At 44.1% G+C, this 121,896-nt stretch overlaps 1 protein-coding gene across 5 annotated transcripts; it reads left to right on the top strand.

Annotated features, from left to right (window-relative positions):
* Positions 1-5,700: 5,700 nt before the first annotated feature.
* Positions 5,701-118,872, top strand: KIAA1549. 5 transcript variants are annotated; one of them, XM_081212213.1, is made up of 22 exons: positions 5,701-5,960; positions 67,109-69,844; positions 71,388-71,476; positions 73,937-74,114; positions 75,318-75,448; positions 75,881-76,064; positions 77,734-77,793; positions 78,648-78,793; positions 83,524-83,701; positions 87,095-87,276; positions 96,315-96,359; positions 98,565-98,767; positions 99,811-99,935; positions 100,580-100,594; positions 102,164-102,369; positions 104,378-104,601; positions 106,288-106,432; positions 107,040-107,345; positions 108,697-108,749; positions 111,328-111,473; positions 112,841-112,995; positions 117,231-118,872. In XM_081212213.1, exons 1-22 carry the CDS (start codon positions 5,705-5,707, stop codon positions 117,483-117,485), a joined length of 6,018 nt encoding a protein of 2,005 aa, XP_081068339.1. In that variant the 5' UTR covers positions 5,701-5,704; the 3' UTR covers positions 117,486-118,872. The 5 variants fall into 5 exon arrangements, with proteins under 5 accessions (XP_081068339.1, XP_081068341.1, XP_081068340.1 ...); XM_081212215.1 differs by lacking the exon at positions 96,315-96,359; XM_081212214.1 differs by lacking the exon at positions 100,580-100,594.
* Positions 118,873-121,896: the final 3,024 nt, after the last annotated feature.

Here is a 121,896-nt window from a genome sequence, read left to right as displayed (position 1 = left end):
CAACTACGTTAGTTCTTGGTATGAGCTTTCGTGTGCATGCACACTTCTTCAGATAGAATTAGTTACTCAGAGGGATGTCTATCTTATAGGACTATTGTCATCAATTATAAATTGCCTAAATATGTGCTCGGTGCATGGGAGGACTGTGGTAATGTATTATGTTTGCTTAGGTTGTCTTTGACTGGAGACAACAGATACGGAAGGGGCAGTGAAAAGACATTGCTGTCTTGGAAAAGACAGTGGCAGGTTTTACATAATTTGTAGTAAATTGATCAAAGTGAATTATATTTATAAAGACTTGGTTGAAGTATGTTTGATTGGTATAACTGTACAAAATTGCACTATGATTATTATAAATATTTTTAAAAGGTAATAAAAGAAATCAAAGTTTGCTATCTGGAGCGAATAAAGCAAAGTCAGTGGCTGTGATCCAACACTCAGATTGCATAAGGCTGCAATCCAACACACACTTACCTGGGAATAAGACCCATTCCGCTCAAAAGGGTATATACCTCAGAGCTGAGCAGGGATGGTGCTGCAAATTCGATTGACTTTAACAGAATTTAAGCAGACTGGCTAATCTGTGCAGGACTGCAATAAGAGCTGGGTGCTGGCTCATTAGTGGAAGCAGTTAGATGGTGGAGAGGGTTAAGGCTTAATCAAAGGAGGAAGTTAATTAGTTAGTTTTATTTTGCCTTTCAGGAAACAAACGCTTCCAAGCCACTTTACAAGAACAACAAACAATATCAATAACCAGGACCCCTTCTACACAGGGCCTTTCTGTGGCTTGGGTGCAGGGAGTTGACAGGCAAAGCCCAGACATGCTTTGCTTACATCCACACTATTTTAACATTTACTTTGTCAGGGCTCCGCGCCCGGAAAAAGCACACCCCAGAACAATAGTTTGTTAAAGGTCCTGAGAATTATTAGGACACCCCCACATAGCTAGAATTCCCAGCACCCTTAACAAACTACAGTTCCCAGGATTCCTTGGGGGAGCCAGGCATGGCTGTTTAAAGTGGTACGGTACTGCTTTTAATGTATGGAGCATATGAGGCATTACATAATTCCTTCCTAAACAAAAACGTTTGTAGCAGGCACCAAGAAGAGTACATTGAAGGTGCCCCTTGATGTCACTAGGCAGGGAGTTCCAAAGTGTGCCTGCTGTTGCATTGAAAGACATTTTTCTTACAAATGCAAAATGAGCACTTGTGTGGCACCTTAAGCCGTGCCAGTTCCACAGATTGAAGTGGTTGGGTGGGCATATATGGGGTTATTATTTCAGTAAAGACAAAGCAACAAGCATTTGCTCATGCATTGAGTCTGGGATCTGCCTGGATGCCAGAGATGACCCCTTTCCTGATTTTGCTTGGATTATTTTGATGCTGCCATAAAGTAGCGTGGGCCACCAGCAAGGGCTTTTCCTGTGCTGTATTGCTTATTTTGGCAAATTCCTGGGCTAAGGTTGGGGTGGTGGCACAGAATCCAATTCTTTTTCCTCCAGATATTTTAAAGCCCCCTAAGAATCTGAAGTCCAAGATACATGCCTGGTTGGTCTGTGGATAAATCTAGATTTTTCCAATCATGCGTTTGGAAAAGAAAATCGAAAAGATCCGAACTGTGTGTGCTGAGACTTTGGATGGAGTTGCCTTTAAAAGAAATCTCTTGTCCCTGGTTCTTATTTGCAAACCTCACCAAAAAATAAATAAATTGGAATTTCAAAGCAAAGGGGGTTGTTTATTTATTTAGTGTGTGTGTGGGGGGGGAACTGCTTTTCATTTTAATCAAATGTTCACCAAGGAGGAATACTCCTGTGCTTGTCCTTTATGTGACCTTAATTTTGTGTTGCATAAAGTGCTACTGGGAAAGAAGGGCAGTTTTGTTCGGAGATTACAGCTGCTCCTTTCAGCAGAACTTCCACTGGCTTGGGGAGCGGGGAAGTGGCAGAAACTGCACCTGGTGCCTTCTTAAGTATTAATGGATGGGAGAGTGTGCATGGAAAGATTCTGGTGATTCTCCAGAACTAATTTGCGAAGGGAAGGAGGAAGAGAAAAAAAGGAGACCCTGCATCCTCGTGAGTTTTAATGACTTCCAAAGTTCTTATTCATCGCGAGCCATCACACCTTCAAAGTATTCTTATGATCTAATCCTCATTTGCTCCAGCAGAGCACACCGTACACAAGCCCATTAAATTGCAATCCTGCAGGCATTTTTTAAGGGGTTCCTGTCCGTTTTAAAATTCAGTTATGTATTTATTCTTTCTGTTTCTATTTTGTTTTCAAACCAGGGCAGGCCTCCAACTTATCTGGAACCAGCTGACATACTGTCATTGTTTAGGAAAGCGTACAAAATTATTTCCTCAAATGCCGGTTAAATGGTGAGAATCTCTTGTTGCTCTCCTCTGCATATTCACATTCATTCTTGACCACTCCTGCCCCCCACCCCATAGTTAAATCTAGAAATCTTTGGCCTTTTCCATAATGTGAAGTGAACCACTTGCTCTGCACGTTGATAGATTTGAGGTGACAGCAGGGATTGGTTTAGAGCTTTCTGATGTCACGGCGTTCCGTAAAGCAGGGACTGACAGCAGTTGTTTTTGGCTATTATCACATTTGATAACCCTTTTTGAATAGGTACAATTGCATCCATGGTGGCAGCCCCCCCCCCTCTGCTGATGCAACTCTGCAAGAAAACCGCCAAGTCCAGTCAGAGAATGTGTGGACACCAAATGTCACTCAGCAACAACTTAACACACTGAAACAACTTTGTCATGCCTCTTTCTCAAAAATATCTACTTGCCGCTGAATCGTAAGACAAGAGGAGAAAGAGAGGGTGATAGGAAAAATCTGATCGCAGAATTATTGTCATTACAGTGGTACCTCAGGTTAAGTACTTAATTCGTTCCGGAGGTCCGTTCTTAACCTGAAACTGTTCTTAACCTGAAGCACCACTTTAGCTAATGGGGCCTCCCGCTGCTGCCGTGCCGCCGGAGCACGATTTCTGTTCTCATCCTGAAGCAAAGTTCTTAACCTATTTCTGGGTTAGTGGAGTCTGTAACCTGAAGCGTATGTAACCTGAAGCATATGTAACCCGAGGTACCACTGTATTATTTATTTCATATATTTGTGTACCGTCCTCAAGGCAGTTCACAACATAAAATTCCAATATAAAAACCACAAAATACTTAGTAAAAATAACAACAAAAAACCAATAATCCCCCCTCTCACAATACATTTAGAAGAGCACTGGATGTCAATCATCTAGAGGCTGGGTTGTAGAGGAATGTTTATGCCTGGTGCCTAAAGGTCTATCATGAAGGTGTCAGCCGAACCTCCCTGGGGAGAGCATTCCACAAATGGGGAGCCACTGCAGAAAAGGCCCATTCTCGTGTTGCCACCCTCCGGACCTCTCATGGAGGAGGCTGCTTGGCAATTTGATGCTTTATGCAATGGTGGCTGGTACCCACGGGCTGGTAGGGCAGAAGGAAGGGAGACCAACAGTAGGGGGAGCCAGAGCCAATGAAAGACAGTTCTGTCCCCATCCTCTTCTCTGCTGAGTTCTAAGAGGACAAAACTGAGACCAAGGAAAAGGAAGCGAATGGCCAAGAACTCCCCCTGGACATGTAGTATATATGAATGCAGGCAGGTGGGGGCTGGCTGAGTCAGTGGGGCAGTGCCCCATTTGCCCTAATGTGCCAGCTCCCACTGCCTATGCCACTTGTTAAAGAGGTGCCACCGCAGCAATTCTCTGCAGACAGCAGCAGGATTGGACCATGCCTATTTCTTTAGTGAGAAGAGCATACAGCTTCATGTAGAACATGGCTGGTAAGGAGCCTACAAAGCCATGCATTCTGATGCTCTGTTACCAGCCAGGCTAGAAATGTGATCTTTTACAGAGCCACTTTACAATTTCCTCTATTTTATCGAGGGCGACTTGTCTCTGAAGGGACGAATGCCGACACAATGCTTCGTTTCCTCCTTGCTGTGATGTATGTGTGGCGCGGCGGCAGAAGACGGGGAAGAGAAATCGACTTCGGCTGGCCCGGCAGAGGAACAACTTAGCGCCGCAAAGATGCCCCTCGGTTACCGCGCCAGCATCCTAGGAGGACCTCGGAGGCCTTTTGTTCTCGCGCTGGGCGGGAAAGGGGACGATGCCGGGGATGCCGCCGCCGGGGCGCGCGGGGGGGGGGGTCGGAGAATACCGTCGCAGCGCAAGGAGGAGGTTCCCGCTTTCCCTTGCGCGCAGCTGAAGGGCGCCCCCCAACCCCCAGCTCTCCACGCGGCGCGCTCCCGACTCCTTCCCATGCCCCGCGTCCGCTTGGCGCAGCGCACGGAACCGCAGCGGGGAAGAAGGGAAGGAAGGAGAGGCGGAGCCGGAGCTGGTGACATCACGACGCCCCCCCTTTTAGGAGCCCGCCTTCCCCACTCCCCCCCCCCAAGTTGTGAGGCGGACGGGGGGGGGGTTGTTAATAAAAACGTCTCCTCTACTCCGCCTCCTTCCCGGCGCGCGCTCGCTCGCTCGCCCTGCACTGCCCAGCCAAGGAGTTGGTTGCGCCGCGCGCGCGCCTTCCAAGCTGGGCGCCACCTCTCCGGCTCGCCCGCCCGCGCGTACATACAGACACGCTCGCTCGCGCGCGCGCAGGTGTTGCCCTCTCCAGTCTCCTAGCTCTTTTGCGCTCTCTCTTTCCTTCCCCTCGCTCGCTCGCTCGCCCGCCGGCCGCGCTCTCCTCTCTTCCCTCCCGCCCGGGAAGCCGGAGGACGGGCTCCTTCTCGGAGGAGGGGCCGGGGAGGAGGAGGAGGGAGCAGCCAGGAGGAGAAGAGGAGGGAGGTTCCCCGTTAGCAACAGCGCCGCCGAAGCCTCCCCCCCCCCTCAGCCAGCGCCGCCTTCCCACGTGAAGAGCCGGGAAAGGCCAAGCAGCGAGCGGCAGCAGCGCCCCGCCAGCCGGCCAGCCTGCTTGTGGAAGAAGACGAGAGCCGCGGCCCAGCCGCCGCAGACCCGCTCGCCGCCTCCTCCGCCTCTGCCTGCTCCCCTCCTGGCATTACAGACCCTTCCTTGGCAACCCTTTTCGGCGCCCTGCTCTCGCCTTCCCTTTACGCGCAGCTCTCTCCCCCCCCCCTCATGTGACCTTTCGCTAGATTCCCCCCCCCCCTTTTGCAATTGTGTGCACCTCCCTTTCTTCCCCTCCCCAGTGCAAGACCTCCCTCTCCCCCCCTCTCCCCCAGCCTTGCATCGCCCCCTCCCCGTTTCAGCGCAGGCTCCCCCCGCTCTCCTCTCCATCTCTTGCAATTGCTCCGGCTCCATCCTCCCACGCCTTCCCGCTCCCAGTCTCCCCCCGCATCTCCCGGCAACGGGATACTCCGATCCACTTTCCCCTCTCATTAAGAGGATCGCCTCTTCTTTCACTCCGTCCCCTCCGCTTCGGCTCCCTTTTCTCCTCCTCCTCCTCCTCCTCTCGCTCCATAGTTCAGGCTCTCACTTTGCTTCTCTCTCCTGCCTTCCCCCACTTGTTCTTCGGAGCCTCCCTCCATCTCTCCCCCTCGCCTCCACCTGCTTCTCCCCTCTGCTCCGACCCCTCTTATTCCACAACAATATTTGGGGTGGTGGTGGTGGTTCTGCCTCGGCTTGGAGAGCCGGGGAGGGGGGCGCCTGGCTGTAACCCCCTCCCCATGCCTCTGACGCCCGCCCGCCTGCCTGCCTGTGTTGGATGCTCCAAGGAGGAAGCGGGGAGGCCTCCCGGCTCTTTCTTCTGGGGGGTGCGCGGGGGGGCCGAGATGATGACTTGATGCTTGGCTTTGCCATGGATGGGATGACATGCTTCATGGTTGCCTTGGTCACGCTGCTGCTCTCTTGCCCGGGTCCACCTTGGTGCGTTGCCCGCCGCCTGGTGCTTCCGACGGGTCTCCCGGTTCTGCTGCCTCTGCTGCTGTCTCTGCCGGCCTCTCTGGCTTCCCCGGTAGCAGGTAAGGGGATGTGGGGAGGCTGGCTTCAGCCCTGGGAGGATGCTACCTGGCGTCTAGGTGCTGCTACTCAGGCTTCTTTTGTTGGGACCCTGGAGGCCAAGATAAGCTTCCCTCTTGCAAATTCTCCTGTTTTGCGTTGCCAGGATATCTTGCAGTTGGCCACTTTTTTAGCATCAACCCTCTCTGTCTCTTCTTTTAGTTGTAATTGTGTTTCCCCCCCTTCAATAAAAGTGCCCCCCCACTCCACTTTAGTGGTGTTTTGGGGAATAGCCAGTGTAATGTTAAAAGATGTGAAGACAATGAAACCTGAACAGCTTCTTTTCTTGTGCTGTGCATGTGCTTTATGCACCACATAAAAAGGGACTGTGTCATTTTGGGCACATTCTGTGCACAGAGATATTTTTCTGGATGTTTTTATCATTGAGCATATACAAGTAAGCCAAAGCAATCTTTTATTTTTATTTAATGAAAGACACTCCTAATAAGAAACTCTTTTTTTTTTTAGGGTTACATAACTGAACACCCCCCCAGCAAAATAAATAAATAAAAAGGTAGCAGATGGGTCTATTGGAATTGAATTAAAATATAAGAATTGTGCTCCACTGTAACTTGCAATGGGTTTGGAAATTGGGTATCCAGTCCTCTATGACGTCATCTGAAAGCTGATGTACAGCTGAAGCCCATTTGAGATTTGCTTATTTCTGGGGAATGGTGGAGTATTGTTTTTTTTTTAATGAATGCTTTGGCACTTTTGAAGGTTTTAGTATTAGCTTGTAGTAGCATTTCTAGGATTCCAGATATATTCACTGGGAGCTCAGTGTGGAACCTCAGAGTTTGGAAATGAGGAAGGTAATCCAGTATACAACTTTGTAAGACTAAACACTGCTCACTTCAGAAAAAATAAACACCACGTAATGGGTCTGGTTTTTCAATTGAAACAATAACTATTGTGCTTTGTTAGTATTTTTTCAGTACTTTAAAATTGCAGAGACTGTTTTCATCTGATAATAGAAAAATATACAGAATTATAATGCAGTTGCTAAATTGCAGCAAATGGTTTCCGTATGCAGACACCCACTTGTAGAAGAACCCCCCCTTTCTCCTATTTGCTCTCTTTCTAAGAAAAGGAAAATGTTATCCTAAAGTTCACAAACCATAGTTGAGAGAGCAGTCACCACCTGCTAGTGTATGCTTTTGTTGAAATCAAGTTTATCTCTTTCTCTTTTTTATCAAAGATATTAATTTAAAATAGTACATCATAAATCTTTTTTTCAGCAGCCATCCAGAGAAATAACTGGAAAGAGTAATTTTACCATTGACAAAAACTTAATTTCTTATTAATAGCCAAGCAGTATTCAATATTTTTCATTTTGATCATCTTTTCCTGTCTTAGGCTGCAGCCCTAACTTCAGTTACCGGGGAGTAAGCCTCACTGAATTGAATATGATTTACTTCTGAATGGATGTAGTTAGAATTGTGCTGTTACTTCCTTAGCATTTGCATTTTATCCATGGAAGCTAACCAAAAGAATGACAGTAAGGGAAGGGACCATTCCATTAATCTTACTGGCCATTGAACTGGGTCAAACACAAGGTGAAAATCAGGTAATTTTGACAGATTTAGCATGTGGACTAAATAAAAGATACAACCGTGTATGGATATATTGGAGTTAATGGTTTTCAAGCACACAAGTGAGATGTTCAACATCAAAGGTGTCATTGGAAATATACTGTTCATTAGGAGGACACAGCTGACTTTTCCTATTTCATTAACATCAACTGGAAAGTATGACAATGGGCATATTCATGATTGTGGCATGGCTCTTGTTGCTAACGTCCAGCCAGATCATACGGTGAAAAGCCCTGTGAATTTTTTTTAAAAATGAAGTAGCCTCTCCAAAGTCATAATGAGGTTTTTAAAACGTAATTTTGGTTTCTTGGTCTTTAAAACATAAGGTCAGTGTTAAAAACTTCCCTCAGATACAAGCAAAGCATTAGAATTTCTCAGCAAAGGAAACTCTGACCTCTGAATTGTAGATAATCTATCTGTACTCTTATTCTTGGAAAGTGTTGAGTCCCTTCAGCTTGCTATACTGTTTATCTCTGAGCGTAATTCAAAATGCAATTTTCGACCCTTAGGTTTTGACCTAAGCAGCTTGGGCTTAGGGTATCTGAAGGACCTCTTAATTGTATACTCTGCCGTTTAATATTTTAAAAGGGAACTGTGCACTGTATGCTACCACTAATAGAACTTGGTAGGTATATGGGATCAGGCCTTCTGTATGGTTGACCGTAAGCCAGGGATGAGGAACCATTCGCACTCCCAGATTTTGTTGGTTTCTGTCTGCCTCGACCAGTACAGCCTGTGTCAGCGATGATGGAGGTTGCAGTCCAACACCACCTGCTTTAGGTTTTGCCTCTCTTCCCTAAGAGGTGCAGTTGTCCTCTTCACAGTGAACAATAATTTTAAACAATGAAACATCATAAAGTTATATAAGAAATAGACACACCATCCAGGCCAAGAGCAGATAACCAAAAGCAAGTGAGCTGGTGATGCAAGAGCTTGCCAATGCTTGAGCGAACAAGGATGTATTCTGTTGAATGCCTTGTCTAAGGAGGAGGAAAGCTTCTTAGAATCACCCCTCTTCAGCAGGTTGTTCTCTGATATTTAATTCCTGAAGTTTGTATGCTGAAGACAAGCGACCTCCTCACGTGTTCTTCCAGGCCAGGGATGAGGGAACATGCGGGGCTGCCCTGTGGTTTGACCCCAGCTCTCATCACCCTGACTGTTGGCCATGCTGGTTGCGTTTGATGGACATTGTAGTCCAAAGCATCTGGAGGTCACCAGGTTGGGGGTGGTAGCCCTAGGCACTAGGCTGGGGAAAATTGGGATGGGCTGGAGCTATTGGGGAGGGAGAAGGATTGGCAAAGATAATGGGTCTTGGGCTTCTCTTCAAGCTTTGAGGGTTGTAGGGATTTGGGCTGCACCATTTATAGAGAGAATGGAAATGTATCCTGTCTTTTTGAAAGACGGTGTCGAGGGCAAATGCAATTGGAGAGTATGGCAATATTTAAAAATATATTTTTAATTTTAATGTGTGTTAACCATTGCATACATATTACTGTTGCATAAGGTGGAAATAGTTCTTATTTCTTGCATAGAAAAGATGGGTGGTGTTCCTTTTTTAAGGCTTGCTAGGTAATTTATGTCTTTCAGAGTTTGCCATGCGTTGCTTTTGCAAGTCATCTCTCTTCTCCTATGCATCCAAGAAGTTCCAGCTTCCTTTGGCAGCTCCGTCTATTCTTCCTGATTCTCTTTTAGTCTCCTTTACCAGAACGCCTGTCTCCTTTCTTCTTGATATATCAAAATTTACTTCTCCACAGACAGTGTTCCTGCTGCTGTGCAAAGTCTGTTCCCTGTGCTTGTGCTGTCTCTCCTGTCTGCAGTGAAGACAGGTGTGGGAACAGTGGAGCTAGAGAGCTGGTGATTTGTGGGCAGCAAGGCTGGATGCACATGGGAAGCTGATATGATTACCCCTACCGCCACGAAAGCAGTGGGTTGTATCCCTCTAAGTTATCCTTTGAGTAGACCCATTAAAATTAAAGGAGCATAAGAACTGGTGGTGCATCTCTTAGTAGCTGCTTGAGCGTTGATATGAAGAAAACAAGAACTCCCAACTGTTGAAGACTGTGAAATAAAGCGGAATTGTATAGATGGTTAAACTAACTAATATACTAATGAAAAAATTCCTTCCAGTAGCACCTTAGAGACCAACTAAGTTTGTTATTGGTATGAGCTTTCGTGTTCATATACACTGAAACAGAAGTCACCAGACCCTTATACAGTATATAGTGAAAGGGTGGGGAGGGGTATTACTCAGAAGGGTGGTGGGAATGGGTGATTGGCTGATAGGTGTGGTAAACCTGTTGACGACTGTTACGACGGCAATTGGTCTTACAGGAAAAAGCAAGGGGTGAGATGGCTAAAAATAGCTTTATCATGTATAATGAGATAAGAATTCAATGTCTCTATTCAGACCAGGTCTCTCCCTGGTTTTAAGTTTGGTAATAAGTTGCAATTTAGCAACTTCTCTTTCCAGTCTTATTTCTGAAATTCTTTTGTCATAAGACAGCTACTTTGAGATCTTGTATAGAATGGCCTGGGAGATTGAAGTGTTCTCCTACTGGCTTCTCTGTCTTGTGATTCCTTATGTCAGATTTATGTCCATTTATCCTTTGGCGTAGGGTTTGGCCTGTTTGTCCAATGTAGAGAGCTGAAGGGCACTGTTGGCATTTGATGGCATACACAATGTTAAAAGATGAGCAATTAAATAGTCCTGAGATGGTATGCTTGATGTTGTTGGGGCCAGTAATGGTGTTGTCTAGGTGTATGTGGCAGCAAAGTTGGCATCTGAGTTTATTGCAGGCTCTGGTACCAGTGCCAAGTTAACTCTGGTTGTTGTATTATTGTGGATGAGGAGTTGTTTAAGATTGGGTGGCTGTCTGTAGGCAATGAAAGGTCTTCCTCCCAGAGCTTGAGAAAGAGAACTGTCATTGTCTAGGAGAGGTTGTAGATCTCTGATGATGCGTTGAACTGTTTTAACTTGGGAGCTGTATGTGATTAGTAGTGGTGTTCTGTTATTTTCTTTTTTGGGTCTGTCTTGCAGCAAATTCTCTCTGGGTATCAGTCTGGCTCTGTTGCTTAACTTCATCAGGCGGATATTTTAGTTCTAAAAAGGTTTGCTGTATATCTCTTAGGTGAGATTCTCTGTAGAGTTGGAACAGATGTGGCTGTAACGTAGGGCCTGGCTATATACAATGGATTGTTTGGGATGGTAGCTAGAAGCATGTGGATATGTTTGTCGGTCAGTTGGTTTACGGTATAAGGTGGTGTCTATACGCCCATCCTGTATTTTTATAGTAGTGTCCCCCAAAAATGTATTTCTTGCCTAGATTAACAATGAACCAATCGATGCAAGAAATACATTTTTTGGACACTACTATAAAAATACAGGATGAGTGTATAGACACCACCTTATACTGTAAACCAACTGACCGACAAACATATCTACATGGCATAAAAATGATTGATTTAGATTCTCCCCTAGTTGCTTTTCTTTGTTATGTGGTATGCTTAGAGGGAGCTATATCCCAGTCCTTACCAAACCATTAACCAACTGAGGAAGGTGAGCAAGATTTCCATTGACTGGCTATTGATATTCTTGCCACAACTAGTAATAGAAAGACCAGGGTGTTCGGAGATACTCTGGTGTCTGCATTGCTTTCTGTCGAAAGCAAGGCCAAGAATGGATCTGGTGTTACTGATTGATCTTTGATTTGAGAGATAATGGTAAGAGCCTTTATCCAAAAGCTCTATAAAACTTCTTTGATGTATTGGATGAATATTGATGATGGTACAAAAGAAAAAAGGAGGAGGAAAAAAATAAGGAACATAAGATTGTCATAGCTATTAATTTTAATGGGTCCATACTGAGCAGCAGTGTTAGATACAGCCCAGTGTGTGCAGATGTTGTGGTGTAGTGGTTAAGAGCGATAGATTCGTAATCTGGGGAACCGGGTTCGCTTCCCTGCTCCTCCACATGCAGCTGCTGGGTGACCTTGGGCTAGTCACACTTCTCTGAAGCCTCTCAGTTTCATTCACCTCACAGTGTGTTTGTTGTGGGGGAGGAAGGGAAAGGAGAATGTTAGCTGCTTTGAGACTCCTTCGGGTAGTGATAAAGTGAGATATCAAATCCAAACTCCTCCTCTTCTTCTTCTTCTACTGTAACTTTAGGATGGTAGTCTAACTCAAGAAGATAGCAGGCAGGAAGATTTGAGGCACCCATTGCGTTACGTACAATTGCAGCTCCTTCTGGGTAGTAATTCATCTTTAAGTACCCTGGCCAAGAGGCAATCCAAATGAACATGCAGCAAGAAATCTGAGATTCTTGGGAGCCTGCTGTAGTCTCTTTGATGGGGTGCGTGAATGTATGCTAATTTTCCAAATATTTTTATTTTCTGTTAACCTAAAGCGAAGAAAAGGTTAAATATTGGGACCCCAAATAATTACTCATTAGGTTGGTTTCACAACTAAAAATAACTAGATAGGTCATCTCTGCCTAGGACCTTCCTCCTTATATTCCACCATGGTAACTTTTTCTGGCTTGCTTGCTCTTCCCAGTTAAGACTGAAATCTTGAAGCCAAGGATATACTGTCTTCTTTGTGGTCCTCTACTATTTCCACATTGCAAACGGACTCCTGTTTATCCAGACTTGTGATTTATCTGTATATTTGGGATGTTCTCAAGGTTGTTCAGGAGAAAAAACACCAGTTCACAGAAATAAGTATTTTTAGTACATTAGCAGTGGCTGTCTTGTTGTTTTTGTCCACTGAGGATGATTCTTGACTTTCATGACTTTTCTGTTTTTGCTTGGTCTTTTTTATTTTATTTTAACATGCTGGTGAGATTCGTTTCTTCTGCTGTGTAATTATAAATCTGGCAGTGAGGAAAAGCTCATCGTCGTACTTTCCTGTTCAGCATGATGCCATTTAAAGAGCTGTCTTGTCTTGTATTCATGCCTGTCAGAGCTGCTTCAAGATCCTAGCTCACAGAGGATCACGCTAGCCAGCGGTCATTAAGTAAAAGTCTTTATTGAATTACCGTTTCCATTCTCACGCTGCTGTCTGCAACTCTACGTCTACTAGCTAGATCGGCGAGGCTCCGTCTGAGTCTCCGCCCCGTGCGCACCAACTTAATATCCTAGCCTTGCTCCACCTTTTCCTCCTGACTGTCCTCCTCTGGGTCCCTCTACCCCCCGGGGCTTCTTCCTTCCGGGATTCTTCTGACGCTGACCCGGACCCTTCTGCCTCCTTGCGCCGGGCTTTAGGACCCGGTTCCCTTTCGGGGCTGCTCACTGCGCCGCCTTCCTCTGCATTTGAACTTGGCGCGCGCGCCCAACCTTCCACTTTCCTCTTAACCGTTTCTTCGCTCCCCGATGGAGGTGTGGCCACTCCTGACTCCTGCCCTCCCTCCTGTGGTGAGCTGCCAGCGCTTCCCCCCTGGCTCCTTTCCTCTTCCCTGCTTCCTGGCGGTGACGCTGGTCCCGATTTCCAGCTGCTCCCCCCTGAGTCTCCTCTGGCTCTATCTTCCTGGGGTGCCTCCCTAGACTCCCCCCTTGCCCTGGCCACTGGTGCTCCTTTCTGTGAATCCTCTGATTCACTGGAAAGACTGGGAGATCTCGGGTCGTCGTCATCACTCATCCTTTCCTCTGTCTCCTCCCCTTCGCTCTCTGTTTCCTCCCTTGCCCGTGCCTCTGCACCTAAACCCCTGACATCCATCCCCCCCTCGAAGCCCCCCAGTCCCCCCTCCCCTCCTTCCGGTGCTGGAACTGGGGGCTGCTGTTGCAAAGGGACGAACGTCGGATATCGGTCGCTTCCCGTGGCAGGCCTCCAGCGGAACTCTTCCAGGTCTTCCTCTCTGCTCTCGTTGACGACAGTCACCTCCTCTTCCATCTCTGTGCCGCCGTGCTCGAAACCAGGGTCGTCCCCGAAAATGTCCATGTCCGTCTCTCCCGCACTACCTCCAGGCGGCGTTGCTCGGCCGGAACAGTCCAGCCACTTCCTGCGGAACTGCTCCTCCGGCCTATCGTCCCACCAATACGAGGGTTCTGAGACAGATCCCGAGGGTGACCCCTCCGGGGAACGGACGTCTCGTGTTGGTTCCTCGTCCGAGTCGAACCCCCTGAACGTGCTGTCCGAAAGCGTGGGCGTGAAAAGCCAGTCGTCGAAAAAGTCTGCTGGCATCGGTCTATGTGGGAAGAGGGCATGAAACTCGTCTTTGAGCAGAGGTTCGTCTAAAGCGTAGCCCGGCACCCAGCTGTTCGCACTGGCCGGGGTGCCCTCCCTGGCGAGAAAGTATTCTACCCCCTCTTCCCCCCATCTGGAGTCCAAAATCTCCGTGACTTCGTTGATGCGCTCCTCCTGTGCCACTCCCGCGTGCCCCGTTCCTTCTCTGAGCGGACTCGGCGCCGTTCCGGGTTCCTGGAACCTGTGCGGTGCCTTGTAGGGAGTGAGCACCGATCTGTGGAACACCGGATGCATTCTGGAACCCTCCGGAAGCGCCAGCCTGAAAGCCACCGGGTTGACCTGCTCTTCGACTTGGTAGGGCCCCAGTTGTTTATGCCCTAGTTTCTTCTTGGCCAACGACCTGGCCGGCACTGCGTGGGCTGCTAACCAGACCCAGTCTCCCACGTGGAGCTCTTCGCCAACCCTTCTGTGTTTGTCCGCTTGTACCTTGTATGCGTGTTTAGCCAGCTCCAGGTGGCGCCGCAGCTGATCGTGGACTTCCTGCAGCTCCGACGCGAACGCATCTGCTGACTGCGGCTCCCCTTCTCCCCTGCATTCCAGTCCCGGAAAGGTTCTAGGGTGCCGCCCGTTGTTGGCGAAGAACGGCGTGACGCCCGTGGATACGTGCTTCGTGTTGTTGTAGGCAAACTCTGCAAGCGGCAGGTAATCCACCCACGTCGCAGGCTGTTGGTTTGCATAACATCTCAGGTACTGCTGCATGATGGCATTGGCTCGCTCCGCTTGCCCGTTGGTCTGCGGGTGTCTCGCCGACGCCAGATTGATCTTGACGTTTAGGAAGCCCATCAGTTTCTGCCAGAAGTTCGAGATGAACTGCCGCCCGCGGTCGGACAGAATAGACCGTGGCAGACCGTGAACCTTGAACACGTGGTCTATGAACAGTTTGGCGGTTTGCTCCGCCGTGGCCACCTTAGCACACGGAATGAAATGCGCCATCTTGGAGAACAGGTCCACCACCACCAACACTGCCGTCTTGCCCCTTGAGCTGGGCAGATCCGTGACAAAGTCCAGAGCCACCCTTTCCCAAGGTTCGACCGGAGTTTGCAGCGGCTCCAACAGTCCAGCCGGCGGTTTGTGCACTGGTTTGGCCCTCTGGCAGGTGTCACACCTCGCTACGTAGTCTGCGACCTCCCCTCTCATTCCAGGCCACCAGAAATCCCTGGCTACTAATTCCACCGTCTTCTCCTTGCCAAAGTGCCCGGCCGTGGGTGCGTCGTGCAGCTGCTGTAGCACCTTGGCTCGAAGTTCGTCACCCGGCACGTAGATGGCCCCTTTACGGATGAGCAAGCCATCTCGTAGCTGGAAACCGTCGGCCGCTGCCTTGCCCCCTCGCACCTCTGCCATCTTCGTTTGTGCGAAGGAGTCCCCCTGCAACGCTCGCCGCACCGCCTCTAGGTCCACGGTCGCCGCGGCGCACGCCCACACTGTCGGTGCAAAGATGTGCATGGCGGCCGCTGGTGTCGCGTCCTCCAGATACTGTGGCTTGCGGGAGAGAGCGTCTGCCATGATGTTGGTGTCCCCCGGGACATACTCTATTCGGAAGTCGAAGTCCGCAAAGAACTCAGCCCAACGTATCTGCCTCTGGTTCAGGAACTGTGCCGTGCGCCAGTGTTCCAGATTCTTGTGGTCCGTGCAAACCTGCACCGTGTGCTTGGCGCCGATCAGAAAGTGCCTCCACGCCTTGAACGCTGCATGAATGGCCAGCAACTCCCTGTCCCATATGGTGTAGTTCTGCTCGGACTTGCTGAGCTTCCTGGAGTAAAACGCTCCCGGCCGCCACACGCCCTGCGGGTCCTTCTGCAGCAGGACCGCCCCCACTGCTCTGTCCGAAGCGTCTGTCTCCACCCTCATCGGCATGCTGGGGTTGACATGAAGCAGCTGCTCTTCCGACGCGAAGAGACGCTTGAGGGCCTGAAAGGACTGCTCCGCCTGCTCTGTCCAGATGAACTTCTTCTTCTTGGAGCTAAGGGTGTCAGTGATGGCCGCCGTCTGCATCGCGAAGCCCTTGATAAACTTGCGATAGAAGTTCGCAAAGCCGACAAACCGTTGGACCTCCTTCCGGTTGCGCGGGCTCTTCCAATCCAACACTGCTCGAACCTTGGCGCTGTCCATGGCGAGCCCCTTGTCAGACAGCTTGTAGCCCAGAAAATCCACCTCCGGCACGTCAAATTGGCACTTCTCCAGCTTGGCGTAGAGCCTGTGTTGCTTTAGCCTGCCCAGCACTTCCTTGACGTGCTTGTCATGCTCTTGCTGCGACTCCGAAAAGATCAGGATGTCATCCAAGAAACAGACGCACGTCTTGTAGAGAAGTCCCGCCAACACGTGATGCATAAATGCTTGAAAAACGTGAGCGCCATTTTGCAGTCCAAAAGGCATAACTCTGTATTCGTAGGTACCCAGTGGCGTGAACATGGCTGTCTTCCACTCATCACCTTCCCGCATGCGAATGAGGTTGTACGCCCCCCGCAGGTCCAACTTGGTGAACACCTTTCCCTTCCGTACCTTCGCCAGGAGGTCGTCGATGCGGGGCATGGGGAAGTCCGACGGCTTGGTCACACTGTTCAAAATCCTGTAATCCACTACGAGTCTTTTTTGGGGCGTGTCTCGCTTCTTAACAAAGAATACAGGACTGCCCCCCACTGCCTTAGACTCCCGGATGAAACCGCGCTCCAAATTATGATCGATGAAGTCTTTGAGTTCCTGCAGTTCGTCCTCAGACATGGAATACAGCTTCCCTTTAGGCAGCGCCGCCCCCGGCAGCAGGTCAATTTTGCAGTCATATGGTCTGTGAGGGGGTAGCCTGTCCGCCTCCTTCTCGCAGAAAACTTCCAGAAATTCTGCGTACTTGTGGGGAATCGCTTGCAGCGTGCCTAGCAGCAGTTGTGACTCCTCTTCCTCTCCTTCCTGCCTGGGTACGATGCAGTGTTCAGCACAAAAGGAAGAGCCGAAGACCAGCTGCCTCTGGAACCAAGCCATCGTTGGGCTGTGCTTGTCCAGCCAACTCATACCCAATACAATGGGCGTGTCAGACAGTTGAGTGACGTTGAAGCTGATGACTTCCCTGTGATTCCCAAGTCGCATCACCATTGGTGGCGTCTGCTTCACCACTTGCCCCCCTAGCAGCTCCCTGCCATCCACCGTGACAACCTGCAGGGGCAGTGTGGCCGGCAGCAACTGCACAGCGTGCCTGTCGACAAATTCCTGCCCTATAAAGTCCGCGTTGCTGCCAGAGTCGATGGTGATTGGCACGTCCATGGTGATTCCATTGGGCAGCTGGAGAGATGCTGTGAGCCTCACTACTGGTTTGGGCGGGAGGGGGTTCACTGGCTGTAAAATTTCTGGGGACTGCGTCACTAACACGTCTGGCTGGGCCCCAGTGCCTCTTCCTCCAGCCAGACATCGTCGTTTCCCTGCTGTGGTCCTCCCTGCTGCGTTGCTGCAGTCACCATTGCTGAGGCTGCAGTAAGCTTGTGGGGCCTCTGGGGACACTCTTTCGCCATATGCCCTGGCTGCTCACAGACGTAACACTTCCTGGTCCCTCTAGGAGGCTTCGCCTTCACTGCTGCCGGTGCTAGGGCTCTGGTTGCTGACTGAGCCCTTGCACCTCCAACCTCCATAGGTTCGGCTCCTCCTCCTGGCGGAGGCGTGGATTGCGCCCGCGCTGCTTCTCTGGGAAAGAAGGAGGGGCCCCCGGCTGGTTCGCGCCCTCCCCGTCCTTCGTCCTTGCTCCACGGACGTCCTTCCAGCCTCACCCCCACGGCCAGTGCCCTCTGAACGACCTCCTGGGTGGTTCGGGGTCTCTCCCCCCTCGCTATCTCATCTTTAATCGAGTTGTGCAGTCCCTCCCAAAAGAGGTCTCTTACAGGAGCCGAATCTCTGTCCCATTCCAGGGCGCTGACCAAGGCGAAAAAGCGGGCATGATACTGTCTGACGCTGGCCCTCCCTTGTCTCAGCCCATGCACCTCCTTCCGTGCAAGATCAATGTCAATACTTGATAAGAAACACCCATCCATCGCTTTAATAAAGGCATCCGCATTCTGGAGCGCCGGATCGTTATCTCTCCATAAATTGCGCAACCATGCTTTCGCCTCCCCATGCAGATGGGACATGATGAACCCCACTCTCTCCTGTTCATCTCTAAAGTCTTTATGCAACAGTTGCAGTGCGCACAGTACGTCGGCTCTAAAGTTGGGATACTGTTGCAGGTTCCCATCGAAGTGAGAGAGCAGCCCGCCTGTCCGTCTCGCCAACCCAATTCCCTCCTGCCGGGGTGGTTGCTTTGCCAGTACGTCTAACCTGACCTGGAGATCCCTGCAGGCGGCAGCTGCCTCGTCCTCTCTCTTCCTGGATGCGAGAACCTCGGCGTTCAGTTGTGCCACTGCTTTTCTGAGGTCCTCTATCTGCTGCTCAGCCGTCATGTCTCCTGCCGTTCGTGAGCTCGCTAGTGGGCGCCTGTTTCTCTCCCCTCCTCGAGGCTGCAGATGCCCACAATGTAGAGACGGAGCCTACTGTCAGAGCTGCTTCAAGATCCTAGCTCACAGAGGATCACGCTAGCCAGCGGTCATTAAGTAAAAGTCTTTATTGAATTACCGTTTCCATTCTCACGCTGCTGTCTGCAACTCTACGTCTACTAGCTAGATCGGCGAGGCTCCGTCTGAGTCTCCGCCCCGTGCGCACCAACTTAATATCCTAGCCTTGCTCCACCTTTTCCTCCTGACTGTCCTCCTCTGGGTCCCTCTACCCCCCGGGGCTTCTTCCTTCCGGGATTCTTCTGACGCTGACCCGGACCCTTCTGCCTCCTTGCGCCGGGCTTTAGGACCCGGTTCCCTTTCGGGGCTGCTCACTGCGCCGCCTTCCTCTGCATTTGAACTTGGCGCGCGCGCCCAACCTTCCACTTTCCTCTTAACCGTTTCTTCGCTCCCCGATGGAGGTGTGGCCACTCCTGACTCCTGCCCTCCCTCCTGTGGTGAGCTGCCAGCGCTTCCCCCCTGGCTCCTTTCCTCTTCCCTGCTTCCTGGCGGTGACGCTGGTCCCGATTTCCAGCTGCTCCCCCCTGAGTCTCCTCTGGCTCTATCTTCCTGGGGTGCCTCCCTAGACTCCCCCCTTGCCCTGGCCACTGGTGCTCCTTTCTGTGAATCCTCTGATTCACTGGAAAGACTGGGAGATCTCGGGTCGTCGTCATCACTCATCCTTTCCTCTGTCTCCTCCCCTTCGCTCTCTGTTTCCTCCCTTGCCCGTGCCTCTGCACCTAAACCCCTGACAATGCCTGTTATGACATTGTTATATTTCATGCCTTGTTTCCAAAACATGTTTAAGGTATTTTGCCTGAGCTGCTTCATTGCTTATCACATTGATGAAACTGGCAATTTCTATATAAGCTACTTGCTTATTTCATTGCCTCATTTAACCAGTAACAAAGTCATAGTCTACTTTAAAATGCTGTACTGTGTTACGATTAGCAAAACTAATGGCTTTTATATTAGATTGAATCGTCCTTTCACCTATCTCAAGAGTTACCTCATATCTACCAATCCTAGAATAATTATTGTGTTATATAGAATAAAATTGTCAGCTTATACCAATTAGTGATAAAGTTTCCAGATTTGTAAAACATTTTTTTTTCTGAGTAGGCATGTAAACTAATTGATTGCTACTAGAATGAAAGTATACCTAGTAGGGCTTTTACTTGTATTATGGTTTAGTGTCACTCCATAATACAGAAATAAAACACCTGTACTGTTGGGTTCACATTCTATATTCATAATAATCCCAATAACATTTGATTTAAAAATTGAGGGTTTTTTTGTCTCTAGTTTGTTCACTTTACATATAAAAGCAAGCATTAACTCGCTGACCATGGGACCTTTAGCCTAAGGCCATGATTTTAATTCATATAACCCTGTTCTAAAACAGCTGCATTTCTGGGCTGAATTCAAGGTGCTCTTGCTAGTATTTAAAGCCTTAAATGACTTAGGTCCCAAATATCTTCTTCCCTACAGTTCATCTCTGGTGCTGGGATCAGAATGGGCCTTCTTGGTAGTTCTGCTGCCCTCAGAAGTTCAGAGGTGGTCAAGACTGGCAGCCCAGGAGACAACATTCTCTGTGTCAGCCCCTAAGTTGTGGAATTCCTTTCCCACAAATATGTATTCAATACCCTCACTATCTAGTTCTCAGCAGATGCTGAAGATGCAACTCTTTAGCCTGGTGTTTTACACCTGAGATGTGTGTTTCTAGGATTCAACCTATTTCCATGACTGTAAATTTGTTTTAACTGTTTTTAGTACCGAATCTGAAATGCTTGTAACACACCCTGAGACCTGTTGATGGTGTAATAATAATAGTTAATGCATAATAATGTATAATTTTATTTGTATGCCACTTTTCCATAGTTCAAACCATGCTCATGGTGGCTTACAACATGAAAAAATGCACAGTTCCAACATAACTAAAGTAGTCATTAAAAATATACAACCAAATTTCCACTAAAATCATAAGATCTAAAAGAAAGATACAAAAAACCTAAAATCAATAATAGCAAAAACAACTCCCAACAATGCCCCCCTCCACAAACAATATCCCAGCGCAATAGTTTGTCCACCTCTTGTAGCTGGAGTCAGTCAAGACACCACTCTCCCAGGCTAGGTGGAAAACGGCATGCAAGGCAGGGAGCAGGTCTTCCAGGACTCTCAGCCAAGATAGTAATATCAATAGTAATACTAATAGTATTCACAGACATGTGCTTCCTTCCTACAGTCCCAATTTCTTAACTCTCTGGTTTGGTCTAACCATAGTTTGCTGTTACATCTGAACTGTGCATAGTTACCGTACTCTTCATCCTGGAACTGGAAATCCATTTCATTATTTTTTTTAAATGATATTTATTAGAAGTTTAAAAATTACAGAAAAAAGAAGAAAAGAAAACAACAAAAAAATTAACAGGACATACATTACAATATATAAAAACAAAAAACAATACAACAATATAGCAAAAAAGAACAATAACATTAAAACACACATCCAATATTCCATATCATTATCTTTCATTTACTTGTTTCATTGACCTCCTCACACCTCCCTTTTTGTATTCTAGTTTAATTAATTGTTTCAGCAAATTCTTTCTCAATTTTTGTTGTATAACAGTCTAACCTATTAATTAACTCAGCAAATCCTTTCCATCTTTCACTATATTCTGTCATTAAATTTACCTTAATTTATTTTAACCTTATCTTACCATAAAAAGCCTTAAAACTTAAAACTTAATACTTATTTGTACATAACTCCTTATGTCATTTCTACTAAAGCCAAATAGTTTCATTCCAACATTTTTCCTAACACTCATTAATTTTACCCTAATTCTCAAAATAAATTTTTTAAAACTTTCTTCCAATCTTCATCCAACGTCTCTTCTTCCTGGTCTCGGGTTATGTCAGTCCTTTCTATCCATTCCATCTAGTCCATCAACCTGGTGATCTTGTGTCCGAGGCTCTAAAGTCTTTTCCATGTCCCTTCTGCAGATCTTCTTCTTGTTTATACCTGCACTTTACTTTGTCTTTTGTTGATCTTTTTCTTAATTTCTTTCCTTTCTTATTGAGGAGTAGGTCTCGGGGAGACTCCAACCCAACAATATCTCCATCCCCCCTCGACAGGTCAGCCCATTCTCCACAGTCAGCACTGTAATCCAGAAAGTATTTAAAAGCATGTTTCAAAGTCCCTCCAAAGTTAAGAGCCACCACAACTCCAGACCCCCCCCGGCCCAAAACCAAATCCCCAAAGCCAAAACGTCCCTGCCTAGGGGGATCCAACCAACTTCCCATCTCCAAGCCAAACAATGCTCCCTCTCTCCAAATCTGACTTTCTCCAGGTTCAGGCTTCAAAAACAGCAGCTTATGCTCCTGCAGGGCCTCAGGTCTCTCCATTTGTATTACTTGAGGTTCAACAACAACCTCCTCCATTATCTTCTGCACTTGCACTTGCCCTGTCAAAACAGATTCCTGGGTTGGTTCCTGAATGGTTTCTATGTGAGTATTCACTGTTTGTCCAAAATTATTGACTGCAACAGTCATCAAATCCATCTTCTCATGCAGCTGCTCCAACAAAGCGCTTGTCTTGCAAAGGGCAAGCACCAAAACTTCTTCTAAACACATTCTTATCCAAGGTCAAATGTCTGGTCTCACGATCCTTAATCTCCACAGCTGTGAAATTCCCCGGATCGACTCCAGCAACAGTTTAACAAGCTCCCTCTAGAGGAGACAATTTCAATTTGTATCCATCTTTTGAAAGCAGGTACAACAAAACAAAATTACTTTCATTTTTCAAATATTTTGTTTCTTTTGGATGCAGAAGGCAACATTGGGATCAATATGTTTCTCTTTTTTAACTATCTGTCAAAAGACGTTCCATTCACAGTCAATGAACTTCCCCCAAAATTTCTGTCTCTGACACCCCGTTCCCAGGTTTGAGACGGTGGAAATTTATCTTTCTTTACTCTCTCCTGCAGGCTTAAACAATCTAAGATTCCCCCCCCCCCTTCTCCTGCTTCCAAGAGGGGTTTTGGTGGTTTTAACTGAAGGAAATTTAGTCCTTTATATACGACTTTCCAGACTTTAGCTTGCAAAATTTTTGCTTCAGTCTATTTACAAAAGTGGAAGGCGGACTTCCTGTTTAGAACCTTCCCGCTTCGGTGCCAAATTAAAATGTTTCATAGTCCAATTTTTTGTTCTACTCACGGGTACTTGTTTAGAGTCCAATTGTCCACAGGAAAAAGTCAGTGCTCTCCGGCAACAGCTGTGCGGCTTCACTCCGTAAAAGTAGCAGTCGATTCAAAACACCGCGCCACTCACCCCACTTCGCTTCGGATCCCCGAAAAAGGGTTTCCCTGCGAGTAGGGGAGGCGCTCTTGGTGTCAGCCGAATCCCACGTTCCCAGGCTTCCTCCGCCTGGGATTTTTGAGGGGTCTCCGCCTTCGCCGCACTGGCAAGACCCGATTTTCGCCGAGCGGGTTCCTCTAGGTCAGAGGAACTCCGCCATTGCCGATGGCGCTAGCCCGGAAGTCCTGGAAATCCATTTCAATTTCAGGTTCCAGTTCCATTTCAGAACAAGCCATTGTTTGCAGGATTTGGATGTAACGGCAAACAACGATTTGATCAAATGAGGGTTTTTACGTAGGGAATTAGTGTTTCCCTCAAGCCTGAATGGCAGGCATGAATGGCAAAACCATAGTTTGGCTTGATTCACATGTAATGGCAATGGTTCAATTACCGGTATGTTTTACTCAGAATAAACCCATTGAACTCAGTGAACCTAATTTAGTCACATATATTAATGCAAATGAGTGTACTCTGAGTAAAATCTAGTTGAACACCACTCAGTGTGCGATAGTCTTGGATTCAGTTTAAATAGATTGTGAATATAGACTTTGATATTTAGTTGTTGCATTCAGATATCATTTTAAACCAGATAATGTTTAAGGATTCTTCTGTGTTTCTTTTATTTATTTATTTATATTTTTAAAAAACTGATTTAGTTCAAGTTTTTATATTTGAAAAAAAAAAAGCCCACAGTGATTTTTATATACCTTCAGTTTACAAGTTATAACATATAACAAATTCACACTGGTCCTGAATCAAGGATCATTTGGTATGCATTTACTGAACTTGGAAAATTTATAATCTTTTTTTTTTCCAATTCACAAGAATTCTCAAAGTGGGGAACGATTTTTTTTAAAAAACAACAACCTTAAAAACACAATATAAAAGATACAGTAGCATGGGATCTACTAAATATATAAATTAACCCAAAGGCAGGTTATTAATTGTACAGGACAAATGATGAAATAACAGATTGCCAACAGATTGCTTTTAATTGTTTTCTACAGGGCTAAATTTCCCATTAATCTCTAGTTACGAGTGAATTTATGTATCATTTTTTAGAAGTGGGATAATAACTGCTCTTTTCTGTTTCTTCAAAGATGGATTATTTTACTACTTTACGCCCACCAACCCCATCTATATGCAGCTCTGTGTAGCTTTAATTTTGCTAACAGCAATGTTGGCCTAAAGTTCAATCTTCACTTCATGTGTTCATTCAGATAATTAGTGATGTCTATTCCATGCTATTTAAAGGAAAAAGGTTTAGGCTGTGATATGAAGTGATATGGCAAATGGTGTCATCAATAAAACTATGTCCTCTGGAAGGAGGAAACCCATGTTGCCAGTCTGGGCTCCTTTGGGCGTATGGGTGGGAAATAGATTCAGTAAAAAAGAAAGAAAAAGAAAATATATACTTTGGAAGCGCAGTTTTGAGGCATATATATTGATTTTAAAGCAAACCTCCTTTTTCCGGCTGGGTAATCAGATTTTGCAACATGAGTCTATAGTGAAGATTTCCCTTTACCCTTTACCCTTTGCCCAAGTAAGAACTTCGCTGAACATTGAATGGCTGAAAAATGCTCCTTTCAAACAGTGCTTTGAAAACACTTTACTAAGTAAAAAGTAGCAGTGCTCTCTACAAACTATTGTATAGTAATTTTTGCCTAAATTCTGATGGTAGCTTTCCTAGTGACTGTTCCCAGATTGTGTAATTCTCTTCCATGGGAAGCTAGGTTCTTTTTGCTTTCCTTTTGCAGGTAGGCAAATACTTTTTTTTATTCCGACAGGCCTTTGGCCACTGATTGACTGTTGTGGCAGCCACTTCTAAGGGTGGACATTCTTCTTCTGGTCCACTGTCCCCCTGGTACTTTAAAATGGTTTTAAGAGTGCTGTTTTTAATAATTTTACTTACTTATTTAATCAGTTTTTAAAATATTGTGTTTTTTAAGCTGCATTTGTTTTTATTTACACGGTGGGTCATCTTGGGCCCTGCACTGCGCGGAAGGAAGGCAGTACAGGCGGGGACCATTTTGCGCAGGGGTTCCAGTTCCTGCTGGAGCATGTGTAAGCATCCTACGCCCCATTATTCCCCGCCCCTGTTGCCCTCCTCTCCGCCCCTGTTCTGCTGTCCTCTGGGTCCAAAAGGACCCGCACGTCAGCCATCACATCAGTTGGACATGCCTAACGTGGTCGCCGCCTGTATGGCTTTTTAAATATGTGGGAGGGGGCTATTAGTTTGTTTTTTGTTTTATTATGTATTTCATATTCTCATTTTGTATTTTCCTGCTGTGAACTGCCCTGGGATCTTTGGATTAAGGGTTGTATGAAAATTTAATAAATAATAAGGAAAGGAAAGGAAAACACAGTGTGGCTGAGCAGTAGACGCTGAGTTCAGCATAAGACGCCAGGGCAAAATTGCAGAATGTTGTTTGTCACCTTGAAGGATGACCAGGCACTCTTGTGTGTTTCATCCTACCTGCTCCTTTTAGGTTGTTGCCAGGCTTTACTTGGCTGTCAAGAGTGTCTGGAGTTGCTGATCTCAACAAGACATTATATTTATGGGCCACTTTCATTAGCGGAAAGACATAGAGGGCTGATCAACAACAGCAGCGATCCTTCCCCATCACCCCCGGCATTGTCTTGCATTCTCCACAGAGCCTAAAACAGAACACCCATAATTTTTCTCTTGACGCACATGGACACAAAAAGCACCGCTGCACCAGCCTACAAAACAAGATTTATAAGTGACAGTTGGCTGTTTGCTGATAAGGCGGCTCATGGGAGGTTTATATTTTAGCCTGGGTTTTCAAATTGTGGTGGTTGATGTTGCATGCAGGTCGATAACACACAGCAAGCTATATATATTTTATAAAAAGTCCCTGGAACCTCTTTTTCTTACACTGAAATTACAGATGGACTGTAGTGCACCTTGCGTGTTAAAAATTCTAGTCCATAATAATGTTTCATTCTTTGTAGGGTTCAGTAGGAATAGTAGGGGACCCTAGCATGTGACTGAAGCCCGATCCCCCCATTTTTTATGGTATACAGATGTGGGGATTTACTTGCACATGTGCCAAAGCAGTCTAGCTTGTGGAACAGTAACCCATACACCTGAGAATTTAGGACATTAGCTTAGTACATGAATGCCTGACTTAGTGTTAGAAACTCAGATATGTAAGCTAGAGGGCAAATGGCTCCTTAAACCAAGCTTATCGTCACCAAAATGGAATGTCTAGTTGCCATTTGGGGGCAATACAGCTCTAAAGTTTTTCAAATGATGGACTGACCGTGATTGATTCTCAGTTAAACTCCTGGCTAGTTCAGATGACAATTCTGAGCCTAGGTTAAGAAGAAAAGTCACTTGATCCAGGGACAGTACACATATACATTGGCCTATCCAACATCTTTTTCTTAACGGTGACTGACTGACTGTTCCTGCTCAGACTTCACAGAAAAAGCATTTTGGTTCCAGAAATTCATTCTGATTGTGCAGATAAAACATAACTGGTAGAATTCTGCAGGATATTATTCCAAAACCAATGATTCCCAGGCATGCGCCTCCAGATGGTGGAGATATCAGGCGCCATTCTGGTGCCCAGATATCTTCACTGGTCGAAAGCTAGGTGCAAAATGTGCCTGGCGCATGGCTAATTTCGAACACTGGCTTGACTGCCTGCAAAATGTGTGCCCTTGCTATGCTACATGATATTTCCCTACCCCTTCATAGGAGGCTATTTACAGGTGACTTCCACACCTTCACACATAACTAATTTGAGTTGCTTCTAAGAGGATCAGTCAGAGTTGCAAATTTCCTATGGGTGGAAAAGAAGACAGATTCTCAAGATCTGAAAACCATGTTGGGCTGCCCAAAGAACTAACACCCAGAGAGAAAGAGAGATTACACTTTTCTTTCCTTAATGTGATTTCAGGAAAGCACGGTTTTGGCTTTTGTAAACAAGAGGGCATCATTCACAGACACAGCTGACTATGTTGGGAATGCTTTTTGCCTCAGAGCATATATGCTGCTGCATAGAGACTTGGGACCAGCTGTGAAATATTTCCTAGTAAAAGCAAACTATCCATCAAGGATTTCTTTAAGTCTTCTGTTGCAGTGGACTGTGTCTAAAATAAACTGTATACAACAAGATTCGGGTATCATATGCACACAGAGCCCCTCAGCTGTCAAGAAGACGGTTTGTATCTGTTACATTATGTATATAGCGTATCCCTAGAGTGAGATTGCTTCTTAATTTAGTGGCTGCTGTGTGCCACGGAAAAGGATTAAAGGAGACAAGATATACACCACATTCTGGAATCTAGCATCTTTACAAATTCCAGACTCTATTTGTACAGATTCGTTGTGGAAGGCATCCTTTCCCTGTCCAGAAAATCCAATTCATGAAATGTGCTGTATTAATACTGTATTATTCTGCCTTTCATGCTGGGTAGATTATTAATATTTTAATTTTGGCATCTTTTGGAGCATGGACACCACCTCTTTCCTCCCTCCCCTTCCAGTTATGCAACAAAGCAACAGCTGCCAAGTTTTGAGCCATGGGGAAATCTTAGAAATTTAGGACAGAGAGAAGAGAGTCTTGCTTAAATGTGCTGCAGCAAGAATCACAGCTTTGCCTGGTGGGGGCAAAAAGATGCACATTCACAGCTGCACCCTCAGTTGAAGTGAATTGAGTGTGCCCAGTTATCCCATGGCTTCATTTCCATGGTGTGGCACATGGTTCCATGGTTTGGAACATGGAGTGAAGAGGATGTTCTCAGAAGCCTATTCCCGATTAGCAGAGTATTTCTCGACCCCTCATTGCTTGCCATACTTTTCCAAAGGTTTGCAAATTATTGTTGTGTTGCCCTTCACCAGCAGGTCCCAAGGCATTTAAAATTGAGAGTTAAAACCAGAGTACAGTCACCGGAATAGGGTTGGCCCTGAAAACACACATCTCAAGGGCCAAAGGCCAGGGTAAAGAGGTGTGTCTTCAGCATCCTCCAAATGTTTTACAGGTTAAGAAGCCGGACACAACTCTGGGGGGAAGGAATTCCACAACTTGGGGGCTGCCACAGATAAGGCCCTCTCTTGGATTATGCCACACCCCAAACTTCTGAGGGAGGTGGAGCTACCAAGAAGGTTGCTTTCAGCATCCAGGGGGATCTTTAGATGGTCTTTCAGCTATTTGGGGCCTAAGTCGTTTGAGGCTTTAAACACCAATGCGAGCGGCTTGAATTGGGCCTAGAAACGAACTGGCAGCCAATTAATGTTAACCGTGGTTAAAATTTGCATTGAGGTAGGCATAATGTTGCACTGTGGCTATATCCCCCCCAAAAGAGAAAGGGGCATTCATGAAGAGAAGGAATGAGGTGCTGTTAGGAGACCCCTGTTTTTCTCACAGTTACAGTTGTCCAAGCGGATTTACAACCAATCCCTCTTCCCAGGGATCTCTTGGGATTTGTAGCTGGGGGTGAGCAGGGAGAAGTAGGGGTTGCCTAACAACTCTTGACACCCCTTGACAAACCACAGCTCCCAGAATCCTTTTGGGGGAGCCATGACTGTTTATCGGTGACATCCTAGTGCTTTCAGATCTACAGTGTGGCTTTAGCCAAAGCTAGTCTAATTTTGTATGTTGGATACTACCTTGTATTATGAAGAGCATGGTCTGTAAATTAGTTAGATAGATACATAGATAGATAGATAGATGATGATAGATAGATAGATGATAGATAGATAGATAGATGATAGATAGATAGATAGATAGATAGATAGATAGATAGATAGATAGATAGATTCTCCCTCAGTCCCCTTGACTTTTAGAGAATTGTGCTCTTGCTCCCGTCTCTGCAACCACTGTGTATTTATACATAAAAAAGCAAGGACTGACAAGAGAAGTTGCCATCCACCAGAGGATAGTTAATTTGTCTCTACAGCTTGTCATCCCTTTTGTTCGTCTCTTGCACTGCAGACTCCTGTGCTGAAAATCCTGTTGGCGTGTGAAGGCATGGTGCCTTGGGCTATTTTCCAACTATAGTTCTTACTGGTGACGTGGTATCTATATATATATATTTTCTATCTGGCGATAGGGTACAGTACTTTTCAGAGAATAAATACATAAATAAAAAATAAAAACCACTGAATTGATCTGGATTTTGGTGGTGGCTGGAGATCTGCCCTTAAATTGCGTTAATTGCTTTCCAGGCAATTAATGTCACCATTGATAAATGCTGAGAAGACCGAACAGATTGCAGACCACAGAATACTCTGCAGTCTTCAAAAACCTGCCTTAATGTCATATGCTTGATCTCCTGCGTTTATTACACAGGAGGTGCATGTGGCGCCGATTGAAGGGATCACAGTGTGAGAAAATCTGCATTCCCGTGGTGCCTGGTGACTCACATTATGCAAATTGTAACTGTAAATTTGACCACCAATAACGATAAACATTTTGCACATCTTTGTATTCACTGAAAATTTAACTTCTGGATATTATTTTCCCCCCAGAGATTCAAAACTCGGTATGTGTTAACAAAGTTATTAGAATGCCTTCTTTTGTGTTTTGCTGTCAGCACTTTCAGCCAATTGCATCCTATTGTACTCGTGCCTAGTTTGTGCACATTCATTATACACCAGTTATTGGTATGTGAAGTAAGAAAATTGGTATTGTATCTGTTAAATAGGGACAATTTAATGCTGTGCATCTGTATAACTAAAATGCCTATGGAATATTTCACAGTTTTCTTTTCAGTACTGCAAAAACAATTTTCCATCTCTCATATATATGAAATGTGTGCTAAATAAGTTTTTGGATTACAGAAATTTTGGATGGCAGACATGGACCTTTTAATAAAAATTACTTGCCGGTCTCTTTGTAGCCAGAGCAGCAAGGAAAATTCCTCCTGGCTCAGGCGAAATTAATTCAAATAGGACCATACTGGCCTCCCATTTTTCCTTGGCTGATGAAAACGTCCCGACACCCTCCATGGAAATTACCTAGTAAAAGGAACTTATTGAAGGAGGTTCCCATTCATCATTTTGACACCCCACTGCCTGGGAATTACCAGCCAAGTTAACTGGCCCCATGGATATTCATAAGCTTTTGTTGATCTTAACACTAAATGAGTTGTCTAGCTTTGCAGCCCTACATGAAGCAGGTTTGTTATTGCTGAGAGGGACACTTTTTTCCACTTGGCAAAAGAGTGGAATTTTTATTAGTTAGACATATTCCGGATAATATTTTCTTTACTGTCAAATTAAGTCTTCAGAGTTGCAGTGACAGCACTAAGAAGTATCAGCGCTTCCTGTGAAGTATTTTTCTTGGCACCATTGTGTTGTGCTGTGGGCACTCTGAAGTCCTGCACTTCTGCACCCTGACACCCCCAACTGAACTTATTAATTGCTCATATCATGGTGCATTTTTCTGCCTTGAAGTGAAAAGCTTTGTGATGGAAGTATTGCAAGTGAGTATCTGTGCCACAGCTGACAAGAAAAGCAATGGGATTAGCTTCCCCCTTTTTAATAACAACTAAGAGTCCTGTGGCATCTTAAAAGACTAAGAAATTTATTATGCCCTAGACAGAGTCAATGGTTCAAAAGATTCCTGCATTGCAGGGGGTTGGACTAGATAACCCTTGTGGTCCCTTCCAACTCTACAAGTCTATGATTCTTTTGTGGGCTGCAGTCCATATCAACTTATGCAGGGATCAGCAAACTTTTTCAGCAGGGGGCCGGTCCACTGTCCCTCAGACCTTGGGGGGGGGACTATATTTTTTTGGGGGGGGGATGAACAAATTCCTGTGCCCCACAAATAACCCAGAGACGCATTTTATATTAAAGGGCACGTTCTACTCATGTAAAAACACACTGATTCCCGGACCGTCCGTGGGCCGGATTTAGAAGGTGATTTGGCCGGATCCGGCCCCCAGGCCTTGGTTTGCCTACCCATGAACTAATGCATGCTTCAGATAAAATGGACTGCATACAGGCCACACCATCTGATGTGCGCATTGAATGAGGCGGTCTGCAGTCCACAAAAGTTACAGACCACAATAAATTCCTTAAATGTTAAGGTGTTGCAAAACTTTTTGTTTTTTGCTGCAGCAGACTAAGGTTAGTTCTACTGTTAGGCAGAGAGAGGCAACCACCTCAGGTGGCAGTTTTGGCAGGGCCAGCATTCCCCTGAACTGGCCTCTTGCCCTTAGGTGCTGTGGAAGATGCTGTCCGTTGCCAGTGCTGGAAGAAACTGTCAGTTTCATCAGCTTCTGTTTGTGGTATGAGAGGCACCATCTTGTCCTTTCCGTTGGGCAGCAAATGTCTTGAACTATCCCTCGCAGCTACCCATCTGGAAGTTAAATTTTTTATGCACCCAGAATAAACTCAACAAGACAGCACAGAAAAGAGAGGTGGTGAAAGATATTTGGGTCTGTAGTATTTTCTGTCACCTATAGTGTGAAAAACTATATTGTGGGCCACCTAAAAAATAGGTGTCTGGCACCTGGATTCATGTACAGCGCAAGAGCTAGTTTCCTTTCCTCACTTGTGGGCTGCTATGGACTTGGCTATTTCTCCTCCGACTCCTACTTCCTCAGCCCAAATTGTACCCAATAGTCTTTTGCAAGAAGCATTACTCAGAACTCTAAGGTGATGATTCCATGTAGGCTTGAGCACTGCCTGGAAGGTGATAAAAAGAGAGAACAGGAACTGACCTCTCCAAGGCAGACTCAGGTCTCCATGTCTCCTCCCTTCCAAGTGGAGCTTAGTAAATCTCTCTGGCTGCTAGGTTTGGCCAACATCTTTTTGGATGACTGCATGTGTGTGGAGAAACCAAGCTCCATGTCCTATTCCCCATATCTGGCCCAGTGTCTGGAGGAGCGCAAGTACGTGTAGCCCCTCCTCACTCATCCACACATGCAGCATGTACGTATGCATGAAGATGGGATATGGCAAACACCATTTGCCTGCATGCACTACTGTGCACAAGTTGAATATTTCCTCATAAAATCAGGGAACCAGTCTGGTGCGTCTCACCTTTGTGCCTGAAACTGCACCTGCAGAGGTTGCATCCATAGTTTCCAACCAGTCTGTTGCCCCAGACAGCAGTACAGGTGAGCTGCCTCTCCTGTTTGAGGAGAGAGGGAGAGTTAGGTGTGACCTTGTAAGGTGGTTCTCTGCGGGACACCATAGCGCAGTTCTCATTGCACCGAACAGTGGCTCCCCATTCCCCACAATGGACAAGGCCCCATAGGTAGGAGTAGTGCCACTGCAACGCAGTACCCCCTACACCTAACCTTTGGAGCTGGTCCAGAAGGATGCCATGGTCAGCAGGAGAAAAAGTAGCAGCAAGGTCAAGGAGAACCAGCAGAGTCGTACTGCCCCCTCTTTCTCTTCTTACAAAGTGCAGCAACCAGAGTGACCAAGGCTGTTTCAGTTCCAAACCTGGCTTGAAGCTAGAATGTATAACCTGTTTCTTCCATGCCTGCCTGCTGTTGAACATCTTCTTGAGCACCTTTACCTAAAGGGAATATGGGTGGTAGTTATTCAATACTTCCAGGTCCGGGGAGTTCCTCTGAAGGGAAGGCAATGCCACCACCTCCTTTAGGGCTGGCAGGACCTGCCTCTCCCGCAAGGAGGCGATAACCACTTCATGGACCCCTTCTAATGTAGATATCTTCACTAAGATTTTTTTTGGGGGGGGCAAAAAAGCTAGAGCACACACACACACACACACACACACACACACACACACTCCTTTATTTTCCAGAAGTGCAGAATCAGTTTTGCTGATGTTAGCATCTTTGAAAAATATGCCACCAGCCTTTTGGCCCCTGGACTTACCTGGCTTTCAGCATCTCTGCTTGTCTTTTTAGAAATTCCCCAGGGACTTTGAGTCCTTGTTTCAATATGCAAGCACAGCCAGTCTCTGAGATCCTTTGTACCTAAAGATGATGAACCCTTCAGGGCACCTGTGATAGCAGCCTATCACATTGATCAGTGTGATTTGCTTTTCTCCTTTTCATATTAATCTGGTACATTTTAAAACACAAGCCTCTAAGGCTGGTGAAAAGCTTGAGATCATAGATAGGTTCCTGCATGTCAAGATATAGGGAGATTTCTTTTTCTTGCTCTGGTTTTTGCCTGAGGTAATCTCTTTGCTATTCCTCAACAGAATAAAATATATTTGATCTTGCAGCACTAAGATGGGGTACTTCTGTAGGTGGTAAATCACTTAAAGATCAAGCATGGCGGTTTTGCTTAATTTAAATTTCTCGAGAAAGCTGTTAGCTGCTCATGGCACTAGTTGCTGGCCAAGTTCTTTTGGATTCAAAGTCGTTGGCAATATGTGAAATGCTTTTATTTCCTTGCATCGTTTGCAGTTCAGTGATGCTGCTATCTAGACCCAGTTCAAAGCACTATGCATTCCCCTGCAAAGGATTAACTGGCTTTGATTCTGGCATATCTCTGACCCTCAGTTAGTTCCAATATTTTGCCAAACCATCATTCAGTGCTGTATGAGTGAGCCTTGTTCTCCCATTCACTTTCCCCCTTGCACACTGGTTCCCCTGAGCAAACCACAGCTTGCTACAGAGGGCACACTGGGGGTTTGCACTGAATGGAAAGTGATGGGGCAGTCAGGGGAAGGGAGAGGAGGATGCAAAGCCACCAACCACCACTTGGGATTGCATCCGAACTAACCCATTGCCCTCCATCCCATGTGCCCCATTGCTATATCTAAAAGTGACATAGAAAATGGCCTTAAGTACACCATGACAAGTTAGACTCCGAGGAACACAGACATTCTTGGGTTCTTCCCTTGCAATTGCAGCATTTTCGTTTCTTGAAGAGAGTCACTAAAAACAGGGTTAAGCTTGGTTCACACAGTCATTCCCAGCTTTTAAACTATATGGTTTATAAAGCCAGTAATGAATGTTGGGGCCAAGCATTCCTCTGATTCTGGCTTATCATCCTGATTTATTAACTGAGTAAGCCAGAGTTCACTGATTTAGATATAATCGGGAACCTGGGCTTAATACAAGCTGAGAATGAAGCACTGTAGCTGCTGCATGAGAGCTTGCAGGATCAGAGTGGGATGAGAGAGGAGAGCAAGGATGACTCACTGAGGTGGGAAAGAGAGTTTGAACAAGGTGGTTTCCCTCTGCTTCGTTTAATTTTCTTGATGAATGTTGTCAAGTAATTGAATTCATTGGGTATGTCTTTGCCTTCCATTTATGTACCACCTAAGACAGTATTCAGTTGCTGACATGAACCCATCCCACTTAGATCAAGAAGAATAAACTAGAAGCCAACAAACCCAGCATAGTGGAGCCTTGGTCCTCTCATTTAGTCATTTAGTCTTCAGTTTCAGCAGCTAAAGGTTTCCAGATACTTGAAGAATAAGTCTGGATTACTTCATGTGCTGGCTAACAGCCATTTGTTAAAACAGGCAGCATGAATTTGTATAATCTTTGCTGTGCTTTCCAAGGTGCCTCAGAGTAATTAATTCCCCTAGTTAATTCTGCAATATATGATGCCCCGTCATGAGTGGAGTCAATCCTGTGAGGTTTGCAGCTATACCTTCTTTTGCCTCCTGGTGCAAGAACACTCCTGATTCTTTCCTTTGACGTTGGGTCACCAGATGCCATGGTGATATCCATAGCTGTCAACTTTTCCCTTTTCTTGCGAGGAATCCTATTCGGAATAAGGGAATTTCCCTTAAAAAAAGGGAAACATTGACAGCTATGGTGATATCAGGTGATTGACAGGGGAATAACACCCCCCACTTGTCGAAGTGGCTCGCAGGGGGTGGGGGAGGTCAGGATTTGACCTGCTGGCTGGATCCTATTCCCTACCCCAAGTTAAATAAAAGTAAAGAAACCCCTGACCATTAGGTCCAGTTGCGGACGACTTTGAGGTTGCGGTGTTCATCTCACTTTACTGGCTGAGGGAGCCGGCCTACAGCTTCCGGGTCATGTGGCCAGCATGACTAAGCTGCTTCTGATGAACCAGAGCAGCGCACGGAAAGGCCGTTTACCTTCTCACTGGAGTGGTACCTATTTATCTACTTGCACTTTGTTGTGCTTTCAAACTGCTAGGTTGGCAGAAGCAGGGACCGAGCAACGGGTTAAATAGTAACTTACTAATAAAATTACTGTGATGTACTCAATATGGGCTCACTATTGGTGATTTTTTTTTGGGGGGGGGAAGCTATAGCTCCCCTTTCCTCAACCTGGTGCCCTCCAATTGATCTGCCTGGATGGAAGAAAGACCATCTGGGAATCTGGTTTATGTCAGTTCTGAGTTCTGTTGTGAAGGAAAGGCAGGATATAGATGAAATAAATATGGCACACGTCTGTGTTAATGTAAGCACGGCGAAAAGGAATCCTTGAAGAATCTGCCTTCCATTGTTGGACAATAGCTGTCTTTCTGCGATTATGATTCAGAAACAGTGATGAGAAATGGAAAAGGTTCTTGAGCTTTTTGAATGTGTCCTCCAGTCAACTTAAAGGAGTCCCTTCAGGAATTAATTTTGCATTGTAGAAATGCAGCTTGGGCCTGACGTTATGTCACTTTATAACTGAATGTTCTGCCTAGATTTAACTTTGTTATTTTTAGTCCACGGCTTGTGTGTTGGTATTTTTTATTTTATGGACTGTTTTTATTTTATTTTATAAAGAAGTGATTCAAAAACAGGACTTTTTGAGGCTCCTCTAAGAAAAGATGTCCGTTAAGCCAATTTCCTTTTGTATGGAGTAAAATCGTAAGCAGATGGTTTTGGATTTTATGGAAGTTTCATGAGGAAAGGCAGAATTTTCTCTGAGTGATTTAGAACAAAGCATTATGCTTCCCTTGATTAGTTGACTGAGCCAGCATGTTTTTTATCTAGTAACTCTGTAAAGGTATGAATTAGGCACCTGCTATTTTCTAGTCGTAGGTGTCTTAAAGGCATAGCTAGGATGATATGCTAATTTAGAGATGTTCTTTAGAGAGCTATCCTAAGGATGTTCCTCAGTTTAGGTTGACAAGATTTTCTTGAGGTCTAGTACAGAGTTTTTTCACATCTGTGTATCCATCCATCCATCTATCAATCAGTTATTGAGAGAGGTCTGTATGTGGAGAGTTCAGATTTTAGTACCCTGGCTGTAGTTTTTAAATACTTCAGACAGTTGCACTAATTTACGCTAATATTTTTTTTTTAATAAAATTTTTATTGGTTTTTCCACTTTTATAAAGACAAAACACACACAAAAAAGACACAAGACAAGAACATGTATAAATTCCGAAAATCCTAGTTTCCTAACCCTATTCCCAGACTTCCCCCCACCCCCCCTCGTGCATCCCAATTCCCAAGATTGTGTCAGCAATTTGGTGTTTCTCCTCTTAACCATCTTATTACCTTTTTTATAAACAAAATATAGATTTTTCCTAAGTTGGACTCAAGTTCTCTTCCGTCGATTTCTCATTTTGTCTTAATTAAAAGTCATATTAACTAAACCTAAAGGTCTTGAGTGTTTTTAAGATTCTCTTCTTCCCTCCCTCCCATCCCCGGTTTTTGTCCCTTCCCAATACATATCCAGAATAGCAGTTCTTAGCCTGGGTTCCTCACGTCCGAGGCTTTCAAGTCTCTTTCAGTCCCTCTCCGCCGGTCTTGTTGGTAGTCCTTTATGTCGGTCATCAAATCTGGAAAGAGTTCTTTCGCCATCAAACCATATTCTCTTCCCACAAGGACATTTGAAAGCCACTGCTGAAAAATTTCCACAAATCCTGCATCTTCAAAGTCAAAGTCAGAATGGAGGCCCCAATCATATTTCTTTGTTTTAAGTTCCTGTGTTCCATAAACTCCCGGGGCCTCCTCCTTCTTCTTCTTCATCTTTCGCAGACTTGTGATAGATGTAATCCAAAAATCTCCTTGCTTGTATTCCACAGATGTCGGCTTTTGGTTATTACTTCCCAGCTTTACTTTCTCTTTTTCTTGTTTAGTCTCTTCCACCTCTTCAGATATCAGTTCCCATTCAGCTGTGGATTCTTTCTCATTCAGGTCCTCAATACATACAGCAGAGCTGCCTGTTCCAGAAGTCAAGGTCATAAGTTGTTTATTCATAGCTAAGCTCTGCTCTTGTAGAGTTCCCACCAATTGAAACATCCTTTCGATTTCCACTAGTAACTTTCCATCCACAGCCATTGTATCCATTGTAGTTTCACAGAATTCCCCCTAGGGGGAATCTGGTTACTTATTAGTCTTTTCTCCAACAATCCTTTAACTTATTTTTATTACTTTGTTTCCAACAATTTTGGTTCAATTGTAACTCATCTTAGTCCAGAGGGATCTTAAATAGCAATTTTCCCACTCTAAACTGCCCGCTTGACAGCTTTGACAGCTGTCAAACTCCGCAGCTCTTACACAGGCACAGAGACAGGACGCTCCCGGGCCCGGGAGGGGGGGTTGTTTAAAGCAAAAAGAAGGCTTCCCAGTCTCCACTCTCCAGCTCAAAATTTATTTTAACTAAATCTTGGAAGTTAGTGTCCTTTTTAACTCACCCCTCCAAGGGTAGGCTCTCCAGCTTAGCACTTTGTCGTTGCTTAGATCGTCTGCAAGGGGGAGGGTGCGGACTTCCTTTTAGCACACCCCCCGGTCGTCTCCAATTCAGGGTAATGTTTTTTTTAAAATCCAATTCCGTCTTACTCACGGGTTCTTTCTTTTTAGTCCAAATTTCAAGGAAGGAAGTCAGCGCTCTCTGGTCATGGCTCGCGGCTTCACTCCACCGAGGTAGCGATCGACTCTCAGTGCCACGCCACCCTCCGTATCCTCTCCGCAGCCTTTAAAAAGGCTCTTCGTGGATCGGGGGCGGCGCTTAAGACACCCGCCGAGTCTTCAGTCTGCAGGCTTCCGCGCCTGCGGTTTTTAAGGGTCCCCGCGTCGCCGGCGCGGCAAAGACCCGTCCTCGGTTGAGCCGATTCCCTCCGCAGCTCGGAGGGAATCCGCCATTTCCGAATCGCGCCAACCCGGAAGTCCCTAATTTACGCTAATAAAATTATCTTTCTGTCTGTATATAGTTGTTTACAAAACAAATGGGTTATCTTTATTGTTAATGTGAGCTGACAACGAAAAGAAAGCGTTGTCAGCTCACATTAACAATAAAGATAACCATCAATTCCACCCCTCCCGTCTCTTTCACACATTGTTGACTCAGGTTAAGCTCGTGGTTTACTAAGACCCCTATATCCTTTTCACATGTACTACTGGCAAGACAGTTATCCCCCATCTTATATTTGTGCAGCTGGTTCTTCCTGCCTAAGTGTAGAACCTTACTTTTGTCCCTATTGGAATTCATTTTGTTAGTTTGGGCCCAGTTCTCCAATCTGTTACGGTCATCTTGAATCCTAATTCTGCCTTCAGCTGCATTGGCTACCCCTCCCAGTTTGGTGTCATCTGCAAATTTGATGAGCATCCCCTCAATACCTTCATCCAAGTTGTTTATAAAGATGTTGCAAAACAATGGGCCCAGGACAGAACCCCCACTTGCCTGTTTTCCCCAGGGTGACGAGGAACCTTTAGTGAGCGCTCTTTGAGCTTGGTCAGTCAACCAACTAACAGTTATCTCATCTAGTCCACATTTTACATGGGGAACCATGAACAATAATTTCTGACCCGAAAGAAGACACTGTAGGACATCTCCACATTATATTCTTCAAAGAGCTGTGGACAAACAGCGGCTCCCTCAGCCTGAAAAGCGAGATGAGCGCAGCACCCCAAAGTTGCCTTTGACTGGACTTAACCATTCAGGGGTCCTTTATCTTTACCTTTTACATCACCAGCATCTATTTGAACTAACCAGTTTCTTTCCATAAAGGCCCCGTGGAGTCCATTATACCTGGAACATCGATTTTTGTTGAACCTGTCTCAGTAATGCTTCTTTAGATTTAAAATTGAGCAGAATTGTTATTATTTCATTTTTCTTTCATCACAACCCTGTGAAGAAGGTTAGGCTGTTTTGCTTTATGTGTAAATATGTAATATTCCAGAGTTAGTGTGCTATAATGGCTTTAAGTGTTTGGAGAACATTTTTTCAAGACCTCTGGTAATATTTGGTTCTGTTATGCTGTTTTTCCAGTAGTCATGGCCTGATTTTGGTACATCAACAACAGAACGTCAGCTGGCATCTTCTGTCCATTTCAATGCTATTTTTGCCTGTCTTTTGCCATTTTCCAGGTCTTTAGGCGGTGCCAGTCACTGCGGGGCCTTGCATGGTTACGTAAACCCAGAGCTTCCTGTTTTGTTCTCTTTTAATATAAAGCAAAGCTTTGCACTCTGGCACCAAACTGCATTGTTCCTGCTTCCTTCCAGTTCATCTGTTTAAGGGGAGGAAGGCAAGATGTGATACAATGGCTCTGATCTGCCCTCTATATGCCTCAATCCACAAGCCACTTAAAGAGGGCACACTTGCATTTTAGCTAACTTGTTCCCCCCCCCCCCCCATTTCCATACTAGTTCGGTGCAGAGATAGAGAGCTAATATTTCGATATTATGGTGTTTTGTTTCAGCTAGTATAGCTTCAGCCAGTGATTTTTTTCTGGGGGTATGCATACCCCTAAGCATTTTGTGGATCTAAGTTTGGCCTCATTGAGGGGCAGTATTTCAATATGAGTATGAAAATGAGAGTACACCTAAGCATTAATTTAGGGGGGAAATCACTGGCTTAAGCCACAGATAGCCCACGCAGTGCCTTCCAGATGTGGTCAGACTCCAGCTCCCATCATCCCTGAACATTGACCATGCTGGGTGGGGCTGGTGGGGGTTGGGAGTCTGGCAACATCACCTCACTGACCAGCCATGGCTTATCCTTCTCCAGGCATTTTGCTTTGTCTTCTTACATTTAGCAGTTTATTTCATAGAAGGCACATCTCTTTTAACAGGAAGGCTTTATATTCTTAGGGCTGGAATACAATGAAAGGTAACATACCTACATTTCTGCTTTCTCTTTTTTTCAGCCTAAGGGCCACATTCTGTCATGGGCAAACATCTGGGGGCCAGAAGACAAAGGCTCTGGCTCCACGCAGAGGTTTCTGTATGCACAGACATTTGTCCATCCGCCATACAGATAAGTGAGATGAGTCATCTCTGCCCAAGGACACATTCCAACCAAACAAAAGCAATTGAGTTGGGATCAAAGCAGGGACTGTAAGGGATGTGGGCTCTAGGGAGACTTATACGGGCCAGATTTTTAAAAAATATATAGTTTTATTGATTCCCAATATATAACAACAATTGCAACAAAGGGAAAAGATACAAAAACAAAATCCCCTCCCCACTCCAAGACAGATCAGTCTAGTTAAGTTTGCCCAAGTCCAATCTGTGATTTCTGTGGTTGCTGTTCTTCAGGGTTATCAGTAAATACTTTTTATATTTATATTTCAATGAAATCATCTACATCATTTGCATTATTCAATGCATGTAATCTCTTGGTTTATTTTTCTGATTCAGCCATTGACCCTGCATTGTGTTTCCAATGAGAAATACAGTGGTACCACGGGTTACAGACGCTTCAGGTTACAGACGCTACTTTGCTTCAGGATGAGAACAGAAATCATGTGGTGGTGGCTTGGCAGCAGCGGGAGGCCCCATTAGCCAAAGTGGCGCCTCAGGCTAAGAAGAGTTTCAGGTTAAGAACGGACCTCCGGAACACATTAAGCTCTTAACCTGATGTACAACTGTACAAGGACCAGATTGAGAGAGCTGGGGGGGGCTGCCTTTAGTCTGTCCCAGCACCCACCCCGAGGTTCCCCACCCATTGCTCTAGTGCAGAGCTTTCCCAACTTTTCATGTTGGTGGCACACTTTTTAGACATGCATCATTTCGCGATGCAGTAATTCAGTTTTCCTAGAAAACCGGAGGTTAAACTAACCCCTTTCCAGCCCTGGGAGGACCGCAAGGGAGCGTTCACGTGACACACCTACACACTGCAGCCGACACACTAATGTGTCACACGAAACACAGTTTGGAAAGCTCTGCTTTAGTGCATAACTTTGCAGACATGGAAAGATGTGGCAGATGGTCTCAGCCACTCGCTTTTGTTATTTCTGGCGGCAAAAGGTTTGTTGTAGAGAGGTGTGACTTTATAGATCCTCAGATACCCTCGGTTTTAATTTACGTGAGGAAAGTTAATCATTGCAGGATGGTTTGCTATGCCGTGAATAAGATTAAAATCTGCACCCAGACAATTCAGATTCTGTGCTAAGAAAAGAGAAATTTGCTAGCACATGCTCTGTCTTCTGAGATGTCAGCAGGCATTGCCCACACACTGTCAAACATAACTTCAAAATTATAAGGGCTAAATCCTCCCCACCCATTAAAGCAAAAGCTGAACTTGCTAGCTAAACTCTTTGGCACCCAGTATCACCTTATGTACTTTTTTACTGGCTCCTGCATAGTACAGCTTTAGCGATTAGTTTTGATTGCATAGAGGATGGCTGGGAAGAACTTAATGCCATAACTCAAGTCTTACAGATAAATTTGTTTATACTTGCCAGCTTGCAGACCATTTCCCCCCACCCTGCCCACTCATGTGTTTATAGGACAACTTCAGCAGCAGGACTGGACAGCTACTTATCCAGAAGTAATTGTTGTTTGCTCCAGACATGTGGCTGACTGCCAGGCTGCAATAATGGAATACAAAACTCTTGCGTTGCTCATTTGTACCATCTGGAATATTCATGATGCCTGCCTCATTTCCATTGGAGAGATTCTGTGTTGACCCTGTTGGGAAACACTTGCCACAACTGTGTCTGACCAAAAAATGAAAATAAAAAGACTATATGTTTGGGGAACTTTATCCAAGTCTTTTGTTGCAGAGGACTTTGTCACCTTGCTTTACCTGTAAAGTATATATGTCAGTTCAGTAATATGCTCATTGTTTTTCCAAGGCTGTCTTAACCATATTGTGTTTCTTGTCTTGGGGCTTGGAATTATTTTTTATTTATTTAAAAGAAGCAAATCAAAACCGTAGCACAATTTAACCATGATCAAGCAGATTTCTAAAGCCCCGTTAATTTAAAAAGTGTTAAAACTCTTTGCTGAAGCCTCTAACTTTGAAATCTGTGGGATTCAGAAATATGTAACTTTGGCTACCATTTACTTCAGACTTCCCTTTTGCTAGCAAACCAGAGGTTGAACTAATCCCTTTCCAGGCCCAGGAGCTGTGCGGGGAGCGTTTGAATGGCACACCTACACGCTGTAGCCAACACCAACGTGTCGCAGCACACAGTTTGGAAAGCTCTGGTTTACATCATCGCATGGGGTTGATAGGAGCTGAAGCCCCAAGTTTCTGGAGTGCACCAGGTTGGGGAAGACTAATATTCTTTCCCCCCGACACCTGGCTTACTGTAGTTTTGACAGAAACCAACACTTCATGCTGTTCTGTTGTGGTCACATATGATGTGTATTAATGGCCAGTGCTTTTTTTCTAAAAAACACATTTAGGGGTACTCTCATTTTTCTATTCCTATTAAAATACTGCCCCTCAATGAGGCCAAACTTAGATTCACAAAATGTTTAGGGGTATGCGTCCCTCCAGAAAAGAAACACTGCTAATGGCTGTAAAATGTCAGGCACTTGGTCTTGTGGTGGGTGAAACCAGAGGAAACCCCCTTATATAGATCCAGACCACAAATTAATGTTCTTTAGTATTCTGTGCATCAAGGGGCGATGAACCTTTTTCTCCCTGAGAGCTGCGTTTCCCTGTAAGGCACCTTCTAGGGTCACCTGCCAGAGGTGGTTGAGGCCTGAGGCAAAAGTGGGTGGAGCAAGATGTAACTCCTCCCTTTGTACAGTAGGCTACATTCCAGCCACATAGAAGCTAGAGGTTCACCTGTCCTGTCTATGAAGGCAAGCAACAGGCGTTATCGTTGCTGCTTCAAGTGCACGTCCCAGTCGGGCGAAAGAGCCCAGTCAGGAACAGAGCATGTTTCAATGAGGGGCGTGGCCTATGGAGAGGGGTGTGGCCTAGGAAGAGTACTGGGGGTGGTTAGAGAGGTATGGGCCTGAGGTTCCTCACAACTAGGCATACACTTGACAGGCAGCAGCTCTCCAGGATCTCAAGTAGAACCCACCCCCCAGCAACAGGTTTCTGATTGGTGCTACTGGGGATTAAATCTGGGTCCATTTACATTCAAAGCAGTTGCTCTGCCACTGAGCTTATGGCCCTTCCTGAGCTGATAAATTATCAACACTTTCTGGTTTTGAGTTCTCAAAGCATTACACTGCTTGTAAGTGGGGGTTTCCCCCCCAGAAGTCTCTGAACATGTACAATGCAGTACCCATAATTTCTTTCTTTTTTTTTAAAAAAAGGGCTGCTTTTTCATTTAACAACAGTTTTCTTGTTGTAAATTTGGTTGCTGCCCTGTAGGGCAAGCTTTGGCTCCATGCTGAGACGTTTTGACATCCTCTCTACTATAAGCGTGAAGACTTTTTCTACCTAGTGGTTCAGCTGGAAAGCGCTTTGTTAGTTCAGAAAGGTCCAGGTCATTGTGAAGGGTCATATGTCTGCTTATTCTTGTAATACATAACAGCCCTACAAATTGCTTTGTGACCTGAAGTGCAAGCTAAAAATTTAAAACTGAACCATAATACTGCTTGCTCGCATGTTGCTAGCGACACTTTAATACTGAAAAGGGAAGATTTTTATTGGCCTCATGGATAGCCAGTAAAATCATTCCATGACTTCACTTTGCATTTTTGTGGTCATTCTAGTTTATTTTTGGTTCAACCTGCCAGAAATTCCATCAACACACAAGTTGCATTAAAATAAAATAAAAGTTGTAACTACAGAAAACTGTTATCTGATTATTTTATAACACACACTTTAGATTTTAAAAGTTTAACCTTAGGTGATACATCACTTTTTCTTTCAAAGCCACTGCATTTAGTATGATTTTAACCTAGCTGTTTGCTTTTATTTCCAGTTATTTAAAACTATTTTTGAATCAGTGAGGTTTATATGCTGCTTAAGATGCTGCAGTTTGGCTTGTAAAGCCCACAAAGGATTGCATAATCTTTGCTAAGATGATAATATGGTTTGAATTAGTGTTGTATAAATTAGCTTCCTTTGTAGTTCTAAAGGGGAAAAAAATAAAATGATGTTACGAATCTGCTTAAGTTACTTTCTGTTGTTTATTATTGGGTTGTTGTTTTTTAAAGATATTCCAGTGCCTTTAGACATAGAATCATAGAATTGTAGAGTTGGAAGGAACCACGAGGGTCATCTAGTCTGACTCCCTGCAAATGCAGGAATATTTTGCCCTGTGTGGGGCTTGAACCCACAACCCTGAGATTAAGTGTCTCATGCTCTACTGAGCTACTCTCACTCGCAGACACTGTATTCCTCTCAGTTGTGTGGCTTTGATAACTTTAGCAACTTTCCTGGCAGACGACATCAAACATCTACACCACAAAAACTAACATTTGCCTTTCTCAAACTTGGACTGTGATCCATGGCTTTTGTCTTCAGAAGAGAAGCTCACTCTGGCTTCATCTATTGGCCAAAAGACTAAGGATCACTGGGAAGCTGAACTCTCATCCTCCCAGGAAGAACCTCATGGCAAGAGAAAACCAGCCTGGCTCCATCTGCTATCCAGAGAAGAAGCTTGATTCTGTGCTCCCACCTCCACGCCAGAAATAACAGTCTGCCACAAAAGGTGTTCTGACTCCACCCGTAAGCCAAAGGACCAAGAATAGCTTGGGGTGTGTGAATTTCTGGCAGTGTAGGAGAAGCAAGTTCCCTGAAGCTGCTCCTTCTCTGGCCGCAATATAAAAGCTATTGAAGATTTGAAACAATAGTGACATGGAAGATCTGGGACTGCCTCTTCCCACCCTTTAAAAGACCCCCCACCAAAAAACCCCCAAAACCTTTAAAACAGCAATGGTGTTGGTATGGGTTGTGTGTGTGTGTGATTTAATCAGAGGCAAAATACTGGAATGTTGTAATATGTCTTAGACCTGCTACAATGGTTAGTTCCTAAGCTTTGTTCTTCCAAGGCTGTGATTTCACTTTTTGTACTTCTTTAATAGCTGGTTGACTATAATAAACATTTGCTTGAACAGAGCAGTGGTGCCGGGGACAGGGGTTGTTTATCCTCCCCCCGCCCATCATTGTTCCCCCATTGTAAAAATCTCTGCTGGGAACCTTGACTCTTACCTTGGTAAATACAGAGGCATCTATAATATGCCTGCATATCTTACCCCTGCAACCCGCTCTTACTTGCTGGCCAGTAGCAGTTTTGGGGGGGCATTAATTGTTGCGGGAGGAAATTAAATAATCCTCCCTACTTCAGTCAAAAGCACACACCCCTGACTTAGTGGCTGCTTTCAAGCTTTAAAAAGGTAAAGGTAAAGGGACCCCTGCCCATTAGGTCCAGTCATGGCCGACTCTGGGGTTGCGGCGCTCATCTCGCTTTATTGGCCGAGGGGGCCGGCGTATAGCTTCCGGGTCATGTGGCCAGCATGACTAAGCTGCTTCTGGTGAACCAGAGCAGTGCATGGAAACGCCATTTACCTTCCCGCCAGAGAGGTACCTATTTATCTACTTGCACTTTGACGTGCTTTCAAACTGCTAGGTTGGCAGGAGCTGGGACCGAGCAACAGGAGCTCACCCCGTCGCAGGGATTCGAACTGCCGACCTTCTGATTGGCAAGTCCTAGGCTCTGTGGTTTAACCCACAGCGCCACCCGCGTCTCTTCAACCTTTAAAACACTCCAAAAAAACATTGGGGGAGCCATTCACAGATCTCCTGCGTTACATCTGTTAACAACCCTGAAATCCTAATTCAGGGATAGTCAGTATGGTGCTCTCTAGACGTTCTGGATTACAACTCCTACAGTTAGTGATGCTGGCTGGGGTGAATGGAAGCTGTAGCCCACAATGTCTGAAGGTACAACATTGGCTCTCCCTGCTGTAATTGTAGGTTGTGTGTACTTGGCAACAAATTCCACTGTATTCAAAGGAGCTTATTGCTTGTAAGGGGTCTAAGGCTGATGGACGGTACCAGTTTCTGGGGGAGATGAGAGTGTTGCTGCACTCACGTCCTACCTGTAGGCTTCCAATCTAGTTGGCTACTCTGGGAACAAGACTAGATGGGCCTTTGTTCTGATCCAGCAGGACTGAACTTAACCTCCCTCTTTTTCTTTGCACTTCTAAAATGCTTCTGTTTCTCAGGGTTGCATCCTCTGGAGCATTCCAGGCACCTGTTCTTGGTGCTTTTCATAGGGTATTCGTTATATCTGTTCTGGCAGAACTAGGACACCCGCAGTTTTCAAGTTAGGGGCAGTTGTAAGCAATGCACTGTTAAGAATTTACCAAGGAAAATCCCCCTGTGTTTAAATGCTAACACAACAACAGAAGGAATTCAGCAGAGACCAACAATTCTCTTTGGGAACCATGCAAGGTAGTTTTTACTGCTGCGGGAAGATGTTTGAGGGGAGATGGGTTAACATGATTAGAGTGCTCACTGTTCATCTTTCGTTGCCCTCAAAAGACCACCCCTTTTTCTTTACTGGTGCGATTTATCGATTGTCCAGAATTTGGCATGAAGATGAAATCTTCAGAACTAGTATTTAAATTTCTTCAAAGAGTGCCATTATCTGCATGCATAAAGCATTAAAACTACTTCACAGAGTTTGTGGTGAGGATAAAATGGGGAAAGAGGCTTGTGGGATCAAAGGGGGCAAGGCGGAGAGCCATGTAGGCTGCCTTAGGGGTAAAGTAGGATATATATGTAACAGTCTCCAGCCCAGTTGTATAGTCACTTTAAGATGCTGTAGAGGCCCATTCCCTAGCTTGGAAAACACCCACCCACCCATCTAGAATTAATACAGCTCTAAGCACCAAGAAGGAGTTTTTGAGAGATACTACAGACAAATCTTTGACCCTTCAGTTAAGGATGGGGAACCTGTAGCCTTCCAGATTTTGTTTGACTCCAACTCCCATCATCCCTTGGCCATTGGCTGTGCTGGCTTTGGCTCATGAGATTTGGAGTTCCAGCAACTTTTGAAGGACCACAGGTTCCCCACCCTTGGTTTAAGATACGGTCTTTCTTCTTCTCCATGCTGTGAGAAGGCAGTTTATTTTTAGGAAAGTTAAAAGCTACAGATCTGTTGACTGAAAAGGAAAGCTAATGAAAAAAGTAAACATGGTCTTGTAAATGCCAAGAAAGTTAGCAAAAGTGCATCTGAGTGTTGAAACACCCCTGCCCTTTTAAAGAGGAGACTTCTTGACATGGCTGCTTCAGCTTTCTATGTAGTGGTTTAAATTTGCCTTTTCCTTTAACCCAGCTTAAGTTTGTCCATGCTGCCAGGTGTGTCTGCTCATACTGCTGTGCATTTTTGCTCACATGAGTTCCCTACCACCACATGTGAGCTACTGTATACATGTATTTCCTGTGCTCATCCTTGAGCCCATTGCTGCGCATCCAGTGTGTCTGTCCAAGCTACTCTCTCCTGGAAATTAAAGAAGCGAAGTAATTGTGTATATCTGTTTCCTCAACCTTTTGTGCAATTTCAGTAAGGAGAACAGATCTCAGGGATTTGCAGATCACCAAGTTACCTGATTCCGTGGAACCATTTTAGCAGCAGTTACCCTGTGGGGAAGTGGGGAAGCAAACACGTTGTATAAATGAGACAAAACACTGTTGGTGCTTATACAACACATTCTGTGGCCATAGAAGAAACTGTTGCACCCTACGCAAAACTTTACCGACCTGGTTCCTTTCAGATACTTTGAGCAACAACTCAAGGGCTGAGGCTCTTGGGAGTTGTAGTTCAAACATCTGGAGGGCAGCAGGTTGTCAAAGGCTGCCCTGCACAGTTCTTCATCCTCTCCTTTCATGAGTGATTAAACCAAGACCACCTGGAGCTGACTTTGGGGCAGCGGAAAAAGAACATATTTCATCTTTCGTATTTTTATTCCGTTGTCCTCTAAGAATCTAAAAGTGGTCGTAAATAATTATTTCATTTATTTGTCTAAAAATGACTATTAGTAGGGGGAAGGTTTATACAGAAAAGCAAGGTTCCTAATTCAGTTTTGATTTGTACCAGCAAAATAAAATTATTTTGAATTCCAAAATCTGTTATCCAAGCTTCCCCTGCACAATCAAGTGATATAAAGCAAGTCAAGCCGCCACTTCCTTGGCTTTTTAAAGATTTCTTAACAGCTGGCTGGTTAAAAGTGTTATAAACCACTTCCTACTGGTGTGTTCATGATTTTTTATGAAAAAAAAGTTGGCACATATTTTTAGTTACGTTTGTTCTGCTTTGCTTATTTGTTTTGATGTTTATTGCCCTGAACTCTTTTTGAGGAAGGGGGAATCTATAAATATTCTAAATAAAAATAAATTAAATATAGCCTGACAATTTTTTTTAAAAAATAGTAGCACTTTTTAAAAAAACAGTTTACACAAACTGGTCACTAGCAGTTAAAGATGGAGCAATCTAAACTGCATGAGGCAAGGTGTTCCGTGGCACTGGTGCAGCTATGGAAAAGATTCCTCTCTCCCAACCAATCATGCTTCCGCTATACGTGAGACACATAATGTAAATGAACTGGGGGGGGGGGGGCTGGATTGGGAAGAGGGAATAGAAACTGTATTGTGTGTATGTGCATGCCTACTCTTTGCTTCCATGTGGCCTTGCACACTTGTTATATGTTACTCCTTAACTCAAGCTAACAGCATTTGTAGTGGCAGTAACCCATGATCCTAGCAATCAGTGTGGCCCTCTTAGCAGTGGCTCAGCAGATACTAAGAGCTACTGCTATTGTAGAGACAAGTGAGAGGTAGGAGACCAAGCACCATGGCCAGCACCCGAGGTGGCGGAAAGCCTTAAGCAACAAGGCAAGAGCCCCACTACTCCCAGGTCACCAGGCACACACTGTATCCTTTCCTCTCCTCCCATGCAAAAATGGCACACGTGCAAAACAGTATAAGACCTGATATTTTTTACACCTAGATTCACCTTTTTGCAGTCTCCTAGTAAGTATTGCCTGGTAAAAGATATTCAATAAGGGGTGGGAGGCTTTTTGTTTTCCCATAGGCAGCTTTGGCTGCCAATAAGCACAGTCCATTCTAGCATTTTGTTCTTAATTATGAGAATTTGGTAGCTTGGCTGAGTGTGCGTTCCAAAAATGTCATTGAATTTATTACGGGGTGGTTTTATGTTTTAGGCCCTTCCCCCCCCCCAAAAAAAGGACATTATTTTTGCGAGAAAATAGCAGTTTGAGGCATAATTTAGGGTTCATTGAAATTATCATTTCTGCAGTTGTAGATTGCAAATTTAAAACAAGATTCTTCTCTGAAGTCTTACAAGACATTTCTCTGCTGGTGACAGCCTTTGTGGCTCGGGATACAAAATGAAGCAATTTTGGCTACATATAATATAGACCATTTAGTGGCCTTTTTCATTTGATATTCTAAACTATTCACTTACTACCATCATCTCAAATCCATTTTAAGGGATACTGTGTTGATAGTATGGTGCATTCTTTTCTGTGAATTACATCATACTGTGTGTTCATTTCCATGAGTAATTCTGATCGGTGGATTTCCCCTATGTGTAAGAGGCAGAGTTAATTTCCTGGATGGTAATTTTCTTTACGGGTTCAGTGACCTCTTGCATAAGGGAATGAACTTTACTTGTTCTCTAGTCACTGATTTGGATAGGCTGGAGCATGGGCAACATCCAGTGTTGTGTGAGTGTACATCCACTTCTTTTCCACCTAACTTTCTGTAGCCTTGTTAAAAGGTAAAGGTCCAGTTGTGACCGACTCTGGGGTTGCGGCGCTCTTCTCGCTTTATTGACTGAGGGTGCCGGCGTATAGCTTCTGGGTCATGTGGCCAGCATGACTAAGCCGCTTCTGGCGAACCAGAGCAGTGCACGGAAACGCTGTTTCCCTTCCCACCGGAGCGGTACCTATTTATCTACTTGCACTTTGATGTGCTTTCGAACTGCTAGGTTGGCAGGAGCAGGAACCGAACAACAGGAGCTCACCCCGTCACAGGGATTCGAACCGCCGACCTTCTGATCGGCAAGCCCTAGGCTCTGTGGTTTAACCCACAGCGCCACCCGCGTCCTGTAGCCTTGTTAGGTGCTTCTAATTTGCTCCAGAGGGTCTCCCGGCCCTCCGAAGCAGGTTTGGAGAGTATGTGGGGTCTGCAGACAGAAAATCCGTTCTTCTGCCAATGGTGCCCACTGGTGGACGGCCGCAGGTAGATTTCACTCAAAACCTCCAAGGGCTTTGCTTTTCATTCTTGCAGTGGCCCTAAAACCGATGCTCTTATCTCAAAGCACTGCACTAGGTCTGTGGTTACATCAACTGCCTTTGCCAGAGATGTTCCTGTTACCGGCATCTGCCACATGGCCTGTGGCTTCCAAGATCTGATGTGAAATGAGCTTTGGAAGAGCTATCTTGCACGATCTCTTCATTTGATAGTCCTCTGTTTCCTCATTTAGGTAACTGAGCTCACTCGTCTCCCATGTGGAGGACCGCACAGAATCTGCAAAGAAGAAAACACAGTAGCTCACCAGTAACTTCTGCTCATTGAGTGAGCCTTCTGTGCAGCCCTCCCTCCTGTCTGCTGTTCCCTCATTAGGAGACTCCCCAGAGAGTCATGACCGCAATTTTAAGGGTATTTAGGTCATGCTCTCTATGACAGTCACTGGCTAGAACTGAGCAAATACGCACCGGGTCTGTCTTTGCACCCCACGTAAGGAACACAACTGTGTGTGGTTAGATGAGGACAATGCCTCAGTTCTTCTGGAGCTGCCTCATAAGTCCTACCTGCAGTCTTCCCAGGTGCATTCCTTTCCATGGTACAGTAAAGAAGAGTAGATAAGAAATCATATTTTTTTCCTGAATGCAAGGAGCAACAACTGGGTTATGCTAAACTCATTCGGTCAATCAATATTGCATCTTGTCCTCAGAGGAATGTGCATATTGTTCATGCCTCATGGAAGAGTATGCTAAGTTTTCTGCCAAGAAAATACTCTTTCTGATTTGAGTCTCTCCTGTTCTGAATAATTTTTTTATTACATTGTATTTCAGACTCTCAGAAATGGGATGCTTTGGGGCATATAGGCAAATATACTACCTGTGCCATTATCATTTATACCCCTGGTGTAATCCTTGGACTTTGTGTGCTAATATAATGCCCTGAGCTTGGCACCTAAAACTTGAAGGCATGTTACACCAGCATTGTAGTGGGTACGTTTACTGAGTGGGCCATTTAGGTTGCTAGTGTTCCAAGGGTCTATCTTGCGCATGTGTAATGCTCTCAACGGCCTTTGACACAATTGACCATGACATACTGCTGGACCGTCTAGAGGAGTTGGGAGCTGGGGGCACGGTTATGCAGTGGTTCTGCTCCTTTCTACTGGGCCTTGTCCAGAAAGTGGTGTTGAGGGATGAGTGTTCAGACCTCTGGGCTCTCACTTGTGGGGTGCCTCTCCCCCATGCTTTCTAACATCTATATGAAGCCGCTTGAAGAGATCATCAGAGAGTTTGGGCTGGGTGTTCACCAGTATGTGGATGATACCCAGCTCTACCTCTCCTTCATATCAGAACCAGTGAAGGCAGTGAAGGTCCTGTGTGAGTGTCTGGAGGCGGTTGGAGGATGGATGGCGGCTAGCAGATTGAGGTTGAATCCTGACAAGACAGAAGTACTGTTTTGGGGGGACAGGAGGCAGGCAGGTGTTGGGGACTCCCAGGTCCTGTATGGGGTAACTGTGCCCCTGAAGAACCAGGTGCGCAGCCTGGGAGTCATTTTGGACTCACAGCTATCCGTGGAAGTGCAGGTCAATTCTTTACCTCAGGTAACTGGTTACAGAATTGCATCCATGGATTCAATTCAATCCAATGAACCAGGATATGCTTTGGAGGGGAGGGGGAGTTATAAGTTGAAAATTATCTGGGGCGTAGACAATTTCCACTCTGTAGTGTTGGTGGTTCCCCCCCTTAATTAAAGAAGGCAGATGATAGGGCAACATTGCAAATGAAAAGAGCTACCATTGCACTGAATGCACAAATGCCATCAAAACAAAATAATCTGGCACTCCAGGGGAAGCAGCCTTGTTGACAGGCAACATTCAGCAGTTTGGGTTCATTTACTTGGAAGAATGCATGAGGTAGCTGTATTATAATTAATGAGATTGCTAGTAACAATTTATGATTCCAATTTATGTAACTGGCCTTTTAGGGAATGCTGAAGGCTTGAATCCTGGCACTTGAGGGCTCCATTTTTTTTTAAGTCTCTTGTTTAATTTTTTCTTAAGCTTGTTGAACTGGCAGGATGCTTTGGAAACGGAAGCTTTTTTAGCTGTTAATCTTTCTAAAAAAACAACAACAAAAACAGTGAAGTTTTTAACCACCCATGTGTTCTTAGTAAGTTTTCAAAAATGGATACAACCATTCTGTGTGTACAGATGATATTGATATATCAAATGTCCAATACAAATTGAGTAAGAGGGTTTTCTCCTGCAAATGAAATTACCTCAAGCATCTTGAGCGCTTTCAAGTGTTTCACATACATTATCTCTCTAATCCTTGCAACAACCCTGCAAAGCTGTCCTCAAATTATTATTTTTAGGGGGGCTATTGGCATGTGTCCCTCACTTTACTTTGTATTATGAATTGTGGTGAAGCAAATGGCAGTCATTGTTGGTTGTCTTCATTCCATAAGACAAAACCTTATTAATTTATTCTTGTGTTTTGTCTGGATTTCTTAATCCCCAGCTCACATTCCTGTTTAAGCAGATTGTGGTCTCGTTGGCCGCACCCCCGGTATAATGTCTCTCCAGGACATTCTGTGGCTAAAAGCAGTGATTTAAATCAACACTGCGTTTCTGGGGGATGCTACTTAATTTCCCCACAAGTCCACAGAGAGATGCTATGTCAGACGCATTGTGTGGGAAACTTACACAGCAGCACCAAGCCCCTCAAAGCACTTCTGCCAGCAACACCAGACCCCTTTTTAAATTTCCTGCAAAATTTCCTGGGGTTAAGCTATACCAGGGAGCATTGTGGGAAATTTAAATTTCAGCACCCGGACTCAGTAGGTCAGTTTTATTATTCCTATATTGCAGATAGGACTGAGACTGAAAAGAGAATTAGCTTTAGGAACACCTACGGAACTCACAGGAGAGATTAAAATGAAGGGAATTCCTGGTTTGTAGCTTGGTCTCTAAACCATTATTATCTCTTTGAATCTGTTTTGTTTTTGAAGAGCACGTAACTGGAAGGACAGCACTGTGAGAAAATAAAGAGGGGCAACAAAATCTACTGTATGAAGGGGTGACATTTGGCAATTTCTAGAAACCTTTCAATTTTTTGCTTGTGATTTATACTGGATTCTTATTGCCCACCTTCAGAAACTGGAAGATAAAACATATTTACCCCCTTTTTACCTGGAGAGCACGTTTGATTTAAGTGGAACTTCCAAGAAATTGCAGTTTAGGCTTTTAGCCTTATAATTGTCTGTTGTTGGGTGATAATTGGGCGATAATTGGTGATTTATTTATTTTTATGCCCCAACTTTTTTTTCTTTTAAGCTTTAAATCTCTCTTCCCCTTCCCTTGATAGTTCTTGGTTTGCACAAAGACATGCATAGTAAGAAAAGAAAATAATTAGTGAAGGGCTGGTGGGTTTGTAATCATTAATGTATTTTCTGTTCAAACCTGTTTAATTCCTTTGCTTTAAAGAATGCTTAACTGTGTAACTAAAACAAATATCTGCCCTGGACTGCATCTATATTCACATCCTGTGATTATTTCAGAAGTATTTAGTATTCAACACATATATATTGAGAAGCCTTATATAATTTCAAAGTTCGCACTTTCAGCATTTTTTATTATTCATTGGCCCAGTTAAGGAACTGCCTTACTTATTCTGCGTTTCTTCTTAGTGATCAGCACAACTGCTTGGAAACTCTGTCCGCTTTTTAGTTTTTGTTATCTCACTGGTTTTCAGAAACTGAGCTAGCTCTGACCAAATATTTTGAGAATGTTCCTGGGCTGCACTAGATAACAGTTATGTTAATCAAAGAAGTTACAATGGTAGTTCTTTTTAAAAGGTGACCCAAAGGCTGAGGAATTTAATCAATATTCTCCCGGTTTGGTGGTGACTGACTTACAACACAGAAGTCAAAATGAGAGATAACAGAGTTATTTGGCTCTCTCCTATGTGGCTTTTATTTATTTGTTATTAATATAAAGTTATACCCCACCTTTCTCTGCAAAGCAGGCTCAAGGTGAATTACATTTGACAATTTATATTTGACAGTTTAATATATCATCATTCCTCGCTAATGAATTCACATGAAAGCAAATACACATTTACATCTTAGATGTGTGGGTTGTTGTTTTCTTCACTGTTTCTGTTTCTAACTGGGATGTGGTTTGTTTGAGTTGCTAAAAAAACCACAGCGGTTCTACAACACAACGGCAGAACTATTCAAAATCCAAAGCAGTACCAGCATAATACAATAAAAAGAGGAGACAAGTGCAGGTTCCAGGGTCTTTAAACACTACAGTGCCCCCCACCCCTTAACTAAAGAATGTCTGCTGGAACAAAACAGCTTTTAATGCCCTCTTAAAAGCTAACAATGAAGGGATCAGAGGCGCTGGCCCAGGGAGGTCATTCCCATCCTTCCACATCCTGGATGCTATTATGGAAAATGACCTTTCTCTTGTCTCTATCAGCCATAACCACCACTGGTGAGAAAGCAAGTGCAGCCTCAAAAGAGAAGAGGACTTTAGGTTTAACACATTTAGCTTTAAAATATTTTAAATCTTTCTGCTTGTTTTTTTGGCATCACTATTTAACACCAAAATTGAAGACTGACCTTCCAGCTTCCTTAAACACCATGGCCTTATATGCACAAGCAGGCTATTACATGGTGTTTCTGCTGCTTGTAGATTTCAGTTTTCTCCACACAGGGAGAAATATAAAGAGGTTTCCATGGTGTGTTCCCTTTGAGTTCGCCTGGCCTCAATACTCCAAGGTTTATGGTGGTTAATTCTGTTACATGCTTGATGAGCTGAATGGGCAGCCAAAGACAGTCTTTCCCAATTGTATAATTCCAGCCAAAGCAAGTAGCTTAGGCTAGACTTGCACTGACTTCAGGTGTTAAATAATAATGACTTAACAACCATCTTCACGTGAAATATTTAAAAGCAAACCTCTCTCAGCTGCTGTTGGAGGGCGTTCCCCATTATTTAGATGGGTCAAGAGCATGTTAATCTTATTGTACTGCCTAGCTTGACAAAGCCTTTTCCTTTCTTTTTGCTCATGTGTAATTCTTTAATGAGATGAACTGATTTTACAGATGGGGAAATGGAAAGTGCTCAAAGCACAAGACTTGCCTGTGTGTTGCTTATGACTAAGCAGCTTAGTCATAGCTTTTAAGTTGGAAGTAAAATAACTTTGCCAAATAATCCGTTGGTCAGAGGTCACCCTTTTTGTACTGTTTTGCTGGGATCAACTTATTGTTTCACATGTTTGGAGACTGCCGGCTGTTTTTCCTAGTCAAAGCGCACACTGCTGGTTTAAGAATCAGGTTTGCTGCGTTTCCCCAAGGGTTCCTGCAGAGAATCACTTACACATTTGGCAACTCATGGCCAAGCTAGACAAGCTAGGACTGATGAGACTAGTAGTCAGAAACATAAGGAGAACACCACCCTACTAGTGACATAGCATGGGTTGCCAGTGTCCAGAGCTACGCAGAGGGAGTGGGGGGAAGGAGGGAAACAGACAGAGTATGCATGTGCATTCAACTACCCAATGGCACATTCCACATCACCCAGAAAATCACATCTGCAAAGATAAGGAGAGTCTGGAGAGGTCACTTCCTAGTTCATATGGAGAAGCCGTTTTCAACGGAGTCCAGCGATGGAAGCACGCAGCTGTATTGAGGCAGCACCGGGTGTTGAAATTTTGCGCCTGTAACAATTTTGCACCCTGGGCAACCGCCCCTGTGACCCTCCCCATGCTACACCACTGCACCCTACCATGGCTAAAGCACCTCTGGAATAAAATGTTATGTAGCTGTTCAGTGCTGCAGCCTTTTTACTCTGTCTTTGAAGCAATCACGCATTGGCTCTGTAGAGGGAAGAACCCTGTCACAACAATATTCTTATTAAAAACTAGACGGCTTGCGCTCTGGTAGTAAGTGCATTGCGTTGCACTTGACCCAGTGATATGTAATTGGAGCTTTCCCCAAAGCCGTCTATGCGCTGGGAAATGGATACTTGGTTTGAATCAGATGAGTGGGGGCAGGGGGAGAATATTGTTTGTGTGTGTGTGAGAGAGAAAGACAGACAGACACAGGCTGAGGAAGCAGTGCTAAGCATTTATTTCCTCCAGAATTAATCTGGGGAAGCCCTAATTATTCCTTCGCCTTGCTGCCTGCATTCTGAGCAATGGTGCGCAAAGTTAAAAGCGTTGAGCGGCTACAGCATAAGATATTATGCACGAAAACCGTGATTACTTTCAGACATCTATGTCATAATGAATGCCAGTAACTGAAGTCTGTTGTCTGGATAAAGGCAGTTGAATCAGGACTTGAAACAAACTTCAAGCACTGGGAATTTATAGGGCAGTGGGGAGGGGAAGGGAGGCTTTAGGCAGAAAATGCTTTGTAAGTCATGAACCATTCTGAAAAACAGGGATTTGCCAGCCTTGTGATGTCATCACTTGGCTTCAGACTCGACTGAGCATGCTCAAATGTTGTGGACCCTGTGTGTGGCACTGTTGATTAGCCCTTGATGCCGTGGGTACAGATGGAGAGGCCAATTAAGGCTGAAGGCAAGCAATTGTTTTTTAAAGAGTTTAAAGTGTTTTGAGAGAGGCGCCATTTCCCATGGTACATGCAGACATTCCTGTTGACCCACTGTCACCTCTGTCAAATTTGAAGGCTTTTGAAATGGCACAAAAACTCTTTGAAACTTGCTTTACCAGAGTACAACTGTAGCATCTATGTACACATTGTACTCTTGGTGAAAACCTCCTGTGGACCTGTGAAAAAAACATAATGTCTGTCTCTAGTGATGGGCAAATTCTCTAAGTCTCTCCTCAGTTTGGCCTCTTGTTTCTTGCTTTCCACGGTTGGGGGAAAGCCTTGAAATTTCCTGAGGTAAACCAAGCACTCAGAAGGTTTTGCTCCATCACCCTTCCACCAACCCCAAAGCTCTTTCTGCTACCTCCCAGGGCTGAGAATACTCCCTTATCTTCCTTCCCCCCTTACCTTTTTCGGCAATTCGATGAGAACAGCAGCAGGGCATTCCCTCCTTCCCTTCTGTTCTCTGATTGCTTACAATAACTTGGGTGTGGAGGTCTCTGGGTGGCGTAGCTTATTCTAGAGCAATTCTGAGTTCTTCAGAGAGGAAGTTTGAAAACCGGAAAGTTCACATCCAGTTTGAAACTGGGTCTTCTGAACTTCCTGGGTTTGGATCAAAGCCAGATTTGGGCAACCACTTGCATTCAGCTACATGTAGTATAGAATCATAGAATTGTAGAGTTGGAAGGTACATTAGGGGGTCATCTAGTCCAACTAAATCATACATGACAGATGGCCATCCAACCTCTGCTTAGAAGGAGTGTCTACCACCTCTTGTAGAAGTCTGTTCTACTGTTGAACAGCTCTTACAGTCAGAAAGTTCTTCCTGATGTTTAGTTGGAATCTCCTTTCCATTGGTTCAGGTCCTAGCCTCCGGAGTGGGAGAAAACAAGCTTGCCCTATCTGATGGCCCTTTAGATATGTGAAGATGGCCATCATATCTTCTCTCAGTCTCCTCTTTACAAGGCTAAACAACTTGGTCACCCGCCTCTGCACACATTCCAGCTTGTTAGTATCCTCCTTAAATTGTGGAGCCCAGAACTGGACACAATACTGCAGGTGACCAAGACAGAATAGAGTGGGACAATTACTTCCCTTGATCAGGATACAGCCGTACCTTGGTTCTTGAACAGAATGTGTTCCGGGAGTCTCTGTTCAGCTCCCGGAACTGTTCGAAAACCAAGGCGTGGCTTCCAATTGGCTGCAGGACGCTCCTGCAGCCAATCGGAAGCTGCGGAAGCTGCGATGGGTGTTCGGCTTCTGAAAATCATTCAAAAACCGGAACACTCCTGGGTTTCGATCGTCTGGGAGCCGATTTGTTCAGGAGCCAAGGCGTTTGAGATCCAAGGTACGACTGTATATTAAAGAATTAAGCCTTTATAAAGCATTCTTTAAAAAACCCCACACATTCATTTTACAGTTGTGAAACACTGCAACTGAGACCTCTTCTCTACATAGACCTCCTTGGTTAGGAATATCTGTCATAATAAGTCTGTATCTACAGCACATTCACACGAAACACCAGTTGCTTCAGGCCATGGCAAGAGAAAGCCAAACAGATTAGAAAAGAACATCAGGGCAGTTTAAAAGCTTCTTTTTTTAAAAGCATCAAAATTTTGCCTGCACTTTTTTTTTCAATGTAGTGTGGCTTGGTTCAGTTGAATTAATGTTTGCAAACTCTCTTAATGTAGTCTAGTTAGTACACAACCAACTTAGCTGCAGAATAACTCTCAATTATTATTTTTTTAAAGGGGGGGATTTCTGCCGCCAAATAATAACTGTTCTCCTTCAACTTTACTTTTCCTACCCACACTCTGCAAGTTGAAATCTGCTGCATTTCTACGTGTATCGGAGCACACAGTATGCCAGGCGGCTGAGGCTGTGTCCTCATGGTGAACAAAGCCATAAATTGAACCATCTGTGAAGTGAAAGCTCCACAGTCTTTACTAATACCGAAGCATTATTGTGAAATCATAAAACTAGTTGTGTGGGTAGAAAGAAAAAGGCAGGCCGCTCTTTCCTCTTGGTTTTCGGTTGCCAGGAAATGATGTGATACTCTGAGCAAATTCTGTGAAGGGTCTCCCAGGAGTCAAAGCCACAAACAGTACTTGCTCTATTTATTAGAAATTGGATACTAGTAAATAAAAGCCTGCCACAGTCCTCAGTCTAAGAACGTAAAATTCATACCGCCTGCTGTGGGTCCACCCCCACTGTATTGTTTATGCCTTCCAAAAGAGAGAGGATTTTAACGTATAATTCAATCCTGGTTTTGTAATGACAAGCCCCTGATGGCAATATTTTAAGGCTGACCTTCAGCTGTGGAGGGGAATATCCTGGTAGCAAATTTGCATTTTCTGAACTCTTTCCTCAGAAACACATACAGGCCACTTTCTCTTGAGCTGTTATGGATGCTGTTTCTTTTTGGGGTAGAAAATGAACACTAAGCTCAATCTGTTGCCAAATATGGAAAACGGCTTGTAGCCTATTCTGAAACATGGGTGTTTTTTTTAATGTACAGGATATAGAGGAGAAACTCGTTTATCTAAATGTCCTAGTGGTTGGACCAGTATCAGGAAAAGACGTGGTTAAAAACCATTGGAGACTATCAACCCAGCAGAGGACCCATATGCTGGTAAAATTTCCTTTCTTGGACTTCAGGACAGTTGAGTCCACCGCTGTTGGACTCCCCTCAACATTACACAGACCTGAGGGGATCATCCATTTACCAGTTTGAGAAAGAAGCTAGTGAGATTTCCTGCTCCTCTCCTCCTTTCAGGGACCTTTCCCAGTGGGAAATGGGAACTTGCTTTGGGGTTTTATGGACAAGTTCCAATCTCCCGTGGTGAGGGTGAGATGGAAGGAACAATTTACTTATGCTCTAATCTCTCTTTTGGAGCCTCAGTTTGGTTGGTAGGAGGACAAGCAATTTGGGAGGGTGGAGAAAGGGACCTGCAGTTGGGTGGCGGTCTATGGGCATCATGTGCAGAGAGCCCACAAAAACCAGAGTCCTGCTTAGGGGCCAGTTCACACATACACAAACACACAAATAGCTCCCAGCTCTATCTAGGAATGTAGTGTCTGGAAGAAGCGTACATTGTGATAACGTGATCACAGAAATTGTTGCCTGTTGCATCTCTCTGGTCACTTCATTTGCATATTAAATGTTGGTCTGTGTTAATGAATACCCAATAATTTTTGGGAAAGTGCATAATTAATTAGAAATACCATTTACAAGGAGCTAAATAAATTCCTACTGAGTTACATGAGGGACGGTGGATCACAAGGTATGGCTAAAGGGGGATTGTGTGTGATGAGCCTACTTAGAGCTCTGTGATTTAATGTCAGAACTATTTGGGTTATAAAAACTTCACCTGACAGATCTTTGTGCAGCTAAATATTAATGACCAATCAATGTTATGCCCTGTAAGTAAATTATGAATGACTTAAAAGCATACTGCAGAACTGGATGAATAGATAGACATTTTTATGAATGAGTTTTCAAAGGACTTTGGCAAAAAGGAAGAACTTGGCTGCTCTGGGGCAATGTTGCAGTCAATCACAATGACTGCTTAATTGAACTACCCATTGAATCAGTATTGTCTCAAGATTATGTCTAAATGTACATTATAATGCTCTACCATGTATTGATAGATGTTCAGGTAACCATTCATGCAGACAGCATCAGGTTGCCTTTGTGAATGTATGGCCAGAAATTTAACTTACAATAAAATTTGTAGTGACAAAAGAATGCTGTGATCTGGAAACATTTTCTAAAGTTAAGTATTTGGGTTGTTAGTCCTTTTTAGAGTAGAACCATTGAAATTAATTGATTGAATGAGTCATAGCCATTAATTTTAATGAATCTACTCTAAGTAGGACTAATATTGGATACAACCCTTTGATAATTAAATATATGTGTGCACAAGGAAAATCATATTATTTTTGTTATACCCTTGTTGCCATTTCATTATGTTCCCTCAGTTTTACAGTATTGTTGTTCTTGCCACAACCACTGTCACCTGTCATAAGTTTAGATTGTGAAATTTTGGAGGCAGGGACTGTTTTTTCTTTTTGTTTCTTTAAAGTGCCATGTGCACTGAGGATGCTGTATAAATAATAACTTTATCTAAATACAGTACAATCACAGTCACAAAAGGAGGGATGAGGTGATACTGTACTCTATTGTTCGTCCCACCCACTTTTTAAATAAATTGAATAGTACAGACAGCTCAATTCTAAGGGAATTGATTGTGAATTGCAAAAATGTGGAGAGCTAAGGGAACTGAAATTAACAGATATTTCTATTCCTAATTATGACATAACCTTTTCTGAACCAGACTCCCAATTCAGTGCACCTGTTTTTTTTCTTTTTTTAATGTTGAGCATTTATTACTTATTTTAAGGTGGTGGGGGCGGGTAGTTACCTTCGCCTATGATAGCTCTCAGTGCTACTAACAATGATAATTAGCTGCAAAATACTTGCTTTTCGTATGACAACTTTTTAATAACTTACCTAAACTGAAATGTTTTAAAGTGCAATGAATTTGTAGTAGCTTTTCCAGCTAAGTGACAATTACATGGATCTTCCTTAACCAACATGAAAATTCTTAGATTGATAAATGAAATTATTCTCTTGTTATAGCACTGACATTTTAAATTGAATGTTCTTCTCTCTTCACTCTCATTAAGCATGCTTATGTATTACTGCAAATAACCACAGACAGTGCCGTTCATTGAGTTAAAAAATTGGATTTGTTTTCATCTGGCAACTTGGAGCAATTTGGTGCCTGTTAATAGTGAAACAGATAAAACATGGGGGTCGGGGAAGGGGAATTTGACTTTTGATGAAGTGTTGCAACATCTGAACACTCTTTAGATTATTAAGAAGTCCTTTTCAAATGATTGGGGACATAGCAGAGAATGGAATTAAGATGCAAGGAGTGGAAAACCAAACTTTCCTTAGGTTAGCTGGGTTTAATGTTGATGTTATTGTCTGTGCCTTTGTAGTCTATTGATCACTTACAATTGATCCTCTTCTACCCACCCAGTTCTTCTCAAAATTCCTACCATGAGGCAATGGTTTCTACAATGAATTATCTTCCGAGGAACCTCTATACTTTGGCCCTCGACTGACCTCATATCTTGGTTGGCTATTGGATCCTCTTGAACAAGAAGGAATGTTTGAGGCCTTCCAGTCCTAGTTAAGAATCGCTGTAGGCATAGTGTCTTCTTGAGCTCTGGCATAGTCCTGTGTCTTTGACACTGACTTCTGGCTTGCAGCTTGTGGTCTTGCCTCCTGGGTTCTGACTTGCACTTTGGTCCTAACAACAGACTGGTCCCACAGCTGCTTGCTCACCTCAGATTACCAGCCCAGGGCCCGCCCATGATAGCTGATTGGTTGTAGGGTCACCCAGTGAGCTGTATGGATGCGCAGCATTTTTTGAACCCAAGCCTAGCAGCATGCAAGCCAGTCTAATGTAATGAATACCTAGTCCTGGGTTCAAAATTCGCACAGATTTACCAGAATTCTTGATGTATTTGGGGGTTGGAAATTGAGAAAAAAATGGTACTGTGGGAGATGCAGTATAATTGTCTCTACAATGTGTGTGGGTTTTTTTGTTTTTAGAGTTGATGGGGTGGTGATTTGTGCATGCCTTTCTCCTTCTTTCTTCACAGTCAAGCTTGCAACAGAAATGGAATAAATAGCCGTGTCAGGAACATAACTCTACTGGATCCTGGTTTGTTTGTTTTTTGGCAATCAATAGATGGACAGAGTTTCTAAGAATTTTCTTTCCATGCTGATGGAAACCTTTTAGCGCAGAATGTCCATTAAGGGGAACCGCAGAACTTGAATGTGTAAAAACGCAAAAAATTAATAGTCTGGGACACATTATGGCCGGAGTGCCAAATTACCCACTCTTCCACCATTCATCATCTTTTTTTAATGGATGTGTTTATCAGGGCATCATGGGAGATTCAGCCTCTGCAGAGCTGAAACATTACTGCTAAATGGATGTGAGGCTCCAGCCCCTTTAATGGCTTGAAAGCAACCTGCCTTAGGAAAACTGGCATGGGGTGGGGCGAGGTGGGGAGACATATGAGGTATCTACTGTTTTTCTGGGAAGCATTTGGATCATCCCCACAGTGTGCAAAGCTTATTGTAAGTTAGCCAAAGAATGTATGGTTGAACTAATCACATCAGGTTGTCTGCAACGTAGCTCTAGAGAGAGAAAGTTCTATCAGTGCAAGGACTTTTGTTTGTGTGGCTGAATGTTTTCCTCTTCCCCTTCCCCTATACCACCCCAAAATTTGTTCTGGGCTTCCCCCCTACTGGCCCTGGGACCCACCTTTGAATAAAAAAGTTGGCAACAACAAGAGTTTAAAACAAAACTACAGTGGTACCTCGGGTTACATATGCTTCAGGTTACAGACTCCACTAACCCAGAAATAGTACTTCAGGTTAAGAACTTTGCTTCAGGATGAGAACAGAAATCGCGGGGTGGCGGTGCGGCAGCGGGAGGCCCCATTAGCTAAAGTGGTGCTTCAGGTTAAGAACAGTTTCAGGTTAAGAACGGACCTCCGGAACAAATTAAGTACGTAACCAGAGGTACCGCTGTATTAAATTTTCTACAGAGAGAGTTTGAAAGCCAGGGTACCACCTCAGAAAACGTCCTGTTTCCACTCACCTCCCTTCTGATGGCAGGTGCACCTGATGAAGAACCTGTGAGGGATATGTTAATATATGACAGGTTCGTATGAAAGGAGGTGGTCTCTTAAGTAATCAAGTTCTAAGGCAGTATCAGCACTTTAAATTCTGGTAGGAAATAGAACAGGAGAGGGTCGAGGTAGAAGGCTTTAGGTTCAATCCGTGGCAACTCCAGTTAGAAGAATCTAACATCTGGTGATGTCAAAGACCTCTGCCTGAGACCTGAGAGAGCAGCTGCCTATCAGACAATTCAAGGCTAGGTGTAAAAATCACCTGAAGTATTACAGTGCCTATGCTGATTCTTTTATAACTGTATAATCAACCTTTTTCCTTGAAGAATGCCCCATATCTTCAGATTCGGCATTGGTTTAGTCCTTTAGCAAATCGGTGTATGGGAATGGGAAATGGATCCATTTAATTGCTTCCACAGCTCTCCCAGCCATTTATTTTACTCTAATTGGGAAAAGTCTTGGGAAGGAGGAAGGGTCACTGCTTTGCATTTGTCGAAGGAGAATAATTTTCCAATATAGCAGAGTTCTATTACATGCCAGGTAAATAATTGAAATGTTGCTGCAGGAAACCCTAAACCCCAAGGTCATATTGGAGATGGTAGAAGCAATGCAGTGTAAAGGATAGGCTGCAACCAGTAAAAGGGAGCATTTCTGAAAGCATCAAAGAGTGCATATAGTTGAAAGCATTCACATGATACCCTGCCCATCCCCTTTCTCATCACTGGGATGAATAAGAGGCTATTATATTTCACATGCCTAATAGCCATCTGTCATAACAAGAACATGTTCCCCAAGGCTAACAAGGAGAAGAGTGCAACCTCTTCACTGCTCCTGGCTCTAAAGCATCTCTCTGCTGAGGCCTCATTAGCATTCTTCTCCACACAAAAAATGAGGTTGCCTGATCTATTCCCAGCAATTTTCTCTTGTCACTCTTCTTTTCATGCAAAGCTAGGTTCAGGTGGGGCAGAACGCTTCGCTTTCTCTGCTTGTTAAACTCTTCAGCACTGGCAAGCACCCATTTTACAGCTTTGTCCATTATAAAATTTCAACCCACACCTGTTGAAAAATTATCTGGAAAAGCTAGCTTCTCAAAATATATTCTTTCTTTTTTCTTTTTACATATAAAGTAAGCAGTGTTTTCTTTGGCAGCTACTGTATGAAAGAAAGGGGAATATGGAGTTCTGAGGACCGATTTCATTACCCAAGTACAGGGTGCAAACTCTGTTAAATAGTCAGGAGTTCAGCCTTCTTATGCAAGTGATGCAACTAGCCCAGTGTGTTGAAGCATCAGATGAGAGATCAATGTGCATGGGTTGTTTGCAAGTAGAACACTCTGACAGCAGTGATCAAGCCTGCTTTTTAATGCATTAGGCCAAATTCAGGCCAAATAAGAAGCTTCTGCTCCAGGCAAATGTCTTTTCCTGGAAAATGATAAGAAAAGAAAAAACAGCATTTCCTTCTGCATGCCACTTTTCGCATAAAGGGAACAAGGGAAACTGACAGGCTGATTAAAATGAGATGTCATGACCTTTTTTAACAAACTCTATGCAATTTTTAGCATTAAAACCTGTTTCATTCCTTATGAAGCTGTTTGTGACCTAAAGGTGAACACTTAACTTCAGCATCTCATTCTAATCGGTTGCTTCCTCATTCTAGCAGCATCCCAAATAGCATTTAAGGGACAAACCAGATGTTATATTAGTCATGCCCTTGCCCTGGTTCACATGATTTTGTAAAAACAAAGATTCAGGATTGAGGATACTGTGAGTCAAATTTAGACCAGTTTGTGTGTTTTTTTAATCCGTACATTGGTTGTGTGCATGCTTGTGTGTTGTGAAGAAGGCAGGCATTTCCTTTGAAGTGGACATCCTTTAAACCCTCACTAATATCTGAATTAAATTTGTTTATATTCATATGCAGTGCTGTGCAGGTTGGGGTATAAATCTAATAATAAATAAATTGTTCACCTAGAAGTAGGCCACACTGCTTATTTTCAAACAAGTGCATAAAGGATTTCAGCCTGAACAATCCTTGAAGCTCTAGGATGCCGATTTTATTTTTATTTTACAAGATCCTGACATTTAATGTCTAGGGAGACTGGATAATTGGTACCAAAAACTGTGTTGACTTGAACAATTTGAAGAGCAGTGAAAGGTGATGGTGGTGGTTGTTTCTTTTGCCTGTGTCACAATAGTTAAGGCTTTATGTCAGCGGAAAGCTTCCCTGTGGATAACTAGGTTACTAGGATATAAGGGGAAATTCTATTTTAATTAGCCCAGTAGGTTGTTCAGAAGAGAGTTTTGCTGCTCTCTTGCATTCGTATATTGGAGTTCAGTCAGCTGCATCCATTCTCTACTCAAGTCTTATCAGGGCTGAGCGATGGTCAGCAGTTTGAAATGACCAGGAGACAGGAGTTGTTCCAAGAGATCGGAATCAGGGGGTTAAAGCTCCAAGTCAAGAGAGCAAGTCAGAGCTAAAGGACAAACCAGGACACTGACCAAGCCAAAGGTCAGGACCAAAGAACAACCAAAAGATACCAGAATAACATACAGTTTGGGAAGGTCTTGTTGCTTGGATAAGCCTGAAAAAGGAAGCCCATGTTCTCCTGCCTGTCTAGAAGAGTCCGGTGATCAGCCTGGATAAATGGGGTCTTGTACTCTAGGCCAGGGGCTAGGGGACCTGTGGCCCTTCTGAAGCTATTTGGCTCCAACTACCATCCCCAGCCAGCATGGCCTTTGGTCAGGGATAATGGGAGTTGTAGTCAAACAACATCTGAAGGGCCACAGGTTCCCTACCTCTGGCCTATGTAGATGCTGCAACCTGCAATTCAGTGGCTCACCAATTCAGTGCTTTGTTCTAGGGAACCCAAGATACAGTCAGACCATGAACCTAAAATGGGCGTGCATCAACTTCATTTATAGTCAGAATACCTAACCAAAAAAAGAATGTGTATCTTGAAAGTTTAGTCCAAACGGGAAGACTAGCTTTATCCCAGAGAATTGCCTGAAGGCACTCTTGCTTGGGGTGAGTCCAGGGGTGTAGGACGTGTGGCTCTTTAGCCACATCATGGCCACTGCTCAGGAATGATGGGAGATGGACTCTGACAACAACTTGAGGGCTACCAAGTTTGCCATCCTAGATATATAAGGGCCTACGTTGTTTTAAGTAATTTGCAAGGTGATCAAATCAATAGAGTTTTTGAAATGAATGTTTGTGAGTACTGTTGGCTTATTTCTGCTGCCACACATGGCTCCTGTGTTACCATATACAGCTAAATGCCAAAAAGCAAAAATGCCCCAAGAAGAAGCTACAATTTTGAAGTATGAAGTGCAGTTCTTTACAACAGTTGAGTATGTACTACGCAGTTGCTTTCTGTTTCCCTAGCTTTATGAGTTGCCTTTTCATAAATGTGAAGTGTTCTTGCATTCATGTCCTCCAGCACTTGGAATCCTTTGGCCTTTGAATAAATGATTGTTGACTAGTGTTCACATCTGGACTGTGGCAAAGTCTACTAAGGAGATATAAAATCTTATGGCAATCTGATCTACTTGCTGCTAGGCTGAGTCTTCAGTAAAATATATGGGTAAGGCTAAAAAGGGAAAGCATTCGCAATACAGTTTACAGAAATAAAAAGTTTTAAAGCACTTTAAAACACAACCCACGGATAAGACGGATTACGGTCAAACACTCCACCCTTTCTTAATAATAATAATAAAATGTTATGTCTCTGGGAATGGCCTCTGCACTGATCTTTGCATTTTGACATTTCAGTGTATTACAGTAATAGTAATTTTGCTTAACATGAATAACTTACCCTTGCCTTTCAATTTTTTTTAATAGATGACATATATTTGGAACAGCAGAATATTTCTTCTCTTTTGCCGAGTCAAAGCACCATGAGCAGCGTGACTCACGAAGCCTTAACAAAAAGCACAACGGATCCCAAGGCAAATAGTGTGTTTCCTGAGGGGTTGTTGTCACCTGTTACCTCTCCTGAGGTGACCTCATCGGACCAAGAAGGAACAAGCAGAGTCTCAGCTGGACAAAATGTACCACTGTTGGATACTTCAGTAACAAGCAACGAAGCCGTCTTAAGTAATGATAGATTGATCAGCTCCTTTCCAAATGCACAACAAACCCCTTCATTGAAATCTTTTACAGAGGACTATCATTCAGGTTCCTTCCCAGTGAAAGCAACAAAAGAATCCTTGCAAACTTTGCTCTTAGCGCCTTCATTACCTGCCATCTCCTCGCTGGACTACCTGGAAACACTGCAAACAACATTGCAAAGGGCTGCCTCTGTCCCCCACGTCCCTCTGCCCTCTTCAAGGCCTTTTGACATGGCAGGTGTAACTCTGACTCCAAGCAGAGACTTGCTGATGTCCTCTACGTACTTAAGTTCTGTTGCATCTGAGGCAGTGGATGCAACGGTTGGAAAAGGAGGAGAGAGTTTGCTGTTTTCTGTGCAATCCTCAGCATCTTTGCTTTCGGATACTACTGCGAAAGGGTCTTCCTTATTCCTGAGACAGCTCGGTGAGGTTACCCAAATTATGCCAGACATTTTGACAAGTACTGACACACACGCAGAAGCTCGCTATAGTATTAATAGCAGTAGTGCTACAGGAACTCTAAGCAGCTCGTCTGTCCTGAACGTTTTGAATGAAATTCCTGTTTTGTTAACTAACACAGGGACTGATACGTTTTCAGCTCTGCTTCCTTTTGTTTCTCCCCCTGCTTCCCCAGCTACACTTTTGACTGCCTCCAGTAGTTCTTTTAATGAGGAATTGTTTACACACGAGCTTTCCTTTCAATTATCCAGAGGTACAGCATCAGTTTTGCCTGACGGTTCAGAGAAACAAACTCAAGCTGAGTTCTTCAGTGACGTTGCAAGCCCAGTGCCTTCCACTAGACCATATGCTTCATGTTCTTACTGTGACTTCACCTCAGTTCTCTCAGAGCCAGTCTTTTCAGTGGCACCTTCAGAAAATGATGTGGGCTCAGGTGATTATGTTGAGACACCGTCATTCACGGCCTCTGAGGTAAACGGTGTTGCGCCACTTACATCCATAGTTAGTGACTTTTATGACCTGCAAGAGCCTCCTCCTGAAGTCTTCGATACTACTTTCCCCTCAAGACCTGTTGTTTCATTCTCTTCAAGGTTTACAGAAATCTCCATGTCAAATGCTGTGGACATTAGCCTTAAAAACATAATATTTACATCAGTTTTCCCTTCCTATGGCCGGTCTTCTGAAATAACATCACTGGAGCGTGTTCCTGTCAGCTTTCCCTACTCAGTAACTGAAATGGTTATGTCTAGTGCTGTAGAACTATCCTCTCTCCTTGCCACGGTTCCCCTTGAATCTGCCTTCACCGAAAATGTGAACACACCATCCATGACAATCAGGAACTCAAGTCTGGAAATATCTGAATTAATGCCATCAGAATCTACCGTTTTCCTTAGCAAAACACTCGTGGGTTTTCCCACAGAAGAGCCTGTTGTAAATAGATCAGACATTCCATCCAGCCTTCCATTAACACCTTTTCCCTCTGAGCCAAATGGCTTCTCACATTTGTCATCTGCTAGAGCCACATCATTCTTGATAATGCCAAGTGATTTGACAACATCTTTACCTCATGTTTCGCCGACATTCCTTCCGTCATCTGTGTTTCTCGACAGTTCTTCTAGCTGGGGTTCAGCTGAGCTCCCAGCTGTTGACATCACAAGCATAGAGGCATCCCAGACTTCTTCATGGCAAACTTCATTTTTTAATTTGAACTCCTCTTCTGTTTCAGTCACACATAGTTCTACAACTGTGCCATCATCAAGTCTCTATATGAGCTCTAGGTTACTGGAACCAACATCAATCTTAGTGATGGAATCTGAATTTTATTTTACCTCACCTTCCACACAAGCTACCTCTCAGTTTGAGTCATCACCCATAGCTATTGATGCAACCGTCCCTACACTGGTGCTTCCCACCTCTGTCCCAGAGCCTGTTTTCACCAGCAATATATTGGAGGATGAAACACATGTGACCTCGTGGTTCACTTCATTGCAGGCAACCCCCATCTTGACATCCTCATCCCTTTTATCTACTATTACCACAACTACTGTTGAGGATGCTGGTGCTACTGCTAACCTCTCCTCGGTTTCCTCATTTACTGAGGCAACTGAGACCACAATGTTTTTTAGAACTACCCCTTATATGCCACCGTTGGCTACGGATGCGAGCAGTACCGCTTCTGCTACTGAATCAGTGGCCATGGTGTCTTCATCTGCACCTACAGTGACTCCTCCATCTGTGATGACCCCTGTTGAATCTGGACCTCCAACAAGAACTACTAGTGTAACTGAGTTTACCAGCATGACAATCCCTACTGCCACCACCTTTAGCAGCACAATAGGCCTTTTGACAACTACCAGCAGTACACCAAGGTCACCTACAGCACCTACCACTTCTGCACTGGTCACGACTCCAGACGTTACAGTGGCAACCATTCCAGCTACCATTCCAGCAACCAGACAGCCCTACGTTTGTGACATCACAGTCCCTGATAAATATATAGTGAAAGCCGGTAAGACTTCCCACCCCACCCAGATCTGTTGTTCTTGTGTTATTAAAAGTTGTTCCTTAAAATCCACAAATTCATGCCATTTTGCTCAAGGAAAGTGAACTACTGGTGTCCTTCCAGGTTGCGAATGTCATATACTGTTTATTTTGCACAGCAGTACGAATATTATTCATTTAAAATATTTCATACGCTGCCTTTCAGTTCAATTCTTGACTGAATACTAATGCTTTCTGTCTCAGGCCAGGAGTGGTGCAAATAGGTAGACTGTAGTAGCCTTCCAGATGTTGGAATACAGTGGTACCTCGGGTTAAGAACTTAATTTGTTCCAGAAGTCCGTTCTTAACCTGAAACGGTTCTTAACCCTAGGCACGCTTTCACTAATGGGGCCTCCTGCTGCCACTGCACCGCTGGCGTGCGATTTCCGTTCTTATCCTGGGGCAAAGTTCTTAACCTGGTTAGCGTTCTTAACCCTGGGGCAAAGTTCTTAACTTCCTGGTTAGCAGAGTTTGTAACGCAAAGCGTCTGTAACCCGAGGTACCACTGTAACTCCCATCATCCTTAACCACTGCCTCCAATAATCTTGGGAACTTTGTTCAGGGTGCTGAGAGTTGTTAGGAGACTGCCTAATCCCCTCACAGAGCTGCAATTCCCAGAGTGGGTTAAAAATCAATTCCTCTTTCCAGGGAACAATGGGAATTGAAGCTCTATGAGGTGAATGGGGTCTCCTAACAATGCTCAGCACCCTTAACAAACTACAGTTCCCAGGATTCTTAGTGGGAATCCATGATTGTTTGAAGTGGTACGATGCTGCTTCAAATATATAGCGCAGATGGAGCTTGTGATTGGATGGCTGTCCTTCATTGTTGCCTATATTTCTTCTGATGCTCAGGCATTGAGGAGCTTTGTTTATATAGCCAAAATGGCACCACCTGAACACAGCAGGGAATTACTGGCATGCTTGGGAGAATCACCAGGTTTGCAGAAGTAAAAAAACCATTCAAGGGAAAAAATATTGAGGGTGGGTGGGCAGAACACCAAAAATGATTTAGTCTGGACTGGGCATGCTCAGTGGACATTTTGTTGCAGTACCACTTGATAATGGCAAGGTTAGCTGCCCGGAAGGCCAAATAGTGAGGGAGGCTTAGAGGCTGCAGCTGGTGTCTGCTTCCTGGGAAACCCAGAAGCATGTTATGTGAGCACATCAGGTAGATTGCTGAAGACAATGCAATGTTTTTGCCTAACAGTGCTGCATAGTTCTTGAAACTGCATCCTCATCTTGTGCCTAGGGATGCGTGAAAACCACAATTTTAAAAACTTTTTTTAAAATAAAAAACAGGTCTTATTTACGCTTATTTATGCTTCTTATTTATGCAGGATTGATGGGCTGCTATGTTTCAAAATACCTATTAGCGTTTCTGACTGAAAATGAAATATGGATAAGGGTGGAAACTCCAGCTCCTTGTAGTTCTCTGCAATCACTTTTTAAAGATCTGTATGAGCATGGTTTAAACAAATAATATATATATTCATTGATTCAAATTTCTAGTTCTAGCTCGGAAACCTATAGTAGAAAACATCAGCGAATCCATCAAAGAAATCCTGAGAGCTGAATTTAGGAGGCTTGTTGAACTGGAGGTAAGCAATATCAAACGCACAGTTTGGATTTGATATCCCGCCTTTCACTCCCCTTCAGGAGTCTCAAAGCGGCTAACAATCTCCTTTCCCTTCCTCCCCCACAACAAACACTCTGTGAAGTGAGTGGGGCTGAGAGACTTCAGAGAAGTGTGACTGGCCCAAGGTCACCCAGCAGCTGCATGTGGAGGAGCGGAGACGCGAACCCGGTTCCCCAGATTACGTGACTACCGCTCTTAACCACTACACCACACTGGCTCCACACAGTGTGCTGCGTGGCTGCTATTAATAATTTGTTTAATTATTCAGATAATTTGTTTCATTATACAGCATCACAGGAATACTTGAGAGATATGGGTGTAACTGGATATATCATCCACTTAACTGGTATCTTGTTCCTCAGCGATAGTGCTGTTGCATTTTTCTGCGGTGCCAGTGTAATGCTGTGGTTGTGATGGATTGATATAATAATTGGCATGCACCGTCCTCATTTGCCAGTCCACAAAGTCCTAGGACAAGGCCTTCAATCCATTTGTCTCACTGGGTCACGATATTATGAATATGGTGCTTTTTAAAGTATGAGCTATTTCTCATTCATTTACAATGGAAACTGTGATTAAAAATTAATCTCTGGGCCATGATAGGCGTGCTTCTTTTGAGAATAATCCACAGAACCTTCCAAACTTGGGTTCATCTCCTGGCAATCCCTTATATTGCTTAAAAAAAAAGAGGACCTATTTCTGTGCACCTAGTCCTGTTTCTGTTGCGATTGGACGATGCCATTGCATGTTCGCCATCTTGGGAGGGCAGCTTTATTTCCGAACTGCAACATTAATGTCTGGGGTGTTCTCACTTCCCTCAAGAAAAAAGACCTGTGGTTTGTGATGGAATACTGCCAAGGTTGCTATCTTGAAATTGACTGCTGTGCAGCTTAATAACCTACACTAATGAATTGTTGTCAGAGATCTTGGAAATGCATTCCCTAGTGTGAAACTTGCTCCCTGCTAACAGATTTGACTTTACTGTAAGGCTCTGCACATAAACAGGTTTATGAACAGGGAAACCACAGGTAAATAATGTGTGTTCCAGGTTTTCCTTTCCTTACATCTTGCATTTACTGCTCACAGATGTTTCATTTTTATGATGTGTTGTGCAAGGAGTAGTTCTCTTAAATGCAGCACTGTGGCAAAGTACACTTCAGAAAACTGAGGTGTGTGGTTGTAATTTAACATTCATGGCTCAACAATATAAGAGATGATGATGATGATGATGATGATGTAAAGTGATAATGCTTTCAGTGCAACATCTTCTGGCAGCGAAAGGGGGTTCACACCTTTTAGCCCTACAAAGGTCTTAATTATGACTATGACCAAGCTTGGATTGAGTTTGCACAAAGAGAGATGTCAACAACAACAACAACAACAACAACAACAACAACAACAAATTATTTATACCCCACCCATCTGGCTGGGCTTCCCCAGCCACTCTGGGCAGCTTCCAACAAAATATTAAAATACCGTAATACATCAAACATTAAAAGCTTCCCTAAACAGGGCTGCCTTCAGATGTCTTCTAAAAGTCTGGTAGTTGTTGTTCTCTTTGACATCTGGTGGGAGGGCGTTCCACAAGGCGGGCACCACTACTGAGAAGGCCCTGTGCCTGGTTCCCTGTAACTTGGCTTCTCGCAGTGAGGGAACCGCCAGAAGGCCCTCGGAGCTGAACGATGGGGATGGAGATGCTCCTTCAGGTATACTGGACCAAGATTATTCCTTTGCAAGTTGTCGGTTGTCACCTATTCTTAGACATGCTTTGCCGTAGCACCACCCCAGGGAATGCTATAGTCATGTTAGTTGGGTGGATTTCATGTAGTTGTGTGTTTAGGAACATAATGGGCTGCCTTATACTGAATCAGACCATTGGTCAGCACTCAGTATTGTCTCTACTGATGGGCCGCCCCTCTTTCCAGGTTTTTAGATCAGAGTCTTTTCCAACCCCACCTGGATCTACCAGAAATTGAACCAGGGACCTTTTGCATGTAAAGCATGTGCTCTATCATTAAATATTTTTGGGGGGTGGTAGATTGTCATAGAACTGTGGGGACTGGGTTAGATGCTGCCAAGGAGGGGGTAGAAATTAAAGAAATGGAACTACAAGGAGGCTTCAGCCCTTGAATCTGTAACTGATTCCATTCCTTTATCACAGTGCCAAAATACTATGGTCCCATTGCACTCAGGTTCTGTTGAAATCAATATGAAAATTAGTTCTGACTTCAGTCCCATTTATTGCAGCAGGATTTAAGTGCAACTGACTTGGTTTTGATTCAGCCCTGTACCCCTCCTGTGTAACCTCGTCAGTGCTGAACAGCACACCCACCCCTATACAATCTTTCTGTTTTGTAGTGCAGTAATAATGCTCCTTCTGGGATTTTTGGAATTCTCATTTCCCCCTCTTTCTTTTTAATAGGTTTATAGATTTTCTCCCAAATTCTCGTTTCTGGTGACCTCAGGTCCTTTTGTTTACACGGCAATTGCTGTCATCAACGCTCTTGTGGACAGCAGCCTTCTACGGGGGCAGGTACCTCTCATCTCATCGCTACAACCTTCTTTCCCTGTTCCAGACCGCAAGTTCCAGGTGCAGACTGGTAAGCTGAGCTGTATCTCCCTTGTGTTTTTGCACTGCGCACAAGAAAAGAATCACTTGGCATTATTGATCCGAGATCTGTTGTGGGACAAACATGGGCTCTTTCCCTGAGTTATATGGTTTGGTGTGTGTGTTATATCTCTCTCACGCCACTAGGGGCCAGTGTTCCTGCTCACTTCACTCGCCAATCCCACCTACCCATCATCTCCATCCCTTAGCCAATCCCCTCCCTTGATATCTGGTCAGCCCCACCCCTTAGACCAGGCTTCCTCAGCCTCGGCCCTCCAGATGTTTTGAGACTACAATTCCCATCATCCCTGACCACTGGTCCTGCTAGCTAGGGATCATGGGAGTTGTAGGCCCAAAACATCTGGAGGGCCAAGTTTTGAGGAAGTCTGCCTTAGACATTCTCCTTTTCACCTTCTGAAGCTGCTATTTTTCAGTCCCCCTTTGCATCCTTACCCCCATTTCCATGCCCATTCCTCTCCTTCCTCCTTCCATCCCATAACCCTCACTCATTTCTCCAAATGCCCTCTCTTGCCCCTCACCAGCACAGCAAATATACCATTATCCTCATCAAGTTTCATCTGCCTGCCTGCTTTTGGCTTTTCACGGTGTTCTCAGAGCGGTGAACCAGATGGGAATCCTGCTATCAGGACCTGATCTGTGAGCAGCGCTCTCCCCGCTTGTGATTCCCAGACAGCATACTGCCTCTAGCACTGAACACAGTACATTGCCATCGTGGCTTGTAGCCACTGATCGCCTGATCCTACATGAATTTGTCTAATCCTCTTTTAAAGCCATCCGAGTTGGTGGCCACCAGTTCCTCTTGTGGTAGCAAATTCTATAGTTTTCAATATGCACTGTGTGGAGAAGTTACTTTGAGCACTTGATGGTGTAAATACAGGGTTTAGTGTTGAAAAATAAGAGCAGAAGGATAAACAATGGCCAAAAGCAAAGAAATGTGTACATACACAGCGCCAAAGTATTCCATCATTCAGGTACTGTATAGCATACTAAATTATCAAGAAAATATATGGGAATCAAGCAGGTTCCTTGAACTTGGCATGAGTTTTCTTGTGGGTAGGAACAGGATTTGTGTCTGTGACTGTTTGGGATTTTTTTGGGGGGGGCATTGGAGTATCCTGTAATATTCAAGCTAACCTTAAATCTAGTAACACAAATATTTGTTTTCTACTCCTAGTGCTTCAGTTTGTGCCTCAGAGTGTTGACGTTAGGTTCTGTAACTTCAGCCAGCACATTGAAAAAGGGCTGACAATTGCATTTGGGGAGGTGAGAAAACATCACCAGGGTATTTCCAACTTCAGTGTTCAGGTAAGATGACGACAGTGATGTTGGTTGTTATTATTGCAGTTATTCCCAGCAGATGAATGGCTGTTCTAAGGTCATTCATGGCAGAACCGAGACTTGAGCCTAGTGCCTTTCACACATCAGGTTTTTAGCCATTGCGCTAAACTAGCATACAGAATATTTAGACAAAGTAGATACTTTATAAAGCTGCCTAGACAGTAAGAAAAGAAAATTCTGAATATCGCTTTTGGAACAATCACTATGCTAGAATCCAGAAGTATATCAAGCAGCTATAGGTATGATATGTCAGAGTAACCCTGTCTCAGCCAGACAGAAAACTCCATTAACTTTTGTTTAACTTATGTCCTTTGTGACTATTGTATTTTTAGAATGGTGGATCAGAGAAAGAGGAGCTGGGCTAATTTTTTTTGCTTTGCTCTTACCCGGTCTTTTCAGATACTGAATATAACCCTGGGTAAATCTAGAGCAGTGTTTCGGCAGGGCCCTGTGCAAATTGTTTTTGCCATCCAAGAGAAATACAGATTCTTGAACGGGTCCGAAGTCAGTGAGCTGCTAAGGAACCTCTCTGTGGTGGAGTTCAGTTTCTACATGGGCTTCCCCGTGCAACAGATTGCAGAACGTGAGTATTCACGTAAAACAGCAAAATCTTGTTTTCCTGTTGACCCTTATTGCTTATTTCTTTAACATGTTTATTACTATGATGACAATTATGATGATGATTATGATGATGATTGTTAGTATTCTTATTATCATCATCTCATCTTTTTGCTAAAAAGTTTTCAACATTAAACTGTTTTTTTCGTTAAAAAATTACAGTCCCTTACTCTCCAGCGTCATGGTTCCCATAAGGACCATGTTCAATAAGGAGGCATTATCTTCCAATCAGTCCCTTCCCCTTAGCTTACAGGATTAAACTGATGAAAATTCTGATTGCACAATTCTGATATAGCAGAATTGCACAAGATCTTTAATAGTTAAACTGGGGCTGCTTAGTGCTCTGAGTGTGAGTGTGTGTGCTGATCTTCCTAGTAAATTAAGCATCAGAAATATTGGGGGAGAAAAGAGGTGGCAAGGGGCTTCCTGCTGGAGGAGACTCTTGAGGAGGATTGGGGAAAAAACAGCAATAAGAGGCTCCTTTCCTTTGCTCTATTACCAACAAGATTTTGAGGTGTTTTCAGCTGAAGCTGAAGGTCACTTGAAGGAGGCTGTGAGAGAGGAATTGTCTTAATTTGCAGAAAGCCTGGCACACACGTACGCCCCCACTCCGACCTCCACTCAGCGCACTAAGCAATGCACATGACTTGTGCAAATCTGCTCATGTGAGAAGTAAATGGAAGTAGGAAGGACACTCCTTGAAAAGTCACCACACATGTCACATCAACTAAAACAACAACAACGCACTAAGGAGCTTCCAGTGCCAGTTGTGACTGCAGATGTATTAAAGGTTATTTTTTTCTTAGTGGATTTTCTCTCAGTAGGGGGAAATCAGGGTTGAACTAATTAAAAGTGTGAGCTGTTATTTTGTTTGACTTCGAACTTTGTGTGGATGTTGAGCAAAAAAAAAAGTCTGGAAATGAGTAGCCCTGAGCCCACAGTAAACTGCCGCTTGGAAGTGCTCAGGGATTCAGCCTTCTGGGTGCTATTAAACTCTTTAAAAAAAACAGCAGGAGAAAAAGCAGCCGTGGGGCTTCCACAATCGGGTCTAGTTTGCCTGTAAATTCACCGAGACTCCACAGTCTTAAAGTGTGCTGGGGCCCTGCTCTGGGGAATAGAACAGTGAGGTTTCATTTCGGAAGGAAAGGAATAAAGAGTAAATTATTCCACTGTAGAAATTTACGGTTAGAAGCAGAAGCAGCTCTTGTTTTATGCAAAGAAAAACGTAAGATTTGTTGTTGCTGCTGCTTTTCTATTGCCTTGAGATACCTTATTCCCGAAGGTGGTGCTCTAGGGTTGCCACTGTGTATATCCTAGCAGGAGGCTTCACTACTTTGCAAATAAAATAACAAGCTTTCTAATTTTGTGCTTTAGCTTCCTTCCCCTCCTCCCATTATGCAAGCATATAATAGCTCTGTGGGAATTTAATTAATTTAGTTTAATGGTCAGAATGTAGAGCTGGCAGTGATTATTATCTTGGCCAATTGACTTTCCCCAGGACCTAGGCCAATTTATTTGACTGTCTCAGTATGAATTATAAAATATCCCCTTGATTCCAGTCTGTTAGATTTCTGGCTCTTTTTAATACATGTTTCCTCACCCATTCCCCTTGTTTCCCCCCTCTTCCCCTCCAGCTGTTTATTACCCTCAGTTGAACACAACTCACTTGATGAAATCGTCCTGGGTAAGAACAGGTAAGTACAACTGTAAGACGAAATAGCTTCAACTGATAACCTCTGTTTGGCATCCATCTGTCTCGGGAGACAACGGAGGCACATGCCATCTGGGGGTGAAGTCAAACTGTTGGAAGGTCTTAGCCAGATAAGATAAAGAACCCATCATTAAAGTTCCTTTAAATTTTAAAAATGGTGGCTGCGGTTTTGCATGGCAAGGAGCAGATTAACCCCCATCCTCACAAAGCGCCCTCAAAAGGGGCCCCCCAAAGGCCTCGCAGAGCAGAGTCAGCGCAGGTGGTTCCTGTGGCCCTGGGAGTGACCAGGAAGGGCATCTGAGAACCAGCGAAGAACTGAAGCCATTGATGTGGAGAACTCCAGTCTAAGGCAGAAAGGTTTGGGCTGCTTAGAGACACTGACAGCGCAGAGATCTGCTGGGGGGTGGGGGTGGGGTCTTCTCCCTCTACTAGTCCTCTGAGGAGACCCTAGTTTCCAAGATACAAGAATATGACTTGCCATTCTTCTCTTTGTAGATTTAGTTTGCCTGTAACTGTTTCTTTGGTTGCTGTGTCAGAAGCCAGGTTATTTTCAAAGGAACACAAAGACAGAGGGTATTCTTTTGTAGTGAGTAAAAAAGATCAAGTGTGACTAAAGAAGAAGAAATTTTGATAACCAGATTCCAGATTATATGTAAATGATACACATCACAGAACATCAGTTAGCAATGATGCTCTAAGGCTTCCTAACACCCCAAGGATATCAGATCCTTGCTTCACCACGGTGTTAACTAGAAATTGCCAATGATGTGAAGCCTGATGTTCACTGCCATTATTCCTGTATATTTATTTTCTCTCTGAATGTTTATTTCAATGTAGTTGTCCTTGGTGTCGTCAACCAGAAAATTCAAGAGGAAGTTTTCCAGGCTGAGATGGAGCGGAAGTTAGCTCAGTTGTTAAGTGAGGCCTTGGGCAGAGGGCGGATATGGAAAAGGGCGACTTTTGCTGGGAACAACGTTGTGCAGGTATTAAAGTTAATTGAAATGGAAGCCTAACATGGGGGAGAAAGCATAAATCATACAGGAGTTGTTGATCTGAACACCACAAACAACCCTTGGAATTACATTTTATTGGCGCTTCTATCTTTTAATTCGTTGAGGCTTAAAGCGGAGTTTCGTTCCTCACTTTGGCTTGCATAAGCAGAATTTTAATTAATTGGACTGAGTGGGGGTTTTGCTTACTCCCTTTCTTTCACTCTAGCTTCAAATAGATGACATTTTTGCCACTTTTCTTCTCCTTCCTCTCCTGTGCTCCATCAGTCTCCAACTCCTCCTCATTCTCCAAACATAGAAAATATCAGGGGTTGTTTTCTTCCTAACACATGGCAAGCTGAAGCCAGAAAACATTGCCCTGTTAATGTTTCCTTGAATGGTGAAACAGATGGTCACGAATTGGTATGTAACGTAACAGAATACTTCAGAGAGATGCCAGATTCTTCAGAAGTTTAATCTTCTTTCCCCTCCTCCTCCCTTTTTGCTATATTCTGTGTAATTTGGCTGCGAGTTATTTCACCTCATATATTAGTGGGGAATGTAAGAAGGCATTGCTTTCTGTTCTGCCCTCTGCTTGTCACATGGAGCCCTGTTTCTGTTCTGCTGCATTTCGTCTTCTGCCAATAGCTACATTATCTCAATTGCCTGCTGCAGTGAAATCAAGTAACTTGCATAGCTAGTTACAGAAATTGTGTGAATGATGTTGTCATTGTGTTACTCCCTTCCGGTCATTTCAAAGGAAACACAAAGCAGATAGTGGGCCAGGGGAAACCTAATCAATTTCATATTGTTTGCGGATGGAAAGCTGCAATAACTGCAAATGCTGCTTATATTCATTGGATTGATTTCCATTCCTGACATTGGGCAGATAAGCAAACATTGGCAGTTTCTGCTCCCCTTTCCATTTTGGTTGACATTCTCCAGCATCCTTAGATATAAGGAGGACTAGCAAATTGGTGACCTTTTATTCAATGGATGATGAAACAGAGGCACAGAGTTGTTCTGCTCAGGGCTGGAAAAAGTTCCTAGTCTCGGCTTCAGGTTATTAGGACCTCTGTTAAAATCAAATAGATAAGATTTCCCACCCAACCTAACTTGCAAGGCGTGCTGCCTACACTCTGGGCCTGTTACCTTCAGCCACATTTTCTAGCTGGTACGGGCAACTCCCCGTTTGCACGGGGGTTATATTCCAGGTCACGCATGTGTCAGTGGTTGCACATAATCCCGTTCCTCCCCCTGTTCCTCCTCCGCCCCCTTCTGGGCTTGAAAGTGGCGCACATGTGGAAGAGGCCATACATCAATAGGACGTGTGCAAAATGGTCGCCGTCTATTTTAATTATTTTTGCTCCAGGATATTTAATTTTTTCCCTTACACAGCAGTGGCATCAGTGTGCACAGTGCCTTACAGTGTTAAATCGACATCAGTAGACCTTTTCCTAAGGAATTTATAATCCAAAACAGACAATGGGTAGTGGAGGGAGAGAGATGGGAGAGGTAGGGATAAGTTTGTGCACAGGTGCAGTTAACGCTCTTAAAGCTTTTGTCACATGGTCCTCTACACAGGAGCAATATCTGAATACAAACCACATTTCAAACATGGGAAAGTTGTTTGGAGGAAGAGCAGCAGAGATAGGCAATTAAAATTCCTATCTGCGAATGCATGTCCATTAGGGATGACCAGTAGTGGACTCTTTAGACTGCAGCTTCGGGCCCCAAATCATTCTTCATATGCCTAACCCTTTTTTGTAAGAGGCTGGAATTCTTAAATTATTGCTTTTGAAAGGTGTTTCCACACTGATGAGACTGGTGAGTTTTAAATCTATTCTGACTTTTAACCATTATTAATTTCTTGGTGTCTTTATTGGCTTGCTGTTCACAGTTGTGTTTTGAGATTTGGTGATATGTTCCCTCAAGTGCTGAAGTTATATTAGAAATTTGTGTGAGTCACCCTGAGCATTTTATGGAAAGGTGGCAAGAAATAAATGGCTGCTGTTCTAATCTAATCCCAGTTTTGAAATTTATCAGTCTGCTGCTGTGTTATGTGCTATATATTAATTGAGTAATGTGTCCTGGTTTGGATGTGATACTAAACCATAGATTAGTGTTACAGAACACAATGTAAGCGGACCATAAAACTGCTAGCTCATTTGCAAAGCTAAGCAGGATTTGGTATGGTTTTGAATTGGAGGGGAGACTGTATGTTGAGATTCCTGCATTACAGGGGTTTGGACTTTGGGGTCCCTTCCAACTCTACAATTCTGCATTTCTAAGCCTGTTCATGCCTTGTGCTTGAGTGCTCACCCACACTGCCTCCAGAACAACTGTGAGGAAGAAACTGGAAGCATCCATTTCTAGGTTGAAACAAACCACAGTTTGTCATTGCACCTAAACCAGAGACTGCTTGTACTTTAAATTATAGTTTACTGAAACCAGGGTCAGAAAACACCATTTTATCTTGGCTTGTTTCAATAAAACATAGTTTAAACTTACCAGTTTGGCTCTGTTCAGATATAACAACAATTAGTTTAGCCTGCTTTGGTCATGTAGTGGGGTATAGATATGAAAATTAATAAATTGGAGGGTGAATCTGTTCTATACCCTATGCTAGCAACCTGGAGGGAATGTACTAGTAGTAGTAAAATGACAAGAGGATCTTTTATATCTATATACCTGTCTGAAGCACTCAAATATATTTTTCATGGCAATATTCATAGACCTAAATGTGCAATGATGATAACCAGAAACGACAGAGCTGTCACAAACTATATATAATAGTACCCTAGCTATCTTCACTTAAATGTACAAATGTACTTTCCTTCATCCTCAATTACATTTTAGGGTTTGAGCTTCACTTGGTATGGAGAAGAGAGTTTGGCACGGTGGAGAGGAAATCAGATAATAAATAGCTACCCCAAATGTATTTCCGAAGAAGCATAATTTCTAGAATTTAGAATCCTATTGCTTTTTATTGTTAGAGCCTGTTACACAAAGTTTGTGGAGCTGATATTTACAGCAAAGCCCAGAAGCACTGCTATAACTAAAGGTTTGTCAGTGATCCCATTGTAAATTTGACATTTCGAGAAATGTTACCAGTGCCGTAAATAACATTGCTAACTGAAAATAATTTCATAGACAACATGCATTCTTCTTGTGTTTAGATCTTGAAAGCAGAATTGCTAGCTTTGTTGAAAAGACATATCAAAAATAATTTTCTACTGAAATTAACATAGAACTGACCTTGTGCTATGTAATGCCACACAGTTTCATACAGCTTTGAACCACTGATAACACTTTGCTCAGTTTCCTCCCTCCCTCCCACCCCCACCCCTCTAATTTATGAGATTACATCATGTGTCCAGTGAAATGGTCTCTGGCCCATGCAAGTTTATGGCACAATAAAGTTGTCATTCTATAAGGTGGCTTTGGAATCTTCAGTGCTTTTGCAGTAATTGTTATATCTCATTCATAACCAGTCCACTAAAACTTATACCATAATGCATTTGTTAATATTATATCCAGTTGTGATTTTTACTTAGTGGGAAGGGTTTTCCCAGCACAAAAGTACAAATAGTGGCACCCAAATTTTGCTGCTTATCCCCTGTCCCCCACTGCAACCCTGTGCTATAATTCATTCTGTTTCAGAGGGTACCTCATACTAAGAAACAGGGTTTTTTTGGGACGGACGGACAGGGGACTTAAATAAGTGGGGAGGGAGTCAGAGAGAAGTTGTGTCCCAACTTGTTCAAGTCGAAACACATACCACAAAGGCACCGTTGGATACAGCCTCTAGACTTTGTTGTTTCCCCCATACAACAACATCTTTTCTCAGGTTTTTGATACAGAATTTTCCTCTTGTCTGCTTCTGAACAAAACCCACCCATGTAAATGCCCAGTATCTTAATGTCTTTTTTAGACTTAATTTTACAAAAGCAGAAGGAATGGAAAGTCTTATCTGCAATTTTATATGGGCATCTCTTAAGAAATATATTGAAAGTTGATGTCGTTGCACACACGGGCTGTGGATTAATCATGACCGTAACTCTGCATCAAAGTTGTGTCTTATAACGCAGCCAGGTATAGAGCTGTAAAATGAGTAAATCTTGATATATAATTTTAGCTATATATGCCATTTTATGATAAATACAGGGCATTTTCAAGGCCCGTTGGCATCAGAGGCGAATGTTGTGATCCAAAGAAACTGGTAGGCAGCTTCCAGAAAAGGCAAACAAAGATTGAAATGGCCAGAGGCAGACAATATGGTCTGGCTGGAAAGAGGAACTATAACACTCAAGGCAATTTACAGTTTAGAATTTGTCTTTGCAATTGGAAATACAGTGGTACCTCTAGTTGCAGACACGATCCGTTCCGGGTTGCCGTTCGCACCCCGAAAATTCCGCAACAAGAGCAGCGCTTCTGTGCAAGCGCAGAGCGTGATAGAGCACTTCTGTGCATGCGCAAAGCGTGCAGAATCCTTCTGCACACGCGGCAAAACCCAGAAGTATACACTTCCGGGTTTGACACGTTCACAAGCCGAAAAGATGCAACATGATTCTAACGCAGCACGAGGTATGACTGTACCAAAATACAAAAGCAGTGAGTTGGGGAGGATAAGCAGATCAGATACCAACACTTTCTTACTCTTATATCAGTACTCTGTGTAGTAATGTCAGTCATGTGATGTGTGTGTTGATGTGCCATTTCAGATCGTGAACGTGTCACGCATAGAGGAAGCCGACAGCCCAGTTATGCTGGTGTATTTTGTGGAGGACCAAGATGGTGAAAGGCTCGGTGCTGTGAAGACATCTGACCTGATTAACAGAGTCGATATTCAGAGGGCTGCCATCATTCTAGGATACCGCATTCAAGGCCCAGTGGCCCAGCGTGAGTCTTCCTAAGAAACACAGTAATAAGTGATCCATTCAGCATTTTTCAAAGAAGCTGGGGTTGACACATGCAACCATTTGTCACCCTTTGTCACCATGCCAGGGGTAGGGGGAGCCTAAGACTCTCTGTGGTCCGTTCTTGCCCCACCAAACTAAGTGCGATATCTGAACGGTTGTCTTCATTCGCCTGTTATGCTACTTAATTTGGGTTTGCTTATGGAGACTGGAAAGGATGCAGGTGGCGCTGTGGTCTAAACCACTGAGCCTCTTGGGCTTGCTGATCAGAAGGTCGCGGTTCGAATCGCCATGATGGGGTGAGCTCCCATTGCTCCATCCTAACTCCTGTCAACCTAACAGTTCAAAAGCACACCAAAATGTGCAAGTAGATAAATAGGTACTGCTCCGGCGTTTCTGTGCTCTTCTCTGGTTTTGGTGTCCCGTTGCTGGCCACATGACCCGGAAAAACTGTCTGCAGACAAACGCCGGTTCCCTCGGTCTGTAAAGCGAGATGAGCACTGCAACCCCAGAGTCATCCAAGACTGGACTTAACTGTCAGGGGTCCTTTACCTTTTATGGAGACTGGAATTAAGGTAACATAAAGCAGAGTATCTCATTGGTTGTATGTAAAATCTGCCATCACAACAAAAAAGAGGGAACTGCTTTAGGGGGACGCAGGAATAAGATATGAATGGCCCTTGAAGAAATTATAACAGACGTGACTTCAGGCAAAATTAGTTGGGGAAACATATATTACAACTTACTTCCCTTGATTTTCAAACATTATTCATAGGGCTGAAGTTTTTCTACATATCAGTCAATCTAGCTTACGTATATCAGCTGTGCGTCATGATTAATTAGTGATTCCAGTTAATATCAGAAAGAGGAGAGGAGAGCGTATACAACAGTGTGAAGCTGAGCTGTCCTCACATTAAAAATAGCTTTAAACAGCAGGGATATGTAAACTACATTGGAGGATTCAGTACCCCTAAGGCTCACAAGGCTTAATTATGTGTGGGTTTGGTTATGTAACATCTTCACAGAAAATGCATTTCCCTTTTTTGGTTTGCTTATTTATTTTTTTCCTTATGCGTCCTGCTTTTCTTTCAAGAAAGTTCCATTGGGAACTGTGCTTTTTCCTGCAGGGCAAGCAGCATTGGGGAAAGGTTTATTTTTTATTTTATTTACTGATTACAGTTGTATTCTGCCCTTCCTCCAGGGACCTCCACGGTGGAATATGTGGTTTTCCTTCTCTCATTTTATCACAGCAACCCTGTAGATTAAGCTAAGAAATAGTGAGTGGCCCATTATCATTAGTGAGCTTCATAGCTGAAGTTGAAGCCCTGTGAGGGAAGCTCCACATAAAAGCACATTGCAGCAATCCATTCTTCAAGTAACGCAACGCACAAACTACTGTGGCAAGGCTTTCCCAGTCCAAGAATGGCCATAGCTTTCAAAGCAGCCACAGTTGGTAAAAAACACTTCTAGCCATTGAGTTGCAGGTCTTACTCCTAGATATAGGAACCACTTACCCACAGCCTCAGAATTTAGCCTCAGATTATTGGCCCCCATCACTCGTTCCAGAGGAGCTGAGATATTAGAGAGGCAGTATTATATTTGTATCTCTGACAAGTAATGCCTGCACAAATTATAAGGATTTGTGGATATTTACAAGTGGCTTTATTTCCCTTCACAGGCAGTAGAATATTTTTTTGTTTGAATGAAAATAGATTATAGTTTAAATATGTATAAATACAACAATTTTATTATATAAAACTGTGAAGGATTTGTCTTGCTCCGCATCCTACATTTGTAAGAGTAGCTATAGGGAAGACAACTAAGCCTTTAAGCTTGTTATTAAGCTGTTTATTAATATATTTTGATACCTTATTCAGAGTTCTAGAAGAGGTAGCGGTTGCATTGACTTACAGAAGAAGCTTAATTTAATTTTATTGTATTCTTGTAATCATATTATTTGCTAGTCAAATAAATATCCCTTTCAGTAAATTCTTAAAGATGATAAGAACTTAAATAATCAAGAAAGCATGTCAACATGCAGCCCAGAAGACAGTTTCTCTAGACTAGCTGCATTGAAATCCTCCAGTAGCGGCCATTGACGCCTGTGAAAATTCTCAACGCCCTAAAGGCGTGGACCTCTCCAGTTACATACACACACCACATTGAACAACATCTGTCGATTTGGCCATCCAATCACATTGCTAAAACTCTTCTCTCTCCTCTGCTGCTGGTGTTTCCCTTCCCTCCTTGTCCCTTTCAATGTAGCACTCAGCCATCTCTGACCCGTTAATAGCTGTGTGCCTGTTGTTTTCTCTTGCCCCATTACTGTGAGTAGAGAAGCGACATTTGTCAGATGTCTTGCAACAGTTCAGAGGTTCAGGATTCAAGGCTAGGAATGGCAGTCCTAGAAACCTATCACTGTAGCCTTTTCTCAAGTAATCTGCACACATTGGCTGGTATCACACTGGATAGCTTCAATCTCTGTGCATCAGCCCTCCCTGTTCTTGATCTCCATGTGATTTGCTCAAGGTGAACGTGAGCTCCATACATGTAAATGCATAAGATCTGTAATCAAGATCATACCTGATTTTCAATTCAATTGCTTCTAGGACTACTGAGTGAGTGATACAGAGTGTACATCTGTCCCAGATCCAGAGCCAGTAGGTGGGGAGCAGACTCTAAGCTTTCTTTCATTTTTTAAAAATGTCTAGCTCCTTTAAAATGAAAGTTACGAAGCAAAATGTGCAAGCACACATTTGTGAGATATAAGCTTGCCTTTCAGTGATTTTAGCCATAAAGTAAAGTGAGTGCTATGGTTGATGACTGCTAGAGAGAAATTTAGACATGAATGGGAAGACAGAAAAATAGCTTAAAAATAAGCCAGAAAGCCCCTCTGCATTATCAAGAGAAGGAACTTCCTGGGTCACTTTGAAGCTGTGTAGGGGTTAGTCTTGGTGCATGTGTTTCTCTCTCTCAATTCAAGACAATGGAAGAGGTCTGCTTGGTTCATTCTGAAGCTTTTTTCATTTTACATGGCAGAAATGTGATTTGTTTCCCAGATACAGTAAGTGAGAAAGCCAGTATTTTAACGTAGCTGTCACATGGCAATAGCATGCCTACCCAAAAGCAAAGCACAGCGGCAAAGACATGCTCTGTCTCACTCAAGTATAATTGCATGCAAAAAAAGTCCTTTTCCTGAGTATGTAAAGTCTTTTCTCTCCCCACCAAACATTTAGTGACCACATGGAGATTATGTGAGAAGAACATCCAAGTCTCCATTACTTTTTTTAAAAAATTAACATACATTAGAAGTTATGAGATCTTATGATCACACGCCACTAGGATATTCTAACGCTTTCCCCCGTTTCTTCTGCAGCTGTGGACAGAGTCAAAGAGTCACCTCCGGAGTCTCAGAACAACCTCTGGATTATTGTTGGCGTTGCAGTCCCAGTAGCTGTGGTGTTGCTGATCATCATCATTTTATACTGGAAGCTCTGCCGCTCTGACAAGCTGGAATTTCAGCCGGACACCATGAGCAACATTCAGCAAAGACAGAAGGTAATGGCGCCAGACATGGGTGAGAACGTCCTGGGGAAACTAGAGTTATCAAGGCTGTTGGGCAGCAGATTGGAGGGGAAACTCCTCTCATGTATTACCTCAGGACAAACTGTCTTTGGGGAATTGAAGGATGCTCCCCATGACCAGGCAACCCCGTCAACATCATTTTGAAACTATATGTCACTAAAATATTGAAATATATTTCCCCATATGATACTTTTGAGAAAGAGAGAGTGAGAGAACAACTGTTGTTCAACATGGTTGTCATGGTTGATAAATAAGATAAGTAGCGGCTTTATAGACTATATATCTCTTGTCGGCCTCCATGTCTGAGAGGAAAAACTGGATTAGGGTGATACCTTTTTATTGAGCATGTGTTTGTTAGTGTGTGAGTTACTGAGACCAGAAGCCACTTCTGAGGAAATATTTCTGACACAGCTGTTTAGATTGTTGGGCGAATTGGAAAAAATATGTGTACAAAACAGATATACACCTGGCTTACGGGTTATGTTTTAATGTCTCCGTGTATGTTTATTCTATTTTCCAACGATTTAAGAACAGGTGGAAACTATCGACAAGGTGGTCAGCATGGCGTATATGTGGCAGGGGGTGGGTCCTGGCATTTTACACTATCCGTACTGCATGTGTTCATGTCCCCCACTTTTTCAAATTATTTCTATCCATTGTGATAGAATTCTCTTGGTCTCCAAAGTAGGTAAAAATGGGTTTTGGCTTCGCACCCTAAATGCATTCTGACTAACAGATAAGAACTGCAGGATATTTTGTTACACAGATGTTTTAGTCGGAGGTTGGTGAGACTGTGAGCTACACCTCCTCCAGCAAAAAAACAACAACAATAAGGTTCCAGACAGGAATAAAACTAAAAAGTCTCACCCAACAACCTATTGGTGAAATTATTATTTCTTTTGTCATGGCTGATAGAAAGCTTAAAAGGAAGAAAAAGAATACAGACATAACAAACTCAGTACAGTGGTACCTCTGGTTAAGTACTTAATTCGTTCCGGAGGTCCGTTCTTAACCTGAAACTGTTCTTAACCTGAAGCACCACTTTAGCTAATGGGGCCTCCTGCTGCCTCCGCTGCACGATTTCTGTTCTCATCCTGAAGCAAAGTTCTTAACCTGAAGCACTATTTCTGGGTTAGCAGAGTCTGTAACCTGAAGCGTATGTAACCCGAGGTACCACTGTACTACTAATGTGTATTAAGAAGGTTGCCAGAAGCAGGAAAATTTGTCATAATTTCTGAATGGGGTTGTGAGTTTCTGCTCCTAGTCTTTCTCCTAGTATTGATTGATTGATTGATTGATTGATTGCATTTATAACCTGCCTTTCTTGCCAAGGCACTCAAGATGGCATACATGGTTCTCCCCCTCCTTATTTAATCCCTATAACAACCGTGTGAGGTAGGTTAGGCTGAGAGCCAGTGAGTGGCCCAAGATCACCCAGTGAGATTCATGGCCAAGTGAGGATTCGAACCATGGTCGCCCAGGTCTAACCACCACACCACAACTTGCAACTCTGTGGTTGGAGACGTTAACTGCATACAGCAGTGGCAGGACTGCATGGTATAGCGGCACAGTCCCATACCTACCACACGAGCTCTGGGCCACAATTAGGTGAATGTGATTGCAACGTACAGCAGTGTGGCAGAAGCTATACAGCTATTTAGGCTGTGTTAGGCAAACATTCTGGGCCGTTCCCCACCCTGGTTGCGGAGAATAGATCCAAGCACTGACCACAGTACTCATGGCTGTCAGGTCTTTGTGTGAGTGGCAGTCATAACATCACAGTCGTCTTGTGCCCAGAGACTGGTAGGCTGCAGGAGTCCTGCGCTATGTGCCGTACTCTCTGCTGACCTTAATTAATCATGTGAAAGATGAGAGAGGTAGAAAGTGTTTACTGTTGTGAAGTCACCAGAACAAATGAACGACAGCCCGCACTTCTCTCTTCGTTGTTGAGTCTGAATGGTGGAATCGAGGTCAGTCACAGTTATAACCTTAGACGAACTTCTGAACCAGTGACTTCTGTGTTCTCTGCTTTCCTTTGTCTGTGTTGATAATTCAAGGCAGAATTCCACCTGGAGAGGCAAGTGTACAGTTTGAGTTCTAAATCCCATCACGTATTGAAGCCACTTGCAGTGCTTTGGATAAGGGCTTTAAAAAATAAGTAGAAAGAAGTAGCTCCTTTAAATGCAGACTACAGAATTCACCTAGGAATCTTTGAGTTGAATACATGTGTTACATGCATTAAGACCATAGCGCCAGTCCTGTAAACAAGTGGAAGGGGGACACCCTGATCAATTTGAAGGTGTTTGTGATACCTGCAAATTATAGCATAAATGAAATCACACAAATAGATAAATTTCCGTCTTCATATATACCTGTCTGAAGCAGGGACTTGCACATCTTTTCCAGGAGATTTGTGTGTTGGAATCATAGAACTGCATTGCAGGAACCTCAACTAAAGCATTCATGACAGATAGCCATCCAGTTTCTGCTTCAAACCTCCAAGGAAGGGAGTCCACAATCTCCCGAGGGAGACCATTCCACTGCTGAACAGCTCTTACTGTCAGAAAGTTCTTCCTGATTTCAGAATCTCCTTTCTTGTAACATTGGTTTGAGTTCTACCCTCCTAAGCAGGAGAAAACAAGCTGGCTCCATCTTCCTTATGAGATATTTGAAGATGGCTATCATATCTCCTCTCAGTCTCCTCTTTTCCAGGCTAAACATGCCCAGCTCCTTCAACCATTCCTCATAAGGCTTAGATTTAGGAAGAAGAGCCCACTTTTCCTGTATTATCATCAGTGTCCAAAGCCACTTCCAGTCAGATCCCCAAAGTACTCTGTCAACTCAGGCTTCAAGAAAATTGGTTCCTCCTGGAACAATATACTATTTTAGGCTTAGGTTCACCAACTGCTAACGGCTTTTCATGCTTCAGAGATCTTTCGCATTTACAAATGGACCAGAAACAGTTGAATCAGCTTTGTTCATTTTTCACTCTTTTATTCTTTGTTGCTGTGGAATGCATATACTTTTTTCTCCTTTCCTTCAGTGCATCTGTAAAATTCTTCATTTGGATATTAGCATAAACTTGTGGCTTTTTCTATAAATGTAGACTCTGTGATCTGTAGAACGTGAGTATTAAACATGAAGTGCCTTGAAGAGCCACAATATTCTCTCATAAATTAAAAAGGGCCATAAAGGTCTAACTATTGTCCACCTATCCCTTAACATTCATATTGAGTAAAATACGATAATTCATGTCATAGACTTTCTCTTGTATAGTGCAAAAGGAGCCTATGTCTTCAACAGCTACCTTCATGTAGCCTATAAAGAATCTATTTGTAGTTAGGTGGAACAGTATAATACAACTAGCTGTGAGTTTCTGACATGGGTGCTTTGAAAGGTGGGTAAATCTCAGCCCTTACTGCTCCAGTAGATTCTGAGACACAGCAGCCTTTTTAGCTCAAAGAGCTACGTAAAATATTAGAGATCCACTCTGTAAGTCACCATGCATTTTAAGAACTTCACCTTGATGTGATCTGTTTTGTCATGTTGGATAAGGATTTCATTTCCTTGAGAAATAAAATTAAATCAGCGGTGACATTTATAAATCACTTCAGTTTTTGCCTCTCCTATTTTCAGCCTGGAAATATGTCATTTCCTTAACTAGATGAATATTCTTAAATGGCAACGGTGCGTGTGCATGTGCACGCACGCACGCACACACACAAAAGTTTTCAGATGAAATGATTTTTTCTTAGTTGATGAATGTCAGGGAACTGCCATCAGAGGCACGGGAGAAGGAGAGGGTCTCTGATTCTGCAGGAGAAGGTCCAAGCGCTAGGGGGAGACTCAGCTGGGAATAAGGGGAAGAGAATGAGTGTAACACCAGGGATCCAGGAGAGCAACGGGACAGGGAGGTGCAGGGGCTCCAGGACTCTTCGTTGGAAGTTAGCGAGGAGAGCCCAAGCACCCCGCTGCCCACGCCCACCCTGCGCAGGAGACTCCCGCGCAGTGAGAGGCGGAGACGATTGGGCGTCAAACAACTCTTATGTTGGCAACGCTTTAAGAAACACCCACAGACAGATTCTACGAGTGACTAAGGGCAGCCACGCTGAGATGGGCTGCATAGTCCGGAGGGTTTAACCAGGCAATCCGATGCTCAAACGGAGCAGGATTACGCATGAGTAACTCCCAACCACTACAATGAAGCTTCATCCCAAATCAGTCACATATGAGAATTGCCAAATACATTCTGCTGATATGAAGACATGACTCTGTATCAGGGCTGAGCAACCCACTCCCTGGCTCCCACCCAACACAGAGAGACAGAGTCTTTTACTTGTAATTAAGAATGAGATCTTTAGTCAGGCAAGCAATGGCCCAGGCTTGGCAGGAGGCGCAGTGTTCAGGAGTGACGATTTAGGAGATCAAGAGCAAGGCAAGAAATTCAGAAATGGACAGAAGCAAGGGAGATGTCTCAACAAGTTTCCCTGTCTCTCCTACCAAGGTTTTAAAGATTAGGTGTAGTGTGGTCACTCACAGTACTTGCCTTGCAGGAAAAACGAGATTGCAAGGGTGTGATCCATTGTGGCAGGTGGGTCTGTGAAGGTGGCATCTGGTTCTAGGCTGTTCTGGCTCTAGTTCAGTTCCTGTTCACTCACCCCTGATGGCTGATCAGACCCTCCGCAGCTTCCACTAAGGCTCTATGCTGTGGAAGAAGGTTAGCATCCCTGTTCCCACTTCCAAAGTGGTTGAAGTTGGGGTGGAAAGTGGAGATCCCCTCCTTCCAACCTATCTTCTCACAATTCAGTCAGTCCTTTCCCCTCTGTTTCTTCTTCCTCAACGAAGGTTGACGCTGGTGGTGCCACAGCCCTCACGGCACCCACAGCCCCAGGCCTGTCCTTCAGGGTACTTGTTGGAATCCTTCCTTTCCTTCCTAAGCCATTTTCCAACTTTCATGATTGAATGAATGCATTTGAACTGTAGGGTTTACGTACAAGCGAAAATGCATAGGATTGTGGCACAAGTGAGATTTTTGTATCTTGACCAAAGACTCACATTGTGCTTTGTGGTAAAATATATTCCTTAGCAGATGCAGCTAGGAATGCAAAGACATAGATATTTTGTTATTTATTTGTCCTTTATCATTCTCTCTGTTGCCTTGACGAATAGCAGCATGCATCTATTATCACACTTTGAAGATCAGGCTGGGATATAAAGTCTGCGGCTGAGTTTTCTGCTGACCCTAAACTGAAGTCATTTCCGCACAAGTGCTTTGCTTATTGGCTTTTAATTTCCTACAGATTTTTAAAAAGACAACTGGATTCAAAGCATTTCTTCAAGCTCCGTTTTGTGGGTGGGTGTGTTTCCTATTTCCCACCACCACCAGTTTTCCAGAACTGTGTACACTAGCATTTTTGCCAGGTCATAATTCACCAAGACGTTTTTACAGGGTCTCCAGAGCTGCTCACAGATTAGCTGCCAAAGCTGAAATATTATTATTCCTGGGATCAGATATGGGTCCTTACTCATTAAGCAGTGTGCTTTGGCAGCTTCCATATCAGTTTGTACATATCCTAAGCAGAACAAAAGGGCATTTTGCACGTGGGAGTGCGTATATAAATAATACTTGCGTAGATAGCACATGTTCATTTACCTATATCTACAGGAAAATAAGTAAATTATCTTACACAGTTATTGCCTACGTATTGTATCAATACTTCAGTACCTCTCTGATTAATATATATATATTAATCCTGCTTTTCCTTTCCACAAAGGTGTTATTACTCAGAGCAGTAAACAAAAATAAGAATTTTTTTATTTATTATTATTATTTGATTTATAAACCGCCCTTCATCAAAAGATCTCGGGGTGTCTTGCAAGATAAAAACACAAATAAATAGTTAAAACAAAAAGAACAAAACAATAGCACAAACACATTTAAAAGACTGTAGAATATTAATAAGCCAAAGGCCTGGTTGAAGGAACAAAAAGAACGGCAGTAACCGTAACTGCTAAAACAGAGGTTATTGCCTGGGCTACACTGGTCAAGCTGTTCCAGGAATGGTCACAGCTGTTTTATCAGACCGTGAGGCCACCTGGAAGTCCAATGACAGGAGAACCTCCAGACTATGTACCTGCTCCATGGTAGGCAATTGACCCAACTTATCAGATATAAGAACCACAAACCCACAGAGCCTCTTCCCTTGCCAGGATTCAAGCTCAGTTTATTTTCCCTCTCCCCTCTTCCAGCCCACCATGGCACCCAGGCACCAGTCCAGTGTTTGCACAGCCGCTCCTGCAAGAAGCAAAACCAATTAATAGGGAAGAGAAGATGAAGCGCAGTAGCTTGATCCAGTCTGAAGGGAAATGAGAAGTAGGCTGTATGCAGCTTTCAAAGCAGCAGATGAGTTTGAAAACAGTGATGGCGTTCAGAAGTTCTCAGGGTGCTGTGGTCAGAACCATATGTACCAATGGCACCCCCAGTTCTCCAGTTAAAGTGCAACTTAAAATGCAGCCTCATTTTAAAAGTAGCCAATAAATCAAGACCATAAGGGGAGGGAAATATAAGGGTCAGACTGAGTCCAAACCAAAGGCCAGGCAGAACAGCTCTGTCTTGCAGGCCCTGCAGAAAGTTGTCAAGTCCCGCAGGGCCCTAGTCTCTTGTGACAGAGCATTCCACCAAGTCGGGGCCAGTACTGAAAAGGCCCTGGCCCTAGTTGAGATCAATCTAACCACCTTCCAACCTGGGACCTCCAAAATGTTATTTGTGGACCTTAAGGTCCTCCGCGGGGCATACCAGGAGAGGCGGTCCCATATGTACGTGGGTCCTAGGCTGCATAGGGCTTTAAAGGTCAAAACCAGAACCTTAAACCTGTGTGCTATTTGCACACAGACTCACAGAAAGGCAGAGTTGGAAGGGGACCACAAGAGTCATGTAGTCCAACTCCCTGCAATGCAGGAATCTTTTGCCCAACGTGGGGCTCGAACCCACGATCCTTAGATTAAGAGTCTCATGCGCGGCCAACTGAGCTTGTTCCCTGCTTGTTCGCTTCCCGTAGGCATCTGCGTGGCCACTGACCCTGCAGGCCATTCTTATGGGAGGAAGAAACAGACTGGAATCTGTGGGTTCCAAACAGAAGAACTTCACAATGCAGTGTTTTGCCACGGCCCTCACTTCTGTTGTTTACCACATGTTTATCTTGCCCTCCAAAAAAGGTTAGGGTAGTGTATACGGGTTCCTGCCTGGTTACCCTCACGCCAAGCCTGTGAAATAGGATAGCATGATTCTCTCAAAGTCTCTTGGTGTTTAAGTGGCGATTCAAATCCAGGTCTCCCTGTCTTAGTTGAACACATTAACAATCACAAAGCACAGGTTTTTGGTTTTTTAATAAAAGCAATGAAGGGATTGGGTATAACAGATAAGTTGATTTTTATCATCAAAATTGCAAGTTTCCCAGAATCAAGTCAGGAAATTTTGGGTGTAAATTTGGAAAAGCACACTTTGAATGTGACATAAATTAGTGTGAAAAGAGGAAGTGGAGGTAATGGCACATTTTCATAGCAAACTGTGACCCACTGACAAGCATGACGGATGTATCAGCACAGTGGGGTATATCTTAGGATATGCAGAACTACTTTTAAAAAAAACAACAACAAAAGGGCAACCTCCCACAAGGAAAACAAACCCATTCAACAACAACAACCACAACAACAACTTGTTGTTTATACCCCGCCCATCTGGCTGGGTTTCCCCAGCCACTCTGGGCGGCTTCCAACAAAATATTAAAATACAACAATCCATCAAACATTAAAAGCTTCACTAAACAGGGCTGCCTTCAGGTGCCTTCTAAAAGTCTGGTAGTAGTTGTTCTCTTTGACATCTGGTGGGGGGGGGGCGTTCCACAGGGCGGGTGCCACTGCTAAGAAGGCCCTCTGCCTGGTTCCCTGTAACTTGGCTTCTCACAATGAGGAAACCACCAGAAGGCCCTCGGCGCTGGACCTCAGCATCTGGTAGAACTATGGGGGGGGAGACGCTCCTTCAGATATACTGGACTGAGGCCGTTTAGGGCTTTAAAGGTCAGCACCAACACTTTGAATTGTGGTTTGAAACATACTGGGAGCCAATGTAGGTCTTTCAAGACGGGTGTTATGTGGTCTGGGCAGCTGCTCCCAGTCACCAGTCTAGCTGCCGCATTCTGGATTAGTTGTAGTTTCCAGGTCACCTTCAAAGGTGAGCGCATTGCAGTAGTCCAAGCGAGAGATAACCAGAGCATGCACCACTCTGGCAAAACAGTCCACAGGCAGATAGGGCCTCAGCCTGCGTACCTGATGGATCTGGTAAACAGCTGCCCTGGACACAAAATTGACCTGTGCCTCCATGGACAGCTGCGAGTCCAAAATGACTCCCAGGCTGCGCACCTGGTCCTTCAGGGGCACAGTTACCCTATTCAGGACCAGGGAGTGCTCCACACCTGCCCGCCTCCTGTCCCCCCAAAACAGTACTTCTGTCTTGCCAGGATTCAACCTCAATCTGTTAGCCGCCATCCATAAGGACTGATCATGCTTAGTGTTCTCAGGGTGTCGGCTGGAAAAGAAGAATGGGAAATTGGGATGGGGAAGAGTAAATAGACTTTTTTAGGTCCCTAAGACAGGAGTGAGAAATCTGTGGCTCTCAAGATGCAGCTCCCATATAACTCCAATCATTCCTGGTCACTGGCTATACTGGCTGGGGCTGATGGGAGTTAGAAATCCAAACAACTTCTTGCAGGCCACAGGTTCTCCACCATTTCCCTAAGAGCTTGTAATATCCCACAGGAAAATATGCCTAGCTGGCTGGGATCCTGAAGAGGAGCACTTCTGTTAAGGGATAGAGATTTTTGTTGCAGGGTCCCACTTGCGTCTGTACTATTGGCCCGAAAGCCTGATTGCATTAGCTGTCTGCATAATATGCAAGGAAGTAGACAGAAAGCATATTTGCCTTTAATGCTTATTATCCCCATCTGCTGGTTCAGATTGAGAGTGCAGCTTTCTCCAACCTGTTACGCAATACAGACAAGGTAGGGGGAACACCATACTGTTCAGTAGTAAGCAACTCGTTTTGTTTAATGTTGTGTGGCTGAAAAACATTAAGATTCCATGCTATTTTTCACAAACATAACTAATAGAACACGTGAATGACATTTCTGTGTATTTGATTTATGTGTACATGTTTGCATTTCTGGAAATCTCAGGTTTGCATTAAGAATGACACCCCCCCCGGTAAATTGAATAAATGAGAATGAACTGTGTTTTTCGCTCTTGCACTGTAAGGCACAGTTTGTTAATCATGAACATGCTTCCCACATCGTGTGCGGCTTCCCTCACCCGTCTGGGTGCTGCATGTGGCACAGCAACATCATAGTCTGGTTTGCTGTGATGGGTCAACCCGGATCGTGGTTTGTTTATGTGACGTTCCTGGGGTCCCCTACAATGTCCTGTCCTCAGGTGGTCACAAAGGTCAGTCCCGCAGCTACTCTGCTGTGCCCAGATTTCTCTTAAAATACCTGATACCACCACATAAGTGACTTTATAGAGAGCTGTAGGGCTCTCTCTTTATATTCTTACTCAAATACACAAGACATCGTGGTGAAATAGGCTTACCTAACATCTACCTTGACCAGAACGCAATGTTATACAGTCATACCTTGGGTTGAAGTAGCTTCGGGATGAGTATTTTTGGGTTGCGCTCCGCGGCAACCTGGAAGTAACAGAGCGTGATACTTCCAGGTTTCGCCGCTTGTGCATGCGCAGACGGTCAACATGACGTCACGCGCATGCGCGGAAGCAGCGAATCGCGACACGCGGACTGCGTTCGCTTCAGGATGCGAACGGGGGTCCGGAACGGATCCCGTTTGCATCCAGAGGTACCACTGTAATGTAAACATATATCTTACTACGGAACGTAGTATATACAGAGTTTAAAGCTTTCTACACAGATTTCCATTGCCTCTCACTTTGTCTCTCACAACCACTCCTCAACCCAACTGCCATTTTTTTTCAAACTGGTAGTTTCTACCTGCCACTCTCTTTAACACTGCCCTTCTTTCCAGTCTATAGGATGCGGGTGGCGCTGTGGTCTAAACCACTGAATCTTTTGGGCTTGCCGATCGGAAGGTCGGCGGTTTGAATCTGCACGACCGGGTGGGCTCCCGTTGCTCTGTCCCAGCTCCTGCCAACCTAGCATTTTGAAAGCACACCAGTGAAAGTAGATAAATAGGTACTGCGGTGGCGGGAAGACAAACAACGTTTCTGTGTGCTCTGGTTTCCGTCACGGTGTTCCATTGCGCCAGAAGCGGTTTAGTCATGCTGGCCACATGACCCGGAAAGCTGTCTGCGGACAAACACTGGGTCCCTCAGCCTGAAAGTGAGATGAGCGCTGCGCCCCATAGTCGCATAGTTTCTTTCCATTCTACTCCCATGTGGTCAACCATTCTTGCACTAGCACTTGTGTCACAGTTTGTTCCAAACAAGCCATGAGTGGCAAGCCAGAAATAAGCCAACAATGAACCATGGCTTATATTGGATTTACCACTCGTGTTTCAAACAAACCACAATCCAGCTTCATACAAGGCAGCATGCTGTGCTATAATGTCGCTTGCACCGTGAACAGCATCCGTGGAGGCTGGGGGCTTGTTTGAGTTTAAGCTGCGGTTCAGAAGAAAGTGTAACTTAGTGTGATATGCAGACTAGTTCATTATGAGCAAATGGAAGGTGTGCCCAAAGCAGAAATGCCAAATTGTGGGAGGAGGCAATGGTGCCCAATGGCCTCTCAAGCCTCTGGGCATCTCTGTAGCACCTACTCATATCTACCTCCTTTCCCCATAATTTGCCCTTTAGGGAACATGCTCTCCAGCTGTTTTTTGTGTGAGAGAGGTGCCTCTGGACATTGTAGACACACACTTTGTATTTCATTGTGGGGTTTGTCCCTTTTTTAGGGCTTTGCTTCCGGACATTGTTCAAAGAGGCGGTTCAGGACCTCTTTCACAAGATATTGATTTTGGACAGCAGAAGTGGTTTAACTTTGTGTAACAAAAATCCAGATCACACCCATATTTTCAGGGTGTCTCTCCCCACCCCCCACCCCTGGTAGTTCATGTATTTCTGTTTTCGTCGTATTATGTCGTTCTGCAGGACTTACCAGCCAGATTTTAGTTGGCATGTTTTACCATGTTGTCTCATTGTTATTTTTTGTCTTCCCCTTTTAATTTTTTTAAACACTCTAGCTGCAAGCCCCCAGTGTGAAGGGCTTTGATTTTGCAAAGCAGCATTTAGGGCAGCACAACAAAGATGACATCCTGATCATACATGAGCCAACTCCTCTACCGGGACCAATTAAGGACACCACACCCTCCGAAAACGGTGACCTGCCGAGCCCCAAAGCAAAGATCTCTTCAAAGCCATCCAAGAATGTCCGACACAGAGGGAGGTCAGTTCAGTTGATGAGAAGCTGCTTGGCACAGATTAAAGTTAATTAGTTATGGGGGATTATTTTTGCTTCATAAGGGCTTTTATTTCTCAGTTTGAATAGCCTTTGCTCAGGAAGTTGCCTTTTACATTAATCCACCAGGATTCGTGTCTCGTTCTTTTTTTAGGTTCTTCTGCTGCGCTTCTTAATTGTAGTGATTTTTCACTTAGAAGTATGAGATGAGCCAGGACAGGCAGTGGGCATGTGGGCACTAAACGTGATTGCACAGCTAAACTCTCTGATCTTTCTAGCCTTTACAACCTGGTGGGTAAACGGACAGAAGTCAATTCATAGCTAAAGTCCAAGGTGATTTTTTTCAGTCCCTGCCTTGTTCACCTCTTAAATGCTCATTTCAATTCCAAATTGGATTGCTCATGGAGACCATAAGACTAGCAAGCCACAAAAGCCCCCTTTGTGCCATTAAGAGAAAGTGCTTCTTGGCCGCACCCCTTTGTGCCGGCTCAGCTCTTCCCCCCAAATGCCTATGGGTATCTGCTAAGGGTCACATGCACTCAGCACATGGAAGTCTTGAGAGCAGCACCAGCCAGTGCATGTTTAGCATGTGGGAGGGGGCTACAGTGAGCCCAGTTCCTGGAAGTTGGCTGCCTCTGTATATGGAGGGTCTATTTTAGTTTATGGATGGATTGATACTATTTATAGGCTTGCATACAACCAAAGTATAGGAGTGGCTTATAAATAAGAACAAGTTCTTTTTAAATAATAATAAAAAAAATCACCACCACAGTAAAAATTCAACAACATAAATTAATAAAACAGAACTATAGAGTCAGAAAACAGAAAGCACTTTGAAAGCAGGCTGCATAGCATTAAATCAGTTGAAAACACAATGCAGAGGAATAGAAAGCTTACAGAGGCTAAACAAGTCTTGTGTCTGAATGAGAAGCCACCTGAGAACCTTAGGTTCTGTCATGGAAGAAAGGTGAAATCTAAACATGCAAAATAATATACAGCCATTTTAATTTTTGTTTGTTTGATGCCTGCAGAGTTTCTCCATCAGATGCTGACTCCACAGCAAGTGAGCAGTCCAGTGGCCGAGAAACAGGAGAAGGGCCTGCAAGACCACAGATAGCTGCAAATGAAGTGAAGCCACACAGAGTCAACAAGTCTGGTATGTTGCCTTCTCATGCACCACACTCTTCTTCCTGTCTCCATTCACACAGGTGTGCCAGGAATAAGGAATCTGCTGAGTCATTTGTCTGGGCGCAGCTTGAAATGCATCTATTATTATTATTATTTATATATACCACACGGCTAGAAGGCAAATTGACATCACAGAACAGAGAAATACATTTAAATGATGCAGTTGAATAAAGCCACACTGAACAGACAGCTTACAGAGTTTTAAGCCAGGATGTCTGTACAATTGTATGGTATTCTATCCCAGTGCTGTAGTCATTCAGATGTGATTCAGTCCTTAAGAACAACAACAACAACAACAAAATGCAGCGCATTTCTCCAGAATGCAGGTGGTGATGGTGGTGATGATAGGTGGTTTAAAGCAATCACACCTCAAAAAAACCCCTGTGTATCTCACAGTGAAGCATCATGGAAGCATGCATTCATTCTGCATTGCTAGTGCGCACTCATAAAAAACCTGCACCATTTGCTTTTTTAAACATTTGAATCAACTCCCTTTTGTTGAAATTTGGAAGTTGATATACCTGTGTTCTTTATGGGAGCATCTGGCTCTCCTTCTGTCACTACTTGCTGAATTATAATGACACTGTTTTTATCTTTCTCTTGATGCTCCAGGAGTAAACCGAGTGGGTAAGTTTCCCCTAAAAAGGTGCAATAAGCCTAAGATGAGAGAGTCTTAATTGTAGATGTGTGTGGAGAGGGCTTGGCTTTCAGTGCCTAATAGCTAGGGCTGGCTTTTGGATGTTTCCTCATGTTCTAGCCAATGGGAACCATTAAAGGCATCCCATCTGCCAGTAAAGGATAAACTAATTATATGCACATTGGAAGTTGCTTCCGTTTTACCTATTCTTGGCTGAAAGCGGCTCTCTTGTTGGCGTCTGCCGCATCACTTGCTACCTGGCTATTCAACTGGAGACGACAGGAACTGAATCTCAGCCTTCTGCATGCAAAACATGGGTTCTGTTGTCGAACTGTTCCTCTCCCTTCTATACGATACATGTTAATGGGTGTAATAGTGCCCCACTGTTCATAAACAAGTCCTATTTGAGAAGGGAAAAATAGAATGGGGTAGCCAGAAATACCCACCTGGTATTTCCAAATGCTTCTTTCACCCTCTACAGAATTTCATGTGTGTGGTTACCTATTTCTAAAAAAGGCTTTGCTGTGCTCCTTAAAATGAAAACAACAACTCTGGGTCATTGTTATATGCACATATTTAGCCCATAAGCCACATCAAAGCGGGAAAGAACACAAGACTCATTCGTGTAATACATTTAGCATTGTATTGTCCATCTCAGTTTAGCCTTTTCCAGCCTTTTTCAATCTCATCATCTTCTTAATTTGCCAAAGATTAAATGGGCTGTTCATTGAGAACTATCATGTGGCTTCTATAAGAAAAACCTTTTAAACCCTGGAAAGTGAAGTGAAACTATTTTTGGCATAAGGAGCGATTCTGGCTGTAGTGGATAAACCTTCTAGGAATTAATTAACTTGTACTGTGTGCAGCGTTTGAACTGCCCTCTATTTGTCTTTCTCGGTGTATTTATTGTAGGCCCTTTTCCATCCACAAAATAGAAGAGTTCTTGCTCTCAGCTCTCCTCTACCCCACACCACACTTAAACCTGTAGCTGCAAGGGTGATACAAACACAGAGAAACAGACAGACAGACAGATTGAGACAGAGAGACTGAGAGATGTTGAAAGCACTGCAGAACTAGCTTCAAAATATTCAATTAACATTGTGAGTCGCCCAGAGGAAAACAAAGCCATTTATTTTTTATTTTTAAGGGCCTTTCTAGACTGCTGTTGAGCCCTAAACAAGGGCCCCCAAATTGGTGCACAGTACAGGAAAACAAGAGAATCATTGAACAATTCAAAATATTACAAGCAACATCTAATCAAAGAATGAGCACAGAGAACAGAACAATTATCTAAAGGCCTTGCTGTCTTCTTACAATCTCTCTCTGTCTGTCTGTCTGTCTCTCTCTCTCTCTCTCTCTCTCTCTCTCTCTCTCTCTCTCTGTGTGTGTGTGTGTGTGTGTGACAACCCTGTACACTCATGTTATTAGTACTGTGGTAATTTGTTTTTGTTCAAAAGGTGTAATTCAGATGGTGGGCCGATTTTTTTTTGCAAAACCTTCCTTTCTTTGGGGCTTGAAACAATATTTACTACCTTTCATTCATACTTTTAAAAATTCAGGCCCTCCGCAGATCAGCAATGGAACAGAGCAACACTCTTCAGCCTCCATCTTTGAGCATGTGGACAGAATGTCACGCTCCTCTGAGGTCAGCCGAAGGGTTCCTAGCAAGATCCAGTTGATTGCCATGCAGCCAATCGCAGCACCTCCAATTCAGAACCAGCCACTTGCTGACCGAGTAGCAGAGACCAACAAGATTAACAAGGAGGTAATCAATCCGTTCGGTAAACTGCCTTACAGCCTGTGAAAGCACCTTGCACTAAGAGCATAGATACACCATGGACATACAGAAAATATTGTTTTTACACCATACAAGTAAAGCACTCTTATGCATCTTCTAACAGTCATGGCTTCCCTCAAAGAACCAGGGAGCAATAGTTTCTTAAGGATGGTGAGACCTCCCACAGAGCTACAGTTCCCAGCAACCTTAATGTATTACAGTCCCCAGGCTTCTTTTGAGGAAGTCATGACTGTTAAAGCGGCACAAGAGCGTTTTAAATGTATGGTGTAGGTGTGACATAAGAAAAGTCATTTAATAAAGATCCCTAGTTCCTCCCCTCCCCAACCCACTTAGAACTACAGATCCCAAGATTCCCTGAGGAAAGAGAATGACTGAATAGGTTCACTGAACCACAGTTCCTAGAATTGTTTGCTGCAAGCCATGATCTACCTTTTGAGTGTCACCTGGAGTGTCTAGAGCTCAGCTGAGGAATCTCAGGGCTCACAGACCCTCCTCTTTCAAACCTGGGCACCTGTGTTTTAGTAATCCTACTCTTGAATGCGACCACAGCCTTACCTTGCTGAACTAAGCCATGCAAGTGTGTGGGTTCTTAGGGAAACAGGAGTGGAGTAAGCTTCTTCCATTCTAAGAGCAGTTTCTTCCATGCAACAATTCCTTAGCGTAAATCCCAGTTCTGCAAGTGATGGTTGAAAGGGAAGGGCAGGAAAAGGAGATATTTATTATTGTGTGTGCCCGTGTTCAGTCAGGAGAAAGGGAGAGAGGGAACATTTGCCAGTCCCTACTAACAGCAGACAGAGAAATGTGAAGCGCAATAAACCCTCAGCAAGCCTTTGTCCAGACACTAATGAGAGGAGGAGATTAAAAATGGGGGAAGAGGGGAAATGGATGAACCTGGCCTCTCTGTATGCTTTGATTTTGCCTCCTTCCATTCAGCTTCCACTGGAGCAGATAATTCTGAATCTCTGCAGTGAAGATCATGTGACGTCAGTCAGTCCCAAAACAGACACAGGAGAATTAATTGCACCCTGAGAAGTCAGGTCTAGTGCAAAGTAGAGGCGTTTTCCTCCGAGTTGGATAGTTCTTACTGTTATGCACTAAGAAAGGAAGTATTTTGAGTTGTGTCTCTTAATTCCCACCCATCCACCCCCCCATTTCCGCTGTCAGAGGCAGTATATTTTATTTAAACAATTAGGCTTTAGTACAATTAAAATATATACAGTATATATTTAAAAAATCACATACACATTGCTACATTAAAAACGTCACAGCACCAGCCCTTTCCTTAAAAGTAAACCACCCTAACAGAGAAGAAAGTTCCAAAGGGCTGATTGCAGCAAGCAACTGATTCTGTAGGTTCACCCCATCTATATTTAAAAACAGGAAGAATAAGATTATAAGATAATAAAATAATAATAGAAATCGTTAAAAAGAATGAATGGCCTTAAATATATTGGAAGACAAGGTTCATATTTCTACCAAACATACCAAATATTCGTGAATGTTGTCAAATAAACTCCTATTTAGTGGGAATGTGCCAACCATGAGATTGTTTGGTCTAATTTTAATCCGTAAGCATGCATTCACACATGCATGCATGCACACCCACACATTTTTCACTGTGTAAGCTTCACCTATAACTGTAGTCTAGATCTCTTCTAATTTCCTTGCTGCTGGGCTTTTATGGCAACCTGCAGGAAGTATAATTTGCAGCTTGTCAAACATTTTTATTAGCATTGTGTGTTCCTCCCCTCTGTCTCTTAATTACCCATGCTGTGTTAATCATTATGCGGTATGTAAAAATTCTTCTACCTGGAATGAGTGTGAATGAATTGCAAGCTGGAGAATGAGATATTGAGGTGTAAGCTGGAGGTCCATTCAGCATTTTGCTTCCAAACTCTACACAGTCACTTTCCATCAAAGCAGAGAGAAGTTGTGCGTTCCAAAACGTTTATGCTCCTCTCTTTCTTTTTTCAAGATACAGACAGCTCTGAGGCATAAATCTGAAATTGAGCATCATCGCAACAAGATCAGACTTCGAGCCAAGCGCAAAGGACACTATGAGTTTCCGATCGTGGATGATATGGTTATCATTGACACCAAAGAGCAGCAGAGAATGTACCGCAAGGCGCAGATGCAGATAGACAAGATCTTGGACCCTGGAGGCAATATGCCTACTGTCTTCATAGAACACAGAAAGAGGTAACAGCAACACAGAGACAGCCGGGGATGGAATTCTTTCTCTGTTAAATGTGAAAGTGTGCAAATGCTTGTCATAAAAGATAACAAGGTAGGCATGGAGATTAGACAGAACAGGAACTCAACCACAGAATGCACATTTAACAAAAAATACGGTACTTTTTATCATAAACGCTTAAAGGAAGTCAAATATAAAATGCTCATTTAAAACAGCACACTTAGCAAGAGGATAAAAGTATTATCATAAGCATAGAACATAGCTGCTACTGTGGTTTCCAGCCCTGCCAGTGGCAGTTCATGGTGGGCAGCTGCTGTGGAAGCTCAGGCTCGAGGACCTGGGTCTGCACTAAGAGACAGCCAAGGTGGTCTCTGGCCTCTTCAGCTGCCTCAGCTTTTGTAGCTGGAGTCAGTCAGGGCCCTGCTCTCCCAGGCCAGGTGGGAAAAGACCTGGGAGCAGGTCTTCCAGGACTCATAGCCAGAATGGCCTCACAGCAAGACGTGATTGCAAAGGAACAATAGGAAGCAACCTCTAAGCCCCTGAAAGTTCCTTTGCAACTGTGGCCTTACCTGTCCCACACCTAATGTCATGTAAGTGGCAGGTAAGTGACAGGCAGGTGTGGCTGGCTGAAAATGGCCCGTGGGCTAGTAGTTCCCCACCAATGTACTACATGAGCAAACCTTCATAATGTAAGGTTTGCACACTCCACATTCCCCTCGCTTCCTGAATCGGCAGGAGAAGGACATCTGAGTTTAGTTTCAGAATTTCAGCTTGACGCTATGTACAACTTAGGAATTCTGTTTAAAGCATACCGGTTAACGCCCCCTCAGCACGCTACAAACAAACAGGAGATTAAAGACTAAGTAGGAGAATTAAAGCATTTCCACACAACACCCCACTCACCACCACCCCTCTTTCCCCCCAGCCTATTATTGCATGCAACACTAATTTAGTCTCACAACAAATGAAACTGATCTGTAGAAAGCACAACATGAAAAAAGAGACAATGCACGTATTTTTGTAAACTAAGAAATATTTAATAAAAAATATTTATTAAAAAGAAAACATACTGGTTAACGTAATATCCCAACTGCAAAAGCCATTGTTTTAAGTTGACTTAACATTAAACTAACCAGTTTGGTTTAAAGCGGGGTCCCTGGTGGGGACACACAAGCCCAAGGCTTTGATTGGTCCATGTAGTACTAAATCATGTTTTTCTGTTATGTGCAAATGATGCCTTTGTGTCCAGATTACTGATTAGCTGACTAAGATAAACTTACACCATTAATTCAGCTTTATAGTTTGACCGGTGACAGCTCTGTGTGATGTGGCTCTTTTATCTGTTTGCTTGCTATTTGTCAGTGATATTTATCTATTTATTTAGATTTGGCCAAAACTCTCAGAGCCAATTCCACCAATAAAAGCAATACAACACAACAAATAAAAGCAATAAACAGCAACAATGGATTAAAAGTCCCCGCATAGAGCTTCCAGAGACAGATAGAAACTGAAAAGGCTATAAAGACTCAGAAAATCAAAAAGCTTTTATTTGGCTCAGATTCTACAAAGACTCTTAAATTTATGAAAGATGCTATCTTGAAAAAAGGCTCAGAACTGCCCTGCCCCCAACTGGGATGCTCCTAGGAAGCCCTAAGATGTTTTGCTTTTTCCTCCTTTTTATTTTTACCTAGTTCTCGAGCCAAACGTTCTCCGAAGCAGCGCCGGAGGCATCAGATTAATGGAAGTCCTATCGATGCGGACAAGGACCGGCTAATTACAACTGACAGCGATGGGACTTACAAGAGACCTCCAGGAGTCAACAACTCTGCATATATTGTATGTTTAAAACCTTTTGGAAGGCAACATTTTCTTTCTACTTGTATGATAAGTTGCGGGTTGTGGGAAAGGCTTTCAGGAAGCACTAGCCTTGCTGGCTGGAGTCTGAATAATGCAAGAACCCACTGTGAATTACAGCCTTGTGAAACCATGAGCTTTCACAACAAATGTCTTGTGCATAGCCCTTGCTCAAATCCGTTATCTAGTATACCTGCCCAGAGTGGCCGGGGCAACCCAGCCAGTTGGGTGGGGTATAAATAATAAAAGAAGTAGTAGTAGTAGGGCAGGTGTAACTGGCTACTCAATAAGTCTTCATTCATTGTGGACCAATTCACTCTGCAAGCCCAAAGTTGAGCAAGAGGTTTTCAGTTTCTTGTTGGCATCAGTGCTCCTGGATTATGCACAACTCACCACCAAAGAGATATGCTATTAATGATTTGCATGCATACCTTGTAATGTCTGCAGGTAGATGTACAAAATACCACACACAGACGGCATCATTGCAACATGTAAAACCATTATTGAAACACTGGGAACTTTGACATTATAACAGCTGTTCAGGCCGTGCTTTCCTCCTTATGCTGCCATCTTCCTGTTACCTTTGCAGTCTGATCCTGACCTTCCTGCCGAACCCCAGACGCCTTCTTCAACTGATTTGGGGAAGTACTCAGGCCTCCCCCCGCATCCTGCCCAATATATCCCTCCTCAGCCATCCATTGAAGAGGCCCGGCAGACAATGCATTCTCTTCTGGATGATGCCTTCGCCCTGGTGGCCCCAAGTAGCCAAGCATCCAATTCTGCTGCCATCACGCACTCCGGAGGGTCAGCGGGGCAGCCCACAAACACTCCTGTTCGAGCAGCGAGGGACACTCCCAGCAGCCAGTGGGGGTCACCGTATGGTCAAACACACACAGTAAGCAACCCAGTTGGGGGTCATTTCAAGACTCCACTGTGCAGTTTTAGAGCCTATCCTTACTTCGGCCATTGTGCTTTCATGGTTTTTATCTCTTCAGATATCTAGTCCATTCCCTCCCCAAGATTCGGGGTGGTTTAGGTATAATTCTACTGTGTATGCATTAATGGATTTCCAGCACTCTTGAATCTTATATCCTCCTGGCATGCATTCTGTATAAGGGTGCTACAACCAGGGGGAATCCACTGTTTGTAGACCTTACCACAGCTAACTTTGAGCTTTTTTTACAAGTGGCATATAAATTTTTATGAAATAAAACTAATTCTGTTGCTAGTGGTGACAAAGGTGAGGCAGGCAAGCAAGTGTAGCCACGCTCAGTTAGCAGAAAATTTGCAAGCAGGGCTGATGCAGTGAGGTGCAGTGCAGGCACAGCCGTGGGAGAGTCAGATTGGCTCCGCCATCGTGCCTGCACCATGCTGACTTCCCTGCTGCCTCACCCACCTCCGTCTCAGTGAGCGGCAGTGATCCTAACATTGGGAAGCCATGTAAACAGCACCTCCCACCTTGCCCCGCTTTGCTGAATGCTGCTGATTTGCTGTATGGCTGAAGAGACCTATAGCCTTGTAAATAATGTAATGGCTTATAAATCCAGAAAATTCAGATATATTACTATGAGTGAATGTTCTGCAAGTAGAATTCAGAATGCATCTTTCTAAAAACAAGATTGCTTGTTTATGGGCTGATTAATCCCCTCCAGTACTGCTGAGAGAGGGTGTTTAGAAATTCTCCCTTTCTGTTTTACTTAACTGTGAGTTCCCACGCCGTTCAAACAGCTTTTAGCTAACAGTAACTGGTTGGTTTCAACAAGCCAGCTTCATTACCTAAGGTTTGAAGTTGCCTTGATTTAAAACTAACCCTAGTTAATGTTAAACTGCACTCCCCTGTTTGGATGACAGAAGAAGTAGGGGTTAAAGCAGGCATAGGCAAACTCCGGCCCTCCAGATATTTGGGACTACAATTCCCATCATCCCTGACCACTGGTTCTGTTAGCTAGGGATGATGGGAATTGTAGTCCCAAACACCTGGAGGGCCGGAGTTTGCCTATGCCTGGGTTAAACGAAAGTGAATGCTTCTGACCAATCTCTTGGCAGATCCTGGGAGGGGGTTAGGCACACTGACATATCACTAAGCCATGTTTTAGTGTTATGTCTGAATTCAGCCATTGTGATGTATCAGTAAGTGGTTTTTAATCTTCATTTGTTCAGAAATGTTCAGAAACTAGAGCCATGGATCGTTTTAATTTTAAATCCCTCTTTAAAATGTTTTTTTCTGATGCATGGTCTTTTTCCAGAGATACATGGAATTTGGGATGACTCCTCCAACAGCTCCAGGCCTGCTACAGAGGTAGTTCCCTGACAGTTTGTTTGATTCATGTGTTTCTGCTAGTTGATGTATTTATTCCAAGTAGACCAGAAATCGTCAGCAGCTGTCGGAGATGGTTACTATAGATGCTTCTTTCTTCCTGATCTTGTGCCAGATTTTGAGGTACTAACTAGACATTATGATGGGGGACACAGGTGCTGGCATGGTTCAGTCCCTTTTCCTGCTGATGTCTGGTTTCACACAGCGTCTCGTGTGATGTCGTTGGGCTGTTCCCTTCCCAACAGTGGCCAGTGATCTGTGGCAGAAATAAGGGAGTGCCCCGTGTGGCAGCTTAGGTTCGTGCATTGTGTAATGACTAATTCAGGGGTCCCCAAACTAAGGCCCGTGGGATGGATAAGGCCCAAGGTACTTGTTTATCCGGCCCATGGCAAGTCCCGTCGCCCACTGCTGCCGCCCGCTCTAACCGGCGCTGCGCTGCGTGGCTGCCCACTTTCGGGTCGGAGGAGCACAGGAAATAGCTTGTGCGCATGCACAAAACGTTATTTGCGCGTGCACAAGCATTATTTCCGGTGCACACCCAGGTCGGAGGAGGCCCGTGCACATGCGCACAAGCTATTTCCGGTGCTCCTCCCACCCGGAAGTGCACCGGAAATAGCGCATGCGTATGGGCCCGCGCTCCCCTGCCCTCCGGCCCGCTGCGCAATCGGCGCTGGAGACACCGGCCCAAGGCGCGGTAAGTTTGCTGACCCCTGGACTAATTGCATCCTGACCATCGTGTGAGATACTGCGTTGTTTGCTTTTGTGTTTGTGTCAAACTTTCACAAGCTGCTTTCTTTTTCACACATGACACTGAGACAGCAAGCAGGAGTAAAATCAAATTTTCTGCTGTGCTCATAACAAGGCGACGTAGCATCCTTTTGTCCTAAACTGCACCAGCCGCAATTGCGATAAAAACACTTAACTGCCCTCAGATTTTCTTCTTTCAGAGTAGGCAGCTATTTCTGGATTAGGCAATTTGGATGGTGATTTATTCTTCATTACTGAAAAGAGAACGTGAGCAAGCTCTTTCAGTCATTACCTAATGAATGCTGTCTGGTTATCTGAACCCCATTCATTTTTTGTGTGGAAGCCCCATTGAATTTAATGGAGTTGGTGAACTTTAGGGGTGGAGGAAGAAAAGTTGCTGTGATACCAAACTGTTAATCAATGTCACAGTCAAGTGGTTCAGAAAACCAGTTCTTGGAACAGTGACTGGAAAAACAAATTGGTCTTTTTCTCTGCAGTAATGTAATTAAGATTATCAGTGGGCTGGAACCAAGCTGGGTTCTGCATGTATTGCTCATGTAACTCCTTTCCAGTACGGTAAGACAGAAAAGCTCCAGCACCTAGACAGCACTTAACTGAAATGCAGCGCAAAATTGGGAGCGGGGTGCCAGGGTGGGGGGAGGGTTGATATTCTGCATTTAAACTTTCTGATTGTGCAAGCTGAAATCAAAGTTCTGAAATTTGAAAAAATGGTAAATACATGCTTATTGCATAGCTCTTAATTGTTGTGTTTCTCCAAGAACTTGGCATAGTCAAATTTCAAAGAGGCAAAATCAAAACAAGCAATAATGTTAGGAGGGAAGGAATCACCATCATCATTAATGAAAAATGGAATAGAAAAATCAGTGGAATGAATGAATGGAATTCTCCTTTGTCAGAAGCACAACAGACGAATAAGAGCTAAAATACCCAATTTGCAGAAAAAAATTGATCCCACTTGCCCAAATACCAAATGCTATCATTTCAGATCTTAAAATTTGATTTTAAGGGACTCTAAAAAGTTGAATTAGCCAGTTGTCAGGCAATAGCTGTAAATCTTATTTAATAGTTTACACATTTAGTACAGCAGCGGTGTCCATAACTGGGAATGTTAAAAACACTTGAATTAGGGACTATGTTTTGCAAGCATGTTTAAATCTGGAGTTTGATTTGAAAATTGAGAACCTACTTGATCTAGCAGTGAACGGAAAGCCCTGCCTCCCACATAAACTCCATTGTTTTATTCAATAATATATTGGGATGCAGATTTCCTCAGCAGCTAGGCAAAATGTACAAATACGTACCATAGCATATATTTAAAGTTTGTGGATAATTATTAGAGACCATTGTTTGATTTTTTAAAATTTATATTCCACCCTTCCCCCTGAAGGAGCTTAGACACAGCAATCATAAAACATTTAAAAACCAACAGCTAAAAGCAGTTCTATATTTTTTATTTAAAAAATTATTAAAAACAGTGATCTCAGGGTTGCCAGGAACAGTATCTGTCAGCTTCGTGCGTTGTTTTCATTCTTTTCTATGCCTAAAGGACTTCTGGCTAGATCTTTCAGGCTAAAGCAGAGGATGTAATGTGTGTGAAGCAGCCATAGCGCTGTGTTTACATGGGGCAGAGCTATAGAAGCTGCACACACATGTTTTACAGAGTCCTTAGTGGACAGAGAGCTTCACACAGTAAAGCAAGCGGTGGTACATTGCATGGTTGGAATACGGGATGCCACTGTCTCCGGAGGTCAGTCATTCTGGCATTGTTCTTCTGTTCTTGATCTACCAACAGGCAAAACCTGGGCCCAGGTTTCCTTCCCCCAGTCGAATTAATGCACCCAGACCAGCAGCCTTCTGATGTTCAGTATTCCACAAGGGGGATCTACCCGGAGGAAATGCCATCCGTGGCCCGGCCGCGACCAGTTGGAAGCACCGCAGGTACTTGAGGGTTCCTTAAGCTATTGCGTACTTGCAGTGACTCTCTCATAACCAGCTGGCCCCATTCCACAACTCGAGCATTTATTGGGAGCAGATGTGGCTGCATCTAGAATGCAAACAAGGAGCTTGCTCGAATAATAGAACCAAGAGAACTGTAGAGTTGGAAGTGACCCAAGAGTCATCTAGTCCAATGAAGTCCCCTTCAACTCTGAGCATGTGTATCCTGCATGCATGGACCTGGGGAGGAACAGGATGGCTGAAGCTACTTATAGAAGGTGCTCATTGGTCTCCTAATAAAAGGAATGGTAGGGTACCTAACATAATGCATTCTTAGCTGAGCACAGTTACAGTGCACATATATGTGTGTGTTCTGCTTCCACTGCCAGAGACATTATGCCTCTGAATACTAGCTGCTGGGAATCACAGGTGGGCAGAGTGCTCATGCCCATCTTGCAGGCTTCCCACAGGTGTCTGGTTGGCTGCTGTGAGAACAGGATGCTCAGCTGGATGGGCTAATGTCCTGATCCAACAGGCTTATCTTATGTTCTAAATACTAAGTTATACGTCTGGGTAGCTTTCAGAGGGCATCTAAAATGATATAATGAGGACACCTGCCTAAATTCAGTAGGCAGGGACTTCCAAAGCACCATTGCTCAAAGATCGGCTCCTTGCAAATGTGCAATGAACGTTAAGTGGAACTTGTAAACACAACAGTTTCTATGTGTTCTAAAGGGAGGTTGTTTCGTTTAAAGAGGAAATGTACACATTTCATAACTGATTCCAGTATTCGAAGCAGGCCTGAGGACATCTCCAGGATACTGGTCTCAACTTCACAACTAGCCAGGAGTTATAGGCAAACCGGTGTTACATCTGTAGAGCTGAGTGTCTTGCAGTAAGCAAATATTTCTGCTCTTCCACTAAGGGCAAATCACTAGCATGCAAACCTTAAAACACACACACACATTCTTTTCAATTACACATTAATAATACTTGCAATATTTATAGGGTCAGTGGGCCAGAAGTATTACCTGGTCTGTTCCTTAGCTGTCTACCTCCACCATGCCTAATAGAACCCTAATGTTATACCACACAGAAACACCTTCCCATTTGAAAAAAAAAAAAAAGGACGTGCATGCAAATGGGTCCTTTTGTTGCCCTTCCTTTTGGGAGCTTTTTTAAAAAAACAACAACGAAAAAAAGCTTTAGTTTGATTAAATGAAGTCAGACTTTCCTTTTCCTCACACGCCACTCCCCACCCCCATATACTTGTTTTGATCCCCTGCTGCTGCCAGTTTTCATTTGCCCTTCACCCTTCTGTTGCTGCATGGAAAGACCAAACAGAAAACAAACAAATATTTGCTTTTAAGGTTCTCAGATACAGCACCTCACTCAGGTGGGAATTGCTAGCAGGATCGGAGGTCAACAAGTGGAGATCCCCTCAGGCAGAGCAGGGCATGGCCAGCTGGGGGAACCCGGGTGGCCCCCGTATCGTGGAGAGGATGAATATGCTAGGAGAGAAGCAGTGAGTACTGTGCTTCATGTTTGAATAGTTTCCGAAGCAGTGTTCTGTTCAGCTGTTTCTCCCCCCCCCCCTTTTCCATCCTGTGCTGCTTGGGGAACTTCCTCTCAAGACATCTCTACCTGCTCCTCTGACCTCAGCCTGCTGCTTTTGTCACTTTCGCATTCCAGCCCCCAAACTCTGCTTCTCTGTCTTCTTCATTATCACCCTTGGCTTTTCTCCTCTGTGCCCAGAGGATGGAGAGCCTGTGGCCCTCCAGATGTTGCCCAGACTCCAGCTCCCATCAGCCCCAGTCAGCATGGCCAGTGGTGAGGCATGATGGGAGTTGCAGTCCAACACCAGGGATGTTTAACAAACCAGTTGCGTTCGAGTGAGATTTGAATGCTGGGAATCGCAGGTGGGGAGAGAGCGCTGTGGAGCCCGTGTCCAGCTTGCAGGCCTCCCGCAGGCATTGGCCACTGTGAGAAAGGCCTGACCCAGCAGGGTCTTCTTACGTTCTTACGTACCATCTGGATGGCCGCAGGTCCCCCACCCCTGATCCATGCTCTCGGTGGCCTCTGCTCCCCTGAAATCGTCTCATGAGACCACTGTAGGTAGAGAGCACTAACAACAACAACAACAACAAAGACACAGATTGTCTCGCTGATGTTCGTGGAGCCTTGTCAGTTCCTAACATCGGCTACGGAGTACGGAGTTGAAGTTGCCTTGAGCACAGCAAAACAAAGTGCCATGTGTTTGCACAGGGATGTTTTAGTTTTAGAAACCAGTTGGGCAAGACACTACTTCTAGAACATGGGGTTCATTTTTTCTCGAGAGCAGACCCATTGAAATGAACAAACCTAAAAAAAAGTGGGTCACATGGGGTGGTTTGTTTTTTGTTTTTTTAAAAAGGTTTTGAAGTATGATCAAAGCCCACGTGAACCTACTTGAGTAATAGTGAGATTAATCTGCACAACACGGTCAATGCTGTCTTTGTCATGCTACCTTCACCTTTTGGAGAAGATCGGCAAAACACTGTTTGTTCCTTTTTGTAATCAGCCGTAGCTCACTAGTGGGTTCTCCCAACTCTCTGTTGTCTTGTCTCTTCAGCTCCTTCCTTCGTTGAAGGAAGACGCAGTACTGCCTGAAGTGCATTATTGCAAGCAATAATGGTGTCCCCATTCCACCCACCCTATCTGAGCCCCAAAATGGAGAAATCACTTTTAAAGAGACTCAGAAAAAGAATAAATCACAATGCATTCCTGGCTTCCCAAAGGAAAAGTTGGAACTCTCAACACTGCTGCTGATCAGACATGACGTTGGCTAGAGATGGGCAATTGGTCCCTATTATTGGGTCATGGAGGCAAACTTCTAGTAAGTGGTGTACCACAATAACCATAGTGGAACTGGGGTCTTTGTGGAAGGGCCATAGCTCAGTGCCAGAGCACCTGCTTTACATGCAGAAGGTCCCAGGTTCAATCCCTAGTATCGCCAGGTAGGGCTGGGAGAGGCTTCCACCTAAAACCCAGGGCAACTGCTGTCAGTCAGTGTAGGCACTATTGAGCTAGATAGACCAGATTATCTGACTTGGTGACCCTACAATCTTGCCATTTCGTGCAACATTACACGGTTGCCTTCATGCAAGGAAGGGGGAAGGGAAGAGATTTGGAACACCCCATACAAATTTGGCCATCTGTCCCACCGTCTCTGCCTTTAGTATGTATTGTATTAACCCTGCAGGTGACACGACTCCTATTTTGGGAGAAGACGCTTGTGAGAGACCTGTTATTTCAGCAGACACGATGGTGGCTTTAGGTGCACCGGGGCCATTCTACAAGGAACCATGCAGCAGGCCTTGGGGAACACACATTCTCCTGTGCCCTATATAGTTTCCTTATCACCATGTAAACCATAGCTGCCCAGCTGGGGCCGAAAGGTGGGCAAGTGCTCTGGGCAGATGAAGGCAGGAGGTAGGCGATGGGCAGGCCCAAGGCTGGTGAAGTGCAAGAAGATAACCTGGTGGCTTCCCTCCAGTTCAGGGAAATCAATTTATCTGAAAGCTTTAGATCAGGTGGGGGCACTGGATTGGCCTTGTGACATCACCTGACTTTTTGGCCCAGGAGGATTCTGGTTTCCTGTGTGACATCTGCGGGGGCAGCACTATAGGCAGCCTGGTTTGAGCCCCACAGCCTCTGATACCAAGGTCCAAATCATCCATATATTTGTACTGTCCTCAGAAACACATAATTGAGTATCTCTCTCTCTCTCTCTCTCTCTTTCTCTACCACCTGCTGGTTCTAACTGGGTTAAACTCCTCTGTACTTGTTTGCCACGGCAATTAGCTGAATTTCTGCTGCTTTTGCATGTCCTGCCATTGCTAATATTGTTGGCTTAGTGTTGCTTTGCAGCCCTTTGTTGGTTCTTTCTTCCTTCGGCCTATTTTACCTGTACTGCCCAAGTTTTTGCAACTTCTTACAGTTTGGGTTTGTGTGTGCTCTCCTTTCAAGAGCACAGGGGGGGTATTCTGACGCTGAAGCGGACATGGTTGGTGTGCAAACATTGTTTAATTTTGATGATCAGTGCATGCATCGCCCATTCAAATGTATTTTGGTAAGGCTACTTATTACAACCCAACGACCATCCTTTTGTTATGACTTCCCTTCATCTTACTCACCTTCATGCTTTTCAGAGCAAATTAATTCCCCTCTTCCCCAGTTCGAGTCCGTGGCTCTTTTTAGACAAGCCAGATGGCGTGTTATAAATTGACGCTGTCAGCCCTGCTGCAAAAATACATAACAGGCATGCACCTTGACGTAGTCGCCTTTTTGTGGTCTCAAAGCAGATGTGGAAACAGTCTAGGTATTAAATTCCTGATACAAATAGATGGTGCTTTCTGACCCACTGCACGGCCATTAATCTCCAGGTCACTGAAAACAAGCCCCGCACCAAACCCCAGTGCCTTTTGGCACACCTTGGAGGTTAGTGTTATTATGGGATAAGCAATTGTGGACTGGAATCCACTTCATCAGATTTATGAATGTTTTAATCCTAATTTGGGGTGTGTGTATAAAATCACACAAACACACAGTTGTGGGGGGGGGGGTGAGCAATGAGGTCAGAGAGAAGTAAAGCACAAAAAATGTAGACGGTATGTAAAATAAGCCTACATACATGTAGTGTAAGTACAACGATCCCTTCTTAATGCCTCCCCTCTGCATCCTCGCACATACATCACGAATCAGTACTGTCTGTGGGAAACACAACACTCCTTGCTGTCTTGTCAGTCGGGCCACAGCAGATACAGGTTTCAACCTGGAGGGTATAGAATTGCAGAATTGGAAAAGGACCATGAGGGTCAATAGTCCAGTCCCCGGCATTGCCTGAATCTTTTGCCCAGCCCAGTGGGGCTTGAACCCACGACCTTGAGGTTAAGAATCTCATGCTGTACTGACTGAGCTTTGCTTCAGAGTCAGTCTTGATATCTACGAGGCAAGTATTTGGCCTTAAATGTATTATGAAAGTCAGTCCAGCTGGGTGTTGTTACATCTGATTTATTTTAAGTAATTTAGATTGGTTGTTGGAAATATTTTTGCGCTTATTATTTGTGCATATGCCAGGTTGGCACACTTATGCACACACCCATACCTAAGTGACCACTGAAGAAGGCCTTTTTTTCAAAAAGTGTTTGTTTCTATCTATCTAGCTATACATACACACCCCCTGGGCTTTGACATCAAGACCTCCTGTTAAAGAGCAGGTAATAATGGTAGTGGTGGTGGTGGTGGTGATGATGATGATAGTGTTTATCATGGAGCTACAACAGTTCATTTTAATTTTGTTCTCTCAATTTGCTTGCTGTCATTATACATCCCTGCTGGTTTTGTATATGCATCTGATGAAGCAGACACTAGTCCATGAAAACTTACACCATCCTTCCTAACATGTTTTAGTCTTAAAAGTGCCACAAGACTCTGGTTTTTTTCTCTTTTTTTTACTGCGACAGGCTATTACGGCTCCTCTCTGGAAGCTGTGTTTTAACAGTTGCTTGTAGAGCAGCCCTGAGACTCCAGGAGCGCCAACATTTCTCCCAAATAATTGCATGCATTCAAACTTTTTCCAGTTTTGCGTTTCAGATCCAAGAGAAACTCACTTGCTTTCTTCTCTGCCTTGGTTTTTGTTTGTTTGGTCTTCTGCCTCCTCATCTTTTCACCTACACTTCCCAAACAGAAAACGCAGTAATGCTTTGTGCCTTTCCCCAGACACATACGCCTGGACATCAAGAATATTCCTCCTCACCAGTATTCCAGATGCCGAGGACTTCGGCCCGACAGCCCTCAGCTCCTCCTGTGCAGCTTCCACACAGCAACCACCAGGGCCCGGGGCTCTGCTACAACACCAGCTCCACTGAGGACCTGCAGCCGGGTCACTCGTCGGCCTCTCTCATCAAAGCAATCCGAGAGGAGCTCCTCCGCCTCTCTCAGAAACAGACCGTTGTGCAGAACTTCCACAGCTGATTTGCCATGTCGCTGCAAATCTGCCAAGTGTATCTGCTTCCCGTGGAAGCTAGACTCACAGGAAATCAGCAGGAGCCCTGTTCTTCTGTCAGAGGAATGAGCGTGTACAATACATGAGAAATGGGGCACGGTGAGAAAGAACTCTGCAGAATTGGCAGCAGCGCAAGTAGAAATTTGTTCTTGAAGGTGAGGGAAACCTGGGAAGATGTAACAAGCATTGGGCTTGTGTGTCTTTGATTGGGATCTTTGGTTGGGACTGTTTCGATGACAGTTCTGGTCTAGAAGCCAAGCGCTGCAAGAGATGGCAAAGCCATCCCCTAACAGAGCAATGCACGAGACTCCATGTTTGAAGAAGGAAAGTGAAGTTTGCAAGATGGAGTTATAGCTGTTTTCTCATGAGAGACTGCAAGAGTCTGATGGTTTCAAACACCCCCAAGAAGGTTGGCCGTGTGCGCTGCTGATAAGTGTCACTTCGAATACACAAGAAGCCGTGTTGATCCTGTGCAAGCAATTACTTTAAAGAAAGCATTGTTAAGACTCCACAAATAAAAGACTTGGAGCCACCTGTTAACAAACCGGAACAATAATAGTTGTTGTTAAATATTGCTCTGTGCTTCCAAATGGAGCCGTTCTCTGCACTCTCCCTTGTTGTTCTTCTGGTGCTGAAGCTTCAAAATGTCCCTTCATCCTGATGTTTGCAAAGTTGAAATGATGGCCTTTTTTAAAACAAAAACAAAACCCTAACTAACTAACTAACAAAAAAACCAAGGATATAGTCATTTGTATTCATTCAGGCTGAGAGAGAAAAACAATTCTCCTTTTTTAAAAAAAGAAAGTAAAGACTTACTTGGTATTCATAATTGATAGGTGGAAATAGGAGGGGATGGAAATGTTTAAGGCAGTTTCACAAGTGACATGAAGACACTATTCTACATGGTGAGGACATCTCAACACCTGCATTAATGACACTGAAATTACACCTCAGGCAGTGGGGGAAAGGTGATGTACAAATGCTTTAAATAAACACAACTGGCTCCAGTTTTGTGATGAAAGAACATCAGAGACCCCCTAGCTAGCCCATTGCCATTCCATTTTTCTGCCTCCTCCCGACCTTACAGTGGGAGCCAGTGTGGTGTATTGGTCAAGAGCAGTGGACTCGTAATCTGGTGAACCGGGTTTGCTTCCCCGCTCCTCCACATGCAGCTGCTGGGTGACCTTGGGCTAGTCACACTTCTCTGAAGTCTCTCAGCCCCACTCACCTCACAGAGTGTTTGTTGAGGGGGAGGAAGGGAAAGGAGATTGATAGCCACTTTGAGACTCCTTAGGGAAGTGTTAAAGTGGGATATCAAATCCAAACTCCAACTCCTCCTCCTCTTCTTCTGCTTCTAACCTGTGTACATTTAATGTGCCTCCATGCTATTTCAAGTAGGTCACCTTCCCTTTGGCCCCATCCTCTGCTGCAGAAAACCAAGAGCCTTTCATATTGAAGCATTTCCCCACTCCTAATTCTCATCATTATTACCAGGGCATACTTGCATCCAGAACTCATTGGAGCTCAGTTCTGGCACCTCTCAGGTGGGCACCATTGCCATTCTAAGAGGACAAGGGAGGTGTTCATAGTGTATTCCAGCTCCTCTTTTTCTAGAAAAATAGTACTGATCATTACCATTTAAAAAGAGAGAAGCAAATGCACCATCTTTCAGATGCTGCACATACTCCCAAAGAGGGAGCCTAGTTAATTGCTTCATCTTCAGAAAGGGTGGAGACAAGTCTGTTCAAGATTATATTTGTCCACGGCTGACCCAACTAGCTATGAAACACTGGATGGGAATGTCAATCCACTTCCTCATTGGTGCCTCAGTTTTAAAATGAGCATCTTCTAGGGCACGGTAAGCCAGTGGACAGCATTCACGTGGCAGGAAAGAGGCAGAGGGCTTTTCTGCAGTTTACACGAGAGCCAGCCCACATGTGCAACCAGGTATACAATTGATGGGGAGCTAAAGCTGATCTTGGTTCTCAGGTTAGTGAAATGTAAGGTATACATGGTACCAGACATGCTTCATTCACTTCATTCATTTCTTCCCTTAAAAAAGTCATTTCCCGCACATTGTATTTTTAAAGTGTATTCTTTAGACATGTTAGGTATTCACTTGAAATGCAATGTTAGTGGAGGCTGATCTGTTAGGGCAAATGGGGCACTGCCCCACCAACCTCAGTCTGCTCTCAGCCAGCCCCTGCTTGCCTTCTTACTTGCAACCAGCCCAGAAGGTAGCACTGCCTGTTATCTTCATCCTCTATAGAGTCAGTGTTGCTCTTGCGGAACTCAGCAGGGAAGAGGATGGGGACAAAACTGGAATTAGTTTTGCTCCGCCTGTCATTGGCTCTGGCTCCACCTACTGGTGGCCTCCCAGCCTTCCACCCTACCCACCAAAATGGGCACCAGCCCCAACTGATAGTAACATGCAAATTGGCCTTGAAAGGCAGTCTTAACATCACTTGTGAAAACTCCCTTTGTGTTTAAGCTGGGGAGGAGGGGGTGGTAGATTAAGCTTTTGTGTTAATTTGCCAAAAGGTCACGAATGCAGAAGTGTCGCGTTTCTTATGAGACTTAAAAGCGGCAAGTCTGTAGTTTGAAATGAGACGAGCAGGAGAGGCCAACCAGGATGATATCACAACACCAGCACTAGTTTGTCATAAACCACCCTCTGCATTTGGGTTCTTGATAAAGCCTACAAATAAAGTGTTAACCTTGTGATGAAAAAAAGGACCATTTTAGAATAACAAAAGCTTAGATTTCACCATTAGATGCAACCTCTGCATTTGTACGTGTTCCTACTGATAACGACGGTACATGCCATCCAGGCACTAGTTTTTACAGAATTTTAATTTTATTGCTAGTTGTGAGGTGTAATTTACTGTCCTACAGCCATTGCTTAATTGTAACCTGCGTAATAATAACGAGTGGAAATTCTAACTAAATTATTTTATTTGTTGGAGTGTATTTTTTCCCGTTTTTGTTTTTTAACTTAGACTAAATTAAAGCTAAAGCAGTGGCACAAAGACAGTTGGAAGCAGTTATTTGTGTGGAGGTGTGGCTTCAATGCATTTACTGTCTTAAGGTATTAATGAATGAACTGATGGTCTACCCCCTTGCTTGATTCACCAGTGTATTTAACCTTGCTTTGTTGATTTTTGAAAACGCACTCCACATTGAATACCTTGACACACCCACCCTCCACTAATGTGTTTGGTGCATCTTGGTTCAATCAAACAGAAGGAGCTGATTCACATATCTTTTGCTGGTAGATTTGGTTCCTTTCCCATGGATACCATTGGGGCCCTCTACACGAGCTATGAGATCCATGTGACAAATAATACCAATCTGTAGACTGGGGAAATTGAGATTGCTGAGCTCTTTGATGAAAATCCTATTCAGGGCTGTCTTAAGCATATGTGGCGCCGGGGTGCAAAGATCCGCCTGGCGCCCCCCCCCCAAAGGTTGCTCAGTCCTAGGCGCGCAGGAGGGCGGAGCCTGCCAACCACCTCAGTGTCTCGCTGGCTCGGTTGCCCCCGAACGCGCGGAACTCCAACCAACAGGCAGGCTCTTCCCAGGACTCGACTCTCAGCCTGGCGCCCTCTGGTGCCTCACACCCCTAGCGCCTATAGGTAAGACGGCCCTGATCCTGTTGCCTCAGAGGGGCTGATTCATCATAGGTTGAAAATAGATGTATAGAATGAAGAACAGGCACAAGAAGCCAAGGCTGTAATCATATTACAGTAATATCCAATATTATCAAAAGCATGCAAAAAGTAATTTTAAGACAATGGCAACACTCAGGCGCAACTTCATAACCCATGGTAATGAGAGCATGGATGAATGATGTAGCCATCTCTCCTTCCTTGACTCTCCTCTCTGCTGGTCATGTTCCAGTCTTGGCATGAAGATCCTTACTGGTATTAAGCTTATTATCTTGGTTTGTTAACTAATCTTAGCCCTAAGTTCCTTGGTTCTTATGTAAAGGGAAATGCTGGTGATGCAAACCAGGATCTCTGTGCTGAAGCTGGTATGCAATGGATGGAGGGAAGAGCCATAGGCACAGCCACAGACGAATATACAGATGTGGCCAAAGTCAGTTTGTGACGATATACTAAGGTGAATCCCATCAGTTAGCATGGAAGTGGCTAGCAAAGAGGTGTCATTAACCTATAGTGTATTTTAATATACATCACAAAGTCAGCTCAGGCTAGATACTCATGCACACTAAGTATATAACAAGGATGAAAGGACTTTGCTTTGACATCCACAAAGTGGGCGATCGGTTGGTCCTAAGTTGGTTTAGCTGTCTGGAGTAGAGTTAATAAACCTTTCACCATACATTCCAGTTGGGTGGTATATAGCACTCTAAATGTA

Source organism: Podarcis bocagei, assembly GCF_964188305.1.
Source record: "Podarcis bocagei genome assembly, chromosome: 10".
Taxonomy (NCBI): domain Eukaryota; kingdom Metazoa; phylum Chordata; class Lepidosauria; order Squamata; family Lacertidae; genus Podarcis; species Podarcis bocagei.
The sequence above is the reverse complement of the archived record's forward strand: the minus strand, read 5'-3'. Positions and strand labels throughout refer to the sequence as shown.

Bases quoted from the DNA above. Each gene is read 5' to 3' on its own strand.
- KIAA1549 (XM_081212213.1), top strand. From the start codon at position 5,705: ATGCTCCAAGGAGGAAGCGGGGAGGCCTCCCGGCTCTTTCTTCTGGGG. The intron at 106,433-107,039 runs GTATGTTTAAAA...TTACCTTTGCAG, and splicing joins TCAACAACTCTGCATATATT to TCTGATCCTGACCTTCCTGC. The intron at 112,996-117,230 runs GTGAGTACTGTG...GCCTTTCCCCAG, and splicing joins AATATGCTAGGAGAGAAGCA to ACACATACGCCTGGACATCA.